Raw genomic sequence first — 110,539 nt, 5'->3', positions numbered from 1 at the left:
CCCCACTCGGGCAGCCGCGCAGGCCCCAGGTGCAGCCATGTTCCTCGCTCCCACCACCCGCGCCTCCATTGACAGTCCTTGCCCGAGAGGGCCGGGCGCCGAGCTCGCCGCGTCCTCTGGCTCCGGGCTGGTCGGCGCGAGGCTTCCTGGGAGTCGTAGTCCAGCGCCCCCCGCCGTCGCGTTGATGGGGACGAATCAGAGACTACAACTCCCGCTGGGCGGTGCTGCGGGTGCGCACGCGCAGCGCGCCTTCTAGGAACAAAAAAAAAAAAAAAAAAAAGAGGAGGAGGAGGGTGAGAGAGAGAAGCTCGGAGAGCAGAGAAAAGGGGCCACCGATCGCCCCCCCGCTTCCCCGCACGCGCTCTCTAGCCGTGGCCGCCCGCCTGCAGCGGTTACCCCGGCCTATCCCTCGGTTCCCCTGTGAGAGGATCTAGGCGCTGAGCGAGGCCCTGCCAAGGGCGGCCATGCGGCGGTGACAGGAGCTCGGCCGAGACGCTCGGGCCCCCTCGCCCTCTCACCTCCTGCCCGCTCATCGGTCCGTCTCAACCCCAGGCTGCTCCGCCGCGGCCACAGCTCGCGCGCGCGCGGCCCACATTCTCTTCCCTTCGGCGCCCCCCGGCCCCGGCGCTGCCTGGAGGCGGCTGCACTCGGGTGAGTCCCCGTCGCCTCATCCCTGCTCCCCGCCACCCCACCCCGGTTGCCATCTCGAGTGGGCTTTTGAGACTCGCCCCCTCCCTCCGCGGGGGGGACTGCACGGACAGCGGGGGGGGGGGTTGTGGGGACCGTCGGCGGCCGTGTTGGGGGGGGCCCATCCCGCCCCCCCACCAGCCCCGGGCCGCCGGCGTTGGGGGTGGGGCAGGAGCAGACGCGGTCGCGGGGGACGACAGTTGACGCGCGCGCCTGGGTGCATGGGGGAGGGGCGCGCGCACCGGCGCGGCGTGTGGCGGCGGGGGGGGCGCCTCACGCGTGAGGGCCCCGCGCGCGAGCGATCGAGCGAGCCTGCGGGCTGCGCATGCCCGGCCCGCTGATTGGCCGGCTCGGGAGGTGCGGGTGCGCGCTCGGTGCCAGGCCCCAGCCGTGGGGTCGCGCTCGGACTGGTGTCTCCGGGGCTCGTGCGCCCGGGCAGCAGACGCGCCGGATTGGCCGGCGGGCGGCGGGGGTGGGCGGTGCCGCGCTGCCTGGTAACTGCGGCCGGCGGGCGGGCCGCGGAGCGCCGCCCCTCCCCGCCCCTGCCCGCGCCCAGGTGGAGCCCGGGAGTGGGCTTTGTCCCGGGGCCGGGCCGGCGCGCCTGCCCCAGCGGGGCCTTGCTCTTTGGGGGAAATAAGCACAATGACCGGAAGGAAAACCTCAGCCTGCAAGCTTGGGAAAATAAGCCATCGGGATTCGGCCAGTATCCAGAGGGGATTCAGAGAAGAAGACAAAAAACAAACAAACCCCCAAAACAAACCCCCCTGCCCTCGTTACTCCCGACTTTGTGCTTATCCAAATTTTGCCTTTTAATAAAACGTTTTTTTTTTTTTTTAAAGTGTTCATGGTTTTGCGCTTCTTGGTGTCTGAGAATGTTCAGACGTAAGGTCTAGTTGGAGTGGCGCCCACTCCTCGGAATGCGGGCCTCCGGGCACGCTTCTCAGCTTCTTGCGTTCAACTTTGCTGCAGACAATGGCTTGATAGGCCGCTGTGCGTAAAAGTGGTCTCTGGGTGCTCAGAAAACAAAAGGGGAACTTAGTTTGCAGACGAGCGTGTGCATTAGAGTGCCGGGCGGAGGCCGGGTCTTAGCCACGCCTCCAAATCCTACCCCCACCCCCAGCTAAGCCCCGGGATTTGGGGTGACCGATTCTATGTCCTACAGCATATTTTTTCCTGGTCCGTTTTCCAGCCACTGCAATCTGCTACCGTGCACTTTTCGTTTCGCTTGCTTCTTGTGATCTTGGCTCACACCTGTAGGCTGGAATGACTTTTTGTTCCTTTGAGGCGGTGGAACTCTTATTGCTCATATGCAGTCACTTCTTTAAAGCCTTCTCTTATAATGTTGGGTCAGAATTTGTTGCTTCTTCTTACGGTCAGCCCGTTTGCCCCTCTTTATTTCCTCTTGGAGTTTGGTTGGTTCTGCTTTGTGTACACGTGCCTTGGCCTGGTCACTAGGTTTAAACTCCTGGAGAGTTAGGGATTAAACCTTTTCTGTCTTTGTCTTTATCCCCCTTCCAGTTTACAACCGTCAAAGCTCATATTGGTAGCGGCAGTTAGTGCTTGAGTAATGTTTTTATATGTCAGGCATCGCTCTTAGAAACTTAAAGTGGTTTTCTTATTTAATATTCATAACACCCCCCTAATTCCACTGTTTAAAAGAGAAGTCTAGAGAAGCTGGGTGATTACCTGTTGGTCACCAAGCCAGAAAACCTTGAACTTTTATGACTCTTAGCCCTTAGGCCATTGGTTCTCAGAATCCAAGCATCCCCTGCGGGGCTTGTTAAAACACAATTGCTGGGCCCCACCCCAGACGTTCTGATGCTGCAAGTCTGGGATGGGCCGGAGAATTTGCATTTCTGTCTAGTTCGCTGTTGATGCTAAGGCTGCTGCTCTGAGGAGGAACGCTGTGAGAACTATTCACTCTAGTATGAAATTAAGTTGTGAGGGGAGTTTATTCTAGGTGCATGCTTTTCCTTACTTTAAAACGAGGTCTTAAAGAATCAAAGTAATTCAGACTGCTTACTATAGATTACTTGGCAAACAGGGAGTTAAGAATTTTTGTTTAACTTGGCAGGCAGAGCAGCTGGAACTCCCCAATTCTTCCCCCCACCCCCAGTTCCATGTACCAATGATTTGACTAACTTCTAAGAAAGTGACTAAAAGACTTTGTCATTGAAGCATAGGCTTTGGCTTTCATTGTCTTGGGGCACAAGTCTTTGTGACAATGATTTTAAATTTTAGTATAATGGATTTCTGTTTTGGGAAAGTAATCTTAAGTTAGATAAGGGGAGTGGGATTAGTTTCTAGTAATGTTCTATCATTTTATTTGGATGATCCTTAGATCGATGGTGTGTTCCAAAACATAAAATATAAAAGACAAAGTCTCTGCTCAAGTAAATCAAAACACTGAAAAAGTTCCAAACACTTCACCTTTTTTTGTTATTACTGGTGACCAGCTATTTACCTTGCATTCCACCTAATTAAATTCTATCATGTTTCATTCTTCTTTGAAAATATGAATTTTTCAAATATTGCAGTCTCTTCACAAAACTGCTGTGGTGTAACTAACATGAAATTGTCTTAGTGGCTTAAACAGATGCTCATCAAGTGATTTTTATGTATGTCTAAGGGAAAGCATTTTTTTGAAGAATTGTTGGTGATTTAATTCTCTTTGAGAATAGTATTAATATTTCACCTTTGCTGAAATGTATTAGAGGTAATCTACCTGAAAGATAAGGGCTTCCCAGGTGGCCTGGAGGTAAAGAATTCACCTGCTAATGCTAGAGACAAAAACTTGATTCAGCCCCTAGGTCGGGAAGATCCTCTGGAGAAGGAAATGGCAACCTACTCCAGTATTCTTGCCAGGAAAAGCCCATGGACAGAGGAGCCTGGTGGGCTACAGTCATGGGGTCGCAAAGAGGCAGACAGAGCTGAATACACACGCACACACCTGAAAGATAATTACCAAGAAATTTTTAATAGCAGTTTACTAAAGGTCCTTACATTGGTACCTTTTTTCTTCAAAAGTTGTCTCCATTTATTTGAGAAGCTTATTCATTGTTACTAAAAGAAGGTAGGAAATGTAATTAATCAGTTGTTCATTATAATTGTAGAGTTGGGTTTCCTTGTAATCAGTGAGCTTAAGTGGCAGTATGGCAGTGTGAAGAATGTGAAGTGAAAGTCGTTCAGTTGTGTCGGTCACTTTGTGACCCCATGGACTCTACAGTCCATGGAATTCTCCAGGCCAGAATACTGGAGTGGGTAGCCTTCCCCAACCCAGGGATCGAACCTAGGTCTCCCGCATTGCAGGCGGATTCTTTACCAGCTGAGCCACAGGGGAAACCCCAATATGAAGAACAATGCTCGATTAACCAATGTGTAGCTGAGGCTACTTGTGTGGGGGTAGTAAAACTAAGAATTAGTATTTGAGAGAATGTGTGTATATAATACTGGAAAAAATTAGGTGTATAAATCAGAAGTACTGAATGCATCTTAATATTCTTTTTCTGTTCTTTCTTCTTCTTCCTTTAGCATTTTCTTCTTTCTTGGCTTTCCTTTACAGGAATGTTCCCAGATGCAGTTTTCCCATTTTTGTTTTTTCTTTTTTTTCCTCTTTGTTTCTGCAGTCCTCGCCTTCATACTCCATGCCTGTTTCTGTCGCTACTCCTCTGCTTTTTCCCACTTTGACCTAGTGGGAAAGTAAGAAAAAGTTGCATAGGGATTGTCAGAGTTGATGGCAGATCGACTCATGTTCCTTGGTTGTAAATTGAAAAATTATGGAGGACTTTAAAAGAATTCGCTTATTTAAAAAGTGTAACTTCAGAGGCAAAATGAATTTACGGCCGAGTGAGACAGTATGGCTTAGTGGGTGCCTATCGACATAGGTTCTGAAATTACTCCCATCTGTGTTACCTTGAACAATTAATTCCCTTTCACATCTTTGTATCCCAGTTTCCCTATGTTCCCTATGTATCAAAAGGATGATGATAATAGAAACTGTTTCTCTTTTAGGGTTGTTCTGAAGATTGAATGAATTAAAATTAAATACTATGTTTAATACTTTATAGAAATTGAATTTCCAAAGGAAATAAAAACTGCATGTGATACCAGTCCTTGTTCTATTGATTACAAGGTTAATCTCCATAGACTCTGGAGAATGTAAATTCTGTGAGGGCAAGAATTGTTCTTCAGGGATTTTCCCCTCTGACAAAGTGTTTTTGTCTTTGTAGGATGGCAAAGGAAATACATCACCCGTTCCCCAGCTTAAAGTACTGTCTGTGATTGTGCATGGGAGTTCGTAGGTGAGAATTGTGGAGTGGGTTGCCATTTCCATCTCCAGGGCCTCTTCCCGACCCAGGGATTGAACCCCGGTCTCCTGCACTGCAGGCAGATCTTTTCTCATCTGCGGCACCAGGGAAACCTGTATGTGGTTGTATTCTGGTGTGATTGTAGGGTCAGAGCGTAGGCAAGTGTTTGGTCCTATTTGGGGCATCTGGTTAAAGTGAGCCCTGGTTAGTAGACAGCTATCTATAATGTGAATTTCCATAATGGAGATTAATGTCTGCCTTGTAATTAGTAAACTTAAAATTGGAAAATAGCCTTTAGAACTGCTTACCCAACACAGAATCCCTCCACCAATTTTCTTCAGCTATCATACAAGTTTTCAAAGCAGTACCTTCCCCCCACCCCACCCCTGCCCTGGGCTGTTATATTTGAGACAGAAACTCATAAATGTGTTGAAGGGCAATTGGAATTTCTTTGTTGTTAGTGGGCAATTAAAGAAGGTAAGAAAAGTTTACCTGTCTTAATTGTGGTCAGGTCTCACTCACCTTCGTGTTTTCACTAGAAACTGACAGTTAAATGATACCTGAGAAAACTGCTTATATCTTATTCATTATTAAGAATTTGATGTATTTAGAAAAAGCTCTTAGTATTGACTATAACGTAAATGTGAACAGAGTTTTGTCTCAATTGAATTTTCAGACCAAAATATAAAGAAAATGAGATAGTGGAACTGCACTAAAATTAAAAAGTATTCTTGGCCTCAGTCTTGAAACCACTTAGATTACTTTATTGAAATGATAATTTGACAAAGGGGAGGGTGACAGCATGTAAAATGCCCACTTAATAAGGAAGGAAAGTGCAAAGAGATTGACCCTAGTGCTGGGATTAGTTTGAAAAGTGCCTAAAGGGGTTCAGGGAAATTGTTAGCTTCCCACTTTTCTCCTGTTCTTTTTCTTTTTTTCCATTTAAAGCATTTTTAAGCCTTTTAAATTCAGTGCCTTTAATTACAGTCACAGCATTCTATAACCATCACCACTGTTTCTAAAATCTTTCTCATTGCCCCAGATAGAAGGCCTTCTTCCCCGGAGTTCCTGGAAATCTCTTCATTTACTTTTATTCTCTGTGAATTTGCTTCTTGTAGATTGTCATGTAAGTGGAATCATGCAGTCCTGTCCTTTTGGGTCTGGCTGTTTTACTTGGAGTAATATTTTCAGGCTTCATCTGTGTTGTGTGTATCAGAACGTCATTGCTTTTTTAAAGTGGCTGAACAGTGCCGCATTGCGTGGTACTCCACATTTTGTTTTCTGTTCATCTGTTGATGGACATTCAGATTGTTTCTACCTTTTGGGCATTACAGTGTTGCAACATGAACATTGCTGTACAAGTATTTTGAGCTTTCAAAATAGTTTTCAAGCTTTTTGTGTGTATGCTTAGTGGGATTGCTGGATCGTTGCCTTTTCTTTTTATTGATTTCCTTGGGGCAGAATTTAGATGGATCTGAACAGATCTTTCAATAGCAGAGAAAACTGCTGAGAAATGAGTTTGTCCCTTTGTGAAGAATTTGTGTCGGCTATTTCCACCATGAAAACCTCGTTCTTTCAGATAGTTCCTGATAGTGATTTTTAAAAAAATGGTGGTAAAATAGACATACGACAAAGCAGTGTTAAGTGCAGTTTGTGCAGTCACCGGGTTGAGCAGCCATCATAAAGTCCAGCTCCAGGACTTTTTCATCTTCCTAAACTGAAGTTGCCCATTAACCCATTCCCTCTTCCTTGCAGCCCCTGCACTCACCGTTTTACTTTCTGTCTCTAGGGATTTGACTGATTTGTTTTATTTGGCTTTGCTGCACAGATCTTAGTTTGCTGTGTGGAATCTTAGTTTCCCCACTAGGAATCAAACCCAGGCCCGCCACTGCAGTGGAAGCGCAGAGTCTGGACAAGTCCCCATATATGTGTATTTTAGGAATAAGTGATTTAATTAAATTTAAAATTAAGTGCTTATTCAGTTTATTGAATGCTTATGTTTAGCACTCTGTCAGGTACTTGACAGATTCTGATAGGAACCTTGTGAGTTAAGTTCACGTATTTATTGTCATTTCCAGACTAGGAGATTTGGGATTAAAGAATCCCACAGCCAGCCATATCTAATATTGGAGCTAGGCCTTTAATTCAGAATTTTGGCCTCATTCCAAAGCTGCCGTTCATAATTGCTTGGCTCTGTTGCCTGCTTTCTGTGGACAATACATTAAAAAGAGAAAAGATGGAGCTTTTACGCCAGTTACTTGATTTTCATTTCCTCCTCCAATTCATACAAAGTTAGAAAAAAACAAGTGAGCCAGTTTAACAAGTAAACCAAATGTTTTTTAAACTTGACGTAAAGTAAAAGGAGTACATTCTTTGTATATTGGTAGAGAAAGCTGCTCCTTTTAAAAAACTCTGGACTATCAGTGTAAAAGTATACTTTATACATGTGTGAAAAATTTCAAACTAGTGCTAAGAAAAGTTGTGGATTTTCCTGAATAGTTGATAAGGTGTGTGTTTGTTTTGCAAAGACAGTGTTCTGGATACTGTGAAACTCAGTATTGAACTTGTAATCCACTATTGGGAAAGATCCACTTTCCCTGACTTCTTTTAATTATTTTATCATTCTTTCCTTCACCTGTTTTTTTTTTTTTTTTCTAGTTTTTATTATTTTACTTATTTGACTCCATCATGAGGCCTGTAGGATCTTAGTTCCCTGAGCAGGGATCAAACTCAGACCTGCTTGGAGCCTTTAACAACTGGACCACCTGGGAAGTCCCCTGGCTTTTCTGTTTTTAAATATTTATGTATTCATTTGGCTGCAAAGGGTCTTAGTTGCAGTGTGTGGGCTTAGTTGCTCCAGTATGTGGGATCTTAGTTCTCTAACCAGGGCTTGAACCCATGTCCCCTGCATAGAAAGGTGGGTTCTTAACCACTGGACCATCTGAGAAGTCCCCTCTGGCTTTTTAAAAAAGAAAAAAATTTGACTATTTTTGTTAGCTGTCTCAACAGTTTTTTGGAAATAGGGTGGAGAGGGTATAATGTTTTAAGTATGAAAGTAAACACTTGGAGATCATTTCAAATCCTAACCTTTGCAATGTATTTTGTTTTGTCTTGAGAGATTGCTTGATGTTTACTGATAAAATTACAAACTTTATTTCCGCAGAAATTAATAATTTACACTAGTGGTAAAGAACCTGCCTGCCGATGAAGGAGACAAGAGATTTGAGTTCCATCCATGGGTCGGGAAGATCCCCTGGAGGAGGAAATGGCAACCCACTCCAGTATTCTTACCTGGAAAATCCCATGGATAGAGGAGCCTGGCAGGCTACAGTCCATAGGGTCGCAGAGTCGGACACAACCAAAGCAACTTAACACATCTTAAAATGTAAGCGTAGCCTACTATAAAAACTTAAAAGCCTTGACTTAAAAATCAGCCTTGGTCCACCTTGAATTAACCAGTGTGTCATGAGTGCTGACTGCAGAACTGGATGGAGGACCTGGTCTCAAACCCAAACACAGTACTGTTGAAACTGAAAGACCCTGATACACCATTTGATTGATACATAGTCTGTAGAAGTTTCTTCTGACAGTCTTTAGATAAAGTTGTGTGTGTGTTTATACTTTTGACATGAAATTCTAATCGCTCCTTCCTTAAAATGCAAGAAGCCAAAAAAAAAAAAAAAATCCAATTTTATTTAGCTGATGGGGACAAATTCTAATCAGTAATCACAGTGTAACATCCTTCACTTTCCCAGTTTTAATACTCCACTTGTGACTGCAAAAGCAAAAAAGTTAGAACCCCTTTGAAGTCAGGCAAAAGTAGGAGGAATTTTAATTAGTGGCTGTGTTTTAATTAATATACATGAAATATTTTAAAAATTATTTTGAAACACTTTAAACAAAATAATTATAAGAAGAGCAAACAAACAAAAATTTCCCACATACCCTTCATCCTGCAAGCCCATTCATGTTTTGGCAAACACCACTCATTGTATGTAGCAAAGGGCCTAGTCCAGCAGCACACTGAGCTCTCTGTCCAGGGATTGAACTGTGGCCTCGGCAGTAAAAGCTCAGAGTCCTAACCACTGAACCACTAGGGAATCCCCAGTATCACACTTTGCATCCAGTTGTCCCATCTCTATAATATACTTCACTGTAGAGCGGTTCCTCTGTCTTTGATGTTCATGCCCTTGACCTTTTTGAAGGTTACAGAGCAGTCATTTCATAAAATGACTCTCAGCTCTGCTTTGTCCAGTGCCTTTTGGACAGGAACATCACAGTGTTCTTGTGTTTTGTTGGCTGGGCATGATGTTTATTTGTCCCGTGACTGGAGTTACTTTGAACACTTGGTTAAAATGGTGGATGATGTATGCTATATTTTCCTTTGCCTAGTAAGTGTTTTGTGAGGCAGTACTTAGGGATAATGAAAATATCTCTTGTCTTTTTAGCATTGTGGAATGCTGGGAATTTTAAAAATTTAGGCTGAGAATTTTAAACTTTTTTAGGGATGACATTTAGTGCTTGAACCTAAAAACCTCACGTAGAGGAGTTAACCTAAGTCCTTGAAAACAATGAAATTTAAATATTGTGGGTAGTGGAATTTGAAAAATGTTAAAAATTGGGTTACAGTGTATAGTGTAGTTTAAAAGAACTTGGGAATTAAGAACAGATATGGATGAGAGTCTAGTAATATAATAATTCTGTGATTGTGGGCAATTTATTTTTGAAGTATCAACTAGTCTTATGTTAGAAAAGGTCTGCTTTGTAAAATGTGTCTGGCAGCTGTCACAATAAACATGTCAAGATACTAAGTTACCTTCTTGAGATCTTTCAGAAGTTAAACTAATGGAGTCAATGAATAACTATAAATACATTTTCTTTAGAAACTGCTCCGTGGACATAATTAGAACAAATGGTTCGTGCATGCTCAGTCACGTCCAACTCTTGGTGACCCCATGGACTGTAGCCCGCCAAGCTCCTCTGTCCATGGGGTTTCTCAGGCAAGAATATTTGGAGTGGGTTGCCATTTCCTCCTCCAGGGATCTTCTGGACCCAGAGATCGAACCTGCGTCTCCTGCATTGCCAGGTTGATTCTTTACTGCTGAGCCACCTGGGAAGACCAGAACAAATGGTACTATGCTGAAAAAAATTTAAGATATTTATAAAATCTTTGTTCACAACCCAAAGTGATTTCACTAAATGTATACTGACGTTTTAGGGATGAGTAAGTTTTCTCTCCTAAAAAAAACTTTAGCTTTTAGGATATTGTAGCTAGAACACAGAGCTATTAAATACAAGTTTCAGAGGTAGAAATTTTTAGGCAGCCTAATAGATTGCCAATATGTAATATTACATGATAACCTATACTAATTTTAATGGAACTGAATCTTATTTAGGATAAAATCAGCTGATTCAGCTATTAGGTCCTTGCCTTTTATTTTAGGCACCATCTTAAGACAAAATAGTATCTTAGATGATGAATTTTAGCCTTTTCTTAGTTCTCTTCATTAAAAAAAATACTTTTATAAAATCAGCATTTTATAAAAGTTTGAAATTCCATTTTACTGTTCTTAGAATTAAGTGATACTGAAAGTTATTTTATACTTCTCGCTGAAGATGAGTGTAGTTAAGATTGTAATGATGCCTTCAGTCACAATTTTGTTGAAATTTGGCTTTTGTGGCTCTTAGTAAAATTAAATGAATTGGTAAATTAGAGTTTTAGCTAACCTTATAAACAAAAAAAACCCTGAAACTAGATCTCAAATAATGGAGACAACTAAAAAGATGTGTGTCTGTGTGTTAGTCACTCAGTTGTGTCTGACACTTTGTGACCCTGTGGATTGTAGCCCGCCAGGCTTCTCTGTCCATGGAATTCTCCAGGCGAGAATACTGGAGTGGGTTGCTGTGCCTCCTCCAGGGGATCTTCCCAAGCTAGGGGTCGAACGCACTGCAGGCAGATTCTGAGCCACCAGGGAAGCCCAAGAATACTGGAGTGGGTAGCTTATCCCTTCTCCAGGGGAATCTTCCTGACCCAGGAACAAACTGGGGTGTCTGCATTGCAGGCAGATTCTTTACCAGCTGAAGCTACCAAACAACAACCAGAAAAAACCACGGAAGAGATAGCTCATCTTAAATACTGGTCCGGTGGAAGCAACCACGGCACAGGAAAGCCATGCTGCATTTTGTTGGAGTGCAGGTCGAAAAATTAAGTTTCAGTGGAAGATTTTCCTGATTAATTAAAGTATTCCCCCCCTCTTTGTTTTTAAACTCTTAAGCCTGTTTAATTGCAGACTTGAATACCATATTATCTGTCCTAAATACTGTCTGTAGCCTTCCATGGCCAATATCCTAGGGGTAAGTATGTTAATTGATTTTTAATGTTTTCTCAGTTTTAATTGATCCAGGTATCTGCGGTTTAGTAATTATGGCTCTAGAAATAAAACACTGAGTTGGGAAACTTACTGATTTTTGTAGTCGTAAAGTTCATTTCATCATACTTAACTAAATGTACAGTGTGGCTCTTAGTTGCTTATGATAAGTAAAAATAATAGAGAATTTAAACTGACTATAGAAAACTGAAAATGAAATTTTTGAGAAGAAAATATTGAACCTGGTGCCTGGCTGAGTTCAAATCCATTTCTTCCTAGTTGACCATGGATCTTGGTTTTTGGATTTTACTAAAATAAAGCATTGCTTAAACGACTCATGGCTGTTTGTCACTGTTAATGGTGATGTGTGTGCCTGACAGTGCCTGTCAGCAGAGTTTTGTGACGTAAAGTTACGCGTTCATCTAGACAATCGGTCTGCAAATCATTCGTATTTATTTCTTTGAACAATATTCTTTGTTTTTTCAGAAAGTGCTGTTGTATGTTCACATGTACCCTTCAGTGTCCCTCTGCTGCTGCTGCTAAGTCACCTCAGTCGTGTCCGACTCTTAGCGACCCCAGGGACTGCAGCCTACCAGGCTCCTCCTCCGTGGGATTTTCCAAGCAAGAGTACTGGAGTGGGGTGCCATCGCCTTCTTCTCTAGTATTTGCCTTTTGGACAAAAAGGATATTACACTTTTGCTTCAATTTGCTTCTAAGTGCCAGTTAATTTGCTGCCTTAGGAAGATTGCCTAGTAGTACAGTTCTAATCACCTTTTAACCTGCCTTTCTTGGGTTATTTTTATGCATAAAAGTTAGAATTTGGAGATACAATTCTAGTCCCTGGTTATAAAATTAGCTGTCTCTATGACTTTATCCAGACAGCTAATCTTGTTGGGTTGGGTTTCTCATTTCTAATACAATGGAACAAAGAGGTTGCACTAAAATATCTTGAATTTTCTTCTTGATCTAAGATTGTAAGCTTTAAGATTGAAATGGAAAAATGCTTGTTGAAAATAACTATAACATCACAAAAAAGAAATAAGACATAAATGTAATAAAAAAAAAACAAGATCAGAGTTATGACCCCTCTCCCCCCACTGATTTAACAATCTGACCTGAACCTTAATTTGAAGCAGTTATTGCTTAATTTGAAATTTTAGTAATATTTAGAAATCAACACAATCAGAAATCTTAGAGTCTCGATTTTTTCATTAGAGTGATGATGGCCTATGTCAAAATGTTATAGAGCTCTGTTTGACTCACTATAAAATCTCTCTATTATTCTGCTGCTCAGCATTAATGGCACAGATCAATAAATTAAAATTGGAAGTGTGGTCCAATGAAAACTTTTCATGGGGGAAGTGGCCCAGTGGCCTAAGCTGGTGGCCCAGTGGTTAAGACCCCATGCTTCCATTGCAAGGGCTGTGGCTTCCATCCCTGCCTGGTTGGGGAACTGAGATACTGCAGGCTGTGCGGAGCAAGTGGCCATAAATAAATAAGTAGCAGGCACACTGGTTACAGCAAAAACAAACCATAAAAAACCCAAGCACTTACATGGAATTAATTATTGGCTTATTTTCAGGTAGAAGAGATCAGTGCAGTAAGGACACAGACAAACCTAATCCCTGAAAGATATCCAACAAGAAACCCAAGAAGACTTTACAGAATGGCTGGAGTCCGTTTTCAGAAACATAAAAGAAGGCGTTGCTTCTTTTAAACAATAGCTGACAGGTTAAAAGATAAAAAGACGAAACAGCAACAGGCCAGTTAAGTTCAGTTTTGAAACTCATAAAGGAGAATTAAAATCAGATCAGGGAAACAAAACATGAAGTTAAAAACATTTGTAGTTGAAGAAGTAAAGAAACTGAAAAAACGGGAAAGGAGGTGGAACGGACCCTGGTAGCCATGATTTTTGTGTCTGTGAGCACTTTTATCAACCCCTTTCTTGATGACAGTGTCCTGCTTTGCCTTTAAATAACTGCTTCCCTTCCCTTCCTGTTCCACACAGTTCTGGCTGGACTGCCAATCACAGTGTATCCCAGGTAATCTTGTTCTGACTAGCCACTTAAGTGGGCTTGGGATGCAAATCCCCAGACCTTCTGTGCAGAGGGTAGCAAGAAGGTACAGGGATCACAGAATAGGTGTATGGTCAAACTTTAAAGATATACGCATGGCTGTCATCTTCGTCTTAGGAAAAAACCCATCTTCTTAAGGAGAAGTAAGGTCTGCGGGGAGCGAATAGAAGTCTAATGATGTCCCTTGTGTTCCTTGACTGGCTTTGTATGGAGTCAGTGCCACCTTTAGGCTGAATAAAACAAGAAAATTTCCTTTGTTTACTTGTGGTGCTTTGAATTGGGTAACCTTGCAGTTTAATAATAGTTCTGGCTAATTCATAAATTGTTCTTGAAGATAAAGACTATTGTAAATTAGATGTGGTTCCCAGAGTTGGTGGGACTACTAAGAATGCTCTAGAATTATAAAGCAAAACTTTTGTAAAACTACCAAAAAGTTGGTAGGAATTTTGAAGAGCTGTTATGAGAAAGCTAATAATATTAACGGGAAGATGGGGGACTTCCCTGGGGGACCCAGTGGTTAGGATGCCTCACTTCCACTTCAGGCGGCAAGGGTGTGATCCCTGGTCGGGAAACTTAAGGTCCCATAGCTGCACAGTGGCCCCCAAAAATTCTTTTTTAAGGGAACTAATAGTAGAAGTGGAAATCTCTTTTGCTCTGAGGGCATCTGCCAGTGTCACCATATGTACTTGAGTTTTGAGAACCTTGTGGGATGAAGAGGCTGAAACCAAAGCACAGAATCTGCAGAAAATTCAGGGGTCAGAGTCACCATTCCCCTCAATAACTGGCGACCCCTGATTGAATAAGACTGATTAAGAAATAAGGCAGCTTGTATCCCTGTTTGTGGTCTGGGTTAACATATAGGGGATCCGAGGAAGGTGAATTCTTGGCTTATGGTGATCTCCCAGGCAGGAACTGTTCCCAGACACCAGGTCTCATGTTTAAAACAAGGTTTTGATGTAAAACAACCAGCATACAGTAGAAGACAGGTATACATGGGAACAAGAACCATACATTGGAAGGTAGAACTGTGAGAAACATCAGAAATACAACTGCAAAGACTTGAGATTTTGAATTATCCTAGACTATGAAACAACTCCCACTACTATGTTTAAAGAAATATGTCAAGCTTGAAAATCTTTGGGGTGAAGAAAATTTTAAATGTGACATAGCAGCAAATAGAAAGTATATAAATGAAAATTACAAGCAAAAAACCTGGTGGGTAGTTTTAACAGAATAAGTACAAGTGAAGACAAAGATGAGTGAAATAGAAGATAAGTCAGAAGACCAGAGTCAGTTCAGGGAGGATACATGAGAAACATACAGAAGAGAGTAAGAGATTTAAGGATTAAGATTCATTTAATCTGAGCTTCAGTGTGGGACAGGAGATAGAAAATGGGACAGAACCAGTACCTGAGGAAATAATGTGTGTGTGTGTTAGTCATTCAATTATATCCGACTCCAACCCCATGAACTGTAGTCTGCCAGGCTCCTCTGTCCATGGGATTCTCCAGGCAAGAATCCTGGAGTGGGTTGCCATTTCCTTCTCCAGGAGATCTTCCCAACCCTGGGATTGAACCTGGGTTTCCTGCATTGCAGGAGATCTTTACCATCTGAGCCACCAGGGAAGCCCCGAGGAAATAATAGCAGAGAATTTGCCACAATCAAAGGATGACAGTCCTTAGTCCAGATGCCCAGTGAATGATAAACGTACTGAATAAAAGGAAATCTGAACTCTGCACACTGCTCACATTCTGAATTGTTTGAGTGCATTTTTTCTTTCTTTGTGTTTAAAAAGATTAAAAGCCATCCGCCATTTTTGTATTTACTCTTACAGGAGGACACAGTCGTTTTGGTCATTTCCCTTTTTGTTCCAGAGAATTCACTGTCCCATTTTAGTTACTTGAAATTTTTTTGTTTCATAGTCTCTTTATTTGGGAGACTTCTGAGTTTTGATATGACAGATCATATCCTGGGGATTTTTTGTTGTTGCTCATTTCTAGACACACAGACACAGACACACAAGAGAGACATGCAAACACAGCCTCCCTGTTTAACACACACACATGCACACACCCCTGTTTAAACCAGAAAGAGAGTGCCTATTTCCTTTTTGTGAGGTGCTCTACCCTTCAACGTTCTTTTTTTCCTAGGCTCCCTGGATACTTCCGATTTGCTCTTACTCTTCCTTTCTCCCAGGGTGGTTGTGAATATTTAAAAGATGACTAATAAAACATGATAGCTATATTTAATAAATGTTTATTTCTTTTTTGTCTATCTTGCTCTTATTTTAAACTGACTATGTAGGGTGAGAGGTGAAAAGACCCTTCCTGGGAGGTGAGTGAGTGGGTGTCTTTGATCAGAGAGGAGGCAGCCGAGGGCAGCCCACCGGGGTCTCGGAGCTGCTTGGTGGTCTGGGGCGCCCCAGCCTGGCTTTGCTGCTCCTGGCTCTGGGAGGGCCCACCCATCAGGCCTCGTGCTCTGGAAGCTCCTGTCACCACCCGGCCTGGTGTATCCTCGCGCGGTCGCAGTTAATGCGGCTGTGCGATGACAGTTTCTTTCTCGCAAAGGGCGGAGGAGCGGACGCAGTTCCACGATCCGTGTTGACCAAGGGCTCTCAGGGAAGTGACCCAGATGCAGCCATTTCTAGAGAGCAGAAAGCCCCAGACAGAATCGGCCTTCCCCATGGAGCCCAACTGGACTCCGCTGCCTCCAGGGTTCTTCCCATCAAAGAGTACTGAGATGGTCCCGAGAAGTTCTGTTAATGAAGCGGGAGCTCTTGTCTCCTGTGACTTCCCCACAGGCTGTTAGGATGGCGATCCTCCCAGTTCTTAACACACTTTGAATGTGATGGATATCATAGCATATCTGTGGCAATTGAAGGTGAGAGGTGGAAGCAGCAATAGGCAGGAAATTGTTCTAATGTTATGTTCTGGCTCTGAGGGTGACTATATGATCTTGAGAAATTATTGCAACATGAGAACACATCTTTTTTCTCTTGCTAGAGAATTAAAGGAAAAGTGAGATTATTCAGAAATGCTATGAACTTTCAGAAATGATAGTATTAATATATTCTAAATGAAAGTTATTATAGAAAAACAGTATGCCTTGTCCATTTTGATTTAAGTAAATTTAAATATAACTTTGGGCTTCCCAGGTGGCACAGTGGTAAAGAATCCACCTGCCAATACAGGAGGCACGAGAGACTCGTGTTTGATCCCTGGGTCAGGAAGATCCTCTGGAGAAGGAAATGGCAACCAACTCCAGTATTCTTGCCTGGAAACTTCCACGGAAAGAGGAGCTGGGTGGGCTACAGTCCATGGGGTCACACAGAGTCAGACACAACTTAGCAACTGAATAACAACAATAGTTAAGAAATACCCAGGTGTCTTTAGTAAATTAATTTATATATATGTATTAGGGATTTCTTTGGAAGGAATGATGCTAAAGCTGAAACTCCAGTACTTTGGCCACCTCATGCGAGGAGTTGACTCATTGGAAAAGACTCTGATGCTGGGAGGGATTGGGGGCAGGAGGAGAAGGGGACGACAGAGGATGAGATGGCTGGATGGCATCACTGACTCGATGGACATAAGTCTGAGTGAACTCCGGGAGTTGGTGATGGACAGGGAGGCCTGGTGTGCTGTGATTCATGGGGTCGCAAAGAGTCGGACACGACTGAGTGACTGATCTGATCTGATCTGATTTGTTTTATAGAATTACTGTTGGTCCTTAATTTTTCAGTTATCCTCTCATATTAATTTCATTTCATTATTTGGTCTCTTGCTAAAACCTAGAATTAACTGAATTGAAAAGGGATAGTTTTTTAATAGGCATCTAATTTGCATGCTATTTATAGGAAAACAATTCTTTTAGTATTAGAATTTTTTTGTTGTTTATTTTTATGTACTTATTTTAAAAATTTATTTATTTTAATTAGAGGCTAATTACTTTACAGTATTGTATTGGTTTTGCCATACATCAACATGAATTTGCCATGGGTGTACATGTATTCCCAATCCTGAACCCCCCTCCCACCTCCCTCCCCATACCATCCCTCTGGGTCATCCCAGTGCACCAAGCATCCTGTATCCTGCATCAAATCTGGACTGGCGATTACTATTAGAATTTTTAAAAATTTGCTTTAGATTTTGGCTTCTTAGAATGTCTTTATATGATGTATGTTTGCCTTTTAAAATTTTTATTATATATATTAATATTAAAATTTACCATTTTAATGGTTTAAAATTCCCCTGGCATTAGTTACATTCTCAGTGTTGTGGGACCACCATTACTATCTATCTCCAGAACTTTTTCGTTGTCCCAAACTTAAACTCTGTATGTATTGAATAATAACTTCTCAGTGCTCCCTTTTTCTAGTCCCTGGGAACTAGCATTCTACTTCCTGTCTCTTAGTCTGGTAGGTAATCTCTTTTGAGTGGATCACACATTTGTCCTTTTGTGTCTGGATTATTTCACTTAGAATAATAATATTTTTAAGGTTCATCTCGATTACAGTATATATCAGAACTTCATACCTTTTTAAGGCTGAATTACATTCCATTATATGGATGTATGATATTTTGTTCATTCATCTGATGGTGGACCTTGGGGTTCCACCTTTTGGCTCTTGTGAATAATGCTGCTGTGAACATGAGTGTGCAAATACCTGTTCACATCCCTGCTTTCAGTTCTCTTGAGTATATACCCAGAAGTGGAATTGCTGCATCATGGTAATTCCGGGTAATTTTTTAGAGGAATACCAAACTGTTTTCCACAATGGATGCACCATTTTACACTCCTGATAGCACAGGGGTTCCTGTTTTTCCACATCCTTGCTAACACTTCCTATTGAATGGTTTATGTGTTGGGTTTTTATAGCGCTTGAAATTCAGCTGAGCCTCTCTGCTGATACTAAAGTTTTCTAGAGAGAAAGTGTTATAAAGGAATCGTAGACGTTATTTGTCCTGCAGCCTGTTTCCTTCTTAGTGAAAAGTGAAAATGAAGTCGCATCCGACTCCTTTCGACCCCTTGGACTGTAGCCCACCAGGCTCCTCTGCCCATGGGATTCTCCAGGCAAGAATACTGGAGTGTGTTGCCATTTCCTTCTCCAGGGGATCTTCCCGACCCAGGGATCGAACCCAGGTCTCCCGCATTGCAGGCAGACGCTTTAACCTCTGAGCCACCAGAGAAGCCCAAAAGAAAGAAATCCCGTGCCCCACCCTGTCTGCTTCATCCACTTTTCTGTAATCAGGGCCCTCAGGAGAAAGGGAGGTGATGTGTGTTGAACTGTGATAAACTGCCTGGATTGTGAAGTGCACTACCTCTTTCTGTCACTGGGAAACTAGTTCTGGGTGACATCTAAATTTATTTTGGAAGGTGATGCTGACCTAATTTTATGGAAATAAAACTAGATGAAAAATTAGGGGATAGGTTCTGTATCTTATACAGATATTTTTTTTAAAATAAATTTTATTATAGTTTTTGGCTGCATTTTGTGGCATGCAGAATCTTAATTCCCCAAGAAGGGGTGAAACCCACACCCCCTGCATTGGAAGATGGGGTCTTAGCTGCTAGACCACCAGGCAAGTCCTTAGAATACTTGGTTTTTGAGTCTCCTACTTTTTCTCTATTGCAAGAAAACTGTGGCTCAGATGGTAAAGCATCTGCATACAATGAGAGAGACCCAGGTTCAATCCCGGGATCAGAAAGATCCTCTGGATTTTGCCTGGAAAATCCCATGGATGGAGGAGCCTGGTAGGCTACAGTCCATGGGGTCCCAAAGAGTCGGACACGACTTCTCGTTCTCGTTCGTTCTTAGGCAACTCATGGAGGACCCCTCCAGCTCTAAACATACGTTGAGCAGGACACTGAGTTTCTAGCACTCACTCCTTAATGCTTCTCTTTCCCAGGGATCATGGCCCAAGTAGCAGTGTCTACCCTGCCTGTCGAAGACGAGGAGTCCTCAGAGAGCAGGATGGTGGTGACGTTCCTCATGTCTGCTCTTGAGTCCATGGTGAGATGGCTCTGCACTTGTGTAAAGTTTCCAGTTGGGTAACATTGGGCTTGTGAAAATTCGATTGATTGGTTTTTGGAAAACATACACTTTGTCTTTTTTTTTTTAGTATATACAGATTTTTTGCTTGAATAATAGTTAATGGGATTTAAGCTTTTCAAATCAAATATTACTGCATACCATGTTTCACAATGTTGTTAACTTACCTGAATGTGTAATTTTTTACATTTAATTTCAATTTTCTACCTCCTAATATCTTAGGCAATCCCTTGTTTTGCAAGCCTTAGCTTTGAATTTGAGTGTGATATTTGAAGTTAGTCTGAGTGAGTTTGTATATTGTAGTGTGTTGCCGGTGTCTTACTGTATTGGTGTAAAGAACATTACCACAATTTGGGGCCTTAAGAGCATATTCACTATTTTACATCTATTCTTTATTATATTGTGCTTTGCATTTACAATTTTCTGAATTCGGTGGCCTTTACCAAATATGTAGTGTAACTTTATTAAAAAAAAAACTTATTTACACATAATTGCAAAATAATTATTTTGTTGCATTCCTATATTACTATCATAGTACTATAGTTTGCTTATCATGTTTTTATGAATATGTATGAGTTCATAGATTTAAAAACTATTAGACTTAGGTATTTTCTGACACAGTGAAATTATATATTCTAAGCAGGAGGAGGTAGTGTATTTACTGTCTTTAAGTATTATATATATATAATATTTTATATTATATATATTATATATATATAATTTATATTATATATATAGCAGAATACTAGTGGAATCTCCTATTTTTCTATTAGGGCATTTTCCCCCTTCTTTCTACTACATAAGAATTAAAAAAATTATCTCCTTCAAGAAAGCAATTTTAGAGTGATTAGTGACCATATATACTATTTCTCTCTGAATGTCACTTATTTCTCGCTTTTGGTCTTAAAATCAGTCAACATTTGTGGCTGTCATGTTAAATAATTTAGAGATTAAATCTACTCTGTTGATATTAAGTCATTTTCTTTAATACTAATCTTTACGTAGGATGACATAATGTTGCGTAGGACCCAGTCTCTTCCTCAGGCTGTCTTCACAGTTTCCTCACCTTTGGCAGTGTTTATTTCCTCCTCACCAGCAGGAGTGAAAGTCTGTCCTGTTCCCAGTTGTGTACTGTCAAGTATGGTAGGTTATAGGTTGGCTTCATCCCTCTTCCTTTGGCCTATAGGTTTCTTTGATCTAAATCCTTAGACAGTACGTGAATCTTGCTTTGCTGTTTCATAAACGCTGCGTTTGGTGACAGGGTTGTCCAACTAAGAATGGATAGTGAAGCAAGAATGCACCCTCATTTATCTCAAGGTACGTAAATAATAGTTCCTTACAGGTGAGCAGCCAGGGTCCATCTCACAGAAATGTAATATAATACAACCTCAGTACAGCAGTGTTCGTCATGCTGAGAAGATTGTTGGCTCACCTCAAGGTCACAGTTTCTCTGCTGTGGCTTTATCACAGCTCAGAAGCTTTCTGATTATGAAAGTAGGTATAAAATGATTTATTCCAGATACCATTTTAAAGCGATATTATGCAAGTAGTTCCCATTTAAGAAATTAGAGGGTGGTAATGGTACAAATCAAAAACAGCCAGAGGAAGCTTTAGTTTTCAACAAGTGATACTGAGAACATAGGCTATTTGGGGGAAGAAAGTCTTTATCGTGTGTTAAGTTAAATTCTAGATGAGTAAAAATTTAAAGATAGTCATGTTAAGATGAAAAAACCAGGAGAAAATGTATGTAAATATGTATTTAGTTCCATAAGCTTTTCTATGCCTAGTATTAGTGAGGCACCCTTATGCATCAATAAACACTAACATAGCATGAAAGGTAAGCTGATTCACAGAAAACTGTCTCAAGGTCCATATTCTTCAATACCCTTTGATTTGTATGCTAATCTTTGGCTTAGTGGGGGTTTTTTGTTTTGTGTTTGTTTTTTTTGCCAGGCCTTGTGGCTTGTGGGATAAGTCCCCAGCCAGGAATTGAACCTGAGCCTTAGCAGTGAGAGTACTGCATCCTAACCACTGGCATGCCAGGGAGTTCCCTGGATTATTGATTATACTAAAGTATAATAATGGTTTATACTTTTAAAAATGGTTCTGGGAAAGTTGCACAGTAATGTTTGCTAGGATACTGAGAGTTAGCCCTTCTAGAAGTACAGATGGGAGTGTCAACTGATGACCCTTCTTAGAAAGCAATTTTCAGTAGGTTTTGAGGACCTTAAAAGTTTTTACTTTGAGAATTTTTGGACTGTGGTTTCATGTCTCTGACTGTCTTTTAAGAAAGTCAGTCAATGGGACGACCCAGAGGGATGGTATGGGGAGGGAGGAGGGAGGAGGGTTCAGGATGGGGAGCACATGTATACCTGTGATGGATTCATTTTGATATTTGGCAAAACTAATACAATTATGTAAAGTTTAAAAATAAAATTAAAAAAAAAAAAAGAAAGTCAGTCAAGATACACATAACTATTTTGTTCCCAGATGATTTTTTCAGTGTTGTGTTTCAGAATGATAATTGGAGTCAGCAGCATTTTCTATAAAGGTTGCACTAAATGAATTATTGTTTATCCACGAAATGGAAGGCTGTATACTCTTTTGTGAAGATTTTAAAGAAGATTTAGTCTCTTAGGAATGTACTCAGTAGAAGTGTACCTTTCTGAGTGGTTTCCAGTGGAGATACTTGTGGAGGGGGGCATTTGTGATGGAAGCTGTAGTGTGGCTCCTGGGCCCCTCTCCCCTGCAGGACTGCTGGCTTCTCTGTGTCAGAGCCTCCCTTGCCCAGGGTCTCCCCTTCCCTTGGGGGAGGCCGGACCCAGCTCCCGAGTGCCTGCAGCGCCTCTGCAGCAGCTGTCCGTTCTTGCTCTGCAGAACCCTGCTGCCCCTCACCTCACAAGGTGGTTGTCACTGGGAGTGCTTGCCAGCAAGCCTGTGTGCACATCTGAGTCTGTCTCTTGGGTTTTTGACCTATAACACGTTAAAAAGGATTTCTGCCCTTTTTTCATAAAAATTCTGTGAATCCTTAAAAATCAAGGTTGTAAACAATTTAGAAATAGTGGTCTCTTTAAAAAAAATGGGAACTCTCTTCTAGATTTGATAACTTAAGGCCAGAAACTAGAAACTTTACCTTATTCCAGATGAGGCATTAAGGCTGGTCATGTGATAAGATTTTTTTATTCATCCAGCTGAAAGAGTGCTTTTAAACGTCTGTGTGTAACATAAGATTTACTATTTGTGTATTTTAGTGTAAAGAACTGGCCAAGTCCAAGGCGGAAGTAGCGTGCATCGCAGTGTATGAGACAGACGTGTTTGTTGTTGGAACCGAGAGAGGACGTGCTTTTGTCAACACTAGAAAGGACTTTCAGAAAGATTTTGTAAAATACTGTAAGTATTGTATTTTTATCTTCTATATTCCATAAATGTTTATGGAGAACTCATTGTTTTCGCTTCTAAAGCTGATTGAGATTTATACCCAAAAAAGACTTTTCTGAAGTCCGTGGTGACATTTCAGAATGCTCAGAGGCAATCACTGACATGGTAACATATAAGGGGAAGTACTGAAGAGCTTAAGAAAAATAGGCACTGTTTATTGTACTGTGCTCCTTGCTTGACTCTGGCTTAGTGAAACACCTTAGAAGATAGAGAAATATCAGTGATTAAAATTTCTTAATTCAGATAAGAAAGTCTTGTCTCTGATAGATGTTTGATGTATTGGGGAAAAAAAAAGTTTTCCTCTGCATTAAGTTTGAGTAAGCATGAAGAAAGTTCCACAGGTCTTCCTGACCCCTCAATGGAGTCATGTTATCCTCTGTTCGCAGTGAGATTTGTGATCCTCCAGTCAGAAGCTCATCCGGTAATGTGTTTATTTGATATTGGAACAAATGCATTAGAGAAATTTACTGTAGGGTGTTAAAACCTAGACCCTCCCGCAGAATGACAGTGTTCATATCTGTGTTTAACCTAGCACTGTCCATAGCTTTTATCTTTAAGATCCAAACTTAGATTTCCATTATCAAGTCAGATCCAATTCGTGACACATTAAGGCAGATAATGGTTGAATAAAAGTTCATTCTTAAGTCATTAATTTCAATTCTCAATTACGTTTTTTAAAAAACATCTCTCCCCTCCACTGTACCTGCCTCCCCCGCACCCATTATCTTTTAAGCTTCATGGTAGTAATCTGTTTAAATTTTTTCCCTCATTATTTCTTACCATTTTGAGAGTTTTTAAGACTCTGATTATGTTTGTGTTATTTGAATTTGTACTAATAATGTTGCTTTGATTATGTGTGTGTCAGTTGCCATCTGTCCCATGAATACTGTAATCCCACTGGCAGCTGTGTGTACATCCCTGTCCCCTATATGCTTTGCTAATGGGCTTCTTCAGTGGTTAGAACTAAGCATTAGGGGAATTGTCCTCAGTTGCAAATTATAGTCCCTGCCTGTTAGTATTCATACTTTTTTTATTACCAAAACATTGATGCCACAGAGAATAATCTTTTGGTATATAATGCTTAAGTACCTAATACTCGTTTCCTATAAACTGTTCTGCAGATAAGATCAATTGTCTTCCGAAACCAAATCAGTGGGTTTATGAGTCAGTTTAGAAATTCTTAGAAGAGAGTTCTAAGCTCTTTTCCAGGGTTTTGAAAGGCAGTATCCTATGGAAATAAAATAATGTGAATCACTTAGATTTATTAGAAAAATTAAAATTTTTCTAATAAAAAGTAAGGAGAAAATGCATCATTTGTTTTAGTGGATATATTTTAACCTGGCATCTGAAACATTATCATTCAACATATATAATCAGTATAAAAATTATTTTTTTGTTCACCTGTCCAAATTCTTTATTAAAGCAACAACCAAAATACAGGATGGCTCATGGGTTTTTTTTTGTTTTTTTGTTTTTTTTGCTTTTTTGCCTCTGTATCAACTTACATATTAATCATTTGTTTATACTTTTAAATTATTTTTAAAAGGTGAATATTTATAGCTCACAAATCAACAGAGTGACATTTCCACCCAGATATATTTTTCCATCTTATTTCCTGGTTTTAACAAGGGACATCCAGAACCAGGGGCACAGCACATCAAACTTCCAGTGCCATCACCTTCTATGAGCAGCACTAGGTCATCCGAGAGATACATTAAAGGTTTACATTTTTCATTAAATAAAAATAATTTATGCCAGAATATTCTTAGACCTATTTGCTTTCTGTTTTTACATTCTCTGTGAGCTTCAATTTTGATGGTGGCATTCTGAGAATTAGACCCCTTACAAATGAAATCTCTAAAAAAAAAATCTCAATTAAAGGTCATTATCACTATCATATGATATTTTCTTGTATAACAGACACTCAGTCCTTCAGAAAGCATACTAAGCAATTCTGTTTTATTCGATTTTCTCCCCCACCACTAATTTGTTTAATACAAATCTTGTTATGCACTGTAGAAACCCTATAAGTCATTAGGAAGATGAACTTTGTTATCTCCTAGAGGATTTTAAAATGAATAGGTGAATGTAAAAATGTCTAGTACCTTGAAGGATGGGTGGTGATTTAGGTGCTAAGTTGAGTCTGACTCTTTATAATCCCATGGACTGTAGCTTGCCAGGCTCCTCTCTCCACGGGATTTCCCAGACAAGAATACTGGAGTGGGTTGCCATTTCCTTCTTCAAAAAAATTATTAATGGGGTATTTTGCATACAATTTTTGGTACTAAATCTTTGAAATCCAGGCTATATTGTAAATTTACAACACATCTTAATTTGCACTGTGTACATTTCAAGTGCTAAGTAGCCACACGTCAAGTGTCTATAGAGCCTTTTGTGTTAGACTTGGCAACAAGAAAGATTTTGTGGTGATAATCTTCCCGTATTAAATGTGTAGTTACTCTAAGGTATCTTTTCATTTTAAAATTACTAGTACCTAATTTTTACTTGGTAGAATTGTCACCTGTAGCTGCTCTTGTTTCAGAGATGATCTCTGTTTCTTATAATCTCCATTCAAGTCATTTGTCTTTTAGGTTCTTATTTTTAAAGTTCCTCCTCCTCTCTTTCCTTTCTGTCAAATCATAAGTGTTAGCATTTGGAAAAAATATTCTTAGCAAAAACCAAATATTAAGATAATGGATATGGACCTTTTATAGCATTAATATTTTACAGGTGTTGAAGAAGAAGAAAAGGCTGCAGAGATGCATAAAATGAAATCTACAGCCCAGGCAAATCGGATGAGTGTCGATGCTGTGGAGATAGAAACACTCAGAAAAACAGTTGAGGACTATTTCTGCTTTTGCTATGGTAGGGTTATACACTTGAATTGTCTAAAAAAATATGTTATATAGTTGACTTTTCTAAAGGGCAGATTAAGCAACTGACTTAACAATCACGAAACACGCTTTCACAATTGAATGAGTTGATTCCCAGATATTGGGTTAACGTTATGAATGACCTTTCTTTAGCCGTTAGAGTTGGTTTCTTTTTTGTTTTTTAATGTAGTTTTAGGTTCACAGCAAAATTAAAGAGGAGGGTGCAGAGATTCCCTGTCTGCCCCTTGCCTCTTCTACAGATGCTTAACTTCACCACTACCCGCATCCCCCACCAGAGAACCTGCAGTGACACAGCATAGTGACCTGAAGAGTCCTGTTTATTTTTGACAAGTGTGCTGATCTCAACAAGTCCCTGGGAAAAAAGCAGCTTTTGTTAGTCTAGTTATGCAATAAACAGCTCTTTTTAGGGAAAGAGGAAAGAGGGAGAGGATAAAGGTTACGCTGTGAACTTGTAGATAAGACTCAACTCTGGGGACTGGAGTTTCCAGCATGTGTGGGTCCCCAGTCTGATACCCACAGACAGCCGAGGGGATACGTTCGTTTGTGAATGTAGGGTTTATCTAAGTTTTCAATGAGAATATTAGCCCTAAATTGCCTGGCGTTTTATGGTAACAGTAGGATTTGTCAGGGTTCCATGTTCTAAGGCTGAATTGTATATGAAAAGAATGTATTATACCACAGTGGGCCATTGCTCCTTTCCTTTTGTGTGAATTTTATGTGTGTATTTTATCAATATATGTTTTCCATTTTGGCTTTTTGAATTCGTTTTCAGGTTTAGACCACTGCTAACATAGGAATAGGGCCCTCTAGTATTTGAAAATAGTTTTGAAATCAAATATTGGTGATTGCAGCCATGAAATTAAAAGACGCTTACTCCTTGGAAGGAAAGTTATGACCAACCTAGATAGCATATTCAAAAGCAGAGATATTACTTTGTCAACAAAGGTCCGTCTAGTCAAGGCTATGGTTTTTCCAGTAGTCATGTATGGATGTGAGAGTTGGACTGTGAAGAAAGCTGAGCGCCGAAGAATTGATGCTTTTGAACTGTGGTGTTGGAGAAGACTTGAGAGTCCCTTGGACTGCAAGGAGATCCAATCAGACCATTCTGAAGGAGATCAGCCCTGGGATTTCTTTGGAAGGAATGATGCTAACGCTGAAACTCCAGTACTTTGGCCACCTCATGCGAAGAGTTGACTCACTGGAAAAGACTCTGATGCTGGGAGGGATTGGGGGCAGGAGGAGAAGGGGTCGACAGAGGATGAGATGGCTGGATGGCATCACCGACTCGATGGACGTGAGTTTGAGTGAACTCCGGGAGTTGGTGATGGACAGGGAGGCCTGGCGTGCTGCGATTCACGGGGTTGCAAAGAATTGGACATGACTGAGCGACTGAACTGAACTGAACTGAAAAGCATGAATGCAGGGGAGTTCCCTGGTGGCCTAGTGGTTAGGGTTTTGGGTTTTTCACTGACGTGGCCTGGATTCAATCCCTGATTGGGAAACTGAGATTCTGCAAGCAACATGGCGAAAAAAAACCCCAAAAACCTACTAATGCCATTTATTGAACCATGATAACTGATCATGGTTAAGTTTTTCAAATTTTACCATTTAATGATTACTGTCTCTCTGCCTTTTCCCTATCTCTTAACCTCAGGGAAAGCTTTAGGCAAGTCAACAGTGGTGCCTGTTCCATATGAAAAGATGCTCCGAGATCAGTCGGCCGTGGTGGTGCAGGGGCTTCCAGAAGGAGTAGCCTTCAAACACCCTGAAAACTATGATCTTGCAACCCTGAAGTGGATTTTGGAGAACAAAGCAGGGATTTCATTTATCATTAAAAGGTGAAGTACTTTCTCCCTTGTCCTCAATAGCTTTTTCAAATAAAGTTGAATAATTCTTCACCTTAAGTTAATATGTTTTTATTATTGTTTACTATAGAAACCATTTAAATTTATGCTTTTTGATAACTTTTTGTGTTTACATGTAATATTTCGTTCTGTTTTACTGCAGACCTTTCCTAGAGCCAAAGAAGCACCTAGGTAAGTGATTGCTTTGCTTACATTATAACAGGACCAATTACTAAACCTGTTGTGTCAAAAATTCAATACATTGTAAGAATGTCTCCTTTATTTTCTTTGAGAATATGATGTAAGACATTTTGGAGTGGAGTGGTACAATGTTTATATAAACCAGTGAAAAATCTGTTGAGCTGAAAAACCAGAGACTTATTGTTTTCAGCTCAGCCGCTTGCTTTATGATGTATTCAAGGCTTTGTGTTTGCAGGGTGTAAGGATCTGTCCTCATGCCCCAGAATTATGAGGGACTTAATTTACATAGTCCACTGAGCGGGCACAGAGAGATGGAACACAGGATTGGGAGGGGAGGGGATGCACAGCCATGTGTGAACATTAAAGGCTTCCAGTGCTGGTGGTCTAAGGTGGAGTCACCACAGGAGGAGCACGGTGTACACACTGGAGGAACGGTTAGTGGAGGTTCTAGGGAGGAAGCCCAGGAAGGAGTTTACGAGAAAGAGGGAATTAAGATGGGCCGTTGAAAAATGAACAGGTTTTCAACAGGACTTCCTTCTGGGAAGTCCAGACATTCCTTTTGAAGGGAAGAGGGGTATTTAAAAGACTAGCACCCCTTTGAGACTTGTCAAAGAAAATAATCGCTGTCATTGGCAACTTCTAAGTGATGTAAACGTGAAAGGACAAGATAATATGGATACCCAAGCATATATTGTTTTCTGGCCGATAGCCTCTGTTATTCTCACTATGATGAAAAGATTAATTTTTTAGAAGTTTTATTGGGGTGTCATTGACGTGTCATAAATAAAGTTCACCCATCTCAAGTGTACAGTCCATGCGGTATATGGAACGGCTTTCTGGCAGTTTGGTTAGTTGACCCTGTTTATTTCTGGACTTTCTACAGAGCGAATCATGTTGTATGTAAATCAAGACAGTTGACTTCGCAGTCTGAATGTTTTGTATTTCTTAGTCTTGTTGCTCTGGCAAGGATGTTCAGTGCAGTATTGAGTAGGACGTGGCTGTAGCAAACATCACCTTGTTCTCCATACTAGGTGGAAGCCATTCGAGCTTTCACCGTTGAGTTATCTGTAGGTTTTTGTATGTGTCCTTTTTGAGATTGAGAAAGTATAGACTTGGTTTTCATGTTTAAGTTAACATTCATTTTTTCTTGATCAGTATTTTTTTGCCCTGATGTATTGCAGATTAGCCGTAGTTTGCCATTTGTATTTTATGAAGTCTGTGATTCTAGAAACATGTTCTGAAACATTGAGGCCTAGTGGTTAGTTAAACAATATTTCTGTAGAGTATTTATTTATAATAATGAGTTGTCCAGGTGGGTGGCTTTGTATGGCTCGGCTCTTTTGCCATACCAACTTTCAAAGTAATTGAAAAGTTGCAATTATAATGGGATTGCATTTTCCAGTGTAAAAACTTTTAACAGGCTTATTGAGATATGATTGACATACAGTAAACCACACATATTTAAAATGTGCAGTTTGCTAAGCTTCGACACATGTATATGCCGTGGAAACTGTCGTTGCAACCAGGATAATGAAACCTCTCTCACCCCTGCTTCCTTGCATCCCGTCGTAATTCCTCTCCTCCTCTCTGCCTTGTCCCCAGACTGTCACTCATGTTGTTGTCAGCAGAGATTTCTTATGTTTTTTTATGGAAATGGAATCTTAGAGTACGTGCTCTTTTTTGTTCGTCTGGCTTCTTGCTTTGCGATTTTTCCGCGTTTCATGTATCAACAGATACATTTTTATTACTGACTAGTATCCACGGTACAGATACTCCCAATTTGTTTACTGATTTACTTGCCCATGCACATGTGGGTTTCCATTTCTTGGCTTTTATAAAGAAAGCCACTAGGATATTTGAGTGCAAGTTTTTATGTGGACATTGTTTTCATGTCTCCTGGGTAGACAAAGGGAGTGGCGAGATTGTAACAGTAACTAGTTATTTACCTTTTTAAGACACTGCCGAAGTGGCTTTCAGCGTGCTGGTTTTGGTTTATGTTCCCACCAGCAGTGTGTGAACTGTAGTTGTTCTGCATCTTCGTCAGCATTTGATGGAGTCAGTCTTGTTCTTTTTTCCTTTAATTTTTGCAAACATAGAATTCACCGTTTGGTGGTATATAAGTCAGTGGGTTGCAGTGTGTCTACAAGATGCACAGCTGTCACCCTGTCTCATCACCTTAAGAAGGACCTTGTCCCCGTTAGCAGTCATTGTTGTCCAGTTCTTCTGAGGCAGATGTACTCATGCTGGATCTTGGTTCCCCAACCAGGGATTGAACCTGTGCCCATTGTAGTCGAACCACCTGGGAAGTCCCCAGATCTACTCCTAACAGAAATCTGACTTCCTGTATACATCAGTATTGTCTTATTCAGTAATAGTATATTGGTGTACTTGTTTCACTGATGAAAATAGGAGCTTTCTCATTAATGGGAGGTTTGTGGAGGGTTGAGGGGCTAAAAGCTGTTAGATGATTATCATCCCTGAATATCTTCCTTAGAGGGGAGAATGAAGGACACTCTTTCAAACTAACAGCAATACTCATATGAATGACCCTGAGCTGTGAACTCCCTTTCTCCTGTTCATTCTATAGTTAGGACCTTTGGAAGCATAGTCATATTTCATATTAGTGTTGGAGAAATCTAAATCTTAATATTTTTTTTGTACCTAGGTGGTCGTGTGATGGTTACAGATGCTGAAAGGTCAATGATATCTCCAAGTGGAAGGTAAAGCATATTTCATTAGTACTAATGAACCTCCACACTTCAGCAAGTTTTAGTGTTTAGGTTATTGATGTATTAGAATATTAAAAAGGCCTGCATTTGAATCCCTTGGAGGGCCTGTGAAAATGCACTTTTTGACTTAGTAGTTATGAATGGCAGTGGTTAACCTGAATGAAGCTAGTGTGATTAGTCTGGTGACCACATTGTGAATAGGAAGGCCTTCTAGTAAGACCATGTTGTTTTATTTTACCTTTCCCTCCCAAAATGTTCATTGGAATTAGATTTCTAAATTCAGTTAACAAGTCATTGATGCAGGAAATAAATATGTGAATTTTAAAGTGAGTCACTTCTGCAGTGACTGGGTCAGGCGAGTGAGGTTATCCTGTGACATCCAGGTATTTGAGTGCTGTGTGTAAGTGGCCCTCATCGTGTAGAGCTTCATCGGGGTTTCTTTTCCTTTCAGCTGTGGCCCCGTCAAAGTAAAAACAGAACCCTCAGAGGATTCTGGTATGTACCAGTGCATTTAGAATCAGTTGTGAAATGTAAGTAAAGAAGACTTTCCCTTAATTTAGAAGTTTGTTTTTGGACTCATTACTTACTGCTTTGATGTGAAGTAGAACAGATTTATTCCAAAAGGTGACATTATTTGTTAATATTACTGCTGCTGCTGCTTGTTGATGATTTGAGGCACATCTTCTAAAGCCCTGTCGCGTATATAAACAGTTCATACTTGGACATTGTTCCCTGTATGGGATATACTACTTCTTTATCCATTTACTGTTTATTGGACATTTGAGTTCTTGGCCAGTTTTGATTGTTTTGAATTAAAATCTGTATGTGTGTCTGTGCGGAGATGTGTCTTCATTACCTTTTTTTAGTAGATTCAGAGGAGTGAATTGTGGTTCTTTGCTTCACTTTTTAAGCTACCGACGAATTGTTTTCCTTAGTGACTGTTATTTTATGTTCTTAGCAGCAGTGTGTGAGGGTTTGGGTTTCCATCGCTTGACCAACGCTTGTTATTGCCTCTCTTTTTTGTTTTATTGCAATGCTAGTGTTTTCTTGTCTGTCTTCTTTTCCCCTCACTCCCTTCTTTTCTTTTGCTAAGAAATCATCTGTTGGTGTTAGATGTTGTTGCCACAGGTGGGATATCATTGCTTCAAAGTAGGCAGAGCTGGAGTATCTGTTCATGTGTATTTATATTTACAAACGTATGTTTATCCATTCCCATCTATGATTTTTCATGCCCATATCTTCAGTTCCTCTCTTGGACACCCCAAGGTTTTTTTTTGTTTCCTTCCTTTCCTGGAGAATTTTCTGAGAGCCGTGGAAACCTTGTTCAGTGTGTTTGCATATTTCATTTCACACAGGTTTCATTGCTAACCTCTTTGTCTTGCTGACCCTTTGACACTTTGGCTGGGCTATCACCACTACTGCCTGTCCCCCATTTTCCTCAGTCTCCCTGGCCTGAGAGACTGCCCCTCAAAGAAATAAATAGTCTCCTTCTGCCACCCTGCTTTGGGCCTTTGAAACTCCTGATGCAGCTGCATATCTTGGTCAGAGCAATCTAATGGTGTTAGAAATGAATTGTTGGGGTTAGAAGAAGTGTGAGTGTGTGTGTGTGTGTGAGAGAGAGAGAGAGAGAGGAGATACTGAATGAATGAGAATTTTTATGTATGTTATTTTTAGAGGGGTCTGCAAGAAAGGCAGCGTTGAATTCTCCTTATTGGGAATAAGTATTTGAGTTTGTTACACAGTTTGTTTCACAGAAGTTTTTTTCTTTCCCTCTTTCACGTCACAGGAAATCTCGGTTTAGTTTTTAGTTTGTTGTACTGAAATCACCATTTTGTAAATCTTCTCCCCTTAATTTATGTATTTGTCTCCTGAATAGTTTGGATCTAAAAATAGACTTGATGACTTGAGAAAAATGATATTTTTTGAATTTTTCAACCATCTTAATTGTAGATTAATAGTACACATAGTGGTTTATTTATAAAGGGTTTTTTTTTTAATAGGTTTATTTTTTTCTGCCTTACACTTTGTTTTTGAATATGTGGGGAAAATACCTTTTATTAAGAACTCACTAAAGAATTTGTTAAGAATCTTAAAACTTTTAATAAAATTGAAGTATAATATATGCCAAATATAAGTGTATATATGGCCAGTGAATAAAAATGCCTGTGACCTAACACGCACTGGGATACAGAATATTAATGACACCCCAAGAAGGGTCTCTCCTCCCCTCTCATTACTCTTCTGAAAGTCAGCTGTTTGCTTGAGTGTGTTTTTTTAACCTAAGGCTTATGCATTTTAATTTTCTTCAGCTTTCTTGAGGTATAATTGGCATTACTTGAGTTTTAACAACATAGACTTCTTTTCTCTAATTTTGACTTCCCTCTACATGGAATTGTACAATATACACTCATTTATATCTGGCCACAAAGGTCTACTTCAAATTATTTATCCTCATTGTGGGCAAAGTGTTAGGCTAAAAGGTATGATTTGTTACCCTTATTAATAAAGAGACATGTTAGGAGGGAAAAAAAATTCAGTGTCTCTTTATTAAAATCATTAAAAAGTATGCCATCTTTACTCTGGAATATTGGGTCATTAAAATTGATGTTTACAGGTGATTTTCATTGATTTATAAAAACATTTTTGACTATGAGTGAAAGCACTGTGACTAATTTTCTTTAATTGCAAAGATAACTTGTTGGAAGATAGATTTAGCATTAAATAATAATCCCAGAATGTTAGTAGGGTGGTTAAAACTTTGTCTTAGTTGGGTTTTAGATTATTTTTGTCCCCGTGATACCTTGCAAGCTTTTGTCTTTTGCAAACCTTTAAAATATGAATTGAATGCATTATTTTGCATTAATAGCAGAGCACAGGGGACTTCCCTATACAATCTGAATGCCTCAAAGTATAATTATATAATTTAATTTGCTTTTATAGGCATTTCTCTGGAAATGGCAGCTGTGACAGTGAAGGAAGAATCTGAAGATCCTGATTACTATCAATATAACATTCAAGGTAGTACTATTTAATAAAGTTTTTCTTTCCAGAAATTATTGTTGGTTATAATTAAAATTTGTTAATTGCCTGAATTTCTTAGATATTATTTTATTGATTGGTCCTTTGGTCCTTGACTAGCAGGTGTACTTGTAATTTCTCACTGGAATAAAATTGATTTCAAAATGGGGCACTCAAAGTCCATCTACACGGGCAATGTTGAATAATCATTAATATTCTTAAAAAGGACAAGTAAAAGTTGTGGCTTAAGATAGAATTCAGTTTCACTTTTCAGAGTTATTTGCAAGGCATAAAAAGTCTTCTAAACCTTTAATATCTGTTTGTGGAACAAAAATAACTTCACATTATTTTTATTATTTTAAAAATCTGTAAAAGATCAGATATTATTAAGTTTTAGGTATTTACCCTTTTATTCTCTATCTCTTCTTGAGTGATAATCAAGAAGGAATTAAAGCTCATAATTTCACAATGCAGTTTGCTTTTCTGCATTGATGGATTTTAGTTTAGAAGAACATCTCTAGTTTATGGTAAGTTTGATTGTCATAGATGCATAAAGTACATTAAACATTTAAAGTATAAGATCTGATTAGTTTTATGTATACCCATAACCCAAAAACGTTAGTCTTCACTGCACTCAAGATAATGAAGTGTCCATAACCCTCAAATTTCCTTGAGCCTCTTTGTAATTCACAGCTCTCCCCAGCCAATGGCTGATTTGTTTTCTATCATTTTATTTTAGTTTGCAGCTTTAAGAAATTTATATAAATGGAATCATCATAAAGTATGTACTGTTTTCTTGGGGTGGGGAGCTGTGACTTTCAAATTCCGTGTAATTGTTTTGAAATTCATCCACATTGTTGCATATGTCGATAGCTAATTCCATCTTGTTGCTGAATGTTACTCCATTGTTCATCTGTACCACAGTTTATCCTTCCGTCTATTGATGGACATTTGGTTGTTTCTAGTTCGGGGCTGTTAAAAATACAGTTGCTATGAACATTTGTTTGGAAATAGCGTTCGTTTCTCTGGAGTAGCTTTCCTGGCACTGGAATAGCTGAGACCTGTGGTGGGTATTTAAGCTGTGTCCCACTGCGCTTGTACTGTTGGGCATTTCCATCAGGGGGCAGTAGTTCTTGTCGCTCCATGTCCTTGTTAACACTGGTATGGTCCGCATTATTTTTAGCCACTTTATTGGGTGTCTTGTGATACCTCTTTTCGATTTTAATTTACATTTCTCTAATAGGTTTAGTTCATTTAAAATAATAATTTTTTATCAGTTCTGGAGTATTGTAAAAGCTAGGGATAAATTTATTCTACTTTGTAATCATGTATACATATATATTAAATCTATGTACATATATTAAGTTGTCTCCTAGTGAATTTCATAATTTTTATGTCAGTTTTGATTGTTTTATTGCCATGATGGTAGTAATCACATGGCTAAAAGGTTTAGATAAATCTAAAGGTTTTTAATCGAAAAGTTAAAATTTTGGAAAATATTTAGGCGTTTAGCAGTTTTTGGTACCTTGCTAACATACTTAATAAACACTGTTTAATAAAATCTTTTTTAGCACATTATATTTAATTTTAAAAATAAAATTCTGTATCTGTGGCATTGTCTTTTTAGCTTTGCTGTTACTAGACAGGATTATATAAGATTTTTTTCCCCCTTGAAAATAGGGAGTGTGAGTGACTTAAGGTAATGCTTGAGTAATGGGAGTGGAAATCTGATATTTGTAGAAGAAAAGATTGCTGAAAAGATCAAGTGCAGTTGAAGAAGGTGGGAGCCAGACTATTGATTTTCATCTAGCCTGAGAGATACAGTCCATGCAGTTTTGGTATTTTTTGCAGTTCTTTGTATATTCTGAATAAAAGTCCTTTGTGATGGGATTTGCAAATAGGTTAATTTGATGATGTCCAACTTACTGGGGAATTTTTCCCTTGTATGAATTGTGCTTAAGTACCATATCCAAAAAAAAAATCTTTAGTTTACAGAGATTTTCTTCTGTGTTTTATAAGCACTTTTATAGTTCTACATTTAAGTCTATGATTGGTTTAGACCTAATTTTTATATAGTGTGTGGAATTCCAAGTTCAAACTTACACATACAGATATCCAGTTTTTCCAGCACCTTTTGTTGAAAAGACTATTGTTTTTTTGTTGTAATACTTTTACATCTCAGAATATTCTGTTACATTGTCAGTTTTCTCAAGCGTATCCTGTTACATAGATATTTCTGTTTCTACCCTTTCCCAAAATTGCATTGTCTTGAGGACTACAGTTTATAGAAGCCCTTGGGCATTTTGGTGGAGATTATGCTGAATCTATCGACTAAATTTGGTTGAATATCTTAATATTGAGTCTTCGATGCATGAGCATGATATGTGGATGTTATCTGTTTAGCTCTTCTGTGATTCATCAGTGCTTAGTTTTCACCATACATATCTTATACATATTTTATAAGATTTATATCTAAGTGTTTAATGTTTTTCATTGTTACTATTTACTTGGTTCTGGCTCTGGAACTGTTTCTGTTTTTTGTTTCTTTTTTACTCAAACATCTAGCTTTTGCAACATTTCAGTAATTTTTTTTCTTTTTTTTGCTCTTATGTGTCTTTTTTTGTTGCTTTAATTTAGTTTTATGTTTCTTAACATGGGAACGTAAATCATTGAGATAATTTCCAATGTAAGTACTTAATGCTGTAAAGTTACCTCTTCAGCATTAGTTTAACTGCACCCTATAAACTTAGACATATTAGTATTAATAGTTCTTTTCATTCAGTTCAAAAACATTTTCTAATTTTCCTTGTCATTTCCTCATTGTCCTTTGGTTTACATGGAAAGTGTAGTCTCTTCAGATACTTGTGCAGTTGTCAGATAGCTTTCTGTTACTGATTTTTAGTTATATTTCCATTACAGTTGGAGAACATTCTTTGTATGATTTCAGTTATTTTAGATTTGTTAAGGTTGCTTAACAAATGATTGTTCAGGTCTGCTGTATTCTTACTGGCATTTCTCCCTCCTTGTTCTCTCCACCACAAAAGCACTGAAACCTTCACCTGCCTCTGTCTGTCTCCGGCCTCATGCGTTCTCAAGGCCCGTTAGGGGTCAGCATGCTGGAGGCGCCTTTTCCCTTGGCTCCTTTCCTGGCAGCCCCCTTTCCAGCCCTGTTACCAGTGTCCGGAATGGTAACAACCTAAGTTAGTTTTGTCTGTTTTTGTAGTTTATGTAAATAGAATCCATCAGCATATATCAGGCCTCTTCTGTAAAATGTAATTTGTGAGACATGCTGTTGATTGTACTTACAGATGGTTTATTTGAACTGCTGTGTTGTACAGTCAGTACCCACGAGAATGGGTTCCAGAGTCACCCCCCAACCCCCTCCAATATCAAAATCCACAGATGATCAAGTCCCTTATATAAAATGGTGTAGTATTTGCATGTCACCTACAAACATCCTCCCGTATTCTTTATTTAAATCATCTCTATATTACTGAAATATCTAACACAATGTAAATGCTATCTTAGTAACTGCCAGCGTGCTTGAAGTTCACATTTTGCATTCTGGAACTTTCTGGAGTTTCTCTGTTCCAAATATTTTTGATCTGTGGTTGGTTGAATCTGCAGATACTGAATGCAGATTCAGATGGCCTACTGTATTCTAAAATGCTTTTTAAAAATGTTTAAAACCCACAAACATGATGTACATGTTCCCAGGTTTACAGAATCTCACATGAGGTAACATGCTGACTGTGTTACTGATGCCCTTCTTTAGGCCTTTCCTAGTCCCGTTTTTTTCTCTGAGTTAACCACTTCACTGAAATTGAGGTTTGCCCCTCCTGATAATGATTTTATACTTTAAATGAGTATACAGCTCCACAGAATGTCTTTGTATGTGTATCCAGGCACATAACATTTTTGTATTTTCTCAGTTTTTAACTTTGGCACAAACGGTATCATGCTCTGTATGTGTTTTATGTATGTTCTCCTGTATCAGTACAGGTTTATGAGATCTATCTATTTTTGTCAGGTACAGGTTTTTTTGTTTTTTTGTTTTGTTTTTTTAGTATTTGTCCTTTTTTATGACTGGCTTATTTCCTTTATTTATTTTTGTCAGCAGTAGGTCTTGACTGCTGCACACAGGCTTTCTCTAGTTACAGCGAGCACAGGCTGCTCGGTCTGCAGGGTGCGGGCTTCTCACTGCTGTGGTTTCTCTTGTTGCGGACCACCGGCTCTAGGCACAAGGGCTCAGTAGTCGTGGCACACAGGCTTAGTTGCCCCGCGCCATGTGGGATCTTCCCAGACCAGGGATCGAACCCAGGTCCCCTGCACTGGCGGGCAGATTCCCACTGGACTACCAGGGAAGTCCCAAGTACTGATGTAATACTGGCATTGCAGTGGTTACATATGTGATTATACTACAGTTCATTTGTTCTTTCTTGTACTTTAAAACCATTCATGTTTTCTGCGAAACTTTTCGAATTCCAAAATAGACCTGGACACATCTCTGTGTACCTGTCAGTCTTCCTCTAAGATGGCTCAGATGTGAGCACTGGGAAAGCGTGATTTGTCTGCAAAAACGGGTAGACACTCCTCAAGTGGTGAGGGCGCATGTGCGACTCATTTAATGACAAAGTCCAAGTCATGTGCTATTAAAACATGTCTAAAATTAAACAACATAATTTGATAGTATAGTGATATATGAAGGTAGCTGGGCAAATAGTAACCAAAAGAAACCAAGTTTACTAATAATAATTTGAGGCCAAAAAAGAAAAAATTAACAAGTATAAAGAGTAAGACTGTATAGTCAATATACTAATGAAGTACTAAGTTGACAGGATAATCATTAACTTTTATTACCTAAAAATGTAGCCTCAAAAGTCAAAGTAAAAAATTGATTCAGTTTGATGTAGTTGATAAATTTGTGAATGCAGTCATATGGGAGATTTTAACCAATGATGAATGCTTATAGAGTAGAGTATTTGAACTCTGCAGTTGATGAACATAAGCCAATTCATGTATATCCAGAATTCCATACCCAGTAAATGTTTATTTACAAAATATGGAACTTTTACAAAAATAAACTTTACAGTTGTTCATGGATAGCCTTAAGAAATTGCCAGAAAATATTGTAATTAATTAGAAATCAATAATAAGCACATTATTTAAAATAGAAATCCTATACCATGGGAATCCTAAGAAATATACTTTGGCTTAAAGAGGACCTTATTAAAATAGTTTAGAGCAGAACAATATTGATAATGATATATAGCTAGACTTGTGGAAGAGCAGCTAAAGCAGTATTATGAAGTCAATACATTTTGCTATCATACAGTACATTTTTTCTGTATATTTTAAGTCTGGGTTACATGACTAGGAAGCAGTGAATCTGGCATTCGAAGTCAGGTCTCTCACTGAACATTTTGCTCTTCATTGAGACTCCAAATATAAATAATTTTTCTGTTTTCTGTGAAATTATTTTCTATGCTACGTCCTTTACTTATAATGTATACTTTTGTGCCTCTTCATGAAATTCCTCATGCATTTGCAAAGCCTTTTAAAAGTCTTAGGATGTTTTCCAAAAAATATTCAGAGAAAGTGAAGCGGTTTGTGTTCATTTCAGATATGAACATGTTTATGTTAAGTAGCCGTTGAGAACACAGTGTTCTCTTTTAAATCTATTACTGTCACTGAAAGCATAATACATGCAAGTGTGTTGTCAATATCTATAGCTTTCTGTGAAGGTTTAATTAAGACGAAATATATTGTATATTAATTATTGGGGAAAACCATGTTATTAAAAATTTTTATGGATCTGTAGAGAAAGGATTTTTGAATGAATAATTGTCATATTTCTATTTCAATGGAGTTTCAAGCTTATTGATAGGTTAATTGCATGATTTTAGAGATTCTAAGGAAGGTACAACAATTTGACTCTGCATTTTTCTTTAGTATGGCAAAGCATTAAGACAAATATTTGTCAAGGAAGAATCAAATGCAGCCTGTGAGATGTATCTGTGCTTGTTGCCTATATGAAGCGAAAGTGCCAGCTTGCTGCCACGAACATGGCCCATATCCACCATTTAGACGTATCATTCCCATTCAGTTCGTGTCTAGTCATTTTCAGAATTTCTTTTGACTGTCTGTATATGGCTTTATCTGAATACACTTTTTCCATTCACTAAGACCATAAATTGACACCATTCATTTGTCAGTCTTTTTTTTTTTTTCCTTTTTTTTAACCCATGAAAAGGCTGTAGTATTCCATATCTCTCACCCAAATTTGTTTGCTGAAGTGACCCAAAATCTATTTTTGGGATTCGTTTTGAAGTGTTATCTTTGTGTCCCAAAGCAGGCCCTTCTGAAACTGATGATGTTGATGACAAACTCCCCCTTTCGAAGTCTTTGCAAGGTATAACTTTTTCACTTCCATTTTCCCACATGATGTTCTTATGTAATGTTTCTTTATACTGGACAGACTGTGTTTTTGTATTTATATCTGTATTATTACTTTTCTAAATGGAAAAGGAAATGTATTGGCCTTTTTTTTTTTTTTTTGAAACATAAATGAACTTCACAAGCAACAATTTTTGAAAACCAATTTTCCCTTTTGTGAATCTAGTAATGAATCTCGAAATGGGTACATGACACACTTTCATATTTAAGGTAAAGTACACATTTATACCTTATATCAGAATAGTCAGAAATAAGGCTTATATTGTATAGTTAGTAATGTAAATATCAGTAAGGTCATGTTGATACTTAATGTTTAGAAAGATTGTAAGATATCATTTGTAAATCCCTAATTTTATTGATTGAATGTCTTTTGGGGAATTTCTGTGTAGTGTTCCCTCCCTTGATGAACATAGGCTATTTGTGATGGCTTTACTTTACCTCTGCTTATTCCGGCTTGAGTGCATTAGATTTCATTCTTTTTCCTTCTTTGGCTGCTCTATGCAGCATGTGGGGTCCTAGTCCCCCCACCAGGGATTGAACACACGCCCCCTGCATTGGGAGCACAGTGTTAACCACTGGACCGCCAGGAAAGTCCCAAGATGTCTTTTCTTTAGCTGTACTTTTAATATAAATGTAATTGCTTGATTTACATTTTGAGAGAACAAAAAGTACACACAGAATCACCCTTTACTTACCGTGTTATGACCTGAAGAACATCACCTGACTTATTCTTAGCCAGCCTTCCCTTTTTAAGTACTGGTCCTTTCTCCATTACCTCTCCTTGTTTTGACCTCACACTTTTGTTTTCTTTGGCATTACAGTCAAAGAATCCAGCGCTCCATAAATTCAAATGTTAATGTTTAATGGGGAGAGGGGAGCCGTGTGTTGAGAAAGCATAATTTAAGGAGTTAAGTAAAGAATAATTCTTGGCTACAGATTTATAGATTTACCCATTGTTTTGAGCTCAGGTGAGTTTTCAGAACATAAAATAAATGGAAAAGAATCCCAAGATAATTAGAGCTCCATAAGATTAGACATGGAAAACCCCAAATATTTGGTCTTAACATGGTACTTTAAATTTGAAGGTGCTAGGTACTGAATGACAGTCTTTTATTTTTTTTAACTATAGTCAATGCTCTTTAAAACTCAAGATAAAAGTGTATAAAACCTGTGTCTGGGGGTGGGGGTTGCCTTTAGTATAGTTTCTTAAATTAGTTATCAGTGGATGACAAAATAGACCTGATGTTTCCTCCTGCTCCCTTGCTTTATTCTTCCCTATAGGTAATACATTTTTATTTCTACACGAAGGCAGTGATTTTCAGTCTTCTCGATGTTAGTACCTCAGACATTTAAGGACGGAGGATCAATAGTCTGGGGCAGTTTGGGCACTTAACCTAATTGGCTCTCTTGGGTTTTGGATGACTTCTTTCCTGTTTATGAGTAAAGTTTCTCCAGTAGGATGAGCCTGTTCACTGTTGAATGCCTAACCTGATACATTGCTTTATGTTCCAGTGTGTAGAAGCAGGCAGATTATATTACCTGAATTAAAATGCTTTTGAGACTAAAGGTAGTATCTTAAGTTTTAACTTCTGCATTTCCTTTAAGTGCAACTTTGATTAAATAATGGGGATTTAGTTTCCATAGCTTCCACCGTAGTACAAATGGAAAGCAAGAAACGTTTCGCAGCCAAACCTGAACTTGTGTTTCTAGACTTGATAGAGTCTTACGAGCAAAGACAGAACTGACTCTGATGTGTGTTTTTGTGTGTGCATCAATGGCAGATGAGCTTGGCGCTCTGAAACAAACTATTCTAGTTCTCAAATTCGAATATCTCTCAGTAGTTATATTGTGTAGTTCTAGTATCTAATATTAAATCCCCACATCTACTTAGGTTTACTCTATATGTTTGCATTTTAAAATAATTCTTTTGAGTTTTCATACAGAAGTGTTAACAAGTTTTTCTGAATTAGATAATATTGTTTGAATTAACTGCTAAGAAGTTAAAAGAATCAGCTTGTATTTGTGTTTTTATTTGCATTGTTGCCTAGTTTCTCTTCTCCCAGCATCAGTCTTTATTGGTTTATTATATGGGTTTATCTTCTTTTTAGGAAGCCATCATTCTTCAGAGGGCAATGAAGGAACAGAAATGGAAGTACCAGCAGAAGGTTAGATTTGGGAATTTTTACTTTGCTGTGTTTATATTATATTGTTCTGTACTACAGGGAATACTATCCTTAAAACCTTATTTGGAAATAAAATGATTGTTATGGTATGCCTTCTTAGCCAACAGGTGTTTTTTTTTTTAGCCCTAAAGATGTTAAACCTCTTTTACTGTATTGAATAATAAAATATGTGGGGACTAAAATTTAAGTGGTAAGTAAAATTCTTCATGATGCAAAATGTTGCCCATTTTTTCGTGGTCATCTTATGCCATATTTGGAAAGAATGGTTTTAATATTTAAAATTTAAATTATTACTGGCTCTGTTCATATCAGGGTAATGTCGGCTCCATAAGATTACTAAAAGAGCAATGATCTGGCTGCTCATTTTTATACTTACAGCCACCCCGTGGACCGCTGTGTCAACCCGCCATCTTCCTTTGATTGCAGGATTGAAAGAATATTCAGCCACAGCTTTTTAAGTTATTGGAATCTTGAGTTAAACCGTTATCATGCAGAATGGCTTCCTAATTTGTAAACTGTTTAGATAGTTCCAAAAGAATTTTTATAGGTTTCTCCCAAGGAAAGCAAGTGGTAAGGCAACTAGATCTTATTTTAGAATTGTTGTTTCTCATATAAGCTGGTCATGTCAAGCCTTATTTTTTTAAGACTAAAAAAGGAGTCTATTCTGTACCTTTTTATTCTTTATATTTGCCTTTTTTTTTTAATCCATAATTTGATATTTTACCCTCTTTGAGTGGCGGGAGTTCCAAAGGTCGCTGGAAAGTTGACTGATCTTTCTAAATTCAGATTTAGAATTGGAGTGTTCTAATGGGCTTCCCGGGTGGCTCAGAGGGTAAAGCATCTGCCCGCAATGCGGGAGACCTGGGTTTGATCCCTGGGTCGGGAAGATCCCCTGGAGAAGGAAAAGGCACCCCACTCCGATACTCTTGCCTGGAAAATCCCATGGACGGAGAAGCCTGGTAGGCTACAGTCCATGGGGTCGCAAAGAGTCGGACACGACTAAGCGACTTCACTTCACTTCAATGGAATACATTTCTTGCAGAAATACTGAGATGCTCATTTAAAATAATATTTTAAATTTCTTGTTGAATTTTTTTAATAGATGATGGTGTTGGTGAATTTTTTTTTGGTTTGTTTTCTTTTACTGTGTGGAGGTAATTAGATATTTCCTCTGTAACAAAATCCTGTTTTAGATAGGCAGTATTTACAACAAGGAAATAAAACCTGTTTACAAGATGAATCATACTGGTGTTCATTGGGCAATGTGATTTAGATATTAGGCTTTGAATCACTTTATTTTTGAGGAAATTTTTATTGTCATTGCAGTGTTAATAGAGTTGAAGTTAGGTTCTAGTCTTTATTCCTTTACTAACAAGTGAACATAATCTTTGGCAAATCAATTAATCTCTCAACCTTTGCAAAATGAAAGGAGAGTTGATAAAGATACTCTCTAGCTGAGCTTCCAGCACTAACATTCTGATGTACATTTGTTTTCTGTAGTAACACAAATATTTAATTTTATAAAGTATGTTACATGCAAAGTTAGTTAGATGATACAGTCCTGTCTGTATTTGTCACAGTAGTCACTGTTTTGATATGAGGGTTCCCACCGCAAAAACTTTGTGGTTTTATTTAACAATATAAGCCACTCCTGGTATTTCTGAAAGAAGAGGAGAAATAGTTTTTTGTTTTTTTTTTTTAACATAATAAAGCCTTTGTATATATCCTAGCACCTTCTAGTTACAGCAGGAAAACAATTTTAACTTCATTATAATCTTACTCCTCTAGAAAGTTTGAGTCCTTTAATGCAGGTAACTTGGTATTGTCTAATAGTTTTCCAGAGTTTTTCTACTTTTTGTTTTCTCCCTGTTTAAAAGGGTCAGAGATTTTCATTTAACAAGTATGAGGTGAATTCAAATGACAGTAAAATTTTATGGTAGGCTGCTTTTGGAATATCAAATCCGTAAAATGTTGGAACATAATAGAAAGTGCTTTATAATGAATGTCATTTTAGAATTTTATTTTTTTCAAGATTCTACTCAACATGTCCCTTCAGAAACAAGTGAGGACCCCGAAGTTGAGGTGACTATTGAAGGTTAGTTATCTAAAAGCCTTGATTCCAAAAGTGTACTTCTGGTCATAAAAATTATTTGTCACATTCACATTGCCAAGTATGCATTTCATTCATTTTTAAAGGAAACTTGTGGGAAAAAAAAAAAATGGAAGCATATATGTGTATGTGTGACTGAAGTAACCACATCCCACAGCACACCCAATGCTCTGGGAGTTTTAGACAGCAAAACTAAGCTGTGAAGATGAGTGGTGGACCAGGCTATATACTGGTACTTTCTACCATTGGGAAACAGAATTTTTAAAAAGAGAAAACTATGACCAGACCGGCTGCACACAGAAATAGATTTATAACCTATTACTGAGCTGTGACATAGGAGACTTACTTAGTCCTGGGACCCCGGTTGTCAACCTTAGTGAGGTGGAGGAGAAAGTATCAATAGTTCAATTTCTAAAGCGAGTTTTCCCCTTAAAATGCTAACATATAATGTGTCCTTCAAAACTTTTGAAGCAGCAGCTGTAAAAATATTCTAAACTAATGTATATAAAGTTGCTTCAGACCTAGTTTCTTCTTCGGAGATAGTGCATGAATTCAGATGAGCCAGTGTATCCTGCATTATTTAAAGATTCAGCTAATTATTAACAGGAGCATGCCTTATATTTCATAGTTATTAAGTGTACTGATTTTTTTCTTTTTTATCTCACATGACTCCTGTAAATTTTTTTCTCCTCAAAGTGATTCTTTTCTAAAGCAAAAATGTTGTTAACCCCCGCCCTGCTCCAGTGTCCCTGTACTCAGCGGTAGATGTCACTTTATTGTGAGATCTAAAAATAAGCTAGATGTGTCCACATGCATTTACAGGTGTTTTCAGTGTACAGCTTTATAATGAGCAAGTGAAATACACACATACCACATTTCCCATAGTGTTTTTCCCGTAACTTTACATCCTGGTACTTCACTATTTTGTTTAACTGCTGCATAACCTGTCTTGGTTTGCCATCTCTGTCTCCTTTTCTTCTTTGTTTATAATAGCCTGTCCTCTCCTGATGTCCACTGGTTACTATGGTGTTTGGCTATTTCAGACTAGTGAAAACGTTTGTCTTCATTGCTTCTAAATTATAAGCTGATCGGTAGCTTTCGCCCAGTATCAGAAATTTTCTCCTATTTTGCATGTTAACATCTCAGTTAATTTAATATACACATTTTATCATTAGCATAATTTTACTAACCTAAAATTGTTTTGAATTGTTTCTAGTCTAGCATTTAATAATTTAATTTATTCATTTAGTCATTCATTCATTTATTCATTGGCCACACCAGGCAGCTTGTCGGATCTTAGTTCCCCAATCAGGGATTGAATCAGTGCCCCCCGACCCCCTGCAGAGGAAGTGTGAAGTCTTAACCCCTGGACTGCCAGGGAAGTCCTCAATAATTGACTTTAAATTAGAAGCTCAATTATGAGAAGAAAATCTAGATTATATAATATCTAGATATTATAAATTAAAATTATAAGTTAAAATCTAGATATTATAAATACTCAGAACCTTTTCCTTCCTATAGAGATAAGAAAAGTAGATGATGATTAAAATTATGAGCATAGGGACTCCCCTGTTGGTCCAGTGGCTAAGACTGAGCACTCCCAATGCAGTAGACCTGAGTTGAATCCCAGATCAGGGAACTAGATCCCACATGCTGCACTAAGATCTGGCACAGCCAAATAAATATTTTATAAAATTATTAGCATAAACCTTTAAAATAGGACTAGTAACCACATTGATTCATCTTAAACCTTAAAACCCATAAAGGCTATATTAGAATTGCTTAGAAAATAAACACTTGGTTTTCATAGTGTAAACCTTTAAAGGGATGTCAAAATAATTAAGACATCAATAGCTTACAAACCTGAAACGTGTGTCAGTCTTTTCAGTTTTCATTCTTTGAAGGGAATGATAAATTCCATTTCTTTTAAACTAAGACATAGTTCCAGAGTGTTGATTTATCATCCATATTTTCCAACTAGTAGAATTTTGCTATTGAGGCTGCTGCTTTATGTTCAGAAGACCAGAGAAATACCAGGTCTGTGTAAAGTAATTACTTTTCCTAGTAACATTTTCCATGGGATGTGTGCTCACAAACAAACTATATACCAACTCTAATTAAATTGCTAATTAATTGTTATCCATACATTATGGAAGGTAAATTTTAAGTCTGTGATATTAACAAGGAAGGTCAAATGAGAACTGACATCCACATCTTTTTGATAAGTATATTGTATTTTTTTTTTTCCTAGAAAGACAAGTACAGATGGTAGAAACTAGAAAAATATCCACGGTTAGAAAATTAAATTTTGATACATTCTAATATTAGAAAAATATATCACGCATTGAAATGGTAACTTTGAGATCTGAAGAAAGACCTCTAGTGTAATACTCTTAGTAGCAGGGTGGTGGGGAGGAGCCTCCTTTCCTGAACAAGGCACCTTTAAAAGGAGAAGTGTACCTAGAGGACTATGTTAGTTTTCTTTAGGAAAATCCTTGTTCTTGAAATAAGACAATCCTGCTTGCGTGGTGGTGACTTTCGTTTTCTCCTATTGTATATTCCTGCATTTCCCAAAAAGTTTATAGAAAAGAAAAAAGAAACTTAGTCTTCAAGTGAGTTTTGTAAGGTTTTCCACATTAGCCTTGATATCTTTATTTGCCACTATGTGACTGTTATTAAGGGTCTGATTGAGACTGATGCAGACACGTTATCCTGCAAGAAACAGTCCCCTGAGCTGAGATCTGCTCTTCCATTTGCTGTTGCTCAGTCTCTCAGTCGTGTTGCACTCTTCGCAGCCCCATGAACCGCAGCATGCTAGGCTTCCCTTCCATTTGTGGTGATCCGTTTGTTATTGAAGTCAGTGGTGCACGTGTGGAAGCTCTGTGACCTCGGTTTGGGAAATGTCTCTTAGAGTTAGAGTTATATGGCTGTGCATGCCTTGATTTCATAAACACCATGACTTCATTTTTGGTTAAAATCAGACTGTTGTCAGGTCTTTGGCTTAGGCATGTGTTTGATAAGGGCAGAGAAAATCTTGCCTCAGAATTATTTGAAGTCTGGCTGTCATGAATGAGCTGAAGATGGAAAGTATTGTGCTTTAAAAGAGATTTCCTTATATGCAGTTCATTTTCAAACATTTTCCGCAACTTGAGCCATTCACACGTGTTTATTTGGCTGAGGCAAAGCCCCCTGATTATTATTATTTGTCTTCAGATTGCTTTTAAATAGATTAAAAGGGTTTCGTGTCTTCTTTTTTTACAATTTTTTAAATTTCATGTCTTCTTAAGTAAAACTGTTTGAAATTTAAAGTTTTCTTCGGTAAATAAATTAATTACATAAATATTTACACATAGGAATGCAGTTCATAACACCACATATATATACATGGACTGCTCTTTGGATAACACTGCTTTAGGGTTTCAGTAATTGGATTTCATCCTCTCATGGTATCCTTTTTTGTGTGTGAAATTTAGAAATTTTTGACTGTCGCACATAACTTTCAGGATTGTGCTATTCAAACGTTCATTTATCAGTCCACAAATATCAGACACCTTGTATGTACTGGCGGCTGGAATAAGTGTTAAAGATTTTGGAATGAACAAGATAGGCAAGTCCATTGGAGGGTTTTGAACAGGGAAGTAATAAATTCTTTCTTTTTGAAGAAACAGGGCCACTGTAAAGACTGAGAGAGCAGATCATAATGGAAGCAAAGTGATTATAGTTACTCAGAGGGAGATACTTTAGAATTGCGTGGTGACAGTAGGAACAAGGAGTGATTGAATTCAGGGTATTTTGAAGACAGAGCAATTGTCTTGGTTGGTTGTTGTTTAATTATTCTTATAAATGTTACTTGAGAGTTTGTAGAATCTATATAATTGGGTATGTTATCATTTGAATATTTTATTTTTAATTTTATAGTTGCTAACAAATCACTTAGTTGACATCCAATTATTACATAAAAATTAGACTTTTGGAGGTGTTAGGACCTGGATCCATGGGTGAAAAATGCCATTTATTAATTTGAAATGTGGAGGGTAATTAATACCTCCAAATAATTTCAAGAGAAAGAGTACCTGATTTATTTTTATTTCATTTCTTTTAGTTTGAATAGGTGTCAGATTATTTGATAAAAATTACCAATTTGATCATGTTGAAAATAAGTATCAGAAAAAAGTTTTTATATATTAATGCATTCATCAAGAATTAGATAAATTCAGTAACACATTTGAGCTCTGATTTCTGTGTTCTCTATGGGCATATCTGTAAGTAGTATGTGGCAAAAAGGAAAACCAGGTTTTTCTTGATAGAAATTTTGAATTGGGGACTATCTCTGCCCTTTTTTCATGGGGTGGGAGGCTTGTTTTTAGCATTGCAGCATAGCTAGGCCATATTCCTCACTCATTTGCAGCTTTTGCATGCTAAAATACCTTGAAATACATTTTATAAGCTTCTAGTTTTGAAGATATAAACATTTTTAGTTTGGGCTTCAATTTGAAGCATCCAGAGATGCATGGTTTTTTTTTTTTTTTTTTTAAAGAAGTGATTGTTTATAATGTGGAAGCGCCATGATAATTAGAAAACAGTGCTCCCTGCTGAACTGATTGTTAGAGGCAGACTGATTTCTGCGACAAAGAAATAATTTTAATCCTTTGTGAAATGGATTGTGAGGTCAAGAGTAACGTTTCCTCATACTTTCCCAGAATCAGTTTTTTGCTGCAGTAGTGGAGAAAAAAAAAAGGTGTGTTTGAGTTCATAGCTCTTCTTGACGTAATTCCATATTTCATATAAATTAAAACACCCTTTATAATTATGTAGTAAGTATATGAAATGGGTTAGTCTTTTAATAGAATTTATGTTGTGGTATTTTATTATCACAAATAACTTCATCTGTTCACATTTAATAGATTGACTTCATTATTGTCTCGAGAGAAATGTGATAAATGCTTTTTAATGTTTTACAGTCTTTGTTAAATCATTTGTTAACTTGTTAAAAAATACTCTACTAGATTTGTCTTTTTTCTAGTTATGGTCAAGGAGGTTATTTTTATAAAATATATTTAGACTATTAAATCCTTTTGTATTAAAGTAAGTTAATCTGATTCAAGAAATGTGGTTGTTGGACACTAAAGAAAAGCAAAGCTCTCTTGCCCTTTCCCCTTCACCTCAGTGTCAAACTTCTCAGATTACAGTTGGGATGAATTTTGTTACCATCATAAGCTATATTTTCTTTTTTATATTCTTTCAGTTTTCGTTTTATCTAATTTAATAATCATTTAAAATTTCAATTTATAGAAATATTTAGGCTATATTAGCCTGTAAGGAAAATCGTTTTGTTTTAAATATCATTGCTTAACGTTCATAAAGAAATACACTGAACAGTTAAAATGCTTGGACAATATTCATAGGTCAGATAAGTATATTTCACTTTATCCTTTGCAAACTAGCCTAAAAATATTCTTTGGCTTCTAAAAATCTCTTTGGAAATTGGAAAAGAAGGATTTTGTCTGTCTGTTTTCAGAAACCAAACATTAGAGATACCTAATATGTTTTCCAAAATACATCTACGTAGGGCATTAAATAATTAGGTTCAAACCTATTATGGAATGTTTTGACTATTTTTAATCCTTGTACTAACTTATGAGCCCAGAATTCTTCATAGTCAAGTTTTTATTTTACTGGTAGTTCGTCATTTCAAAATTGTTCTTTTCCACAGATTTTTTTTCTGGTTTTGCACGTGCTTTTCTACAGTGGAATTGAACACTGAAAGTTTTTATAGTGTCGTCTGTTGTTATATGGTAACTGTTGTCTGAAGTAGTATCCGTTAGAGTAGCACTTTAAGATTTGCCAGCGCGTGTGCTGTGCTTAGTTGCTCAGTTGGGTCCAACTCTCTGTGACCCCATGGACTATAGCCTACAGGCTCCTCCATCCTTGAGATTTTTCAGGAAAGAGTACTGGAGTGGGTTGCCATTTCCTTTTCCAGATTTACTGGCATGTAAATAAGTCCTAATATGACTTTATCTGGCCCCAGTGACTCAACACCTTTTTCTCCTGTTGGTTTGAATGGTCAGTAAATGATTTCAGGTTTTTAGAAATCTGTTGACATTTTCTTTGGCCCTCCATATCTCCAAGCTTTAACCAACCATGGATGAAGAGTATTGGGGAACAATTTTTTAGCAAGTTCTACAAAGCAAAATTTGAATTAGCCACGTGCCAGGGAGCTATCTGTCCAGCACTGACATTGTCTTAGGTATTATAAGTAATGTAGAGATGATATGAAGTATAAGGGAGGATGTGCATAGGTTATATGTGAGTAATATGCTAGTTTTATCGTGACGTCAGCATCCGTGGATTTTGGTATCCACAGGGTTTGTGGCACCAGTCCCTATTAGCCTGTAAAGGAAGAACCCACAGTCAGTGAACAGGAGAATCAGTGTGCCTTGTCCTCTGATGCTATGAGAGGAATGACATTTAAGTATTTTAGGCTTATGCGTAGATTCCCTTGATTAATATACAGAGTATATAAAAGTCACCCATTGCTGTGCCAGGCAACGTGGCGTATGATGCTAAATTTGGATTTCATGTTATTCTTTGAGAGCTTATCTATTAGTTAATAGCTTAAAGAATTATATTCATGATCTCATAACATAGTTAAGTCTGTAACATTCTCTGATCCTGTTTGTTAGCTATAAAATGAGAATGAAAATTACCCTGAAAAGGGTAATTTATTGTATCTTATGGTATCTCTTTGTTACTGCTGTTTCCTTTAACTCAATAATTATTTTCTTCTTCATTCCAAGTTTAAGTGTAGATTTCTTAAAATGATATTTTCAATAATTTACAGATGGTGTTTGAATAGAAATCTTAGTCGTGTGCCAACTGGTATTTTCCAGGGATCAGAAGAATATGACAGTGACAGCTTTTCTTACTTGATCCAATGTCCTTAATTCTAGCATCAAATATACTGCAGCATCATAGCAGAGTTGAGTTGTAGTGATAGCTACAAAGAAAGCTTACTACAGATTTCTTGGGTGGTCTATATTCTGTGCTTAAGTATATGATCTCCATACATAGGTATTGTATCGGATGAATCAACAATGCTTGTTTCACAAATAATGTAATCTTATTTCTTTTAGTTTTGTTTATTGAAAGTTATCTGTACAGTTAGTTATCTAACCTCCTTTATGTGCTTGAATATTGTATAAGTTTAAATATTTTTCCATTCAAGCTACATATTCTTCCCCCTTCCTTATATATTTGTATGGTTTCCTTAGCTGTCTCCATTGAAACCTTTTTCATGAAAGACTTAAAATACACTATAATTCTTGACAGCCCTCTGAAAGGAGTTAGGAGAAAAGGAAATTTCTAATGACTTAATTCAAACTAATTTCAAGCAAATTGAAAAAAGAAGACAAAGGAAAATGAGGATGATTCACTTGATCAGCTCCCAGAAGAGTAGGAAAGCTGGAAATGTAACTGGGAAAAAATGATGCTGAAATGGCAATACAGAAATTAACAACTGACGTTCCAATCATACTTAAACCCCCCACGTCTTTCAAGTGTTGAGATCTTTACAGGCAGTGGCTGTCGTTCATTTTGCCTGTCCCTCCAGTGATGATGGTTTTCTTTTTCAAGATGATGACTATCCTCCACCTGCCAAGAGACCAAAGAGCAGTGAACCTCCCCAGCCACCCGTCACAGAACCTGCGAATGCCGGCAAACGGAAAGTGAGGGAGTTCAACTTCGGTAAGATCCCGGTTAAGTGTGGTATCCTCCGTTGTTAATTAGAACTAGTAAGCTTGAGGAAATTCACTGGTGATCCAGTAGTTAGGACCACTTTCACTGCCTGGGCCCAGGTTTATAGTCCTTGGTCAGGGGAACTAAGAGCCCGCAAGTCATGGTACAGCCACCAAAAAAAGAAAAAGAATGGCAGGCTTAAAAATCATTGTTACTCGCAGGTTCAGACATTTGGTGTATGTGCTTGGCTGAGGAGCCAATGGGGCGAAGCTACCATCTGTGGGATTAAGACTGAACGCCTCTAAGTCAGAATCCCGCCCAGGCGGAACGATACGGCAGCGCCGCGGAAGCCTCGGTTGGCCTCGGATAGCCGGTCCCCCGCCGTCCCCGCCGGCGGGCCGTCGCCCGCGTCCCCCGGGGCGCGGCGCGGCGCGCCCCCGCCGCGCGTCGGGACCGGGGTCCGGTGCGGAGAGCCCTTCGTCCCGGGACACGGGGCGCGGCCGGAAAGGCGGCCGCCCCCTCGCCCGTCACGCACCGCACGTTCGTGGGGCGCCTGGTGCTAAACCATTCGTAGACGACCTGCTTCTGGGTCGGGGTTTCGTACGTAGCAGAGCAGCTCCCTCGCTGCGATCTATTGAAAGTCAGCCCTCGACACAAGGGTTTGTCGCTCCGGGCCGGCCGGCGGCACGGGCCCGGCCCGGGGCGGCGGCGGCGGCGGTGGTGGTCCGTGCCACCGCCCCCCTCGCTCTTTTCCCTCCGCGGGCCCCGCCTCTCCGTGGGCGGGCGGCGGTGTGTCCTCGGCCCCGGCCCCGGTCCTCGGGCGGTCGAGGGGACGCCGCCGTCCTCCGTGGGGCGGGGCGGAGGCTCGCGAGGGAGAAGGGGGGGGCGCCCCTGGCGGCGCCTCCCGGCCTCGGGGCGTCGCGCCCTCCTCCGCTTCCCCGCCGAGGGCCCGCGGGCCGGGACGGGGGGGCGGGGGAGAGGCGTGGCGCGGGCGAGGGTCCGGGGGCGTCGCAGGGCGGCCACGCCGTCCCCCTTTCCCGGGGGGGACGCGCGGGGCCGGGGGGCCGGTGGCGCGCGCCTGTCGCCGCTGCCGCACGCGTCCGCGCGCGTGTCCCCCTTCCCTCTGCCCCGGGCGGTGGGGGGAAGGAGGAGGGCACGCGGGCGTCGGCGTGGCCCTTGCGCTCTCCCTTTCTTCAAGAAAAAAAAAAAAAAAAAAATCATTGTTACTGACTTAGTAATTCAGTTATCTGTCTGAGATTTAGACCACTTTTTAATTTCAGATATAATTTTTTAAGATTGATTCTATTTTCTGGCTGTGGTGGGCTTGGTTGCAGTGCACGGGCTTCTCTTGTTGCCTTGCACAGACTCTAGGGGTCTGGGCTTCAGTAGTTGTGGCTCACGGGGTCAGTTGCCCTGCAGCATATGGGATCTTAGTTTCTGGATCAGGGATCAAAGCCACATCCCCTGCATTGGCAGGTGGATTCTCAACGAATGGGCCACTAGGGGAAGCCCCAGATAGAATTTTGATATTAGTTTTCCTTGCTTTGTGTAACTACTAGCCTCTAATCTAGTCAAATCCCAATGGAGACAGTGTATCCATTTGAAGGGACTAAGTGAAATATTAGTGGCAAATTGGGTTTGTGATCCTTATTTTGAATAGATAGAACAGTTAGCTGTACACATTTTAAAAAATAGCACTTTAATATATTTTAACCTGTCTTTAGTCATAATTACTGGGCTTCCTAGGTGGCGCTAGTGGTAAAGAATCCACCTGCCAATGCAGGAGACGCCAGGGATACGGATTCAGCCCCTGGGTGGGGAAGATCTCTTGGAGAAGGAAATGGCTACCCACTCCAGTGTTCTTTTGTGGAAAATTCTATGGACAGAGGAGCCTGGGGGGCTGTAGTCCATGGGTCACAAAGAGTCGGACACGGCTGAGCGTGCATGCAGCACACCACACCCATACTAAGTGTGCATGTGTTTTTAGCATGCTATTAGGAGTTACAACTATGCACAAACTCGTATTTCCATACAACTCCGACACGTGTTGGAAGGTTTCCTGCACAGTCTTGGTGACTCTCTCTCTCATTTTTGCCTCACTTTGTAGTGTTTAATTGTATGGGTCTTTTCTGCCCACCTGCTTTAGAGAATTTATGATTTTAAAAAGAAGTACTCAGTAAGAAGGGTTTTGAAAATAAACTTTAAACACCCTAACTCCAATCTCTTATTGAACCAATTATAAGTACCATAAAAAAAAAAAAAAACCAGTTCTTACGAAAGCAGTAAAATTATATAGACTGTTTCAAATTAGGATATATTATGTAGAAAATAGGTCTTGAGATGTTGGGTCATGTTAAGAGCATATTAGTGCCCCAAACAGGGATTTATTATTGAGTTTTAACTTTTTCTCTAAATTTTCAGAGAAATGGAATGCTCGAATTACTGATCTGCGTAAACAAGTTGAAGAGTTGTTTGAAAGAAAGTATGGTAAGTCTTAAACTCAATAATTCTTGTGACATTTTGTTCTCGAGCTTTTTATCATTGGACTGTTCATCTAACATGAGCAAGTCCCATTCTACCAGTGTGGTGCCTGCCTTTTTTAATCTGTCTCTGAGAAGGCCGTGGATGGTGGCTATCCAAATCTTAGAAATTTTGTTTCTAGATTATAGCAAAGCTTTACAAGAGTTTCCTTTATTTAATTGTCAACTCATACTTCCTTTTAACTTTCAACTTGCATATTTGAGTTTGTTTTTATATATTTGTTGTAGACTTTGATGCAAAGCATTTTAAAACTCTGGTGTCCAAGCCGTCGTGTCATGTCACCTCTCAAAACTTTTCACTGAACAGTGCTGAGTTCAGTGAGAGGAAGGTGTTCTCTTAATCTGTTGCATTGTCACACCTAAGAACATTGTATGTACTTTGTAACACCCAACTGCATTTACATGTCCATTATCATTTAGACAGGCTGACTCGGTGTAGTTTAATAAAAGTATCAGCGTCTGTTCCTTCTATTTGATGTGTAACGCTTCCTATCCTTTTGGCTTTTTGCACCTGTTGTATTATTTTGCTCTTGGATACATAGTGAAGTTGAAAGTGAACCAGTGAAGTTGCTCAGTCATGTCCAACTCTGCCATCCCATGGACTGTAGCCTACCAGGCTCCTTCATCCATGGAGTTTTCCAGACAAGAGTACTGGAGTGGGTTGCCATTTCCTTCTCCAGGGGAGCTTCCCGACCCAGGGGTTGAGCCCAGGTCTCCTGCTTTGCAGACAGACGCTTTACCGTCTGAGCCACCAGGGAAGCCCTCTTGGGTACATAAATCTTATAATTTCTACATTTCGGAGAAATGTTCTGCTTCAGTTATTTTACTAAAAAATCCTTTTTACAAAAGCATATTTAAAAAATATTGCTTCTTCATTATATGCTGTTTGTACTAGCTGATATTAACTGGTATATTTTTTTGGATTCATTTGTGGTTAAAATTTCAAAGGAAGGTCTGCCTCTATCTATATTATTTCAAAATAATATATTGTTAATATATCCTTGCAGTTTGGGTTAAGTAAAGTACTGACATCTTTGGTGTTCTTTTCCTTTCGGTTCTTTTGTGCTATTTTTCTTTTGATGCCATGATAATAAATGGAATTTTAAAATAGTTATAAAAACTACAGAGTAATATTGGTGTATTCGATTATTAGGCTTTTCTGCCATCTGTGCTGAATCCTTGTCACTTCATAATTTTTTCCTTTCTCTTTTTACCCTTAAAGCTCAAGCTATAAAAGCCAAAGGTCCTGTGACGATCCCGTACCCTCTTTTCCAGTCCCATGTGGAAGATCTTTATGTAGAAGGACTTCCAGAAGGAATCCCCTTTAGAAGGCCATCAACTTATGGAATCCCTCGCCTTGAGAGGATATTACTTGCAAAGGAAAGGATTCGTTTTGTGATTAAGAAGTAAGACTCTTAAACTTTTTCTTTGACCTTGATTATTGCATCTTTTTATATTGTTGACAAATACTCACTAGCCACTGAAGTGAAGTGAAGTTGCTCAGTCGTGTCTGACTCTTTGCGACCCCGTGGGCTGTAGCCCGCCAAGCTCCTCTGTCCATGGGATTTTCCAGGCAAGAATACTGGAGTGGGTTGCCATTTCCTTCTCCAGCGGATCTTCCCTACCCAGGGATCGAACCCAGGTCTCCTGCATTGTAGGTAGACACTTTTACCGTCTGAGCCACCAGGGAAGTCTGCTAGCCACTAGGTGCTATATTTAAAGTAAGTTGTTGTTTTATTTTCTGCTTTTCAGTGTGTCTGTGTGAGTTTTGACATAGTTGGCTTTTGGAATATGAACACCTGTCCAAAAGTACGTGTATCATTTGGAAGTGTATCTGCTTCCATTTAAAAATGGCAACCACATAACACATTTCCATATTTTCTACCAACTAAAATTTTATTAAGATTACAATAAAAGTTTTAAAAAGCTATCAGGATATTTATCAATATATTCAGCAAATGTAGATGTATGGAAACTTTCTCTTAGCTACATGAAGCAAGTATTAGATGCATTTGTAAATGGGAACAACTGGAGACTAATTGTCTTTGGAAATTATTAAATATAATTGCTGAACTAAAATTTTCAATGAAAAGTCTAGAAGATTTGTTAGTATTATAATTTATAAAGATGATTATTTACATGAGACATGAGAAAGACTAGTGAGTCCTTATCTAGTGACATCTGTTTGTTGTTGCATCGCTAAGTCATGTCCAACTTTTTGTGACCCCATGGACTACAGCTCGCCAGGTTTCCCTGTCCACTATCGATCTGGAGTTTGCTCAAACGCATGTGACATCTGACTTAATGTGAAAAGAGAAGGAAAGTGTCAAAAACGCATAGCATTTATTTTCCAAGCCTAAAAAAACGTGTGGAGCAGGATAAATGAGAAGAAAACAAAGATATATGCCTAGTCACATTTCATAAAGTTTCAGTGCCCTAAGGATAAAGGCAGAAGGTTCTAGGTTCCAGAGAACAAAACCATGTCACAATAAGGAATGAAAATTACACTGATGTCATGTCCTTGGTTTGAGCGGTAACAGATATAGCACTGTTAAGTCATTCTTTCCAAGTTCTATGTGAAAATGAGTTGAACCTTCAGTTCTGTAGCCAGACAAACATGTATGAAATCAGAGATTCCAGCATGAAAGAGGTTGGGTAGCAGTTGGGATGTCTCCAGCAGTAAATAACAGAAACCCTCCTTCCGGTTGGACTGATACTGTCAGTAAGCTTCTTATGTCACCTAGCTGGGAGATAGGAGGATTAGAACAGTGAGGCTCTGCTTCTGCTTCTCTCCAGATTCTTCCTCCTTATGCTGCTAGCTTCCTTAGACTAGTTCTGAGTCTGGATGCAGCAGTTCCAGGAATTGCAGCCAGACGCATCTACTGAGGAGAGGCGCTAGCTGCCTGTGAGAGCAGGAAAACCCGACTTCCCTTTGGTTCAGTTTGTGTCAAATTCCTCAGTCAGGCGCAGGCCTGGGAATGAGAACACCATGATGGGTTTATTCTGTAGTCCTCACTTTTCAGCGGGGGTGGGGAGAGGTTCACTTATATACGTGACTTTGATTGTTAAGTTCTAATATGGATATCTTTTTGAGTTATGTGCATATTATAACTGATTTAGTTTTTTCCTGACTTTGGGCTATAAATAGTAAGGTCAGAACAGCAGCAGGATAGTCATTTGCAGAAATGTTGATATTCTTTATTCTGGTTGGGAAAATGGAGACATTAACAAACACCTTGACCAAAGAGTACAACCAAGCAGACGTTCTTCTGCGTTGGTATTACGTAAGGGAACAACAGAATTTAATGAAGGATGAAAAAGACTCGAGACCCCTCAGTTAATAGGCGAGTCGTCCTCTACAGAGAAGCTTGTTATTAACAGATACTCTACTTTCAAACAAATGATAGTTTAAAGATTTTGGCCTCCATTTTCCATGATCAATCAAATGCTGCCAAGTGTAACTCTGCTCACACGGGACCACGTGGTAGGCAGCCACGCAGACCAGCATTGGCATCACCCGAGAGCTTTGCAGACACCGAATCTCAGATCCTACCTAGACCTTCTGGATCCAGCCTGTCTGTGCTGCGGGCCCCCGGTGATTCCAGTGCTTATTAAACTGGAGGCTCCTGGGCGTGGGGAACACGCTCTGAAGGCTGAATGATGACAACGGCAGTCCAGCGCCACGTGTCCAGTAGAGCCCAGCACTTTACCTGACTGTCCACGCCTTTTTTTCCTTTTTTTAAACAGATGAGGGACTGTGGCAATGAGAAGGAGGAAGTAAATATTTCATAGTCTCTCATGAAACTGAATGGTAAACAAAAAGGGCTTATTGTAAAACCCTGACACTAGTCCTAGGCAGGAATCGTAAACAACCTTCCTCCCCGCCTCTCTCTCTCTCTCTCTCTCACACACACACACACACACACACACACACACACACACACACACACACACACTGAGATATTAAGAAGCATATAGTTTTCAGAACTCTTATACTGTCATTTTCTTACAGTGCTTCTTTTTAATTTGTTAGAAGTTTCAATTTTTTTTAATAACTAAGGAAAATATGCTGATTAGTTTGTAGATTTTGCTTGTTGTTAATATTAAAGCATATAAAACTATATATTTGGTATTTAAATCTTTGTGCAAGTTCATCACAAGGTACTCATGCCTTGCCCATTCTGTTCAAGTCCTTTTGGTATCCTCATTTATTGGAAGCCATCTTCCACGTTTGGAAAATACTTAGTCACCCTTTCTCCAAATGTTAAATGTGGTTAGTCTTGATACACATATACTATTTGTTTATTGAAAGGGGTGATTCTATCCTTCAGCAAGTGTTTTATTTCACAGCTCCTCCATTACCTTAATCCTGTATTAGTTTCCGGCATTTCTGAGATTACAGTTAATACATTGTCATGCTTCTCTGTGATCCCACTCTCCTGCCCCTGCTCTGTTACTTGAGGATATTACAATAAAATAGTGATACATAAGTCAGATTGTGCAAATTTGTTGGAGTGTTTATGTATTTGGAAAATTTTTAAAGCATGTGTATTCTGAAATATATTTAGTTCAGTTAGTTTTGAAATTTATTTAGGATTTTTATAACTAGATTATAGATAAGTTAAAGTAAGTTATCCTGAATGTAAAGTGAAATTGAAGAATCTCATTTAAAATTTTGTAGTTTGATTCTTTTGGTGTTCTGCTTTTGTAAAATACCTTTGATTTACCAAGTTAACTGTTTTGTGTGTGTGTGTTTGAGGACATATGTTCCATGAAGACCATTATGAAACAACTTGCAGTTACCAAGTTGTCTTAAATATCTTAGGATTTAATTATGCTCAGGAGTCCAGGCTATCTTTTGAAAACTGGCCTTGAAAACTCAATTACTATATAAGTGCTAGCAGTTACTACTTTTGCTGAATATTGATGGGGTAAATATTTAGTAATTTTTCTCACCTTTCAGGCATGAACTTTTGAATTCAACACGTGAAGACTTACAGCTTGATAAACCAGCTTCAGGAGGTAGGTCTTCAGTCTTATGTCAAATTGTATGCTAAATCAGAACATGATATACAAGGAATATTGTTGTAGATTCTCGAGAATAATCTTTTCTTCTCAATAACTCATTAGAAATAAATGTAAACATCACATTTTTGGGTAGACTATAAAAGGACGATGTCTGTTCTCCATTGAGATGAAAAATTTATCTGGCGTAATGTGTTCAACGTTTATTATGCTAGTCTAGATAATCAGTTGAATGATGATCAATCCTGATACCCACAACGTAAAGTCTTAGCACAGAAAGCCATGAGCATCATCACTTGTTGGTTAAATGTGTTTTGAAGGAAATAGAGTCATGATTTGCTCTCTTAGTTGCTTTTGCTCTGTAGTGGAGGACTTTGGGTGGGGACATAAAATGACAATTTTATCACTTACAGTTGGTATAATAAAAGGATTGCCAGCATTATCATAGCCCCAAATGTAACAAAACTGCCTGCTAGCTGTTCTTTAGTGAAATGGATTCTCTTTCTAGCTTTAAGGATGACATGGTATAGTACCATGTAATATTACTATTAAATTATAAATTTTCATTTTGTCATTGTTTTGTGAGTTTTTACACTTTTCATTCAGTGTCAGCACTGTTTTAATAAACACATTATGAAATCTTAGAAATAATTTTAGAACAGGAAAACAATACTGCCTACTTAATAATTTATTTCATGATATTTAGTAGTTTTATTAATGTCATCAAACTAAAGAATTTGTGTATGTTACTCTTACAGTCAAGGAAGAGTGGTATGCCAGAATCACTAAGTTACGAAAGATGGTAGATCAGCTTTTCTGTAAAAAATTTGGTAAGTCTAATTTCCTCCCTAGCTAAAGTATTAACAGAATAATTTTTCCAAATTTTGATTTTTAAGAAAGTAGATACCATGGATGGCTCATCTCCAGCTCTCTTTTATTGTTTGCTTTTTGAACATATATTGTGAAAAGTTTTAAACCTGTGTGGAAGGGGAGAGAACATTGTGGTGAACCCCCATGTCCTCTGGACTAAATTACTGATACTACGGACAGGCTTTTCGGCACGGAGCGGTTCGCAGACAGGGCGTCCTTGTAGCAGTGTGCCGCAGTGGAGTGTGGAGGGCCGCCAGAGGCGCCCTGTCCTGGAGGGCGGGCAGTGTCTGCAGTGCTTGCTGTGCTTCCTATCGCCAAACAGTTACAGTCCTTTGCTTTGGTTTATCATTGTGACGGCTTTTGTTACTTTCTTACTTAAGCATTTTCAACTATTCTTATGGCAAGTTTCAAATGTTACTGACACTGCATTTCTTTCCACCTCACTGGCTGTCCTCTTCATTCCTTCCTCAGCTCTTGCCTTAAGTTCAGTCTTTACATTTTGGACGCTACTCCTCAGCTCAGTCCTGAGCCCTCTGGCTGTGCTTTCTCCGCAGTTAGTCTCACTCTGTCTACCTTAAAAATGGTGTATCGTCTGTATTGAATAGTGACTTTCACATTCAAGTTTCTAGCCCTGAAAACTCTTAACACTGGACCTGTGTATTCACCCAGCTGGTTGGCAGCTCCTCCGACTCCATGCATCCCAAGTCGAGTCCTTGACTCCCCCTGCAGCCGTCCCTTTCCCCGTCCTCCCAGCGCCACCACCCTCCCCCGGGCGTCCAGGCCAACGGCCTGCAGTCATGAGTGATTTCCTCATTTCCACAAGGCCCCCTGCTGACTCGACAGGGACAACATAGTGCAGACCGGTGTCTTTCTGTGCCTCACTGCTGTCTCCCTGTAGTCAAAGCCGCACCCCAAAGCAGCGGCTTTCAGTCTCACTGAGAACTCACAGTGGAGCTTGTCACTGTGCTCTGTGGCTTCCCTCTGTGCTGTGAGTGAGTCCCGCAGCCCTGATCCCGGCCGGCCCGCCTTCCTGCTCGCTCACCTGGGTGGCAGCTGTAAGGACCGCCTGCTTGTCCTTTACGTTTGTCAGGGCACGCCCTCCTTGGGCCGCTGCCCTGTCAGCACCCTTGTTTCTGGAACGCTCTTCCCGCAGACGTGTGGTGCCTGCCCTTTCTCTCGGTGTACGTGTCTTTGGAGAGGTCTTCACAGGTGCTCATCTGACGTAAACCATGAAGCACACTCTGTGTCATCATGCTTTAATTTCTCTTAAAGGACTAATGGCTGCCTTTTTCCTTCCACTGTAATACAATTTGTACAACAGCCCACATCTCATGTGTCTTGGCTGTTTGTAGAACAGTGCTTGGTGCCTGAGCAGATGATCAACAAATACTGAGTGGACCAATGTCATTAAAAACTACTGAGAAATTACTGAACCTTTTAGTCATACAGTGTACTTGGGGCCTCACTGAATTATAAAACTGCAAAGATCAAAGGAAGCCCAGAAGTGCCACAGAGAATCACGAGGACACAGGGCTTTTCTCAGTTTTGTGAAAGAAACCATGTGAGTTTTACCACAAAAAGTTGAAGTCTCCTGGGTGCAGATTCTTGCTCCTCCCCTGGTTTCCGAGAGTGGTGTATGGCTCTGGCTTCTACAGACCCAGGAAACCAGCTTTTAGGTGCAGTTCAATTGGCAGCTACAAACTTAGTCCGTTTAATTGTTTGCTGTTTTCAGAATCCATGTACTTCAGTTTTACGTACATGGTTTAGCTCCCTGAGACTCTTAATGCCTTGAGGAAAAGACAGGATTTAAGTTTTCCCCCCTCATTATCCTTGATTGCCCAGCATGAATACTTGGGTAGCTTAATGAAAATTTACCTCTGTGTGCTTCTGGTCAGAAATCAGCTAAGGAACAATGAAGAATCTACGCTTTAAAAATCACTATATTTCCAAGTCATTTAGTGAAAGATTGCGAACGTTATCATTAGAGATGCCACCATGGTATTGTCCTAATTCATAACTAGTTGGCATAGATAACGGGCATCTACAGGAACAGGCTTAAACTTTAGCCTCTAGGACGTTTAGTTCTAGAAATCGAACCTGGTCTGTAAGAAACAGCCAATCCTAGTAGATCATTGGTGCTTGCTAGTAAGCTGACTTTTCCTTCATGGAAGAAGAAAGCTGTGGCTGTGATAGTATAGTCACAGAAAGAAAAATTGGCCAGTAGGAAATACTTTGGCATCGTAGCAGAGCTAAGAAAATAGATAAGAGATTGTGTGAGATGGCAGGGGAGGAAGGAGGCTTCAAAGGGAGTGGATATATTTATACTTAAGGCTGAGTTGAGTTGCTGTAGGGCAGAAACCAACGCAGCATTGTAATTAATTATTACAATTAAAAATTTAAAAAATAAATAAGAGTTTATACATTATTACATTACAAACAACAAAATTCTGCTCCTGGCCTTTACTTAAACTTTAGAGAGAGAGAGACACCAGCAGAATTGTTGCTTTCTTCAAGGCTCCTGACAAGGAAAGAGGAAAACTTAAGATTGTTGATCATATCAAACCCAAGTCTTGAAAGTTATGCTGCAGATCAGCACCTGTGAACCCCTGTGTGTCTGGTGCTGAGAACTCAGCCCCACAGAAGATAGTGAGTGCTTCCCCCCGTCCCCAAGGATTCGTTTATAGATTAGGGTGATACGCATAGCGAAGCAGCAAGTAAATATGTAGTATATTAGAAAGCATTAAGTGCTCAGGAAAAAATTAAGCAAAGTTAAGCAGAATGACTCTGGAGACAGGACAGGTTACTTAATACAGAGCAGACCTTGTTCATGATGAGATGAACGCTAGTGCACTTGACCTTCCCCCTTTCTGTAACTTGTGCTGTTTCTTAGCTCCAACAATTGGGTTCTTTTTTATTTTACAGGAAGTTTTGTTAGAATTAAGTTTGTGTCCTTTATTGTTACATTTAGCGGAGTAACTGTAATACATATTACTCCCAGGTGTGAGTGTGAAAGCCTTTACCGTGTTTTCAGAGGTAATATTTCTTTAAACAGCTCTGATCTAAATTACATTGTATTTGGTTTTTCAAATACACACTCCTTACTTATGTTGTCGGGATCCTATAATATAGTAGAACCGTTCAGATTTGGTACTGATGAAATGAAGGAAGGAATTAAGGCAGAAGGCGTTTGAATTTGAGAGGAAAGTCAAAGTGAGAGTCAAAGAAATACAGATTCTTCAAGAAGGCACTCTTTTTTTCAACCGTCAGATTATAAAATAATTAAATGTAACACACAGGATACAAGGGACACCTACAAATGCCGATATTTTGTAAATTGATTCTTTTCTTGTTACACCTCTGTTTGGATGTGGTTTAAAGTTGAATTAGTAATTACATTTTTACATTTTAAAGTTTCAGTGCTGCGCCTATTCAGAAACAGAATAGTAAGATGCATTCCTATATTCCTGTTTTTGTATTTAGTGATTGTTAAAGTCATTTTAAAGATGCTTGTTTAAAAATTGACATGTCCTTTATTATGGATTTTTTTTAATATAATTTCAACGAAAATTTAGTCTCCAGTCTTCTGAATTGCTTTTCTTTCATAAAGCTGAAGCCTTAGGGAGCACCGAAGCTAAGGCTGTACCTTACCAGAAATTTGAAGCACACCCTAATGACCTCTACGTGGAAGGACTGCCAGAAAACATTCCTTTTAGAAGTCCCTCGTGGTATGGGATCCCAAGGCTGGAAAAGATTATTCAAGTGGGCAATCGAATTAAATTTGTTATTAAAAGGTAGGATTATAATTGGCAGAAACATTTAATGTTGTCTTTAAGAAAAGTTAATTTCATAAAAATGGGCTTTCCCCCCTCCCAATTGGACTTTACTCCCCATATTTAAAACTGAGGTATTACATTTAGATTCAGTTTTCAAGCAGGTGTCTCTGTAGTACCAGGTACCAGATATACAAAATTGGACCCAACAGAAACTCAGTCCTTGGGAGGCTTACTGCATTGATCAATACAGAAAAGCGCCAGCTTTGGGAAAGAGGGCCAGGGTAGCATGCAGATGGTTCAGTTGTGCACAGAGGATGCAAGAAAGGGGGTTCAAATGAAGGACATAGCATAAGTAGGTCAGGGAAGGGAGGTGGCAGATGGCCTTGAATATTCAGATAACCACACAGTGTGTGTGGAAGGGAGTGGTGCCCTTGAGGGCATGATACACTGAGACGGCCCTGGGGAGGAAGCCTAGCTCTATGTCCTGTACAGTCAGTGAAGGGTTGAAGAGGTTTTAAAGCTGATTCCTCTTAAAACAATTTGAACTGGATCTTAAAAGGGTCAATCTGGCTTGAGTTTGGAAGATAGCAGAATGGGTAATTTGAGGGCAGAGTATGGGATCAGAAGGCCCATTTAATACAGAAGAATTGTCCTTGAGGTAGAATTTGCTTGCTAATTGGGGTTGTGCATTTTTGTGTCTATTTGTTGGGACGAGCTTCGGGGTGACAAAGCCGAATACATCTACCTGTATTTTACTCTAGTTCACCTGAAGGATGAAACCCGAGGTTGAACTGGGATGGGGCCAGACACAGCTGTTTTGCCACAAGTTAGCCTAAAATGCCTTTGAGGACGAATAGGTGGTCCCACCTGAATCTTTGTAAATTGCTATTTTCAAAATAATCTAGTCACCAAGATGATTTTTTATTCACTGCAGTTGAAGGTAGAATGAACCATATGGGAAGTAAAGGCGGTCTTAAATGCTCTCATCCTGATACCAATTGTATTTTTATAGACCAGAGCTTCTGACGCACAGCACTACTGAAGTTACTCAGCCCAGAACGAATACACCAGGTAAGAAAGTTGTGAGATCCTTTTTAAAAGCTGGTATATCAGATAGTTTCTAAGCTTTCATTAAACTTTTAATGCCATAGAATTGCTCTTTTCTCCTTTCCACTCAAAAAAATGTTTCTTGGAAGATCAACACAGGCACTCCTTGTTTTATCAAGATGAACATACCAGTTTGGAACAAACTTGAGCTTTGAATTTAGACCCGTGGTGTTCAGTAGAAATACAGCGTGTCACAAATGCAAGCCATGTATGTCATGTAAAGTTTGTACCTGGTGCGTTAGTTGACCTTTTTCGTTTCATTTATTTACACCCTTTGTTTGAATCTCCGGTGTGTATTGTGTGCTTCCAGCACCTCCCAGTTCAGGTGGCCACATTTCAAGTGCACAGCTGCCCACACGTGGCTGACGGGCCAGACCACGAGATTTAGACCTTCATCTTTTCACGAGGCCCTTGGTTTTAAAATGACAGATACTGTGATTGCAGCAGCTGTGCTGATCCTGCCCAACAGAAAAGAGCTTGAAAAGTCTCGGTTTCAGTTAGCAGAATGGTTTTATTTTCTTTATCTGAGGTATATAACTGTGCTTTTCTTTCTTTCTGATGTTTTTATTTTCCATTCCATAATGTCAGATAAAATGACCATAACGTGTAGGTCTGCATATTAGGTTCTGTACCCTTAGGAACTTCTGTTGCTAAGAACCAATAATGGGTTCTTCTGAATTTTTGTTGTTAAATCTTTTCCCATTCCTTTTTTTTCTTTCTTTTGTCTTTGCAGTTAATCATTCTCCTAATGCTAAGGTGAACTGCTGTCCAAAGTGGGTTATTTGTCTGTACTAGAGTACTGATTCTTGAGTTTTAGGTACCTGGGTGCAGCTGGTGAAAGTCATCAGTATGCTCAACAGATGGTATAATCTTTTTGTGTTCATCACGGCATGAGACGTATTTGAAAAAAAACTATACTAGGGAAACAGACCATCCTGTGCCTAGAATTCTGCCAGGGAGAAGAGGTAATGCTTAATTTCTCAGGTTGAATGCAGCTTCATCAGTCCAGCAAGTTCTTCAGAATGCATTTGGCTTAGGCAAAGAAACAAGATATTGGTGGCAGATTGGAGACTGGATGTGACAGAGACTTTACTGAGCAACGTAATTCAAACAAAAACATTCCCAAAGGTAGAGCTGTGGCGTCATTAGTCTGAATGTGAAGGAAGTCTGCGTGTGAGTCTTCATTTCTCAAGACAGACCTCAAGTTCAAGCTTGTGATCATTGTGATGACTGATTTTATTAGGAGAGTTTCTCGTAGTGACTGTGAACTGAGGATGTTCAACTTGTATCATTGGAACAATCTGTAGGCACCATAGAAGTTACTCTGAGGATTAAGTGATAGTTTCAGCAGTACTTGATCTGCTGTTCTCTGGCATAGACAGTTACAGGCCTTGTATCTGAAGACACTCCATTCTCTCAGTCATTAACAGAACTTGGCCTTCGGCCATTCGTAGACCTTGGAAAGAATCAAAGCTTGTCCTTCTTCATTCCTACAAAACGGTATTTGGTCTGCCAGTGCCCTGGGTGTTAGTCTTGCCAGGCTAATTCAGGTCCTTGAGTAACTGACAGAAGTGTTGTGTCAGTCGTTGCCATCAGAGACGCCTGCCTGACTCATAGGTGACAGCTGTATGCTGAAGGACACCTAAGGGCACTTGGTTCTCAGTCTGGGGAAAGAGAGAGGTCTCGTGTGCGAAAGCTGTGGCACTAGCCAGGTAATTGAGCTTTGCAGGGGAAGAAAGAGAAGGTAGTTGGTGCTTGGGTGGAATGGTGCAGAAATCTGTTTGTATTGGCATAGAAATACCAGAGAAGGAAGTGCAGGGTGAGGCAGAAGGGGAGCGCCAAGTTGGCAGATGCCCTTGACCCTAGAGAAGGGAGACTGCCGATTGGGTAGGAGTATTCCGATTTGCTTTATACCAGACTGACTTTGTCTAGTTGAATGGCTGAGTTACCATATTAAACCCTTGAGATGCTAGGTTTTCTTTTAAAGAAAAGGTTTTAAAGTACTTTCTTGGTAAAAGTAAAGGAAAAGAAGGAGTTTCTGAGGCTCCCAACCTTGAGCCTCAGAACGTTTCCTGCCACCTCACCCACAGACATGGCTGTGGGACTATTCATGCGCTCTCTGCCCTTTTCTCTAAATTACTCTCTCTCACCCTCCTTCCTCATCCAACACCTCCAAGCATCCTCCACGGTCCCCAAGATCACCTCTATCCTCTGCATCCTCACCTCCACCAAACAAGCTCCGATAATCTGTCCAAGTGATAACCCTACCTATCTTTTCTAATAGCTTATTTTTCTTTATTTTTATGTTGTATTTAAAGGGATATCGTTGTCTTACAAATAAAGGGTAAGGAAATAAACCAGATTACAGATGTGAATAGTGCTCAGTGACACCTCTCTAATCACACTGTCATTCATTTCTTGCTGTGATGAGTGAAGTTTTCCTTTGTGTAAATCTGTAGGCATATATGTGTTCAATAAAAAAGGAATGCCTGTTTAGAAAAGCGAAAACAATTGAAGCTCCTCTAGTTGAACCTGGTACTGGAGGCCTGGGTCCTTACACAGGTGGTCCTCCTACTCCTGAGAGGGTTCTTCGATGTACCTCCAAGGAGGAGTGTTTAAAAACTATTCATTCTAAATGCTTCTGAATAAGTTCTTCTTTATCTACATTGTGCACTTAAGTTGGAATTCTGTCTTCCTGAACTTCTTGACAAGTGCAGGAAATCACTCTTTTCCTTATGAACAAAAGTTTTTGCTCTTAAGCAAAGTTGTATGAAGAGTGTCCCTGGATATACAGCTGACACTGTTACAGTGTAATATGCTGATTGTATCTCAGGTTTTAAAAAATGGCATCACTGGAGAGAATAGCATCCAGTCTGATTGTGTTAGCACCCATAAGGGACATGGTTAATCAGATTGATTTTTGCTTTCTAGTCAAAGAAGATTGGAATGTCAGAATTACCAAGCTACGGAAGCAAGTGGAAGAGATTTTTAATTTGAAATTTGGTAAGTAAAACATAGTCTTAGTTTTAAAATGTTAAGGAAAGGCAGTGTTCGGAATGAACATTTTAGCAGTTCAGGACCTAAAGAGGGAAGATCTCAGAAACTAGGTTTGACTTTCTTTCTGCTCTGACATGGCTGCTTCAACTGAGCAAGTTACCTTCTGTCCCCTGGACTCCCGATTTCTTGTGTATCAGAGCGGGAGAGTGTGGGAGGTCTCGGGAGGGACCTCAGTCCCACTGTCTGTACTTGTAACCTGGCTGACACCATGTGACACATGGGTTTGATCATCTGTTTCAACGTAGATTTGTTGACAATGGTTTCCTGGAATGCTGTCTTGAGGATTCTGACAAGGCTCAGCAAGTGTTTCAGTTGATTGGGTATGTCTCATGGAGAAGGAAGGAAGGAGTAGAGTGATGCCAGTACTCCCGGGACATTGCTGCCATGGTTTTAATATCTGATATTAGCGTTTGTGTCCTGGATCAGGAACCTTGAGTACCCTTGACCAGTCTGCTCAAGTGCATCTTCTTGCGCACCTCTTACCTTCGGCATGTGGGGTCCTAGTTCCTTGACCAGGATCAGACCCAGGCCCTCAGCAGTGAAAGCGCACAGTCCCAGCCTCTGCACCACCAAGGATTCCCTCTTATCTTTTAAACAAGATGCTGGGTTCAAGGGCTAGGTACTTGCCATATGGCTGTAGTTCATTTCCTCCCAGAGCACAGAGATAATTTTGTTTGTCCTGTGGGATAGTTAATTGTCCTGTCCTTTGAAGTGTTAAGATGTTCCTTTTATTTTTTAGGCTTGTTCTTCAGTTTCCCCAGTGTACTAAGTAAGATACCTACAATGTTAAGTGGAAGTTGCTAGAGTGTTGGGGACTTTGGCCCAGTGTATTTGAGCATGCACAGATGTCAGCTACACTTCCTGTGCTGATCACTTGGAGAATATATGCAAATAGCAAGTCATTATGCCATACACTGGAAGCTAACATACTGTTATATGTTCATTGTATCACAGTTTAAAAATACACATAATAAAAGCATAAAAAGAGACTGCTGTCAGACAGAAGTAAAAGATTGTCTATAAAGTTTTACCTTTCGTAAGTTCTGTTCTCTTACACTTTCAGCTCAAGCTCTTGGACTCACAGAAGCAGTAAAAGTACCATACCCGGTGTTTGAATCAAACCCCGAGTTCCTCTATGTAGAAGGCTTGCCAGAAGGAATTCCCTTTCGAAGCCCTACCTGGTTTGGAATTCCAAGACTGGAAAGGATTGTCCGTGGAAGTAATAAAATCAAGTTTGTTGTTAAAAAGTAAGTTCTCTTTGCCATTGCAATCCTTTCTGGAATTTAGGCAATTAAGTTGTATTTCTGTTGAAAATCTTCTTAACTTGGGGTTACGGCTAAGCCTTTGAGGTCCATGACAGAAGGTGTAGCATGAGCCTGGGGCCTCACCTTGTCCGTTGCTGCTGTTCTTTAACCTGCACTTAATTTTTATTTTTCCCCTTGATTTTCTTCATCAGTACAAGGAGAGTTGTACTTGCCCCACAGTGGTGGTGCTGACATTTGCTGAGAGATGCTATGATGCTATAAGTATCTTATCCATACATACTTGAAGAAAGAAAGAAAGTGCTGATTTTTAATGTGCTCTGTTTATTCCTGGTTAAACTTATGGGCAACTGAATTTCAACAATTAAGTTTCTCGTTTATATGTCTCCAGAATTTCAGGAGCTGAAGAAACTAAACTCCTGTTAGTTTTCATTTTCATGAAAGTGAAAGTCGCTCAGTCGCTCCGACCTTTTGCCACCCCATGGACTGTACAGTCTGTGGAATTCTCCAGGCCAGAATACTGGAGTGGGTAGCCTTTCCCTTCTCCAGGGGATCTTCCCAACCCAGGGATTGAACCCAGATCTCCTGCATTGCAGGTGGATTCCTTACCAGCTGAGCCACAAGGGAAGCCCAAGAATACTGGAGTGGGTCACCTTTCCCTTCTCCAGGGGATCTTCCCAACCCAGGAATCAAACTGGGGTCTCCTGCGTTGCAGGCAGATTCTTTACCAACTGAGCTATCATGAAGTCATTTACTCTTCCTAAAATCTTTTAGCAGCTAGTTATGGGAAGGAAAAGTGATTTTTTTTGGTCCACAATGATAGAGATTATTTTTGCCTTACGAGTTATTTTGTGGTCACTTTCATTTAAAAAAAAATTGGTCATCACAAGTTTTACTAGCTATGAAGACCAGTATTATACTGGCCACTAACGTTTCTTGGTTTTCTCTCTAGACCTGAACTAGTTATTTCCTACTTGCCTCCTGGAATGGCTAGTAAAATAAACACTAAAGGTAAGAGATTATGTATACCTTTATTATACTTCGGTGTGGCAGAAATTTGTGGGGGGGGCAGGTGGCTTTTGATTTGTTGTTGAGCTTTTTAAGATCTTTTATTTAATGCCTGCCCCACCCCCCCAAAAGTAAACATTTCATTGGCAGTTTCATATTGCAGTCATCCTTCACTCATGTGTCCACAGCTTTGTTGAGACTCATATGGAGTATTATACCATCAGTTTGACTCTTCAGGTTTCTTTGAAAAGAGCCAAACTGAATTTCAGTACTCTGCTTGTATAGAGTATTCCTTATGGATTTTTTACAATATCCAAAAGAAATGGTATCTGCTCACTTTACAGCTTTGCAGTCCCCGAAAAGACCACGAAGCCCCGGGAGTAATTCGAAAGTTCCTGAAATTGAGGTCACTGTGGAAGGTGAGGTTGCTCTGTGGCCCGTTTCTGTCTACTCTCCAGTTCACTGATTACAGCTGTTGCTTCTTCACTCTAGTGTTGACATTTTTAGGAAAATGGGCCTTCACAAAACTTGTTTTAGGTGTGGAAGGCTAACCTGTGGTAAGTCTAGAGTTCTAAATGTTTTTAATCAACAGTTTCAAGTAGAAGATGAGATTTCTCCTCAGCCTCGCCACTACGTGTTACTTTCTGCTTCTAGATAATACCCTTCCTAATGAGTGTCCGTTCCTTTTTACTGTTGAGTAATGTTCCATTGTGTGGATGTGGACTGCATTTTGTTTATTTATTCATCACCTGATGGACATCTGGGTTGTACCACTTTTTGGCTGTTTATGAGTAATGCCACTCTGAGTATTCATGTACAAGGGCAGTGGTGGGTTAATGAAAAGCTCTTTGACCTGCCTTCAGGGTGATGGGGAGAAGAGATCCAGCTTCTCCAGAAATACCTTGCTTTTATCACTGTGCCATTTAAGAAAGTTTTGGTTTTTATTCAGTGGCTTGAAGTAATTAAAGATTAGAATGTTGAGTCTTCATATTTTATTGAATTCTGAGGCCATAGTCAGGCTTTTAGTGGGAAACAACTCAGAACCCATAGCATTGTTTCTGTGTATTTCTTAGAATTCAAAGAAAAGATATGTAAAAAATAGCTAGAGAATCCAAAGGAGAGCTTCATAGTGTAGAGGATATGCTTGTATCTCAAGTTGTGTTTGTGTTCAGAGGCTGAAAGAAAAACCTAAAGGCAAACATAAGTGACCAGTGGCTTCAAAATGGTGTGATGAATCATGAAGTGAACTGAAAGTTCCTCATATCAGCCAGAAAGCTAGATGTGTTCTGGGGGAAAATGCCTCGTTGTAGGGACAGAAATAGAAAAACGGACAGAGGTCTGTAGAACTCACAGAAGTGGCCTTTTCCTTTGCAGACAGCTTATGTCCTCATTGGACTCAACTTTTCCAGCACAAGTTGGCCTTCAAGAGCAGGTTGTACAGAATTCACTAGCAGGTGATTGATTGTGTGTGCTGACTATTTTTTGTTTGTTTGTTTGTTTTTTATCCTTCTTTAGGCCCTAATAATAGCAATCCTCAAACCTCAGCCGTTCGAACCCCTACCCAGACGAATGGTTCTAATGTTCCCTTCAAGCCTCGAGGGAGAGAGTTTTCCTTTGGTAAATATATACTTCATTTTTCTTGATTTCATTACTTCAAATAAAAGGAATTAGTAAAATACTGTATTTTACTAGTTGCACTGCTTTTTAATTTGGTGAATTAGTATATATTAACAGTTAGAGGTGAAGACTACAGAGCCAGATTGAGTTCAAATCTGGCACTAGTATTTATAATTCCATGACCTTGAGCAAGCTGCTTACCCTCTCTGTGCCGTTTCCTTGTCTGTAGATGGAGATAACATTATTTCCGGTTCCACAGGGTGATTTGTAAGATGATAAATACAGATCATCTAAAGGGTAGAGCTGTATCTGGCACAGAGTAGATACTATAATTGTTTGGGGAGGGTGTATTTTGTTCTTTGTTTATTTTGTTAATTTGTAGCTGACATATTAGTAATATAATAAGTTAAATTAGTTGCTCAGTTGTGTCCAACTATTTGCAACCCCATGGACGGTAGCCCACCAGGCTCCTCTATCCATGGACCTTCCCAGGTCTCCAACATTGCAGACAGACTCTTTATCGTCTGTCCAGGGAACCCCAGTTCCTTTATCGTTACCAGGGAATCCCAGTAATGTTATAAAACAGTTAAATAATGCATTAGGATTAGAATAGTTACCAAGACATGACTGTTGAAAACCTATGTATTTTTTATTTTCCGCTGAGTAAAGATGCACAATAAAAGAAGATGAAGAAGTTCCTAACCTTGGATGTATACTAGTAACTATTACTAAAATTTTTTTCTGCGTTTTTTTTTTTCATGCAGAGGCCTGGAATGCCAAAATCACAGACCTAAAACAGAAAGTTGAAAATCTTTTCAATGAAAAATGTGGTAAGTTTATTTTGAAGTATTATTGTTATTAAAATATGAGGTAGCTTTTTTATAAAACAGAAAAATGTGATCAGTGTAAAAAATGTTCAACATTTAAATATTATCATCAGATGTGTGTGGGCTTTGTAGGCATGAATTTGATCGTTTTTCCCACATTTCTTCAAGAAATTGACATTTTCCTAAAATTAAAATTCACGTGATTTTTTTTAAAGAATAGTTTGAGTAGCTGCAAAATGTAGTTTGAATGCTTTTTTTTTAAGGTTTAATTTTTCAAAAAATTATGTATATGAGAAACGATAAGTGTGTTTTGCTTTTTTAGGTGAAGCTCTTGGCCTTAAACAAGCTGTGAAAGTGCCGTTCGCGTTATTTGAGTCTTTCCCAGAAGACTTTTATGTGGAAGGCTTACCCGAGGGTGTGCCATTCCGACGACCGTCTACTTTTGGCATTCCAAGGCTGGAGAAGATACTCAGAAACAAAGCCAAAATTAAGTTCATCATTAAAAAGTAAGGAAATAAGATGAAACGAGCTTGCCCCCTGAGTTGGTACAGTTTGACTCTGGGAGATGGTATGTGGATTCAGCTTTGGGGCCCTAGAGTCAGATAAGCTCTTTATACTTCTTCTGCTGCTGCTGCTAAGTCACTTCAGTCGTGTCCGACTCTGTGTGACCCCATAGACGGCAGCCCACCAGGCTCCCCCGTCCCTGGGATTCTCCAGGCAAGAACACTGGAGTGGGTTGCCATTTCTTTCTCCAATGCATGGAAGTGAAAAGTGAAAGTGAAGTTGCTCAGTCGTGTCCGACTTAGCGACCCCATGGACTGCAGCCTACCAGGCTCCTCCATCCATGGGGATTTCCAGGCAAGAGTACTGGAGTGGGGTGCCATTGCCTTCTCCGCTTTATACTTCTATATATATTAAAAAATTTTTGTAAGTGGTCAAAAGAGGGAAGGAGGGCTGTGAGTTACCAGAGGGATAACAACTTGATTTTGCAAGTCTCCTTATAGTCATATTTTTACTGGTTGATACGGCTGGAATCTTAAGTGGAGGTTCAGTGTTCTAAAGCCTTTTTATTGCTCCAGTTTACAGAATAGTTTAAATCTCTCTTCTGTTTGCTTGGGATCTGTGAATTATGCCAGCATAGCTGAAGGAGATGAAAGTAACTGGAGTTAATAAAATATGTGTCAGTGTCCAGCAATTGTTCAAAATTAGTTGAAAGGAATTTTAGGGTTTATTTATTTATTAATGGCCACCCTCTGTACTTTGAGCCAGGTCTCTAGAGGCTAAGACCCTGCCTCTGCTTCCTCAGAGAGACAGACTGTTTAACTTTTACTTTTTGGCCTTGCCATGAGGCATGTGGGACCTTAGTTCCTCAGCCATGGGTCAAACCTACATTCCTTTATTGGAAGCCTATTATTGAAGTCTTAACCAGTACCTCCAGGGAAGACCCAAGAGAGACAGAGTCTTGGTGCTTGACTTTTCACAGCCTGTCTTTATATTTCCATGCTACCTGCATGCAGGACTCTTGTGTTTGCTTCTTAAGCCTAGCGTTGCATCTTTCCAGGATATATTGAAACCATAGAAAGAAGCTATTTAAACTAAAGAGGGCTTGGTGGATGTTAAAATCACAATTATAGTTCGTCTTTTTGTGTGTGTTCCTTTAGATATCCATGTTATTTCTGCTCCTGCTAAGAATGTGTATGTATAGAAAGTTACTAGATTTTTCAGTATCTTACTTGTTTAATTTTTAATGTTTTCCTATTGGAATACTAACACACATGCTTTTTCTCTTGTTTTTAGGCCAGAAATGTTTGAGACTGCAATTAAGGAGAGCACCTCCTCATCTAAGAGCCCTCCAAGTAAGCATTTTGCTACAGAAAACACTTTCTCAGACACTTACTTTGCAGCAGTAGTTTTAAAAATTATTGCGAGAGTAGCTGTTGAAATAAAACCTGGAAAGTGCATTCAAAGTTGGGGTGTGTCTAGTTTACGATTTTTAAGTTTTTTAATAACTTAAGGATCTCTACATGTCTGATGCACCACAAAACAGCATGAGGAAGACAAAAAATGTAAAACGTCTTTCAGGAAGCCCAGTGTCACAGAACAAGAAAACACGTCATGAGGAGCAAAGTTGCCTTAAAATGTGGTCTTTTATAGTCTGTATTGTAAGCATTAGGGAAGATTTAATTACATTTTGTATATATTTTAATCTGAGGTTTCCGTTTTCAGGAAAAATCAATTCATCACCCAGTGTTAATACTACTGCATCAGGTGTTGAAGACCTTAACATCATTCAGGTGACAATTCCAGGTATGATCTCTCTGCCTTAATTATAGCTTGTTAGGGCTTCATGGAGATTGAATATACTGTACATTGTCTGTTGTTCCCCTAGCCCCTGCAGAAATTATTAACCAAATACATCACCATGTCTGTTTATATCTATAAACAGTGCTTGGCAATTATTAGATTCAACATGAGCTAAAACCTGTACACTACTCAGATGCCTAGTGTGTTTAAAAAATTTGTATGAAACGGCAAGCAAAACTCTTTATAACTGGAATGATGTTGCATTTTCAGTTTAATGCTATTATTAAATTGTTTGGTTAAATCATTTCAATCTTGATCGATTTTTTAAAAAAACATTCCCCAAACATAAAATTACATAAAGCACCTAAAAATGTATCTGGTATTAAAATGGCATTGTTAAGTTACAGCTTTCTCTTAACCTTTTTAGACGATGATAATGAAAGACTATCAAAAGTTGAAAAAGCTCGACAGCTAAGAGAGCAAGTTAATGACCTCTTCAGTCGAAAATTTGGTAAGTTTTACGTTTGTGTATGGCTTTCCAGGTGTCTCAGCATCTGCCTGCCAATCAGGAAACGCAGGTTCCATCTCTGGGTTGGGAAAATCCCCTGGAGGTGGAAATGGCCGCCCACTTCAATATTCTTGTCTGGGAAATCCCATGAACAGAGGAGCCTGGTGACTCTTAGAGTCCATAGGGTTGCAAAGAGTCAGACATGACTGAGCATGGATGCAGGCATTTGCATAGTACAGCTTGCAATAAGCCAGGAAAACTTTGACTCAGTTAGATCTTAAAACTGAATTATGCTCAAGTAGTTGTCATCTGTGCGTCTGTAAACCCTCACTAAGGTGGACTCTCTGCTTTTATGCCATTTGTCTCACTATAGGTGAAGCCATTGGGATGGGTTTCCCCGTGAAGGTTCCTTACAGGAAAATCACAATTAACCCTGGCTGTGTGGTGGTTGATGGCATGCCCCCCGGAGTGTCATTCAAAGCCCCCAGCTATCTGGAAATCAGCTCCATGAGAAGGATCTTAGATTCTGCTGAGTTCATTAAATTCACAGTCATTAGGTACGTGAGAGTGACTTGCTTGGTCATAAGAATGAACCTGCAGATCACTGAGGCCAAGTCATCTTCCAAAATGTGATCCTCTGTAGTAAGTTTACTGTGCGATGACATGAACTAATACAGTCCTTTAGTTACTGTGAGATTCTTCCGTCCTTGTGCTGACTCTTCATTCTCTGGTTTTTAAGGCAAGGTGTTGTTAGCACACCGTGACCTGTGGGCCAGCTCCAGCCCGCCACGTTTTTATTTTTATGTGTTGTTAAAACCCAGTCACTCCTGCTTGTTTACACATTGTCTGTGGCTGCCTTCATATTGCAGTGATAAAATTAAGTAGCTGGGACAGAGACAGTGTGGTCTGGAAGTATTTATGTTTGGCCCTGTACAGGAAAATGTTGCCAGCCCCTGCCTGCGGCCTCTCGTCCCAGGCTTCAGGTCAGACAAGGATCCAGTGCTAAGCCGCTTCTGTCTCCTTGTCTGTGCAGTGAGATGGTAGTTGTTCCCTTTGAGAGTGTGAGCTGCTTACCCACAGAGTAGGCATGGTTGCCACATTGCACACTCACAGCACTGTGAGGATTCCAGTCGTTGATGTGCTTGTCACAGTAAGTGCTACACACGTCCCCTTTGCCGTCACCCAGGTAGAAGTGCCCAGGGCCCTTCACGCTTCTCTTCCACCTCCCCCAAACTTCAAGTTCCCACTGTCTGCTTAGGACCAACACTCAGAAATAGTTAATGTCTTATCCTCCCAAAGCTTCTTCTCATTTCACTAAAATTACTCTGATTTCCTGTTATTTATTTGTGTGTGTGTGTGTGTGGAAAACAGTCGTGGTTGTTGGTTTTTTTTTCAATGTATTCGTTTTTAGTTGAAGAATAGTTGCTTTACAGTATGGTGTTGGTTTCTGCCATACGTCAACATGAATCTGCCATAGGTATACCTGTGTCCCCTCCCACGTGCCCCCCTATCCCACCCCTCTAGGTTGTCCCAGAGCCCCTGAGTTCCCTGAGTCATCAAATTCCCACTTGTTGTCTAGCTCACACGTGGTCGTGTGTATGTCTCCATGCTACTCTGCCTGTTCATCCCTCCCTCTCCTTCCCCTTCACTCTTCCACCTCCCCAGAACTTAGCTGTGGTTAAATATACCCATTCATTGTCCAACTCCCACTGTCTGCTTAGGACCGACACTCAGAAATAGCTAATATGTTACTTTCCCAAAGCCTTTTCTCATTTTACTAAAATTACTCTCTTTCCCTTTACTTTGTTCCTCTTCACCCCCCCGCCCCCGCCCCCGCCATCTTTGGTGTAGCATTTTCTAATAATGTGCCCTAATCGTTACTTATCTGTCTGTAGGTTTAAAAGTAGAAGATTAAATGATAGTGGACAGCTTTTGTGTTTTTAGCACATAAGTAACATGGGCTAAATGTTAGTTGAATAAAAATATACATGTAAATTCTCATAGAGTAAAAAAAACACTTGTACCATCTGTTTCTCTCTTTAGACCATTTCCAGGACTTGTGATTAATAACCGTGAGTATTTCTGGATGTCTTTTTTTTTTTTTTTTCTCTTCTGGGATTTGAGAAACGGGGATGGGTGGGCTTATGCAGGTCTGCGTGTACACTTACAGACGTAATCCAGCAGTAATCATTCAGTCGTTGTTTTAGCCCTCAGTATAAAGCACCGGTCACTTGTGGACGTGATATTGGGCAAGTTGCTTGCTTTTGAAAATCTGTTTACTTACTCGTGTAATCAAATAGTAATGCTACGTGCACCCATTTGGGCAGTTTTAGAGCATTTAAAGGACACGTTGTGTGTCAAGCCTCTGACGCAGTGACTGGCAGGCTCCTCACTGTGTGAATAGAAAGTGGTAACACAGCGCTGCTGCACCCATTCGCTTATGTCAGATTCGGAAATTACAGCAGAGCAACCTGCAAAGCCTAAAATATTTACTCATCGCCTCTTTGTGATGAGGTTTGTCGACTCCTGATCTATAGTGTGTGTTCAGTAAGCACAGTCTATATTTATTCCTGTTTTTACCGTTACTATTATTTTCTGATTACCGGGCTAGCAAAAGCAAGTCTTCTAACATGATTTAGCGGCTTCTGTTAATATTGAGGCGTTGTGTCTGGCAGTCACTGGGCTCTCAGATAATCTTGCACAAACAAGTGTAAGTCTTCTTCCAGTCCCTGATATTCCTGTCATTTTAAACAGGTTGTGTGTGTGTGTGTTGTTGTTGGGTTTTTTTGTGTGAAACAATTATGCTAATATGGTTTATGTTCTTCTATTACCTTTCTTGTTAAAAATTTTCCAAAGTGACAGTTTTCCTTAATTGATACACCATTAGCATTTCAGTCATTTTTCCAGCCGGTATCCTCTCAGCTCTTTAACATCCATCTGCATTGAGTGCTCTGTTCTACACTTCTTGGGAAAGTGTCCGGGATTTTCAGGGACCGCTGCGCAGCTGAGCCCTGGGAGGCGTTGGCTCCCCGCCTGAGCTGAGTCACGCGGCTGTTGTGCCTGTCCCCGCTGCCCCGCTGGGCTTCACGCTGTCGATGCTCTTTGGCTGCCTTGCCCGTAGCGTCACGGATTTGGTCTCGTCTCTTCTGCCTCCCAGTTTTGACTTTCATTTTATCCTAAAATGTATTTATTTGCTTGTTCCCCCAAGCCCACTAGTTCTTTTTCAGTAAATTCTATTGTATTATACTCTCTATCTTGGCCAAGTGTGTCAGTATTTGGGGATGTCAATAATGAATGAAAGGAAATCTTGCTTCGTAGATTTTTCAGTCATCTTCGGCATTCAGCTTTAATTAATACCAGAGATCTTTAAATGACCAACCCCATGATAAGGTGTGGGGGTTTTGTTTTGTCTTGTTGTTTCGAAAACTTTTTTGATTGCAATTCATCTCTCTTCTATGTAACTTTTAATTTCAAAAGCCATTGTATCTTACGGCTCCTGACCCTTTACTGTATGTGTAAAGTGTTCAGTGTTGTTCTTTTCCTTCTGTGGTAATAATTTACAGAATTTTATGGTAATTACTATGAGTTAGTTACTTGAATGGGACCTACCGCAACTTTTCATCTTTGTTCCCTCCTTCTCATAAGGAAAACAGCGTCTCTTATAGCAGAGTCAGAGCATCAGAGTAGAGAATGTATGCAAAAATGCTTTTCAAATGCAGCAGTGTATCATTATTACTTAAATGAATCTGCTTTCTTTTCAGAGTTGGTTGATCAGAATGAGTCAGAAGGCCCAGTGATCCAAGGTAAATTAAGCAGGGTGAAACATGGAAATATTCCTGCTTACACAGTAAACCAGATCACATCGATTGTGTGGCCTCCCGTGCTAATGTGTACCTAACTCTAAGGAACGTTAATTCCACAGCACACATGTCCACATGTATGCACACACTCGAGCACATGCAGACTCGGTTCCTTTGACTCCTTAGTCTGAAAGCCTAGGTGGGCTCACACGTAGGTCCTCACTGAGAACTGGACCGCATGCCGTTGGCTCCGCCTTCCCATGTCAAGCTCAAGCTCAGGCACTGAGACCAGTGGTGTTGAGTGTGGTTGTGTGACGAGAAGGTTGTCTTTTAACTTGGTGCCTTGTGCCCTTCATTTCTAATGGTTGCTGTAAGCCAGACTGTTGGCTGAAAATGCATGTGTTGTAGTTTTAAAGATTCCTTAGAAGCAAGTGTTTGTTTAGGCCTGCTGTGTGCTTCACTGAAAGCAATGAAAGACTGTCATTAAAGGGATCCCGCAGAAGGGAGGGGAAAAGACAGAGAGAACCTCCTGCTTTCCTGCTGGATCTGTGTTAAGATTGTTATTGATTGTGTAAGATAGCAGGTTTCAGGAAAGCAGATTTTTGACAGTCCAGTTGAGTAACCGTGTTTTTAATTCCCCAAATTTGTAGCTGTTGTTTGATCCTAGATGGGAGCTTTGTGTATGTCTAGAGAGCTTCCTCCCTCTAGGCTTTTTACATAACCGAAGTCGACTTTTGATCAGTGTTTTAATAAAGTCTTCGTGTGTTTCTCTTCAGAATCAGCTGAGCCAACCCAGTTGGAGGTTCCTGCAACCGAAGGTAAAAAGGGTAGCCTGGTTGTCAAAAACTGAAGTGCCAAAGACAAAGAATTAACTGTGGTTTAGAAGCTCTTTACCTGGAACCACGTGGTGGTTTTGTTCCTTGGTTTCTGGGTCAAGTGGGTTTGTCGTTTATGCCCAGAAGCATTGTATTTAGAGATGACTTACAGGTTCTTTTCTTCCATCTTCCCAAATGACTCTTAATGAATTCTGAAATTGTTGAATGATGGCTGTGTAACCTAGATCCAGCTGGTGTGGGGCCTTTACATGCATAATTAATAAGGCGTTTGTGACTTTGAAAATCTAAGTAACAAAATTTAGAAGTTGGCTGCTAGAGAAGAGTCTCTAGTTGCTACCATTTTTAGTATCCTATCGAGTTGTAATGAATAGTTTGGTATGAGTAGCTGTATAATCCAGCAGATCTGCCTTCGTAGCATAGTTAATCGGTTCCCTTTTGTTTTTCTTGATAGAAATAAAGGAGACTGATGGAAACTCCCAAATCAAGCAAGAACCAGACCCTACGTGGTAGAACTCTTCCCTCCCAGGGTAAATCAGCTTCTGTGTCCAGGACACCATGTAGTGTCTGGGAGAGCCTCCCTGCATATCCGTAAGCTGAAGTGCTTTCCCTGCTTCAGCCGTAAACGGTGGCCCACCTTCGGGGCACGTGAGGACCACGTGTAAGCATCCTGGGTGGTCTGAGCTAGCGGGCTCGAGCACGGAGAGTTTCCTTGGATCAACGCATGTCTATCAGGCAGAGATGTTAAAGCGCTTTGCCTCCCATGGAAAGTGTTTTGTTTCTGATCTGTAGGTTAATTCTTGTCCTTGCCATTGGATGCCCTGTGAGTCAGTGTCACCAGACTGACTCTCCCCTAATCACTGTAACAGTATTTGCAGTCTGGCTGAGCCACACAATCCATGGTGTATCTTGGTATGATTTGGCCTGATCCAGTCATTCTAAACATCTTAAACCTTTCCAGGAGGGGCGTTCCTAGACCAGGAGTTAGTGAGACTTGGTGTTCATGTCGGGCTGAACCTCACTCAGCCCCAGCATTGACTGTTTTCATGATAGTTAGAGGGTACAGTTATCTCTCACCTGTAGCTGACCCTCTGGTTTTTTTATACGGAGACTTTTTTGGTCATGGAATGGGCCACGTACCTCCAGTCCCTAGACTGAAATGGTAATTAAGTTGTGATATTAGTGAAAATCATAAATTCCTATAATCAGATTAACCTGTTTTCTCGCTTGTCTGTTTTCTCTCCTGTTTTAGCTTAAAGTATCAGTGGGTGAGAAGAGCTTTTTGGACCTGTTACTGCCCCAGGCTGTGTAATATACTTGTATAACAGAAATACCTTCTATACAAACCTTTTTTTCTACTTTTAGATAGAAATGTCTACTTTTTCAGCAGTTCTGTGAATTGAATTAAAGAGCAGAGTGACTGTAGATTTGGAATGGCTGGTTTCCTTGGGAATGTATTATAAGGATTTTACAGCAGTGCTGGAAAACGACAGGGAAATGACAGGGGTGGAGCTCATCAGATTTTTTACATGTTCAGCAGAGCCTTCAGCGACGGTGTTTGTTTTCCAATCAAGCGAAGATATCTCCTACTGGAACATCTCAGCTTCGGCAGTGAAGAAAACCCCTGTGATATAGTTCAGCTCTTTAGTTTTTCTATTGGAGAAAATCATTTAAATGACCCTTTTGTTCACGGCTCTCCTTAATGACTGAGTGAACAGTTAGTATCTGTATATTTGACTAAACCTTTTCCTAAGCTCTCTATCATGGTTCATATGTTTTTTATCATCATGAAAACACAACCATCAGGACCAGCTAACAGCCAGTAAGAGGTCGGTAATCTCAGCGTGTGGCTTATAGATGGAATACAGAGACCCTCTTCCATCCACATTTACTTTTCATCCAAATAAAATGCATGGCGAACCAGAAGTTTGAGGTCAGGTCTGAGTGTTGGGGCGAGCTGAGTGACGTTAGAGCCTCACTGCTGTGAGCCCAGTCGTGGTGTGGAATTCTGTGGAACACCACCCCAGCTCGGCTCAGAACTTGGGGAGGGGGGTTTTGTTGCCTTCTTTACTCTGCGGTTGAACCGGTGACACTGAGGCCCCAGTGTGGGCAGCGAGGGATCCGTCAGCTGACCAGGCACCCTCTGACATTCTGCGCCATCTGTAGGAGAATCTTACATGTGTTGAGATTTCACCAACAGTAAGAGATGTAAAATACCAGCTATACGAAGAGCTAGAGTATGTGATGGCATAGAGTTTTCATTAGCTTTATCACAATATTCACAATGGAGAATTATATTACATGGTAGCAGAAATAGGCATTTTTATGTGTTGCTTATATTTTACCTCAAATTAAATTGTAGATATAGGGTAATAAATAAAATCCATCCATGCCTTTCACACACTAATCATTTCTTTCTAAGGTGTTTTCATGACTGTCGGGAAACCTGGGGCGGCTCGGCGGTAGGCGGATTGTGAGGTGAGGTCAGGTCGCCGCTGTCCAGAGGCTCCGTGCCTCGTCAGGACACCCCTGCGGGGCTGAGTCTGAGACCGCTGTGCCTCTGGTCTGTGCTGGGGCTGGAGCCCCCACCTGTTTGTCCGTGACCTGCCAACTGCATGCGATGTTTGAGGTCAATCCCGCCCAGGATGGAGCCCGTGTGTGAGCCCCTCCCACATGAAACTCTGGCTCCAGGTCCTTTCTGTTTCTCCACATCACCTTCTGCCTCTCCGTGACCCTTACCTGTGTGACCTCAGGGAAAGCCAAACCGATTTGTTGACAAACTTGGCAGCCGACCACCTGGGGGAGTCAGCTGCTCTAGTAGGCCCTGGGGTTCCTTTCGGGTGTGCCCCGTCTGGCTGCCAGCACCCACACTTCCCGTCCCAGTCCCTGGGAATTCATAGTCCTCCAAAGGCTGCTTTTTAAAAGGAGTTACACTTGGACACATAACCGTTCAACCGAAATTTTGCAGGAGCACAGAGTTGGAAGGAGATGGACTTTCCTGCTCAGTATAAGTATATATATCTCCAGTATGAAAATTCTGTATCTATGCATACACGTACGTTTGGGGATTTTTTAGGGTTTTTACAGCTAAAAATGAGCGTATGAGTCTCTGCATTGTCGACTACAGCTCAGAATCAGTGTGGCATCCTCCTGCTAACTTAGGTATAAAGACACGGTCTGGTCCCATCCTGCCTCTGAACAGCTTATAGGTTCCTTTAAGAAATATTGAATCTCAGTTGAAGCTGTGTCTGTGAGCAGAAGAGCATGGAGGTGGAAGAAGTCGTTTTATTAACTCACTGTGTCTCCCAGAGGTTTTCACACACCCCTGTTTACTCGGCTTACCCACAGTTGGGGGTCTGTCAGTACAGCCTCTCCTGGCAAGGTGACTGCCTTAGCAAATTGCCTTCTTAACTGCAGTGGTCAGATGAGCCCTAGTTTCAGCACCACAGGCTTGTTTTAAAATGTCTGGGGTCACCCTGCCTTGCTCATGTGGAGCCCAGGAACTGTCTAAGGAGCAAGCTTTCCGCTGCACGTGTTAGCGAATATGTTTTGCCTTCATAAATGAGACAGTTGACAAAAGAGCGTGATTCTTCAGAGGGTGAGGGGTGTAAAACTCTCCCACCAAGGTCTTTCCTGGAGGACCAGACTGAAACACGAGCTACAGTTCACATAGGTCCCATCAGTAATTCTAATGCACCCTGTGTTTCTGAAACAATATCCTGATCCTGTGATGGCTGATGGTTCAACATTATTTTATCAGGAAATATAGCAGAATGACCAGGGACATAGGCTTTGTGACCAGCTCCAAGCCATGCTTCTGGACAGCTGGGATCTTGAGTAAAGTTCCAACAGTAAAACCAAAGAAGCATGTACCATTGCAGGATCGTTATCAGTTAGACCCTGATGGTGAAATCGGGCCAACTGCTTACAGCCTCTTGCCCAGCTCTGGGCCTTGGGTGGCAGGGAGAGCTGAGCTCTGTTTCTGGGTCAGCTTCTGCCCTGGGGCGGGCAGCAGAGCCTCTGCAGGCGGGGCCGCTGGCACCTCCAAGAGAAATCTTCACATTTACCCACCACTCGGACTGTGCAGTGCACGTAAGCTTTCCCTGTTGAGCAGTTAGCACATCCTAAGACGTTTTCTTGTTTCATTGGTCTAAATCGTCTGTGATACCTGAAGTGCATTCGTATCGTGTGCCCAGGTCACCTTGGGACTTGAGAGAAGAGGTAGACCAAGAATCCAGCCATGGCCACAATCTTACCTCTGAGATTGCAGCGTGGACTGGGCTCCGGTGTGCCCGGCATGGACTGCAGAGTGCCCAGTGTGCCCAGGACAGAGCTGTCTACTACAGCAGGCAGCCAGTCCTACTTGGAAGTAGGTCATCTCTCTGAGCATGCTTCCAGCAACATTTCTACCGTTTGTTTTTTTTTTTTTCCTCCCCACCAGGGACCAAAACGGTCCATTGGAAAGGAAGATTGAGAGACCAGACCTTCCAGTGTCCAGACCTCAAGCCCCATTCTGAATAAGCTCAAGCTGTGGTTGGTTTAACCATTAGTGAACCGTAATTGTCACACACCACAGCGCACCTCTGGACACCTTCCTTCCTAAGTGGAAGAAGCCAAGTGTGTGTATTTTGAAAGAAGTGTTCTCCACGGATGCCTGTTTCCCTGTGATACAGACAAGGGGACAGGGTGTGGGGAACTGAGGTGACCTCTGGCCCCTTGTTCTGCTTGGGTCCCGGTTCTGCCCAGCCCTGAGTCCAGTTGGATGAGCACAGGTGGGGCTGTGCAGGTCTAACCAGACACCCCCATGGAGCTGCTCTCCAGCCCCTGCAGTTTGGGTTCTTTTACTCCCGCGTGTATTGAGGGGTGGCTAACTTCACCTCGTGACTGCCAGCTTTGGCTGAAAGGGCAGATAATGAAAGCAGGTTGTTGAAGTCCCAAGTCCCTCAGGTTATGGTGGCCGGTTGACACATCAGGGGGTAAGCCTGGCTGCTGCAGCGCCCTGGCTTCAAATCCCTGTGAACTGAGTGAAAAACAGCAGAGCTGCTTGTCTTCCCAGCTCCGAACTCCGATCAAAGATTTTGCGTGTCAGCTCCCTCCTGCCCCATCCCACCCTTCAACCCCGCTTCCCTTGTGGTTTTATTTTGAGGAAGTTGTCAGGAAAGGTAACACTGAAAACATGCTATGATACAACACCCGTTATGTGTAACAGTGTTTCCTGCCAGGTTTCTCAAGCCAGAGTAGGTGGCTGGTGGGCCTTCTGTAGCATTGGCTTCCCGCAAGATCTCAGGTGCCTGCTGATGCCCATTGTTCCTCACCTGGAAAGCGATTGTGATCCTTACCGAAGACCATGTGCTGGTCAGTGCCTGGGGGGACCGAGTGAGAACTGTCCCCACTCAACCCCAACCAGAGGCAGCAAGAGAGACAGCCACCTCCAAGGCTCTAGGGAAGATTTCAGATAAATCCCAAAAGAATCTATAGATTTGCATCATCTGTGATTTAGACAAACTGTCCTCTCCTTTATAACGACCAGTCTAGAACCTCAAGGAAAAATCCGTAATGAAAGTCAGCAGGTGCAGGTTTGCAGAAAGGCTATGTCAGAGCAGGCACCCACCCTGTGGCGCAGGTCAAAAAGCCATAGCAAGTGTTGGCCAGCAAGAGAGGAGCTTTCCATCGAGGGGAGTGGCTTCGCTGCCCCCGGTGCCTGATGCAAGCCGGGCCACCGCCAGACACCCTTGTAAGCAGACCCGCTGTCTGCAGGAGACCAGCACCTCACCCCGGGCCTGTGTGTCTGCACTGCCCCGTACCCCCTCAGATGGGGCAGAGGTGCGAGTCCATGGCCAAGGCCTGGACTGATGCCATGCTCCCAGCTGCCTTCACACAGTCTCTGGGCGGAGTCGGGGAGACAATGGCAACCCCTCCTGATATAGGAGGTGGGATTTTTCTCATTACTGAAATTAGCTTCAAGTTCAGAAGAGCTCACCGCAAACCCCCCTGTGGCGGTAGCACGCAGCTGGATTTAGCCTTGATGGTTGAAGAGCTTCAAATGACTGGCCACATGACGCATCTGGCCCCAGTGAGGAAGTGGGGTGGGAGCAGGCAGGGCGCAGGCAGGCCCCAGGGCTCCCGGCTCTGGAGCAGGACCAGATGGTAGTGAAGTGAGTGAAAGTTGCTCCGTCGTGTCTGACTCCTTGTGACCCTGTAGACTGCAGCCCGCCAGGCTCCTCCACCCATGGAATTCTCAAGCCTGGAATTCTGGCCATGGGTAAGCCGTTCCCTCCACCAGTGGATCTTCCCAACCCAGAGATTGAACCCATGTCTCCTGCATTGCAGGGGGATTCTTTACCATCCGAGCCACCAGGGAAGACCTGGCTTTGGAGTGGGACCAGATGGTAGAGTCCCTTTGATTTTGGCTAAGCACCCACTTGGTATCAGGACGTCCGCCAGACGCTACAGTACAGAAGGGACATCCCCGGCCCCACCCCTGGAACTCAGGCTCCTGTCTACCATCCTCCCCAACCTGGCCTGGGAAAGCCCCCACAGCCCTGGGCGTAGCCAAGGCTGAGCTCTCCTAGGGCTAGACTGGGGGCTGCCCCACACGCAGCCACCCAGCTCACCGGTGACAGCTCCAGCAGAGAACACAGGCCGCCTGCCCTGGGTCTGAGCCCGGCACCGTTTGCCCCAGCAGCCTGCAGTGCCGGCTCTCATTCACCGGACATTTCCCTCATTCCAGGCCCAGCTTAAACAGCAAGAAACTGCCTTGGACCTCCCTAAATATTCTACAGTAGGTACAGATGAAAAAAAGGCTTGGAGCTTGCCAAGGGCACCCAAACCTGTATGCATAGGTCAGTGTGGGTTGGGCTCCAGGCCACTGTGCCCACAGCCAGCAGTTGGTGTGTGCATGGCCTCCTGCAGACCAAAGGCTCAGGCTGAGTCTTGTGGTGTCTGGGGTGCTCACTCCTGTGTCCCTAGGCCAAGGACCGTGTCATCAGGCCCAGGGGAGAAGGAATTCGCAGGATGTGTGGACCAGCTGTGTCCTAGCTCCACTGCTGAGTACAGGCTCCTGGTTCTCTTCTGATGGGGCCACAAGGCCCACCCCAACCCAGCCAGAGCCCGTCCCTGGTCTGATCTGCTGAGAAAGGAAGACTCGAGGTCCCTTGGGAACGGGTGGTTAGTGGCGTGCATATCCACGTTGAGGCACCTGCTTGCCCTTCAAAGCCTCTACCCCATGCAGCCACCCTCAAGGCCAGGGAAGCCCGCCCTTCAAAGCCTCTACCCCATGCAGCCACCCTCAAGGCCAGGGAAGCCCTCAACCAGCACCTCCGGGACTCCTCCTGCACCTCCTGGCGCCAGGTGAGACCTGGGCCTGTGGGCTGACCCGGGAGGCCTTCGTCACAGGCCTGGCAGGAGTCTTAACTTGGCCTCTGAAAACTGTCGCGTGGTAAGGGCTGCTGTGCTCGCATCTTGGGAAGCCCAACAGGAGACCCCAGAGGGCACTGCCTGGGCCTCAGGCTCTCAGGCTAAACCCGTGCCCGTGGCCCAGCCTTGGGGATTTCCTGGTTGAGGACTGCCCAGCCCCGTCCATCCGGGGAAGGCAGCATCCGGAGCAAGGCCAAGGTCTTTGGGCCAGACCTGGAAGCCCTGCCTCCCCTCCCGTCAGGCCTGTCGTGAGAACCTCCCTCTTCAGGGAGGTCGAAGTCTGGCTCCTCCCTCGTGAACCACCCAATATCATTCATTCATTCACAGGACCGATGGTTAAGAGCGTGGGTCCAGACTGCCTAGGTTCAAGACCCAGCCTTTTGCTCTGCAGAGGTGACAGCCCGTTTAACCTCTCTGCACCTGTCTTCCCATCTATCAAGTGGGGGAATCACAGTGTCTTCCCAAAAGTCTCACTGTGCAGATGAGATGAGAGGAGATCATAAATGTAAGGCACTCCTAACCCCGGCTAAGTCCTTTGTTCGCCCTTGATGGGAAGTGGGTGGGGGAGATTCTAGGGACTCTGGTATTATTATTTTTTTTTACGTACCTATCAATAATCACTTAATTTTTTTAACTTAAAAAAACTTTTATATCGGAGGGAGTATAGCTGGTTAACATTAATGTTGTAATAGTTTCAGGTGGACAGCAGAGGGCTTCAGCCATACATACACAAGTATCCGTTCTCCCCTAGACTCCCCTCCCATCCAGGCTGAGGAGAGTTTCCTGTGCTCTCCAGTAGGTCCTTGTTGATTATCCATTCTAAATATAGCCGTGTGTACGTGTCCATCCCAAACTCCCTAACTATCTATCCGTTCTGGGGATTCTTTGCGCTCTGGTATTCTAATGCCTGGGGGATGTATAACAAGATCTGCTGCACCAGTTCAGTTCAGTCGCTCAGTCGTGTCCGACTCTCTGCAACCCCATGAATCTGCATAATGCTAGCTAAAATCTTGTTTAGTTCAATTTCATTTTTTTCTGCAGTGTTCTATAATATCACAATTTGAAAGTTCTAAAATATTTGTTTGTATCCCCCCCAAAAAAACCAAACTTTTATTAATGATGTCTAATTTTGCTCATTTTGTATGTTTTATCTTTTTTTTCTTTCTAGTTTTGCTCATTTTAAAAAAATTAATCATTTGGTCCCTTGTTTCACCCATGCATTAAAATAAATCCTATCTTATCCTGACAGCCTGCTTAGGGAAGTCCTACAAGGTAAACATGAGTTCTTAGCACTTCGTACTTTGGTCCCCTCCTCTCTGCCCCGGGTATGGTGAGGCACAAGGCGAGGTTCAGGGTTTGGGGAGACCGCAGAAGGGAAGTGGAGAGGTGGCAGCTGACGGCTCAGGCCGCTGGGTCGTGCCTGGTGTCTGCAGGACAGGGCAGTCTGGCTGGGCGGTTATGCAAGAGTGGAAAGACTTCTGAGAAGAAAGGAAGTCAGTGGCGGGCCATGACCTGGACTGGCGCCCGGGAGGGGGTACCGCTTGCAGCCAGCCCCCCTGCCACTTCCTTTGCCCTTCCCAGGTGAGCAGCATTGAGAGTCTGACCTCGGTGCGGGGACCGCAAGGCAGCACCACGTGAGACGGGGAAGACCAGAGACAAGCTGAGCATCCCTCAGGGAGGGGGCATTTAGTGAATGATTAAAGGACCATCACTCAGCTGTAAGCCAAGTCCCATGTGCTGTGGGTTTAAGGGAGGACTGCCATTATCACGGGACCCCACTCAGTCTATTCTTGCTTCCAACTTTCTGTTGCGGTAAAAGGCACCCACAGAGAAGGGCTGTGCACGAAACTCTACATGCCTAGGGCCGGGCTAATTTTAGGAAGTGAGCGCACTTGTGGAACTGGCGTCCTTATCAACAGAGCGAATCACTTGCCGCCTCTGGCTCAACTCCGCTCACTGCCGGCCCCCGCCCCTGCCCCTGGAGGTCACCCTGGCTTCCAACCCCACTGACTGGCCTGGGCAGGTTTGGAGCTTGGGGTCAATGGCATCCTGCAGGAGGGGCATTTTGTCCGCTTCTCAATCCCCACATTGTGCCTGGAAGGTTCACCTGTATTGTGTGGGACAGTTCTTTCCCATCGCTGAGCCGTGCACCCTTCTATGCAGGAAGATCCCAGCTGTGTAAGTGGAAATGACCAGAGCAAGGACTGGCAAGACTGGTCACACCCAGGGCTGGTGACCTCGGGGTGACTGGGGAGCAGCAGTGTCTAGAGGGGACCTGCTGAGCAACTCTTCCAGAGCAGAGGAAAGAAATGGACCCCAAGCTTCCAAGATAACACCCCCTGCCAAACGCCAAGCCTTGTCCCTGGTGTTCCCAGGGGACCCGTGGCTCTCAGAGTGCTCCTGGCGCCGATGGCCTTGGCCACCATCTCTCCCTCTTGGAATCTGAGAGTCTGGGCCACAAAGTGACCTGCCCACCTGAACCTGCAGTCAAATTTCCGGGGTCTAAGACCACTTGCTCTGTGACCTTGAACCAGCCCTATAACCTCTGAGCTCCCGGAACCCCGTGTCTCCCTGGCCAAGCACCGCAGGCTTTGGCATCATTGACTCAATGGGCATGAGTTTGAGCAAATCCTGAGAGGCGGTGAAGGACAAGGAAGCCTGGCGTGCTGCCGTCCATGGGGTCCCAAAGAGTCGGACACGACTGAGCGACTGAACAACAGCCCATCCTCTCCCAGCAAGCTGCTCTTCCCTCACCCCTGCATCCCATATCCCCTTCTCCCCATTCTCAGCAGAGATGGGGTCCCTTTCACCAGGATTTGAACTCGGGTCTTAGTCTGCCTGCCCACCACTGTTCTGTCACACTCACTCAGGGTGGGCATGGGAGGCTTGCACACACTCCCCTGGAGTGTGCTCATAACTCCATGAGCAATGCAGTTACTATTTGAATACTTGCAGAAGGCCCACTGCATGCCAGGCACCAGCTCTGGGGCACTGGGGCCAGAGCCCATGTCAAAACAGGCCAGAGCCTTCTCTCACGGGCTCACAATCTGTTTGGGAAAGACATTATAAAAATAAAACAGTGGTCAGTGCTCTGGAAAAAAAAAAAAAAAGGAAAGAGGAGTAGGGGCCCATGAAGTGTTGCTATTTTATGTGAGGTTGTCAAGGAAGACCTCTCGGAGGAGGTGCCCTTTCTCAGAGAAGAAACCTGCAGACAGTGAGGGTGGGAGTTACATTTCTGTGGAGATGGGCCAGGTGGAACGGGCGTGCACAGGCCCTGAGGTGTGAGTGCTGGGGGAGTTCCCAGAGCAGATAAGCCAACGTGGCTGGCGCAGAGGAGCCAGGAAGAGAGAGCCAGGAGTCGGGCACCCCACCTAGAGGCCATGGGGAGGACAGGGGCCAGAGTGTCCCTGCACACCTGTGTGCATGTGGCCGCCCACGTCCCACCACGGGGGCCCCAGGAATCCCAGAAAACGAAAGAAGAAGCGGAGCCCTCTCTGCACGCTCCCTGCACCCTCTTGCCACCTCCTCCACCCCGCCACCCTCCCTCCGCAACAGAGGCGACTTCCTCTTTCCAGCCAATTTAAGTCCCAACCCCTGAGCACCCTGGAGGAGAGGGTGCCGTGTGCAGCCGAGCCATGGGGGACCACTTCATCCGCCACATTGCCCTCCTGGGCTTCGAGAAGCGCTTCGTCCCCAGCCAGCACTACGTGAGTACCTGCCGGCTGGGAGCGCCAGGCGCGGGGACAGGCCTGGGGGTGGGTGGGGGGCGCATGTGCGGGTCCCCGCACAGCCCGGGGAGAGGATGCAGGGTCGTGGCCGAGGCTCCGGGTCCCCGGGCCTCAGGCTGCCCATCCGGGGCCGCAGTCCATGTGAGCCCTTCAGATGATGCCCTCCCGCCCCCGCCCCACTCCCTGCTCTCCCCGCTGGCACGTGTCTCTGCCAGCCCCTCCGGGAGGGGTTCCTGGGAGGGCGCACTGGTGGTGATCAGTTGCATCAGAGTTGGGGCCCCTCCTGTAGGGTAGCGCCACCACAGGGACTGGAAGAATCCCCCTTCCTGCCCCCGGGGATCTGGGGAAGTGTTGGCTCAGACCCGGCCACCCCATCCATCATGGGATCTCCAAACCCAGCAGAAGACCAGAGAGGCATCCACCTTATAAACTGGCACGTGGGCTGCATTCAGAGTATATGCGGAGACCTTTCGTCTTTTTTTACCTTTTAATGTTGAAATAATTTCAGATTTACAGAAATGTTGTCCCCGGAAAATGCCAATTACTCCAATATTGCTTCATCCGCATTTTCTGTGTGTCTCTCTCTCTGTTCCTTTGTCCCTCCCTCCCTTTCCCTCTGAATACATATATTCTGAATCGTTTGACAGTTATTTGGAGACATTGTGCTTCTTTACCCCCTAAATATTACAAGTGTGTATTTCTTAAAACCAAGAAGTCTCTCTTACATAACCAAAGGTGTCGAAATGAGGAAATTAACCTTGATAAAACACTGTCATCCGTCCCTCAGACTGGATTAGGATTTCAGCAATCGTCCTACTTGTCCCTCGGCAGGGACGTTTTTTTCAGGCCCAGGATCCAATCCAGGTTATCCTATGTATCCGAGTTGCCACATCTCTTTGGTGTTCTCTAACCCAGATCGGTCTTAATCAGTCTTTGTTCTTTTCAATTTTGACTTTTTGAAGAGATGGGACCAGTTATTTTGTAGAACGCCCCTCAATTTCCGTGTTTCTGATACTTCTTAGGGACTTTCCAATGGCTCAGCGAGTAAAGAATCCTCCTGCAATGCGGGAGACACAGGTTTGATACTTCCTTAGATCCCAGTGGCTTCCCTGACAGCTCAGATGGTCAAGAATCTGCCTGCAATGCAAGACACCCTGGTTCGAATCCTGGGTTGGGAAGATCTGCTGGAGAAGGAACAGGCTACCCATTCCAGTCTTCTTGAGCTTCCTGTGTGGCTCAGCTGGTAAAGAATCCACCAGCAATATAGGAGACCTGGGTTTGATCTCTGGCTTAGGAAGATCCCCTGGAGAAGGGAAAGGCTGCCTACTCCAGGATTCTGTCCTGGAGAATTCCATGGACTGTATAGTCCCTGGGGTTGTGAAGAGTCAGACATGGTTGAGCGACTTTCACTTTTCACTTTAGATCACAATAATTCAAGGACACCCGGGAAGTGACTCTCTGTTCTTCTCTTTGATCCCATCAGCTGACAGGTGATTTTTATTTATTCCTATATTAGTGATGTTTGATCACTAAATCCTAAGTGTGTCTTCCAAGTTTCTCTGCTGTAAAGCTACTGTTTCCCCCTTTGTAATTCATAACTGGGTTTCCCTGGTGGCTCAGTGGTAAAGAATCCACCTGCCAATGCAGGAGATGAGGGCTTCATCCCTGGGTCTGGAAGAGATCCCCTGGAGAAGGAAATGGCAACCCACCCCAGTATTCTTGCCTGGAGAATTCCATGGACAGAGGAGCCCGGCGGGCTGTAGTCATTGAGGTCGCAGGAGAGTTGAACAAGACTTAGTGACTACAACAGGCAACAAAATTAATAACGAACCCGTGGGGGAGGTTACGGAAAGCTATGTGAGTATCCTGTGCCTTACAGAAACTGGATGACTCTTGCTTGCATCAAATGACTATCATGATTGCCAAATAATGATTTTTAAACTCTATGGTCCTTCTGCATGCATTAGTTAACATTTTCCTTTAAGTGTCTTCCCTTCTTCCTTGTTTATGTCCAGATGGATCCATGGATTCAGTGGGTCAGAGTCCATTACCATCATTACTTACTTTGATGCTCAGAATGTTCCAGATTTGGTGACTGGCAGCTCCTTCGGGTTGGCTTCTGTGCTCTTTTGGGATATATCATGTCATTCTTTGAGCACCTTTTTTTTTTTGGAGAGGGCACCAGAATTCATTCTTATGGCACAAGGTGGTCCAGCTTACCCTGGACTCTTTCAGCCCTAGGCCTGGACTCAACTATTTCAGTGAAGAACCCTGGTTCTTTAGTGAGAGTGATATTAGAACACGAAATCTGGAAGCTAGGTGTGCTCCTTGCCACTGAGGTGTCATGGCTCGTGACTGCCTTTTCAGTGGACAGACTGGGGGAAATGGCCATGTCATCTTGTTCTTGCCTCTCACCATTTTATATCTGTAGCTCCTTCCTCTCACTGTGGGAACAGTGGGTTCCAAGATTAGTGTATCACTCCTCTGCTCAGTTCTAAAGTAAACATAAATTTGTTTCAGAGTAACTACACCCACATGGCTGTCAACAATAAACCTACTACTAACCTATTAAGTCACTACACCCACACCACTATTAACAATAAACCTCCTAACCTAATCAGTCTCAGTTAAGTTTTCTCTGCAGTTGTTTTTGTCCTTTTGGACTGAGAACAGTGCCTGCGCTGTAACTAAAAGCTACTTGGAGTCTTTTCCATTAAAAAAAATTTTAGATTATTACCCATTTTATATACTGTTAAGTTCATTTGGTTTTGTTTGTTTTCCACTTTAAAGTTAAAAAACCCTTGTTGGTTTAACTTTATTTGTAAATACGTAAAATATTAGCAAGTTCACCCATTTAAAGTGCACTGTGATTTTTGGTATGTTATAAGCTGTTCGACTCTCACAACTATCTAACTTTTTAGAGTATTTAATCTTCCCCAGTGGTAGCTATTCTTTTGATTCCCCAATATTTTATTCTGAGAAACTTCAAATATGGAGAGAAATTGAAAAGATTTCACAGCAGAACAAAACCAAAAAATCTAACCAGTCATATGCTCACTGTCTAGATTCTTCCATTAACGTTACCTGTAGCACGTGTTTTATGATGCAAACCATCCATCAACCCATCAATCTATCCTATTTTTGATGCACTTCAAGGCAAATCACAAATATCAGTACACTTTGCCCTGAATATTTCAGCATGCATATCACAGCCAGAGTTAAGCATTTGCTTATAGTTTTTTCTCTTTTGATGTAAAATTTGTGTAGAATGAAACCCACAAATCTTAGAGATACATTTACTGAGTTTTGACGCTGGGAGTCCCTACAGAACCCAAACTCTCATCGAAATGTTGACCGTGACCTTCACTCCGCCTCATGTCCCAGTCATTCCTTCCCAGCCCCTAGAAGCAACTATTTGAGGTATCTTTTTCCACCTTGAATTAGTTGAGGTCACTCTAGAATCTCACAGACATGGAACGGTATGTAGCCTTTCATGCCCGACTTCTTGCATTCAGCACAGTGCTTTTAAGATTCATCCACATGGTTGCAAATATCAGTTATCTGTTCTTTTGTGTGGCTGAGTGGTGTTCTCTAAACTGTTTTTACAGGCTTATTTTTCCATATTGAGTGTTTGTTTTTTGTTTTATATAATGGCTTTTTTTGGATATTGGAGAACGAAATGGCAACCCACTCCAGTATTCTCGCCTGAAATCTCCCATGGACACAGGAGCCTGGCGGGCTACAATCCATGGGGTCACAAGAGTCGTACGCGACTTAGAGACTAAACCACCACAGTTCTTATGCCATATGATAAACTCATGTGAATTGCACAATTCAGTGGTTTTCAGCACATTCACAGAGTTGCACAATCATGACTACAATCTGTTTTTTTTCATCACCCCAAAGAAATCCTATCTCCACTCAAGCCTCAGCCCCTCTACCCCAACCCCGCCCAGCCACTGGCAACCACAAATCTACTTTCTGTTTCAATAAATCTGTCTCTTCTGGACATCTCTTTCTTTCCTTTTCTTTTTTATTTTGTGGCTGCGCCCTTGGCTTGTGGGATCTCATTTCCCTGACCTAGGACTGAACCCGGGCCGTCAACAGTAAAAGTGCAGAGTCCCAGCCTCTGGATCCCCAGGGAACTCCCTGGACACTTCATATAAATCCAGCCACACAACATCTTACTGTGTTGTGCTGTGTTTTGCTATCTGAGCCCAGCCCTTTCTGTATCTTACCTCCTGTTAATTCTCAGAGCAGCCCGAGCGGCGAGGTCCTACTTTACCTCTAGTTTATGGAGAGGAGTCTGAGTTAATCTGAGAGTTAATTTGCCCTGGGGTCCGTGAACTTGGTGCTCTTTCTACGGCCCAGGTTACCCCGAATAGCGCTCTCCCTCCCACCCCCAGCCCTGCGGGTTTCCACCGTGGGCGGGGGCTGCCCAGATGCGTGCTTGAACAAGGTCCCTGCTCCTGCCGCGCCCCCAGGTCTACATGTTCCTGGTGAAATGGCAGGACCTGTCTGAGAAGGTGGTCTATCGGCGCTTCACCGAGATCTACGAATTCCACGTGAGTGCCCTGTGTGTGTGGGGTGGGGGTAAGGGGCGACACCACGCAGCCCCAGCTCTGCCTTCGAGGACGGAAACTCGGAAACCCCCTCCCCTCCCAGCCCACACTTAAGGGGGCATTTTTTTTAATTGAGGTATAGTTGACTCACACTGTTGTCGGCCTTACATTTTTTTAATTTAAAGAAAACACTTAAGGTAGTTTTTATTGTGAAAATACACGTGACACACACTTACCATTTTACCTGCTTTACGTGTACAAGCCAGTGGCCTGAAGCGTGTTCGCTGTCACGCTACCGTCACCACCTTCCACTTCTAAACATTCTCATCTTCCCAAACCAAGACTGCATCCACAGCGCACGAACTCAAGGGGGCTGCCTCAAGGGTCCCCCTGCTCGCTCTGTCCCCGCAGGGGGCAGCCTGGCGGGTGTCACCACCGTAGGGTCAGCCCGGGCGCTCGCTCTTTCACCCACGGTCCCTGGCCTGATGAAGACCCTGGTGGACCGGAAGGAGGGTGGATAATCCTGACACCCGTGGAACCTGGTCTCCTTGCTTTGTGGGTGCCTGTTATCACCAGGGTTTACATGGGAGAATCCCCCAGAGTTCCCATCACCAGAGGCTGTTTGGACAAAACTGGGGGGAGCTTATCGGGGGTCACGGTGTGTGGAGCTTGGCTGCTGGGTCCTGGTCTAAGACAGGTCAGATGAATGGAGGGGCCACAAAAGCACTTCTCTTATTTGAATTATTTAAAGTGAAATGCAGATAAATGCGAAGAAAAACTATATCCAGCCTTGTACACCAGCACCTGGAATCACAGCTGATGTCACTGGGCTGTTTGCACAAGGCTTTTAGATAAAGGAGATGGGGTGGCTCAAGAGGGATGGGATATATATATATATATATATATATATTTAAATATATACATACAATTCTGGGCTTTTCTGGCAGGTCAGCTGGTAAAGAATCCACCTGCAATGCAGGAGACCCCGGTTCAATTCCTGGGTTGGGAAGATCCCCCGGAGAAGGGATAGGCTACTCACTCCACTATTCTTGGGCTTCCCTGGTGGCTTAGTCAGTAAAGAATCTGCCTGCAATACAGGAGACTGGGGTTCAATCCCTGGGTTGGGAAGATCCCCTGGTGAAGGAAATGGCAACCCACTCCAGTAGTCCTGTCTGGAGAATCCCCAGGGACAGAGGAGGCTGGAAGGCTGCAGTTCATGGGGTCGCAAAGAGTCGGACCTGACTGAGCGACTAAGCACAGCACAGTTCATATGTAATTATGACTGATTCGTGTTGTTGTGCAGCAGAAACCTACTCAATATTGTAAAGCAATTCTCCTCCAATTAAAAGTACAAAAGCAGTGGAAGCCTCCCTTCATCTCATAGCCCATACTAGCTCCTACCCTACGTGGCCACACACACACACACACACACACACACACACAGCCCAGGAACAGCACACAGCAGCGTGGAGCGTGCACTTTCTGAGGTGTGAGTAAATGCCATCAGCGTGCCTTTCGCCTGTTTCTCCATCTTATCACCATCACTGGGTTACAATTTTGAGACCAGTCCATGACGATACATCGTGGGGCTTCATCTCACCTATTTAAACTGTTCTATTGTAGGATTAGCAACTCCCCCTTGCTTTTTTTTTTTAACTTTTTGGCCATGCCACGTGGCACGCAGGATCTTAGTTCCCTGTTGGGGGATTCAACCCATGTTCCTGGTAGTGGTAGCATGGAGTCTTGGCCACTGGACTGCCATTGAAGTCCCAGGATAAGCCCCTTTTATTACCCGGCGGACTCATTCATTCATCCAACCACTATTTATTGAGCACCTACTAAGTGCCAGGCACATTCTTCTTGATCAGTAGGCAATGCTGCTGAAAGCTATAAGAAACAGGTGCAAATCCTTGTAAACCTTATGTTCCAGTGAAGTCAGGATAACAGACAAACAAACAAACAAAATAAGTAATTTCTACAGTGTGTTAGATGGTCCTTAGAAGGAGCATAACAGAGCAGGGAAGGGAGGTGGGAAGGATGGGAGGAGGGGCAATTGTCAGGAAGGAGGCCTTGTGAGGGGGAGATAGCTGAGCAAGGACTTGAAGAAGGAGAAAGAGGGAGAGAGTGAGAGAATGAGCTATTGGGGGATGGGGGGGGGAAGAATGGGGATAACACATGCAAAGGCCCCGGGGCAGGAGTGGACCTGGAGCTTCCAAGGGTGGCTGGGGCAGAGGGAACAGGGGCAGAGTGGTGGCAGAAGTTTGAGCAAGGCAGGCAGAGCCAGGTCACCAGCACCGCGGAAATAACACAGCTTTTGTTTCCATTCTGAGTGAGTTGAGAGGCAGGGAGGTTCTGAGGGAGGGAGGGAGGGAGGGAGGAGAGGAGAGACAGGATACAACCTGGGTTTTAAGAGGATGCCTTTGGATGGTGGATTGAGGACAGACCAGGAGAGAGGGGGCAGTGACCTAAGACGGTTGTAATAATCAAACCAGGCGGAAGCGGGCACAGTGAGAAGGATCAGATTCTGAACAGATTTGGGGAGCAGAGCCGAAAGGATTGGCTGGTGGGTTGCTGTGAGGCAGGAGAGAAAGAAGAACCCAGGATGCCACCAGAAGCTTCTTTCTTGTTGTTCAGTCGCTGAGTTCTGTCCGACTCTTTGGACTGCAGCTTCTAGCCCCAGCGATTGGAAAGTATTTAGGTCGTGTCCAATTCTGTGCCTTTACAATGCTCTAATAAAACAGATTCTTCCGTGTCTGCTTTTCTGTCTAGAAAATCTTAAAGGAGATGTTTCCTATTGAGGCGGGGGACATCAACCCAGAGAATAGGATCATCCCGCACCTGCCAGGTGAGGAGTGGGGCTGAGTCAGCTGGGTGGGCTCCCCTGCCCCAGATCCCCTCATCTGCCCTCTGACTGTCCCCTCCACTCCCACCGTCTCCGGACTTGACCTTGCAAGTATGCTCACTGGTCCTCTGGTGTCCTTCCCTGGTCCTGCCAGCCCCGCGGTGGTATGATGGGCAGCGGGTGGCCGAGAGCCGCCAGGGCACTCTTACCGAGTACTGCAGCACGCTCATGAGCCTGCCTGTCAAGATCTCCCGCTGCCCGCACCTCCTCAACTTCTTCAAGGTGCGCCCCGACGACCTCAAGCTCCCCACAGACAGCCAGTGAGTGGTGGGAGAGGGAAGGGGTGGTTGGCTCAACTTGGAGAGGGCAGGGCTTTCCCCATGTTACACAGGAAGAGCCTGAGGATCAGAGAGGGCAAGCAACTTGCCCAAAGTCACACAGTGAGAAAGCGAAGGAGGACGTCCCCAGCATCCCTGCCAGGTTTCTACCTGCACCCCTCTGAGCCTCAGGATGCTGGGGGTGGGGTGGAGGAGGCACTCCAGGCTGGGGGTCCTAGGTCCTCAGTCCTTGTCCTGGGTCTGCCTGGCTATGGGACCTGGAGCCTTCTGAAAGCAGCTTCCCCAACCGTGACCCAGTGGTGAGGGCCAAATGCAGTAGTGGGTGCCCGGGAGAGTGCTTATAAACTGGGAAGTAAGGAGCCCCCGAGAGGATATGGGGCTCAGTGGCCTCTGTTCATTCCTGAGTGTGTCTCAGGCCCCTCCTCTGCTTTGCCACCTCATTCTCTGCCTGCCCTCGCCCTAGGGGTCTCCTGGACACAGGGCCCTGCATGGACGGCATCAGAGAAGCTGAGTGAGATCTCAGGGGAATGTGCTGCAGAATGTCCCTCTCTCTGTCCCTCACTGGTACTGAGTGCTAGGGGATGCCTGGAGGACAGGGTTTGCCATAGACAGACAGCAGCGCTCCAGCTAGTGCTTATGCACCCCTGAACACAACCCTGGTCCCAGGCAGGGCAGCTCCCCTCAGCCCCTGCGGGACAGGGTGCCCACCCCTGTTGGCTTCTCTCTCGAGGCTCCAGCAGGAGGGAGCTGGCCTACAAGCCTTCTCCTTTGGGTCTGCAGGAAGCTGGGCAACCCCCTCAGGCTCTGAGCAGCTCCTTCTTTCTTCAAAGCCCCTTCCTCCCAGTCCAGCCTCTACCTTCTCTCTGCAGTGGCCCCCATTTCTCACGTCCCTTTTGGGAACTGTCTTGGGAAGTTCTTCTGTAGGTCTGTCCTGAGCATCCCAGGGGGAAGCCCAGTGGTCTAACCCAGACTGTTCTCTGCTGCAGGGTGAAAAAGCCAGAGACATACCTGATGCCCAAAGATGGCAAGAACAACGCTGCGGGTAAGAGGCTGGGGGCAGCCCAGTGTGGCCACCCTCAGGGACTGTTGACACGATCAGGGACCCTGAGCTTGGGGTATGCAGGGAAAAGAGCAGGAGGTGAGAACAGCTGTGAAGGATCTTGGCGGCTGCACTAAAGAGTTGGGGTCCTGGGACTTCCCTGGTGTCTGGTGGCTAAGACTCTGCACTTCCAATGCAGGGAGTGTGGGTTCGAACCCTGGTTGGGGCACTAAGATCCCACGTGTTGTGGGGCATGGCTAAAAAGTTAAAAAAAAAAAAAAAACAAAAAAAGTTGGAGTTTTGGGAGCTCGCCTCTGTGGCTGCAGCGCCAAGCACAGACCCTGGCTTCCGACAGCCAGGGAATGTTCTGGCTGAATGAATGATCAGATTTGGGGGCAAAAGTGGCTTTTAGTGGCCCCAATACACTCAGATTCTACAGTACTGGGGATTAGCACTTCAATATACGAATTTCGTGGCAGGGGTGGATACAAGTCAGTGCTTAAAAGGCAGCTGCAGCATCATCTGGGGGCTGGTTAGAAATACAGACCCTCAGGTCCTACCCGAGATCTATGGAATCAGTGCTTGTCTTTCAGCCAGATCCCTGGGTGATTTGTTTGCACATTAAAGGTTTTTAAAAAATATGTATTTATTTGGCAGCACAGTAGAGGCATGCAAACCCTTAGCTGCAGCATGTGGGATCTAGTGCCCTGATCAGGGATCAAACCCAGGGACCCAGTGTTGAGAGCATTGAGTCTTAGCCACTGGACCAGGAGGGAAGTCCCTGTGCACATTAATGTTGAGAAAGGCTGCTTGCAAACCTCATCAAATGAGAGAGAGCGTGTGTAAAGCCTGCGGCCAGTGTCTGGCACACAGAAGGTGCTGAATAGGTGCAGGGCTGCGAAGCCTAGCTTGTCTCCGCTGCTTTCCAGTACACAGGGCGTGACCACCCCCGGCCTGTCTGGAGCTGGGTGGGGACAGGACATAAGTTCCTGTCCTGGTGATCCACGCAGGGCCCGCAGGGGAGAGCCGGGAGGAGGCGCCCACCGTGTCCACTCACCCTGCCCTCCCTCTGCCCAGACATCACAGGCCCCATCATCCTGCAGACGTACCGCGCCATCGCTGACTACGAGAAGGGCTCGAGTTCCCAAATGGCTCTGGCCACGGGCGACGTGGTGGACGTCGTGGAGAAGAACGAGAGCGGTCAGCCTCCTCACCCTGCCTAGACCTCCCTCCCTTGGTGCCTGGGCCCCCGGCCACAAGCCCCCACCAAGGCTCTGCCCCCCGCAGAGAGCAGCCCTGGGCCTCCTCCCCGCCTGGCCCACAGAGGGGCTCCGGCTCCTTCAGGGGCCCTGACTGTCCTCCCCACACTGGGCGGAGCGGGGGTAGCTGGTGGGACAGGGGGGGCATCACCTTCTCTCTGAGAGTGCGGCCCTGGGGATCTGCACACATTCAGGGCCGTGACGGAGCATCTCTGTGGGATACAGCCGGGTGGGCAGGCGAACTTCTCATCACACCTATGAAGTGGATTCTGAGCTGTAGTTCTGTGGTCCTCTCTGTACCGGTGTGTGTAATTTTGGCATGGAATGTGGTGAAGGTGACAGGCTTCCCAGGTGGCGCAGTGGTAAAGAATCTGCCTGCCAATGCAGGAGATGCAAGAGATGCGGGTTCAATCCCTGGGTCGGGAAGATCCCCTGGAGTAGGAATTGGCAACCCGCTCCAGTATCCTTGCCTGGAATATTCCATGGGCAGAGGAGCCTGGCAGGCTACAGTCCAGGGGGTCGCAAAGGGTTGGACACCACTGAGCGACTGGACACACACACACACAATCAGTCTGAATGCGAGAGTTGCGTCTGACTGTCCTCACCCCTCCCCACCCGGTGATGGCTGAGGGAGGCTCCCAGACCCGCCCAGACTTACTGCCCCATATCCCTGGCACAGGCTGGTGGTTCTGCCAAATGAAGACAAAGCGTGGCTGGGTCCCAGCGTCCTACTTGGAGCCTCTGGACAGTCCTGATGAAGCCGAGGACCCAGAACCCAACTATGCAGGTACCTGCTGCCCTCCCCAGCTGCAGGGGTGGGAGGAGGGGCAGGAGGGGCTCAGGAATATTGAGGAGCCAGAGTGACTGCTTTGGGGTCAGACATGACTGAGGGCTTGGGCAGAGACGGAGGCAGGGCTGACACCCCAGAGTCTAGGTTGGGGTAGGAGGTGGTGCCTTTGGTCAGGCCGGGGGAACCAGGAGGTAGAATAGAGCAGAGAGGGTGATGAGGTCAATCTGGGACACGTGGTGGCTGCCAGCCTGGGGCCGGGTCCAGTGGGAAGCGGTACCATGAGCTAACCTGAGGCTCAGGAAGGAGGGCTGCCTGGAGGTGGTGGTATCGTGGCTGACTAGAATGGGAAAATGGGCAGCCTCTGGGTTGGAGGGGGCCCATGTGGGGTTTGATTAAAAAAGTTTTGGTTGCCCATATCTTCAAATATTAATAGAAAGAGTTTACAATTTTATGTGGATTTGTGGCTTCTCTTTAAAAACTGTGTATACAAGTTTTGTGTGTATGCAAGACGTGTATACAGGGCTGGCAGCCCCACATGTAAACAGTGGGCTGGAATGATGGCTCAAGTGCCACTGGACGAGTATTCTTCCTCCCCACTTCCTGACTGGCCACTCCTTGTGTGTAGGTGGCTGGCCAGGTCTCTGGGGTCATGGGAGCTCCTAGCCTCTGGTGTGGATTGTGGTGGATGGGAGTGGGCGAGCTCCCCTGAATAGAGCAGGCAGAGGACAGAAGTCCAGGGTGCCCCCAGGAGGAGTGGGGAGAACTGGAGGAGATGGTGTCCTGAGCTCCAGCTGGAGGAAGCCCCAGGCCCAAAGAGGAGGGGAAGGGCGGGGAGCCATGTGCTGGGTGGACCTTCTCACTATGCCCCTCCCCCTCCAGGTGAGCCCTACATCACCATCAAAGCCTACACTGCTGTACTGGAGGATGAGATATCCTTGGAGGAGGGTGAAGCCATTGAGGTCATTCATAAGCTCCTGGATGGCTGGTGGGTCATCAGGTAGGAGAGTCGTGCCCTCCCTCTCGCCCCCACTGCACCTGTCCTGAGAGTCAGCCTGGCCCAAGGCTGGACCTGTGTGGGCTCATTGCTGACCTGACTGTGTGACTCTGGGTAGGCCACGCCACTGTCTCTCTCTGGGCTGTTTCCATTTTGGAAGCAGACTGCTTCCACCCCAGCCTGCTCGTATCGCGGGATTTGTTCATGTCTGAGTGGGCAGTTCTTTCCTTTGTGACTTGGGGTCACGTCCCCTGACCAGTCCATCTATTCATTCTCCAGCAACACAATTAATTGTATTAATTAACATTTTTTAAAAAACACAATACCATTTTATAAAGATTTATTATTTATTTTTGGCTGCTCTGGGTCTTTGTTGCTGCATGCAGGCTTTCTCTAGCTGCGGTAAGCCAGGGCTACTCTTGGTTGCGGTGTATGGGCTTCTCCTTGCGGTGGCTTCTTGTTGCAGAGCACGGGTTCTAGGTGCTCAGGCATTAGTAGTGCTTTAGTGGCGGATCAGGGATAGAACCTGTGTCTCTTGCATTGGCAAGTAGATTCTTAACCACTAGACCACCAGAAGAAGTCCCTGAATGAATTATTATATTTGACAGCTGCTGGAGCAGACCCTGTAATCCCTTTTCCTCTTAAGTCCTTCATTGTAATTTTCATCTGTTCATTCCTTCAAATGAATGTAAGAATACTAGTTTTTCCTGATGCTGGGGAAAGCAGAGTCCTGGGGTCTTACACATGATTGCCAAGCCTGGAGTCACAGCGCCCATCCATGACCCCCATGGGCTTGTGGCCACAACACCCCCCATTGGTGTGGCCCTCCACTGAAGACTTTGAGATAGGATTTCTCCAACTTTTATTTATTTTTATTGGTGAAAGTTGTTTTACAATGTTGTGTTAGTTTCTGCTGCACAGCAAAGTGAATTAGTTTTTAAACTCAAATTCAGTGAACCCCCATCATGCAATCCTGAGACAATATTTGTGATTTTCCCACCAGCCAAGAAGAATGAGTTTTACTGAGTGAAGTCTGTAGCATGCAAAGGCTACTGTTTGTTTGTTTGTTTGTTTTTTTACTCTCAAACATAGTAGTAGGAATGGGAAGAAAAATCTTCTCAACAAATGGTGCTGGAACAACTGGATATCCCTGGGAGGAGTGGTGGGAAATGAACCTTGACCCTGCCTCACACCATACACCTTTATTTGGGATGGATCGCAGGTTTTACCAAGCACAAAACCCCGAACTAAGAAGCTTTTGGAAGAAAGCATAAGGGAACTTGTCGACTTGGAAGTGGGCAAAGATTTCCTAGGACACAGGAGACCATCACCTTATATAAGAGAAAAAACTGACAAATACAAGATTGCAGAGGTTTCCTAGCAAACACCTGTTCTGGGAGAGCTGGATCTGCTAATTTGCTTCTCTTCTCAGCGTCACAACTAGGAAGGCCTGTGTCACACCCATGAGGAAACTGAGGCACACAGGTGCAGGGGCTGGTGTTGGCTGCTGTGTTTGCAACCTCTCAGTTGCCTTGACCCCAGATGACCCTAAGGGACCCTTGACCCCATGTCTGAGGCTCCACCCCCCGCCACGACTGCCCAGACCTCAGGGGCTGCCTCTGTTACAGGAAAGAAGACGTCACAGGTTACTTTCCATCCATGTACCTGCAGAAGGCAGGGCAGGACGTAGCCCAGGCCAAAAGCCAGATCAAGAGCCGGGGGGCGCCACCCCGCAGGTGAGCAATTGTCCCGGGGCAGGGGGGTAGGCTGGGCGGGGCTGAGGAGGGTGCACTGCGGCTTCCCTCTGTGGGTCCAGGCCCTAGGTTGACAGTGCTAGGGCGAGGGAGACGGGGCGCCAGCCCTCTCCCTGAGCGAAGGCTGGAGTGCCCTCCCACACTGTGGGGCCGGCACAAGGGCAGCAGCGAAGCAGGGGTGTGAGATCAAGTGGGGGCACCGATGCCCACCGTCCTTGGGACGGCTCCTGAGGGTTGGGGCAGGCTGGAGAGCTTCCAGCGGAGGGAGTAGGCTGAAGGCGGGCGGGGAAAGGCGGGTGAGAAATGGGCCTGGGCGCTGAGTCAGGGCAGGGGGTCCGTGTCGCGGAGGGGCAGTGGCCTTCATGCCAATCGGGGCTGGGCAGGACTCCCTCCACCGGCTGCTCTTCCTCGGCCTAGTCGTTGGACCCCAGGGTTGGCCATGAGAGTCCCCTCGGGTAGGGCTGCGGCAAGGGTGCGTACGCGGGCCGCTAACCAAAGTCCCCCTCCTGCTGGATCCAGGTCGTCCATCCGCAATGCTCACAGCATCCACCAGCGGTCACGGAAGCGCCTCAGCCAGGACACCTATCGGCGCAACAGCGTCCGTTTTATGCAGCAGCGCCGCCACCAGCGGCCGGAGCCACAGAGCTCCAGGAGCGCCCTGAGTGAGTGCGGGCCGGGGGCTGGGGGCCGGGCGGGGCGGTGGAGGCGGGGCCTGGGGCGGGATCGGGCGATGAAGGCGGAGCTGTGTGATGGAGGCGGGGTCTGGGGAGGGGCCGGGCGGTGGAGGCGGGGCCATGAGGGTGGGGCCCGAAAAGTGAAGCGAGGCGGGGCCGAGCAGGCGGGGCGGGCCTCACCTGGTGCTGTCCATCCGCAGGGGAGCAGCAGCGACCCAAGACCGAGCGCCCCAAGCCGCAGCCGGCCGTGCCCCCCAGGCCCAGCGCAGACCTCATCCTGCACCGCTGCAGCGAGAGCACCAAGCGGAAGCTGGCCTCTGCCGTCTGAGGCCGCCTCCATTTGATGCTCTCCTCACCCCCAGCCCCTAAACCTGTACATACGTGTATAGAGCCTGAGGTTAGCACCCCCTGGCCCCGCCCCACCCAGCTGTTCGATACCCTTAATAAACGTTGCTTGGAGGGAACTGATGCTTTGAAAAGTTGCGCCGCGGGCAACACCCTTGATATTTCTAGACTTAGGACTGGAGGCTGTGAGCTCTGTTGGGGAAGTTGCAAGAACTGAGGTCCGGCTGCATACTTTTCTGGCCTTGGCCAAGACCAAGTTTGCACAAGGCCAAGTGCAAGAGGAAGCGCTAGCCTGGACAGACCGCCTGCTTGAACTTTGGCCTCACTGCAGAAGAGTCCTGAAGAAGAATGGACACAGTGCATAGCTGGGGTGGGGCGGGGTGGTGGGGGTGGGGGTCAGGGCTGTAGTTGACCTTGTGTGTACACTTTGAATGCCAAAAAAACCTGTAATTTAGGTTTAGGGAGACACACATTAGATGTAAAGATATACCATAAACTGAAAGGGAAGAAATGGAAAAAGACATTCATGCAAATAGACACTTAAAAGATGGCTGGAGTAGCTATACTTAGAGAAAATAGGCTTTGTAACAAAGACTGTAATAAGAGACAAAGGCATTCCATAACAATGAAGGGGTCAATCCAATAAGAGGACATAACATTTGTAAATATTTATGCACCCAACATAGGAGCACTAACATATACAAAGCAAATATTAACAGAGCTAAAGGGTGTTCTCTGGTGGCTCAGACGGTAAAGTGTCTGCCTACAATGCAGGAGACCCAGGTTCAATCCCTGGGTCGGGAAGATCTCCTGGAGAAGGAAATGGTAACCCACTCCAGTATTCTTCCCTGGAAAATCCCAGGGACCAAGAAGCCTGGTGGGCTACAGGCCATGGGTCGCAAAGAGTCTAACACGACTGAGGGACTTCAATTTTCATCTTCACTTTCCACTTTCACTTTCAAAGGGAGAAACAGACAACAATACAATAAAAGGAAGGGACTTTAATACTCTGTTTACATTAATGGACAGGTCATCTGCCCAGAAAATCAGTAAATGTTTTCCAAGATAAATCATATATTGGACTGTAAAACAAATTTTAACAAATATAAGAGGACTGAAGTCATATTAAACATTTTTTTCAGTCATGGTGGTATGAAACAAGAAATTAATTACATGAAGAAAACTGGAGGACTCACAAATGTGGAGATTAAACAAGTTACAAATGACCAATGAGTCAAAGAAAAAAATCAAAAGAGAAACAAAAACACCTTGCGAGAAATGAAAACGGAAGTGAAACATACCAAAATTTATGAAATGCAGTAAAAGCAGTTCTGAGAGGGAAGTTCTTAGCAATAAATGCTTACCTCAAGAAATAAGAAAAGTCTCAAACAACCTAACTGTACACCCCAAGGAACTAGAAGTAAAAAGAACAAATGAAGCCCAAAGTTAGTAGAAAGAAGGAAGAAACAAAAATTAGAGCACAAATAAATGAAATAAAGACAGAAAAGACAATAGAAAAGATCAATGAAACTAAGAACTGGTTCTTAGAAAATATAAACAAAATTGACAAACTTTTAGCTAGATTCAGCAAGAGAAAAAGACAGAGGACTCAAATCAGAAATAAAAGAGGAGATATTACAGCTGATACCACAGAATATAAAGGATCAGAAGGGGCTACTACGGACAATTATATGCCAAACTAGATGGAATGGATAAACTGGAAGAAGAAATGGATAAATGGCTAGAAACATACAATCTACAAAGCTTGAATCATGATGAAATAGAAAATCTCAAATGAAAATCTCAAATGAAACAGACCAATTGCTAGCAAGAAGATTAGGAGTTTGAATCAGCAAAACAAACAAACAAACAAAAAATCTCTCAACAAACAAAAGTCCAGGACCAGATGGCTTCACTGGTGAATTCTACCAAACATTCAAAGAACAGTTACTATAAGATCAATCTTTATCAAACTCTTCCAAAAAATTAGTGAGAGGGGAACTCTTTCAAATGTATTTTACAAGGCCACTGTTACCCTGACAAAGGATGCCACAAAACAAGAAAATTACAGGCCAATATCTCTGACTACCCTAGATACAAAATTCTTCAAAGAATATTAGCAAACAGAATTCAACAACACCTTTGATCACACTGCATGATCAAGTGAGATTTATTCCAGGGATGCAATGATGGCTCAATAATCAGTCAATGATTCACCATGTTAAAAACATGAAGGCTAAAAATCATATGATCATCTCAATAGATGCAGAAGAAGCATTTGACAAGATTCAACATCCATTTATGATAAAAATACTCAACACAGCAGGTATGGAGGGAACATACCTCAACATAGTAAAAGCCACGTGTATGGAGTACATAGCTAACATCAAATTCAATGGTGAAAAGTCAATGGTGAAAAGTCAATGGTGAAAAGTCAATGGTGAAAAGCCAAAAGCTTTTCCTCTAGGATCAGAAACAAGAAAATGATGTGTGCTCTCACCATGTTCATTTCTCAAAAAAAAAAAAAAAAAAATTAAAAATAGAACTACCATATGATCCAGGAATTCCATCAGAATCTGAGTATTATATGAAGAAAATGAAAACACGAATTCAAAAGATAACTGCACCTCTAAGTTCACTGCAGCATCATTTACAATAGCCAAGATATAGAAACAACCTACGTGGCCATCAGTGGATGACCAGATAAAGAAATTGTGGCATAAATATAAAATGGAATATTATTCAGCCATAAAAAATAATAAAATCTTACCACTTGCAACAAAATGAATTTGAGGGCACTATGCTAAGTGACTTCCCCCGTGGCTCAGACGGTAAAGCGTCTGCCTACAAATCGGGAGACCTGGGTTCGATCCCTGGGTTGGGAAGATCTCCTGGAGAAGGAAATGGCAACCCACTCCAGTATTCTTGCCTGGAAAATCCCATGGACGGAGGAACCTGGTAGGCTACAGTCCATGGGGTCGCAAAGAGTCGGACATGACTGAGCGACATTTACTATTTACTACTATTTACTACTATTTACTATGCTAAGTGAAGTCAGGCAGAGAAAGACAAATACTATATTCTCTCTCTTATATGTGGAACCTAAAAGACAAAAAACAACATATAGAAAACAGGCTGATGGCTGCAAGAGGTGAGAGGTGGCAAGGTGGAAGAAATGGGTGAATTGGTTATTTATTTTAGTTTAAATAAATTGAAGAAATATTTTTTAAACTGGAAAATATAAATAGGAGAATATAATTGATCTTGCATTCCAGATTTAACTGACAATAGCCGTCCTGGGGCCATTGCTAAGGCACAGAAGGGGCACAGAAATTTGAAAGTTCACCCAGTTTTCTCTCCCTGAGAAACAGTGGGGGTCTTGGCTAATTTAAGAGTTGTGAATATTCAGTGAAGGATAATAGCTTATCAAACACACAGAGAATTGTATTTGGCTATAGAGACAGGGTGCCGCTGGTTATTCAAAGAGCCTGCCTAGTTAGGGAGTTGTACCAGAAAGCAATTGTTACCACCCATTCCAGCACTGCAGTCGGCCCAGAGCCTTCACGTCTTTGCTAATGGGTCCTTCTGCAGATGCAAAGACGCTACGGGGCAAACTAGAATTGCAAATCTTATAAAAAAACAGAGTTGGACCATGAAGAATTGATGCTTTTGAACTGTGGTGTTGGAGAAGACTCTTGAGAGTCCCTTGGACTGCAAGGAGATCAAACCAGTCAATCCTAAAGGAAATCAGTCCTGAATATTCATTGGAAGGACTGATGCTGAGGCTGAAGCTCCAATACTTTGGCCACCTGATGCAGAGAACTGACTCATTGGAAAAGACCCTCATGCCGGGAAAGATTGAAGGCAGGAGGAGAAGGGGACGACAGAGGATGAGATGGTTGGATGGCATCACCGACTCGATGGACAGGAGTTTGAGCAAGCTCTGGGAGTTGGTGATGGACAGGGAAGCCTGGCATGCTGCAGTCCACAGGATCACAAAAAGTCAGACACAAATCAGCGACTGAACTGAACTAAGCTGACTGATAGAAGACATAGCTTGTCCCCAAGGCTGTGGGAGGCATGGAGAGCTTCTGTTCCTGTGTGGGAAGCAGTATATGAGTGAGGCTGGACAAGGCTGGTCGCTTAAGGGAGAAGTTAGTTTCTTCCAGTC

At 42.5% G+C, this 110,539-nt stretch overlaps 2 protein-coding genes across 10 annotated transcripts; both read left to right on the top strand.

Annotated features, from left to right (window-relative positions):
• The first annotated feature begins 271 nt into the window (after positions 1-271).
• GTF2I (general transcription factor IIi) lies at positions 272-83,034 on the top strand. 8 transcript variants are annotated; one of them, XM_070780001.1, is made up of 36 exons: positions 272-651; positions 19,347-19,450; positions 22,741-22,879; positions 25,658-25,792; positions 27,476-27,659; positions 27,829-27,857; positions 30,532-30,586; positions 31,047-31,090; positions 33,536-33,613; positions 39,966-40,025; positions 42,178-42,234; positions 44,285-44,347; positions 51,995-52,105; positions 54,518-54,583; positions 55,859-56,042; positions 59,600-59,658; positions 60,420-60,491; positions 64,139-64,322; positions 65,317-65,375; positions 68,343-68,414; positions 69,532-69,715; positions 70,683-70,741; positions 71,083-71,157; positions 72,254-72,355; positions 73,120-73,185; positions 73,505-73,688; positions 74,980-75,038; positions 75,409-75,489; positions 75,914-75,997; positions 76,368-76,551; positions 78,038-78,066; positions 79,756-79,797; positions 80,571-80,612; positions 81,082-81,157; positions 81,880-81,895; positions 82,165-83,034. In XM_070780001.1, the coding sequence occupies exons 2-34, from the start codon at positions 19,352-19,354 to the stop codon at positions 81,138-81,140; spliced, it is 3,000 nt and encodes a 999-aa protein (XP_070636102.1). In that variant the 5' UTR covers positions 272-651; positions 19,347-19,351; the 3' UTR covers positions 81,141-81,157; positions 81,880-81,895; positions 82,165-83,034. The 8 variants fall into 8 exon arrangements, with proteins under 8 accessions (XP_070636102.1, XP_019843092.2, XP_019843091.2 ...); XM_019987533.2 differs by having other exon boundaries at positions 39,969-40,025; positions 81,880-83,034; XM_019987532.2 differs by lacking the exon at positions 81,880-81,895.
• Positions 83,035-91,554: 8,520 nt separating this feature from the next.
• On the top strand, positions 91,555-106,491 carry NCF1 (neutrophil cytosolic factor 1). 2 transcript variants are annotated; one of them, XM_019988344.2, is made up of 11 exons: positions 91,555-91,750; positions 96,256-96,336; positions 99,103-99,178; positions 99,330-99,495; positions 100,500-100,555; positions 101,630-101,752; positions 102,491-102,598; positions 103,481-103,598; positions 105,224-105,331; positions 105,869-106,011; positions 106,224-106,491. In XM_019988344.2, the coding sequence occupies exons 1-11, from the start codon at positions 91,679-91,681 to the stop codon at positions 106,349-106,351; spliced, it is 1,179 nt and encodes a 392-aa protein (XP_019843903.2). In that variant the 5' UTR covers positions 91,555-91,678; the 3' UTR covers positions 106,352-106,491. The 2 variants fall into 2 exon arrangements, with proteins under 2 accessions (XP_019843903.2, XP_070636109.1); XM_070780008.1 differs by lacking the exon at positions 91,555-91,750 and adding an exon at positions 92,234-93,261.
• The last annotated feature ends 4,048 nt before the right edge of the window (positions 106,492-110,539 follow it).

Source organism: Bos indicus, chromosome 25, assembly GCF_029378745.1.
Source record: "Bos indicus isolate NIAB-ARS_2022 breed Sahiwal x Tharparkar chromosome 25, NIAB-ARS_B.indTharparkar_mat_pri_1.0, whole genome shotgun sequence".
NCBI classification, from domain to species: Eukaryota; Metazoa; Chordata; class Mammalia; order Artiodactyla; family Bovidae; genus Bos; species Bos indicus.
The sequence above is the reverse complement of the archived record's forward strand: the minus strand, read 5'-3'. Positions and strand labels throughout refer to the sequence as shown.

Bases quoted from the DNA above. Each gene is read 5' to 3' on its own strand.
- NCF1 (XM_019988344.2), top strand. From the start codon at position 91,679: ATGGGGGACCACTTCATCCGCCACATTGCCCTCCTGGGCTTCGAGAAG. The intron at 96,337-99,102 runs GTGAGTGCCCTG...TTTTCTGTCTAG, and splicing joins CCGAGATCTACGAATTCCAC to AAAATCTTAAAGGAGATGTT. The intron at 105,332-105,868 runs GTGAGCAATTGT...TGCTGGATCCAG, and splicing joins CGGGGGGCGCCACCCCGCAG to GTCGTCCATCCGCAATGCTC.
- GTF2I (XM_019987532.2), top strand. From the start codon at position 19,352: ATGGCCCAAGTAGCAGTGTCTACCCTGCCTGTCGAAGACGAGGAGTCC. The intron at 64,323-65,316 runs GTAGGATTATAA...GTATTTTTATAG, and splicing joins ATTAAATTTGTTATTAAAAG to ACCAGAGCTTCTGACGCACA. The intron at 70,742-71,082 runs GTAAGAGATTAT...CTCACTTTACAG, and splicing joins TAGTAAAATAAACACTAAAG to CTTTGCAGTCCCCGAAAAGA.